At 37.5% G+C, this 123372-nt stretch overlaps 15 protein-coding genes and 2 long non-coding RNA genes across 31 annotated transcripts; 11 read left to right on the forward strand and 6 right to left on the reverse strand.

Annotated features, from left to right (window-relative positions):
• Positions 1–12391: 12391 nt before the first annotated feature.
• Positions 12392–35812, forward strand: tnc (tenectin). Of its 3 annotated transcripts, none has more exons than XM_065299851.1 (8): positions 12392–12773; positions 22407–22499; positions 25361–25423; positions 25581–25790; positions 25860–26135; positions 26193–29759; positions 29805–34203; positions 34282–35812. In XM_065299851.1, exons 2-8 carry the CDS (start codon positions 22415–22417, stop codon positions 34382–34384), a joined length of 8703 nt encoding a protein of 2900 aa, XP_065155923.1. In that variant the 5' UTR covers positions 12392–12773; positions 22407–22414; the 3' UTR covers positions 34385–35812. The 3 variants fall into 3 exon arrangements, with proteins under 3 accessions (XP_065155923.1, XP_065155925.1, XP_065155926.1); XM_065299853.1 differs by having other exon boundaries at positions 29814–34203; XM_065299854.1 differs by having other exon boundaries at positions 25361–25405.
• A 74-nt stretch (positions 35813–35886) lies between these two features.
• LOC135789830 (uncharacterized) lies at positions 35887–38076 on the forward strand. The gene is made up of 6 exons (XM_065299863.1): positions 35887–36224; positions 36276–36604; positions 36658–37140; positions 37191–37457; positions 37513–37677; positions 37735–38076. The coding sequence occupies exons 1-6, from the start codon at positions 36203–36205 to the stop codon at positions 38011–38013; spliced, it is 1545 nt and encodes a 514-aa protein (XP_065155935.1). The 5' UTR covers positions 35887–36202; the 3' UTR covers positions 38014–38076.
• Positions 38077–38245: 169 nt separating this feature from the next.
• Positions 38246–40371, forward strand: pcs (SH3 domain-binding protein parcas). Its single transcript, XM_065299868.1, has 5 exons — positions 38246–38695; positions 38749–38926; positions 38986–39104; positions 39242–39325; positions 39386–40371. Exons 1-5 carry the CDS (start codon positions 38594–38596, stop codon positions 40049–40051), a joined length of 1149 nt encoding a protein of 382 aa, XP_065155940.1. The 5' UTR covers positions 38246–38593; the 3' UTR covers positions 40052–40371.
• Positions 40372–40564: 193 nt separating this feature from the next.
• Dp1 (satellite-binding protein 1 Dp1) lies at positions 40565–47032 on the forward strand. Its single transcript, XM_065299855.1, is given in 8 exon segments — positions 40565–40799; positions 40874–40953; positions 41501–41720; positions 41783–42040; positions 42042–43716; positions 43774–43971; positions 44036–45196; positions 45265–47032. Coding segments are annotated over 6 exon segments (3705 nt in total). The 5' UTR covers positions 40565–40799; positions 40874–40953; positions 41501–41541; the 3' UTR covers positions 45499–47032.
• Positions 47033–47530: 498 nt separating this feature from the next.
• Positions 47531–49316, forward strand: SdhB (Succinate dehydrogenase, subunit B (iron-sulfur)). 2 transcript variants are annotated; one of them, XM_065299869.1, is made up of 6 exons: positions 47531–47679; positions 47751–47814; positions 47887–48170; positions 48238–48372; positions 48443–48728; positions 48782–49316. In XM_065299869.1, exons 2-6 carry the CDS (start codon positions 47764–47766, stop codon positions 48884–48886), a joined length of 861 nt encoding a protein of 286 aa, XP_065155941.1. In that variant the 5' UTR covers positions 47531–47679; positions 47751–47763; the 3' UTR covers positions 48887–49316. The 2 variants fall into 2 exon arrangements, with proteins under 2 accessions (XP_065155941.1, XP_065155942.1); XM_065299870.1 differs by having other exon boundaries at positions 47539–47682.
• Positions 49317–50255: 939 nt separating this feature from the next.
• Pfrx (6-phosphofructo-2-kinase/fructose-2,6-biphosphatase) lies at positions 50256–57372 on the forward strand. 4 transcript variants are annotated; one of them, XM_065299865.1, is made up of 7 exons: positions 50256–50684; positions 54955–55080; positions 55136–55689; positions 55752–55970; positions 56035–56269; positions 56331–56458; positions 56716–56911. In XM_065299865.1, exons 1-7 carry the CDS (start codon positions 50489–50491, stop codon positions 56749–56751), a joined length of 1494 nt encoding a protein of 497 aa, XP_065155937.1. In that variant the 5' UTR covers positions 50256–50488; the 3' UTR covers positions 56752–56911. The 4 variants fall into 4 exon arrangements, with proteins under 4 accessions (XP_065155937.1, XP_065155936.1, XP_065155939.1 ...); XM_065299864.1 differs by lacking the exon at positions 56716–56911 and adding an exon at positions 57019–57372 and having other exon boundaries at positions 50257–50684; XM_065299867.1 differs by lacking the exons at positions 50256–50684; positions 56716–56911 and adding exons at positions 52971–53499; positions 57019–57372.
• An 811-nt stretch (positions 57373–58183) lies between these two features.
• LOC135789828 (uncharacterized) lies at positions 58184–65197 on the forward strand. Of its 3 annotated transcripts, XM_065299856.1 has the most exons (6): positions 58184–58939; positions 59122–59237; positions 60829–61155; positions 61225–61672; positions 61737–62026; positions 62084–65197. In XM_065299856.1, the coding sequence occupies exons 1-6, from the start codon at positions 58861–58863 to the stop codon at positions 64148–64150; spliced, it is 3327 nt and encodes a 1108-aa protein (XP_065155928.1). In that variant the 5' UTR covers positions 58184–58860; the 3' UTR covers positions 64151–65197. The 3 variants fall into 3 exon arrangements, with proteins under 3 accessions (XP_065155928.1, XP_065155930.1, XP_065155929.1); XM_065299858.1 differs by lacking the exon at positions 59122–59237 and having other exon boundaries at positions 58189–58939; XM_065299857.1 differs by lacking the exons at positions 58184–58939; positions 59122–59237 and adding an exon at positions 58951–59095.
• Positions 65198–65811: 614 nt separating this feature from the next.
• LOC135789829 (7SK snRNA methylphosphate capping enzyme bin3-like) lies at positions 65812–68897 on the forward strand. 3 transcript variants are annotated; one of them, XM_065299860.1, is made up of 6 exons: positions 65812–65977; positions 66297–67170; positions 67233–67615; positions 67670–67725; positions 67798–68016; positions 68075–68897. In XM_065299860.1, exons 2-6 carry the CDS (start codon positions 66323–66325, stop codon positions 68600–68602), a joined length of 2034 nt encoding a protein of 677 aa, XP_065155932.1. In that variant the 5' UTR covers positions 65812–65977; positions 66297–66322; the 3' UTR covers positions 68603–68897. The 3 variants fall into 3 exon arrangements, with proteins under 3 accessions (XP_065155932.1, XP_065155933.1, XP_065155931.1); XM_065299861.1 differs by having other exon boundaries at positions 67233–67612; XM_065299859.1 differs by having other exon boundaries at positions 67233–67725.
• Positions 68898–69012: 115 nt separating this feature from the next.
• On the forward strand, positions 69013–70944 carry LOC135803954 (uncharacterized). 3 transcript variants are annotated; one of them, XR_010550927.1, is made up of 5 exons: positions 69013–69230; positions 69344–69399; positions 69508–69559; positions 69672–69861; positions 69970–70944. It is a non-coding gene; the product is annotated as an uncharacterized lncRNA (long non-coding RNA). The 3 variants fall into 3 exon arrangements; XR_010550928.1 differs by having other exon boundaries at positions 69672–69857; XR_010550926.1 differs by having other exon boundaries at positions 69672–70944.
• Positions 70945–75109: 4165 nt separating this feature from the next.
• LOC135789622 (uncharacterized) lies at positions 75110–75909 on the forward strand. The gene is made up of 2 exons (XR_010547618.1): positions 75110–75590; positions 75690–75909. It is a non-coding gene; the product is annotated as an uncharacterized lncRNA (long non-coding RNA).
• A 2399-nt stretch (positions 75910–78308) lies between these two features.
• DCX-EMAP (Doublecortin-domain-containing echinoderm-microtubule-associated protein) lies at positions 78309–93431 on the reverse strand. 3 transcript variants are annotated; one of them, XM_065299259.1, is made up of 11 exons: positions 93327–93431; positions 90889–91725; positions 83388–83576; positions 82987–83329; positions 82470–82900; positions 82311–82406; positions 81387–81524; positions 80466–81330; positions 80312–80407; positions 80130–80244; positions 78309–80062 (listed from the first exon to the last, which is right to left on the reverse strand). In XM_065299259.1, the coding sequence occupies exons 1-11, from the start codon at positions 93327–93329 to the stop codon at positions 79909–79911; spliced, it is 3267 nt and encodes a 1088-aa protein (XP_065155331.1). In that variant the 5' UTR covers positions 93330–93431; the 3' UTR covers positions 78309–79908. The 3 variants fall into 3 exon arrangements, with proteins under 3 accessions (XP_065155331.1, XP_065155330.1, XP_065155332.1); XM_065299258.1 differs by having other exon boundaries at positions 82470–82930; positions 93327–93430; XM_065299260.1 differs by lacking the exons at positions 90889–91725; positions 93327–93431 and adding an exon at positions 84358–84573 and having other exon boundaries at positions 82470–82930.
• Positions 93432–96631: 3200 nt separating this feature from the next.
• LOC135789500 (uncharacterized) lies at positions 96632–98761 on the forward strand. The gene is made up of 7 exons (XM_065299346.1): positions 96632–97144; positions 97272–97310; positions 97432–97542; positions 97606–97713; positions 97775–97903; positions 97973–98053; positions 98117–98761. The coding sequence occupies exons 1-7, from the start codon at positions 97129–97131 to the stop codon at positions 98704–98706; spliced, it is 1074 nt and encodes a 357-aa protein (XP_065155418.1). The 5' UTR covers positions 96632–97128; the 3' UTR covers positions 98707–98761.
• LOC135789501 (lipoprotein lipase-like) lies at positions 98688–100459 on the reverse strand. Its single transcript, XM_065299347.1, has 6 exons — positions 100322–100459; positions 100149–100258; positions 100014–100096; positions 99465–99749; positions 99043–99405; positions 98688–98985 (listed from the first exon to the last, which is right to left on the reverse strand). The coding sequence occupies exons 4-6, from the start codon at positions 99706–99708 to the stop codon at positions 98765–98767; spliced, it is 828 nt and encodes a 275-aa protein (XP_065155419.1). The 5' UTR covers positions 99709–99749; positions 100014–100096; positions 100149–100258; positions 100322–100459; the 3' UTR covers positions 98688–98764.
• A 437-nt stretch (positions 100460–100896) lies between these two features.
• On the reverse strand, positions 100897–102099 carry LOC135789581 (pancreatic triacylglycerol lipase-like). The gene is made up of 4 exons (XM_065299490.1): positions 101942–102099; positions 101611–101883; positions 101194–101559; positions 100897–101132 (listed from the first exon to the last, which is right to left on the reverse strand). Exons 1-4 carry the CDS (start codon positions 102000–102002, stop codon positions 100939–100941), a joined length of 894 nt encoding a protein of 297 aa, XP_065155562.1. The 5' UTR covers positions 102003–102099; the 3' UTR covers positions 100897–100938.
• A 77-nt stretch (positions 102100–102176) lies between these two features.
• On the reverse strand, positions 102177–103339 carry LOC135789580 (probable phospholipase A1 magnifin). Its single transcript, XM_065299489.1, has 2 exons — positions 103270–103339; positions 102177–103214 (listed from the first exon to the last, which is right to left on the reverse strand). The coding sequence occupies exons 1-2, from the start codon at positions 103334–103336 to the stop codon at positions 102379–102381; spliced, it is 903 nt and encodes a 300-aa protein (XP_065155561.1). The 5' UTR covers positions 103337–103339; the 3' UTR covers positions 102177–102378.
• A 158-nt stretch (positions 103340–103497) lies between these two features.
• On the reverse strand, positions 103498–104700 carry LOC135789579 (phospholipase A1-like). The gene is made up of 3 exons (XM_065299488.1): positions 104586–104700; positions 103833–104474; positions 103498–103766 (listed from the first exon to the last, which is right to left on the reverse strand). Exons 1-3 carry the CDS (start codon positions 104653–104655, stop codon positions 103546–103548), a joined length of 933 nt encoding a protein of 310 aa, XP_065155560.1. The 5' UTR covers positions 104656–104700; the 3' UTR covers positions 103498–103545.
• A 10881-nt stretch (positions 104701–115581) lies between these two features.
• On the reverse strand, positions 115582–120342 carry LOC135804021 (probable ATP-dependent DNA helicase HFM1). Its single transcript, XM_065317778.1, has 9 exons — positions 120145–120342; positions 119960–120091; positions 119345–119901; positions 118856–119287; positions 118428–118799; positions 117872–118369; positions 117462–117816; positions 115926–117409; positions 115582–115871 (listed from the first exon to the last, which is right to left on the reverse strand). Exons 1-9 carry the CDS (start codon positions 120257–120259, stop codon positions 115632–115634), a joined length of 4185 nt encoding a protein of 1394 aa, XP_065173850.1. The 5' UTR covers positions 120260–120342; the 3' UTR covers positions 115582–115631.
• Positions 120343–123372: the final 3030 nt, after the last annotated feature.

Consider the following 123372-nt stretch of genomic DNA (forward strand, 5'->3'; position numbering starts at 1 on the left):
GCGTCCCTGCGAGTTGTTGTTGTTGTTCTGTAAACAGAGCAACGAGGAGTAGCTTTAATCGAGATTAAAAGCGAACTACGCAAACAAGTATTAAGTAATTTTCCTTATTCTTTGAATTCACTTCTTCACTCCGCGCGACGATAATTAATTGTTTAACGGTCAGCGGAGTCTTTAAATATTTCACGAGTTTTGTTCGTTTTGTGTATCATACATCCACACTTAAAACAATGCATTATGTGTCTGCTGAAATAAAGAAACCGTTAGGATAATTCATGTTCGCGAAGACGCCGCCATTCAAATTAATCACTATTCAGAAGAAATCATTATTATATGTATTTATGCGTAATTTAAATGAGTTGTTATTAATTAAACACACATTAATGGCGGAAGACAACGTCAAAGACGCGTTTATTTAAAGCCAATATAGCAAATCTTTTTAATTGCCAAAATACTCCCGCGGAAAAAAATTGAAAACATACATGCTTCGTTGTAGCACAGTATGTGTCAGGCATTAAACGATCGTTCATCTAAAAATCTCGCAGATCGCCGCCCAAGATATACAAGTTCATTAACTTTTTCTTTCGTTTTTGCAAGAGGCTCCTCTGCGCCGCAGAAATCGAGCTTCTTGTATAGATGTGTGTTTTTTGCATAATGTTTGAATAACACTACAAATTATGATGATTACTAAGCGCGCCGGCACACAATGAATGAACGCGCTGCGCCGCCTTCCGAGTACGAACGCGCACGAAGAGCGGATGTCCCGTCAGCGTCTTTTAACGCTCTGCTAAATCTCCAAGAAATTCGCGCTAGCCAAGCAAGCGTCGTTAATTTCGCGTATCAAAACCATCAGAAACACGCTCGCTCGAGATAAAAATGCAACTCATTCATAAACGGCGGCTGTAAGTGCCATACAGAAGTCACTAAACGACAAACTTCAACAAAACTTTAAATTAATCCACAACTTATTTTGTATTATGACAAAATTGAGAAAAATACAACAAAAAAGTATATTTTTTGTTGTTGTACCCCGAACATTTTTCATTATTCTCTGAAGTAAAACACAACTGAGTAGTTTGCGTGCATTTTTTATACTTGTAAAAGTTTAATGTCAAAAAGTCATTCGGTAAAGTGCATTTCCGGAGTTGAAATATTAATAAGCCAGCTTGTGAGCGACCACTCAAAGGCATTATCTGCACAAGTAGATGGTCGCTGCCTTCATATTCAGACTGCTCACTCAAAATATATTCTTCTAAAGAAGAGGCTGTCTGATATTTTGCATCGTTAAACATTTAAACGTAAAAACAGCAAAAACATGATTCACACAGTTGGTTTTTCTGGTAAGAGTTTATTTCTGCGAATGATTGGTTCACACCAGGGAAAATTTGAAGGTTCTTTCAATTCTTTGAAATAAAACAAGAAATTTCGATGAAAATTTACTTTAAGAGATTTAAAATTGAAAAAAATCGACGTTTTGTCCGACAGACATTAATAACTAACATTTACTAATGCTATTACTAATTGTACTTGGAACTGTTCAATAAAATGATTGTTAAATGTTACTAATAGGCAATAAATATTGGCATAACAAAATCCAATTATAAGGTAACCACTAATCTCTAATCAGCAATTTCAATATCGTTATTGTATAAACAATTGCATTTGCATACTAAATATTAAACGCGATTGAAGTCAGCATGGTTTTATTCACTTTTTAACTGGCTGCGGCTGACTCATAAAACACTAATAAGTATTGAGTACTTCTTGATAAGTTATTGATGATGGCTACATTACTAATGGAAAAAAATTGACGGTAAATACTTTATAGACAACGCGCGCTTTTTTTTCGAAGATAAATTGAACTGCATTTCCGTGGCTAACAATTTCGACCTTCAATAAAATTTAAACAAAAATACATTGTGAAATTGTCAATATTGATAATCATCATCATAATATAATATTCAATTGAAAATTGAAATCGTGCATTAATTGACACTGAAGCCAATGAAGCATTTTATAATAATGTAAACATCCGAAGGCTAAATTTGAATGTTTGATTGATTTATCACCATTGTGAGTTTATTTAATTGATAGATAACACAGAAATTTGAAATTCCATTACGAATCATCTTTTTTCTTTCGTCATGGAATCCTGGATAAATTAAGATGAGTTTGAAGAAATTGCTTTTTGCGTATGTCACGCAACCTAGTAACATTAAAATTACCAAGTGCGTAACATTAATTTCGTCAAGAGTGTATTAAAGTGTATTGTTGCTAATTAACATCATTATGGTATAGTTTAGCTACTGAAACAATGAGTAGTGAAGTACTAAAACCGATTAATTATCGAGTATTTAGTAATGTTGGCTATTAATGTTGTTTTGCATTTATATTTTATTAATTAGTGCTCGTAACCTTCTAAGAAAGGCGAATCGATGTTATGGCTGATTGTGTGACACGGATTCATATAGTCGCGGTGCGTTAAAATCAATTATTGTTTGTGGTACTTTTTACTAATTTAACATTTATCAATCATTATATTAATGATTTATTCTAACATTTATGGAAAGTTTGTGGATAATTTCTTGATTTTCATGAAAGTTCAATTATAATTGTTTATAACTTTTTGTGTGTTTATCTAATCGTCAAAATTTTGACACAATTAGTTACAGAATTTAATTAAGAACATTGTCTGAAATAATCATAACTCTACGAGTTAATCAACGAATTTTGTTCATAATTTTTGTGTTAGACAACTGCGTATCTTATATTTTACTATTTTTGACTGTTTTGATGATATTTTTTGACAAAAACTACGTAATCACATCAAAATTCATCAAACAATTGAATTATTTGACTTATAAGATAAACAAAGTGAAATTAAAATATTGAAGATCTAGGTAAATATCTGAACAATCGGTCTAATATGAACAAAAACACAACGAACGTCTAACGACGCACATGCCCCGGAAGCCAATAATAAATAATTTGATAATTAATTAACTATCAAATACTTGTCGTTCCCGTTGGTTCCCGCGTTCAACGATCTTCTCGCTCACTGTTTTTTTTTCCTTTCAAACACATATTTTCTACATGTTTAATTAATATGAATATAACTATAACATTCGCGCTCGTCGGCGTTGTGCGTGTCTTGATTAAGGCTGCAAAACAAAACGCGGCGAATAAATGTTTTCACGTTTTTCGAACTTCAAGTACACACATTAAATTACTGGCGAATATTTGTCCGCCGTGGCGTACAATTTGCGGTGTGTGTGCACCACGTATAGTGATTTATTGCGTGTTTATTTTGAACGCGTCGCGCCCAGAGCTTCGGAATAAAATGCAAATCGCGCAAAACGAAGCGAATTAAGCCATTTGTCTATACACCCATAAATTACGCGTCAATTGGAACAATGTGCAACGTGCACCGAATGTGCGTACACAGATTCCTCTACCGATTGGGTGCAAACACAATTTTAGCGCTTTTTACATTTGTAGAAACTTATTATTGCGATGCGCTCATGCGATTATTACCGCTGACTGTTATTTGAGCGTTTTTCGAATGAAGATCAGGATGAGCACACGTTATAAATGCGTTATTGCTTCGCAGAGCTCTCGCCGTAGCTAGTTAACATTAATTTGCGCGTGCTCGCGGCCTTGGCAATGTCGTACAACCACCGTTTCGCTCGAATCGCTTCTTCGGCTTCGAGCGCAACCATCGAACTGTGGAGACGACTCTGAGCTATGTAGTGCTTCAATTTTAACATCTCCTAACGCATTACATTATATACCAGGTGTAAAAATAGAAAATTCAATGAAAAAACTCAAAAATTTTCTGTTCTAGAACCTGTAGTTAACGATTAAAGATCAATATCACTTGTATGTAGAACAGAAAGTCATTAAGCGGTTTTTTTGCACTGCAATCCTTCGAGTATGCAGCGTGTGGCGTCAGTAAAATGACTCACGTGTGCGCATTCGCGCCGAATGCTTGAAATATTATTGTAAATATTAATATTCTATAATTAGACACCTTTAAAATAATAAAATTATACACGCGGCGCGTCTCGCCGGCCTGCGCCCCAGCCTGCAAGAGGTCCAAAGGCGCTCTCGCGTGCACCGTGCGAAAGAAATGTTTATTCTTGGCATGGCGAGGCACTTGAACTTGATTAATTGCGCAAGGTCGTACTTGAAGCGAACATAATATCAATTAATAACATGCGATCGCAATCGTCGCGTCGCTCGCCGCTCTGGCGTGTGTACCCGCAGCGGCTGCATTTCTTCCAAACGGGTTGCTCTTTTAGTTCTTCTTTAGCTCCTCGAACCTCCGACTCCTGCGAGCGGCGAGTAAATATGGGACGTCTGTGGCTGCGCGCCGCAGACTGGAGGCCCTAGAGAGTCCGAGTCGAACGCCATGTTGATTACATTTAGATGTGTTAAGATAACACAATGTGTAAATGAAATTATCAAAGTGAATTATATTCGCTCGGCTTCTGCCAGTGCGCCTCCTGCCTGTTTGTCAGCTCGAGCACAAATAGCTACGAGCGGCCAAAACCTGAAACCTGAACGCCGGACTGATATAGAATCAATATATAATACTGGTAGCATACGTAATTAACGCAAATTAACACTTAGCATGTCAGAAATATTCTCCGCGTTATATTACGGATAAGGCGCATTAATTCGCAATCAGCGCTGGTTTCAACTCGTCAAAAACAAGGATGGATTCATCCAACCGGTATAATTTTGTGCCTTTTTTGTTAATTGATAACGGTTTTGCTTAAATTAAGAGTTTCTAATAGATGTGCTAGTTTTAATCAGTGTAAAACGCGTAAAATATAAATTTAAACACAAATCGTTTTTGTAATACAATGAAAAATATTAAATATCGTATTATCCATTAAAAACAAGTTGTCATGAATGAAATTTATTCTGTTAAACAAACATTCACGGTTTTATCTGATAATCTCGGCTTTTTTCTTAAATAATACAAGCGGTCATATTAATCTTAACAAGTTTCGTATGAAAAAGTACGTGTTCCTTTTCACTTTCGATTGCATCGTTGCATTATGCGCGGCGTGTTAAGAATGTCCTTTTTTATGTTTGTGTGCTATCGTTTGTCTTGATTGTAAACTGAAGTGCGCGCATCGTATGTGGTTGCTTGGCTGGACGTAGACTTACGCTATAAATAGAAGGCGCTCTCACGCCCACGCTTGTTTATAAATAATATTCGCTTTTATCTATCGCAGCGTATTATTTATGGTTTACTATATGTCATACTTTACTTACCTCTTCGTACGGTGCGTTAGCGCGCGCTCGTTTAAATGGCGCGACGTAAATAATATGTAAATTAAATCATCGCCACCAGCTTGCATTAATTTTATGCAAATCTGTATTAATATCGCATGCCTTAGTCGCGGATTGCACTCAAGCTCAAACTCAGTCAAAGCCAAGGCAAGAATGCTCTCGCTCTTGAGCTGTGTTCAGCAAGGAGAGCGAAGAGAAAGCCGTTTGTTTGCCAAGTGCAAGGTGTTGTATACGATTCAATGTCATTACAATAAGTGAATCAAGTGATATAATTTGATTGATAAACAAAAGCATTGGGTTAAAAGGTCAAGGACGATTTGTAATTCTTTAATGAAATACGAGCAAAAGAAAATACGAAATGGGACTAGACACGAAATGGCAAGTATGTATCAAAAAGCTCTCCGAAGCTCGACTTGACTTGGCTTGCTCCTCGTCACGTCTGCAACCAACTTCACGTCACATCAACATCTTATTAAGCATGCTGATTACGGTCTCGGCGTCGCACGATTGCAATGTTACATTTTTCAATTATGTGCAAGCATTGCCAGCGTCTTTAGATTTTATCCAATTATAACATAAACATTTTTATAAAACAATTGGTGGATCAGGATCATCAAAATAACAAGAAAAAAATATGCTGGAGTATGCAGCTTATAATACTTTGTAGGTATATATAGGCATGCTATACTTAGACGACCACTTTTTGCTATAGCAGTGATGAGTTTTTATCAATCGATTTCATCGAATAACTTCGAAACAACTTCCCTTCGAAGCGCACATTGCCACTTTGCTTCTTTCGCCGGACTTAAACACTCTTAAAGAGTACAATTTAGGATCGATCTGGTATCTTGTCCGCATCATTTGTCGCCATTTCGTCGCTCGCCTCGTGGGCTCTCTGCGATGCGTCGATGTCGCGGTCGATGTAGTTGCCGTTGTCATCATTGTTCTTGCCTTCAGTCTTCGCCATCTTCTGGCCTGTCGCCGTCGTTTCGTCCGGCTATAGAACGCTCGTCGATAGTATGCAGCATGCATTTATTGTATCATTGTTCAAGTTTTTTGTCATCATCATCACTTGCGGCCGGGACCCAACATACAGAAATGCTCAAATGTGTTTCAGTCGGTGCGATTGTCTTCTTGCGGCGTTTTTGCTTTTGTTTCAGCCATTGCTTTTGGTTTCGTTTTGGTGTCATGGCGCAATACTGCGAATCAACACTCGGCCAGCAGACGACGTGGCCGGCCGTCATCATGTGGGGCAAAAACAATCAATATTTCCAATAACCGATAAACCGAAATTGATTCCGCTATAAACATAAAGTGTGCGGCATTATTGGTAATTTGATTTAAATTATACACTTGTGATTATATGGAATTTCCAACACACAAAACAAAACAATAACGCAAGGAATCCCAAAGAAAATATTTCTTCGCTGGAAAAAATCGAAAATTTATGATTTAAATTGAATTTTTGAAGGAATATATCAAACCGTTAGAAAGCTATTTAGAGAAACAATGTTACATCACATCGCTTGCAAGTCGCTTGCCTATGAATAGTTTTAGTTTTAGCTTTGTACAAAAAGAATCAACGCCCGCCGGCGTTTTGAACGACTGACCCGTTCATTCTCATCTTTGACGCTCGGTGTTACCTTGCAATATTATTATCGTTAAAAAATGGCTATCGAAAACTCAAACACATACGAATACTTTCATTAATAAATAATTTAGCCAGCGAGAGCAGAAGACATTAGTAATTTCGATCGTGTTCCTGTTGGGTATGATTACTAAATTCTAAACACACTTTTAAGAACCGCTCGTCTATCATACCCGCTATTGCTATTCCATCATCTATGCATCAATAACGATACAACAACAACACAACAGCCATCAAACAGGAGAGCATCTAACAGTACATGAAATTAATCACTCTGGAATCAGTTGAAATCAAGTGGAATAAATGTCGACGCTTGGAATTTTTACCAAAATTATTTATCAAGGGCCATTATTATACAACTTTTGATAAATGGTAATTGTCACTATGTACATTTGATGATACTGATATTAATAATTAACCCAGAAACGTCAAACTTTTAATTTGTAGCTTTTTTCGTTTGCACCTCAGCAACGAAAAACTTATCAAGTGCTTAATTGCAGACAATACACATCATCATCGTTCGTAATCAGTCCAAGCTCGTTTACAGCTTGGCTCTTGAATGAACCGACGGCGACGTGCGCTAGGCGTTCGACCGGCGAATCGCTAACGTAAATCAATTAAAAATTATAACGGATCATCTCATCTAGCCGATATAATACACTTTTTTCGTGTGTTTTTTTCTTCCTTCTTCGTTCTTAAATGCTTCTTCTTAAACAGTCAAGCGGTGAAGAATGGGCGATATTGTCGATAACTGGTCCCGGCTTTACACTCTCGTCAAAGTCCCGGTATCGGCTTTGATCTCTTTCGATATTTACGTTTTACACCGGCGATTACGATTTGCTACCGAATTGGAATTCCAGCGAAAGATGCGAAGATTACTCCAAATAACGCTCGACTTTTTTTCGTGTTGATTAGGCCACGTTTTGTCCACCTGATTCGATTCCTAACTGTTGAAAGCCAATATCAAATCGAAATCCGAAATAAATGAGTTGGAACGATGCTTCATAATCAGTTAATTAACTAAACATGCTCGATGATGTTTGAGCTTTGACGCAAAAAGTTGCGATTAAAATTTTAACGACGGATTGAAATATCGTAAATCTAGTTTATCGCGTTATTGGTTTAATGTTAATTTTATATTGCAAAATGTTTGAGAAATTACAGAGATACAAATTTGCCCGAAAAGTTGTAAAAAATATTCGTTACAGTTATTTGAACTTGGTTGTTAATGATTATTTAACTTTTAGCTGAGAGTATTTAATATTTTCGAAACAAATTAGCTGTATCTACCGGAAATAGACGTTACAAATCTCTTAAACTATCCCCTATAACTAAATTACTAAATTACTCTAGCTGTGGGCAATTCTATTTGATGTTTTAGTGAATTTACAGTCGGTTTCAAACTCTAGTCAACCCTTTGAACATTTTCAACATTTGGAACGAGAAGAATTTTATGTTTCACGTGGGCGAGCGCAGCGTTAACACGTCCTGTATGTAGGTTAATACAAGTGGAACACATGCAAAAACAACGCAAATCCAATCTCAACATGAAGATCAACGTCACTTAAATAAATAAATAGAAGAAATGCCTAGAATCCTACGCGATATTCGTTTGAGTGGCGACTGGATTAAATTAATATTCAGTCGGCACATCGGCGATTAAACGCGATGAATAATACAATTGACGAGTACACTTATTACCGGGTTACCCCGATAAATGTGCGGCGACAGTGCACGCCATTACCACGATTACGACGACTAACGGGCTTGTAACAACGAAATTTTTGTGTGTTCTGGTTGAAAAGGTAGCAAAAGTCGCTGCGGAATTTCTTCGCCATGCCGACCCAAAACGACATTTCAATGTATTGTTTTTTGAATGTAGTTAACATGCGAAAAAAACTTGTCGTGTCAGGTTTACTGCATGCAACTGGAAACGAGTGGAAACTGATTCCCACAAAATTTTTGCAAATATGTGGCTTGGTGAGATTTCTATTGATTTTCATTCACACCGAGCAATTTCCTATTAATCCAACAATGCCCTCGCCTGCTGTTGATCTGATAGTAAGTGGAAAGCCTAAAAGCAATATAGATCACGTTGTTAACTGGATTTTCATCCCCTATGCAATGCAGTTGTGCATTCAATTTTGCTGCGCGCTGAATTCCGAAGAGATTTACTCTGAATTTCAATTTATCTCTATTCCAGCATGTAGGATATACGACAAATCATTTCTTTTCAAACATATAATTAAGATTAGCCCATGAATCATCGGTAAACTCAAATAAATAAAAGAAAAAACAAGCAAATAGGTCAAAATCGACTGAGGGTGGTGAGTGCGTCATTTGCAAGAGGGGCACGTCAAATTAGTGCGTGTTAGTGCGTTTGCAGAAGGTGGGACCAACTGCTTTTAGATATATCGGCATGTGTGCGTTCCAATTGACAAAAATGATGTATTGTTGGTCTTCCACCCGTCTACGTTCGCAAAAGTGTAATTTACTTGGCCTAGGCTTTAGGGGAAGGTCGTGTGTGTGTATATTCTCGCTTTTCATCCCTCGCTGGCATTGAATCCAAATACAAAAATCATCTGAGTTGGTTTTACTCTAAGGGTCACACCCTCGTAAATATATTGCACACATTGCACTAAATATAGGCAAAAAATTAAAATTTATTGCATGTTATAACATTGAACTTGATCTTCATGCTGAATGCCGAGAAGAAAAGAAAAATAAATAAGTCAAGTGCACACACAGTGCAAGAAACACTTTCACTTGGCTGCTCGCAGCGCGATGAGGTAACGCGCGACGCAAGTGAGCGTTACATTACGCTACACGTTACGTTGCGGTACGACAACTGCGTGCATTACTTTAACCCGATGTCGGAACACACCGGCGAAATAAAAGAAAAGATAGAGCGCGAGCGTTGAGCGCAAAACCGCTAGCATTGGCATTCAGACATTGACTTTGGCAATGTTTAGAGAGCGCTAGGCCGCAAGCTAGGCCAAGTTCGCCGTTTGGATCGAGTTCAAAGACGGCGAGAAGTGCGAGCGAAGAGAGGAAATGCTTTAAATGGAAATGGATTAAACCATCGGGCGATTATGAAATGCGCTCGATAATACCGCACGACATGTGGTTTTGGTTTTGCTTTCGCGCATCCTCTTAAGTCATGAACTTGGTTTGATTTCGTTTCAGTTCTTTTGCATTCCCCGAAGATTTTTTTTCGGTATTCTAACGTTTGAAATTCCATTCGAGATGTAGACATCGCATCATATGTAATGCAGTCATCCGTGAACTTCACTTGACGACACCGATACGAAAATAGAAAAAGCGACCATTTAACTTTGTTCAATTGACACGTACGCATGCATTTTTGTTGATTTCGACAGTTTTACTTTATAAATCACAAATTTTATTTTATAAATGTATGAGGTATGTGTGCATTAGTTGAGAATTTAGTTCCCTGTGGTGTGTATTCATCGATCGGGCAGCTTTGCTTTGGCAGAATCTCCAGCTTTCATGCCTCCCTCAACCACAACTGAGCCATTGACGAAAACTTGAATGGCGCACGAGCCACCGGCGCGTAATATTTCCCAAACTAAATCAAACAATGCGTTTGAGCAGAAGGCACACGTTTCCGTTCATTCTGAAAACATCTTTCGTCGCCTTTGAATTTTTTCTTTCTGGATTTTAGGTTGAATGAACATAAAAATCATCCGAGTATCAACATGATAAACGTCGGTTTAAGTTGCTGTTAGATTCGCAAGCAGTATTAAATTTCCATCACGTGTAAGCAAATTCACCAATGATAATCTAACCAACGCGTTAGTTATTAGTCAGAGCTGGTTGAAGATGCTAACATATTGTTTATTGCGCTATATTCTATGCTCACCGAAATTTATGAGGATTTTGAACTGTCGCAATGTGTAGGTGCTTTTCTCTGCACGCATTAAACCCGGGCCTATTAAATTTCATCCCGTTCCGAGTTCCAACTGAAAACTTCATCTCGGCGTCGGTTTATGCGCTGCGCGAGCATAATGTAACGCGTATAATGTTCACTGAAACATGCCGAAAGTGACTAGCGACGCTGGGAATATGACACTCCAGCCGAAAAGCTCCGCAGCGAGCTAGAGCGAGATAATTATCATCCCTTCGTGTCATGACAACACAATACGACACGGGACATTGTCAAAAATCGCATAAATTATAACCAGAAGCGTTTAAATTAAGCCGGCTTGTGGTTGTACAAATTAAGAACATGCCGACATACTGTGCTTCCCTTATGCCCAAATGTCTCCACAGTACACGCCCACATAACATACGACTTACATCTTACATCTTACATCATTTCCTTTAAAATATATTTTTAAACACTTTAAAAATTTATTTTTGAACAGAGGGGAAGTAAAATAAATGAATAATTTTTTTTCTTTCTAGGAGTACACTTAACACTCGGTATAAATGAAAGTTTTCATCTAAGAAAACCCGACAGGAAGCTGGCGCAGACGAAAGCCATGGGATCGCAATGTAGGGGTAGGTCGCCGTCGTCGAACCTGCACGAAGGTGGCGGCGAGAGTGGTGGTGGTGGCGCAGCTCCCCTTTGCAAAAAGGGCGAGCGCGCATTAGGGCGCGCCGGTCGTGCCCGACGGAGAAAAGCGGCGTCGAGACGCTCGGGCAGACACGGATGCCGCACACCCCCGCCCGCAACGCACGAGTGGTGCACGCGGATCGTCCGCAACGCAGCATCCTGCCAGCCGGCAATCGTTCACCGCACGTCGTCCTAGCAAGGTAAAATCTTTCTCGCATCCCTAACACAATAACCCCTAATTTTCATTCGCGTTTGATTTGTCTTTCTGTGACTGTGCGTTCGTAATTAACAACGTGAGTGTTAGGTTCGTGCTCTAATCGCACGTTGAAGTTTAAGCTTCTAATTATTTTAAATTATATTCGGGGTGGTTGAAAAAGAAAAATTAATTGGATTTACGCACACGAGATAATAGAAAAAAAAAGGTATGTGGAGATATTTATTTTTTATTTATTTTTTGTGATGATTTTTAAGTATTTTTTGTTGAAAGTTGTATTTATGTGAGAGAATTTTGATGTGATTTGCATATTTTGGGCTGATGCGCGATCGGCGGCGCGTGTGCATCTGATGAGCGCACGCCGCGGACTCCTGGATGCAGATCGTGGAGGCTGGTGCTGCCCGCTCGGCCTTTCCGCGCGCGTGTGCATTCCTCGCGAGCTCCAGCTTCAGCGCGATTTCTTCTTTACCCTCGGGCGAGCCAATCAGAGCCGGCTCTCCGCGTTGCGGCGCCGCGCGTCCCAGAGCACCTCCGCCGGCCGGCTGCTGCTGGGGCCGTTTCCCCCGCTCGGGCGGAGTATTTAAACTTGCCGCGCGGAGCTCCGCATGAGTTCACTTCTGGTCGAATGCGTTGTCTGTCTGGTCTTATTCGCGAAACGCACGCCGCCAGAGCCGTCGTGCTGGACACCACACACACACGCCGTGTGACTTCATATCGGCCCGTCCGTCGTCCGCGTCCGCCCGTGTGCGCCTTCTTCTTCCCGAAACGGCTCGCGCTCTCGCTCGCGGCTTCGTCGAGCAGCAGCCAGCCGCGGCGCGCACAGTTTCGTGCCGCACGCTTCGAGGTGAAGAAGCTGCCCACGGAGAGCTCTCCCGAGGCAGGCAATCCGAAGAGGCTGAAGGCAGCAGAGAGCCCATTTCAAGGAAGCGACGTTTATTATTTATCGAGTGCGCGAAACGAAAAATATTTAAAGGACTCTAATTAAATATTGTGCTCCATTAATTTAAGGAACACGATTTTCGGATAGATAGGTAAGTTCGCAGTGCGCTTGAGTGACTTAAGTTAACAAGTGTTGTTTACAAACAAATTTAACTGATAATATTCTGAATAATACGGGACACCGGCTGTCGACAAACCGCTAGATAAACAGATTTTTGCCCAAAAACTCGACCAACGCGAACGTAAACTTTTAACCGACTTAACTTTATTCGGCCATGGTCTTCCACTTACACGAAATAAAATGTCGAAATTAATGTCAACGCATTTGCATACCGAGATTAGAATTTTTGAACGAAAAAATATATAATTTATTGTCGTAAAGCCCTAAAATACTAAGCGACTTTTTAGATGCTCGTTATTACCGGTTGAAAATGGATTATTGCCTCATATTGCCTCACCACCAAGTGTGGGTAGTGATTTTTGTTTCCTCAAACTCTTCAAGTCAACAGCATGCAATTGTGGCGCACAAACACTCGGTGTATTTCGGTGTTAGGCGGCGCGCGGTTGTAAAATCAACTTAAGGAGGCTTAAGTAAACTGACCGTGTGGTCGCGCAAGTTATCGGGGTCCGTCTTTTAGGAACTAGACTTGCATGTTCCAAGCTCCGGAGAAGCCGGTGTTTGCCAATGTACTTTGCATCCCCATGCGAGAAACTCGCCTGTTCCCACGTTCCACACAGTCGCGCGAGAAGCAAAAATGCAACGAGAAGTCGCGCCGACGTTCGTCTTCCGTTTGCTTTTGGCGGTTGTGTTTCATTAGCCGGCCGCGCCGCCGCAGCGAGTATGAAAAGTGTGCCCGAAGAGTGTGCAATAAGCGCGAAACCAGCGGCCAGCGGAAAAAGTACGCATTGTCATTACATTGGCTTGGCGCGTTCTTTTCGCCAATATATTACCGCCTGCATTGCTCCGGCGAAGAAGTTCGCTGTGAGTGAACGATGTCGGCGAGGCGAGAAACAAACCAAAAGCAAAAAGCCGCGAAGCAATAAAACGCAACTCTGGACGCAGTACAAGAAAGACCTACGAAAGATAACCATAAACTCACAACTGCAAACTCTTTGTCATAATGCTCAAATATTACTCGAAAAACTTGCTAATTAAATGTGATAGTCCACTTAAAAAATAAACTAAGCCACATTTGTTAACATAACGCATCAAATCACCGTCAAGCTGGTTTTACATAAAAACTTGGTGACTTGAATAAGCAGCTTTTGTAGTAACCTTCTTAAGTTAAGCCGTACTTAAGTTACGTTTCGTGCATGAATATGCTCGGAACTTTTTCGGCTTCCAACCAAACTGACCTACACTAAAAACACCGCGCGCGGCGGCAAGTGAAACGAGCGCTCGAAATAAAAACGAGTACCGTTTTGATATGGTAATTTTCGGTTATAACATTTGTTCACATAATATCTACTTTAATCTAAATACGACCATATTAAAGCGTTAAAGAATTATTTCCATTTTTTACTGACTTAAGTCAATATATAAATAAGCTGCAATGCAAGTTTATGAAACAAATGACTCATCGGTGATTTTATTGGCTCATTATCACCATTAATTAATGCATCTCGTGAATGTGAGCAGTCGTGACTGAATTCCATATAAAAAAATAAAGGAAATTCCGGTTTCCATGAATGAATTCGCATTCTGTTTTTTTTTTATTTCTTGAAATCTTAAATTTTTCAATTTAATTACGATCGCTGATCACACATGTAACGCGTCATTTGGAGGTCGTTAATATCGTAGTGTTTTAAGTGTAAAATAATTATGAAACGCTTTGAGCGAAGCGCCGTCCAACATATTAATATGTTAATGCCAATGCCAACTAAACGACGTGTGCGCTTCATCAGCACGATGCAAGAAGCTAATCGCTATCAAATCAAGGAAAGAGCGCAAGAAACGAATAATAAAATGTGTAATATATAATGGCAATTAAATCCGAATTTACTCTCGCGTACAACTAGTCGATAAATTTGTGAGCCGTGTAATAAAATGGAATTAAATTTAGAAAAAACCTTGTCGGGCGTAGAAGTATTCTTTTCATCCGAGTTTTCGTAATGCTCGTGACACGAGTGTTAATGAAGAATGAAGATTCAGTTAGAAAAAAATCCGAATTTTGAAAAATGAAGAAAAAAAATTCAACGTTTCATTCATGCATCCGCGTGATGTCAAACATAACCATTAAACCTATTCACCAACATGCTTATAATTAGCTATTATTCTATTATTACCTTCATCATTCAATTGAACGTTTCGTAATATTCATATAATTACGTTGTTTTATTGATTTTACATCGCCGGCCTTTAAATCCTACCGGAAGAATCATCAAGTGTAAAAAATTCAATCTCGAAATTTTTAACAACTGCGTAAGACTTGAAAGACGAAGATTGAAAGTGTTTACGCGCCGAGCAATTAACAATAATGATAAAATAAACATACACACACATACATAGATGACGTATCATTAGCCGTGACCAATTTATTAAACACATCCATGTTCCGAGGCGATTAGAGATGCTGTTTGCACGTTTTTAAAAGAGTCTGCGATTCAAAGAAATAACGCGGATAATATAAATTGTTAGGTATCGGTTTTATTTTATATTTTATATATGTATTCCCAGCTTCCGAAACCATTAGGAGCGTTCGAATGTGATCGCGAACGATCTGTAAAGATGGTGCAAATTTCGCACATGTTATACACGCCCGTTTCACCACTCGCTGCGTTTATGGCCGTATTTTTATACTCGTTTTATTATTATGATTGCCATTCGAAGTTTTAGCACCCAGCCATCGGACGGTTTTAGTACGCGTGCTTCTGAAGGAATAAAAACAAATATATGCAGCATATTCTGATACTATGTATGTAAAATTTTATAAAATTTTCAGCGTATTGCTATTCCAAGCGTGTAGAATTGAAATTAGGTTAGGTTTTCGTTTAGGTTTTTTTGAGGTTAGCTATGTCGGCACATGAAAAAAGGCAATTAATGGAAAACAAAATGTAACATAAAGATAACGAAATGAAACTAATGCGCTTAAGCGTTAAGCAGTTAACTTAATTCTACACGGAGAATACTTTTACTTTCGGACCGACCAGAGCAGAGTAAAACGCTTTAGGTCGCGCCGTGTACTTGTTGTTTATCGCCGTGCTTAAACTTAACCTTCTTCACAACTTTTATTTCCATTTCGATGGAAGGCTTTTTTTCCTCTTGCCTTTTGCGTCCACCCGTAAATTTGTTATGGTGTGTGTAGGAAATACAATTTTAAGTTAGAAAAAACCACATCTTTGCGAATGACACAGACATTAAAATATTTTATTGCGAAACACACGGGCTGTGATTACACCGCGAGAAGAAAAGAAGTTGGTATTGATGCTTAATTACCAGTAGGCATCGCGTATTTCGATTGGTCCGCTTCATCAGTCGTCATCGTTCGGTGTACTGCTAGTGCCGAGTCATTAGCGACACAATTTTTATAACGTAATTACATCAAGGTTCCACGATTCACGAATAGTCAAAACGATATACACCTGGTAATTCATGCAATGCGGACAATAAATAACTGAATATTGAGGCGTCATCATCGTGAATTTAACAAACATTAAATAAAAAATTAAATTCGCACAGGTGTAAAATATAAAAAAATCAAAGAAATAAATTGATTTAATTGTAGTGTGTAGAAATTATATTTTTTAGTGTCACATTCAGTATTACATATAATTGTGTGTAATGTTAAGATTGATTGCATAGTTTTAATCAATAGCAATCAATTCTAATCGACACTTTAGTATTTAATTGTAATGTTTATAGTTTTTTTGGATTTTATTCTATTTCTCGTAAGTAATTAAAATATTAATAAAATATTTTCTTGAAGGATAATTATGTAATACTCAACCAAAGTTGCGAACTTTATAAGTATCTGCTCTTTACCAGTTTGAATTTTGAGCGTTTTGTGTTTGATAAACAAACAAAAACAAAACTCACCGAAAATAATAATCCGACTGCATGGATATGACGAGCACGCTTCGTTCAACGTGTTATTACAGCTTTTATTTCATTTGGCATTCCTGGCGATTCTAATTCGTGAATTACTCGTAAAATACGCTCAAAAAACGCGCCGCGCGAACAAACTATCATTATGTTTAATAAATAAATAAATAAGCGAGTGCAAAGCGCGAAGAAACGTAACACGAAAAAGACGCCGGTCGAAAATATCACGTTGTATTTCCTACATCGTTAAATGCGCGTTTCGTAATCTTCCAACGTCCATGTTTGCCGGCGTTTTCAATGTCTCAATGCTAAATCGCCTTAGCATTGGATTTTATTTATGAAATTATGATATTATAGAATTACACAAATGCGGAATTCGAATAATAACAATCAGTCAGGAAACAAATAACAAATAACGCACACGAACACACGAAGAAGCACAATATTTTAATTTTTATTATGAGTGTGAATCCGAAGATGAAGAATACAGTCATAAAATCGGGCGTTTTATTATAATTATTGCATGAGAACTAAAAATACAAGAAGATTAAACCTTGGTGTTAATAGAACATATTTGAATAAAATTACATCGTGCTGTAATACATCATTTAATTGATATTTAATTAGACAGATCTAGATGTTTGTCTCTACGATATCAATCAAAAGCTGGCAAATTAATGCCTCGGCAGACGTGATGATGAAGAAAATTTTTGCGCCGCCGGTGAAACGGTACCTGACTCGAGAGTAACAGTACGAAAGCACTAGACGTGCCACACACTGATGCAAAATGCGTAACATCTAACCACAACCATCTAAGGCGCAAAGTGAACTTTCGCGATGCGTTGCCTCGGCAGCTCGCACATTCTAGACGAAAGTATTACGTCGGAGCGGCGCAATACGATTAATGAAGTGAGTACGGTCGGCGGAGCTTTAGCAAGAGATTGAACTATTGCATTATTCTCTTAGGAGCGCGTGCGCGCGTGAGTAGACGAGCTTGTTTGGCGTTATAATATTGTTACTTGGAACATATTCCAACACACACATAGGTACATGAAGAAATAGCTCGCGTGGTCAGTGTCCACTCCGCACACAACTTGTGGAATGCCTGTGCATCACTCATCTGTACCTATGTCGAACGTTGAAGCCTTTTGTGGCCACCAAAGAATATTAATTGATTGGCATTCCATACAGAGCAGCGAGTGCCAAAAAGATGACTGGGAATATGAAAATGTGAAATTATTAATGTGAAGGAGTAGGATGACATTTGTATCGTATTACTTTCGATTAGTTATCGCGTGTAAAACGAACTTGAGCGTATGAAACATTGTCGAGGTTCATCGTGCGCAGGATCTCCATTTGTTAGGACCATTGTATGGGTACGCGTACATACCTACCTCCCGGTTGCAGTTGGAAGTTCGGATTCGGAGTCGATCGCTTCTTCGAACTGCCGGAGATTTCCACGTGCATAACAAAGTGCTAAAAGTCAACGCTCTTACCGTTCAAGCCGCACGCTCTCGCAGAGGAGAGTGTTTATGGCGTGCCGTACGCAGTGCATCGGTTATCCAGATATTGGTATTGGTGTATTGCTCAAATAGTTGCTTCTTTTACGACCGCCCGGTTACGTAAAACGCTCAATACCTACGCGCCTCGGAAGAAGAACTAAGGTGACATGAAATCATTTGATTTTCCAGACGGCTTGCATAATTGCATTACACGCGCTGTTTGCACTTTGAAAACCGTTGTGTTGTTTGATGATCAGACACACGCTAAATGTAATCTTCCTTTGCAGGAAGCGCAGAACCTTTTCTGGGGTCGCGCTATGTTTGTTTGTCAAATAAAGAAATTTTTAAATCGCATTCCTTGAGAACGGCCAGCCCAAGGAATGAATGATGTGGAAAAGATAATAATAACAGTAAACGAGCGCCGATGCGCATTACGACATATTACATTAGAATACAGCGAAGAATTAACAGCGTTTTATGAACATTAGTAAGTACGAACATAAACTGCACATGAAGATATAACAAAAATTAGACGAATAAGTGCAACGAGTCAACTCACTCACTGTAACGGTACTTGTTATTTGATTAGAGATGTGAGTGAACCACACTTTTCTTCTTAATTCTTTGCATGGAAAAAACATTCTACTTTGCGCATGTGACGTAAATGACATTACAAATATTGCGAAAAATATTTGTGGAATTTCGTGTTATTAATGTTTTGAGTCATCACCTTGTCCCATTAGATGATATAACTTATAACCAATTTGAATATGCGTATACTATGCCTAAAAATATTAAAAAAACTCAAGGTTTAGTCATCTTTAGATTAAATCTAGAAGCTTTATTTGTTTGTATTTGGCAAATAGCAAACAGTAAATCTGTTAGTTGGTGACTAAAGTATTCAGCCCTAACAAATTGCTATTTAAAGACCTTTTCAGGTCGAAACCTGCCGCCTTGTGTCCGATAATAGTTTTCATGACACCGCCGTTTCGGGTAGATCGGCGGCAGCTCGATAAGCCGGTCGCAAATTGAAATTTCCTTTCATGCGGCGCGTTTGCTGACTTCAATCAGCGCGTTGTCCACAACAATGCACACCAAGATTGAGATAGAACGCACTGATTATATTCAATATATTCATATTTAATGACTGATACATCATATTGACACGATATACATTTCAAAAAATAAAATGAAAAAACTATTGCATCAACCAGTTGTGCAATTGCGTGTTGTGTTGATTTATTGCATACAATTTCACTGTCTTTGAGTTTACTTTCATTTTCATCTTCATCATCATCATCATTCGCATAATATGTTTATGTTTTTTTCTTGCTATTGTCATCATGTTATATTAACAGATTAACAAATAAGCGAGAGTCTTTCATTTTATTGCGTTTGTACGACTATATGTTTAATGACACTATAATGTAACACGTAAAATGTGTAAAATTAAGAATATTGTGCCATATGATTAATTTCACTAGTCGCTAAAAAGATGCTGTGACTAAATAATGAATGACCATGACGTGAATAATTAAATTATTGCATTGTCTAATGTAGTTTTTGAGCAATCTGTTAAATTGTTTCAAATTACGTTTTAATTTTATTGTTTGCAATGTGTTTAGTAATAGTTTACTAAATGTTTTATGTGTCAATTATTCAATTTAACATTTTCACACGTAAGTTGCACGTTGCCACTTTACATAAAATTAATGTTTGCGACGTGGTCATGAATCCAAAGAAAGTGAAAACACTCGAAACTGGTAATGGACATTCCATAGCTTGATTGAACCACATTCTTGCAATGATTTCGTATACGCAAATTGATACTTGTATTATTTACGAATAAATTTAATGTCACTTAACACTCGTAATAAATCAGAGACTTGTTGAAATTCGTGGGTTTTAACAACGTCCGCATAAGTTTATATATAGGGAAGTGTATGATAAGGAATTCGGTAATAAGGATCCAAAGTTGAGGGCCTACTCAAACCGCGCAATGCGGTCTCGTTGATGCGATTAATCCGCTCGGTAAATTTAGCACGAGCGAGGAGCACAATCGCGCGGCGGCCAACAGTAAATCATAACAAATATCATGTTTCAACGGACGAATGAATGAAACACCCACGCGGACGTAAGCGCACAAGTGAGCGGGGACCTGTTGCGCTGAATGAGATTACTGTCGAGGGAATCCGTCGAAATTTATGCGCGTTCTCCTTACCTTCTCACACATTTGTAACACACGCGCAGATAAATGCCATAAATACCTAATAGTAATGCATGGCAATGAGTAACGCGACCGGAATGGGAACAACGCGAGAGAGTCCACGCTGTCCGACCCGAAACGATTAATAAATTTCCGTACGAGTATTTTTTTATTTGTAGTAGAACCGTATAACACCGTGTAACAAGTATTTGTGTTATGTAAAAATTAATTATTCATGTCGTTTGTCGCATGCTTCCATACAACGCGCGCATGTTAACATTGTGCATGGCTCGGATTACAAATCATAGCGCAAGAAAATCATGTCAATCACTTGGAAGCGAATATGATTTAAATTGCAAACGGTGCGAACTGTTAGCGAAATAAAATTTACGTCTGAGAGAACTTTTTTCAAGCGGATGTTTTTTTTGCTGTATACAAGTTATTTGTGTTCTGTTAATAATTTATTAAAACGCCAATTAATTGGGCGCTGCCGTCGCAATTTATTCTCTAATTCGTATAATTCGTAACGAGTTTAATTCTGCGTTTTTGTTACTGCGTGAACCACGTGCGTTCTATGAAGACGTTGGAAATAAGTTCACTTCAGAGTGGAATGACCCACGGATTGAATGCCTTCGATTTTCGTGTGTAATAATTTACTTCGCTCATTTCCACCACGAAATTAATTATATTTAAAATTTGCATTCGGTCAAGTTCGCCGAAAGGAAAAAACGAAGCCGGTTAATGCTTCATGTGTGTTTAAGAGTTACGTGTTTCAACCGGAAACGGTCATTAACGGCACATTTGAACGCCTTCACATATTGATTTATGTCGTTGAACAAAACACCTAATATTGATGTTTTATCAACCGGAGAACACGAATTAATTATCGTGGAGATGTTTCGTGCGAATGCTGCAAAAAAAAACTTGATAACATAAAAAAATTGTATAGATTTACATTTACAACTTGTTCATCACGAAGTGATATCCAGATGGAACACGCAAAACAGGAAGATGAGTCGGTAATAATTATTCGAAGGTCGTTGGAGTTCGCGATTTGTGCGAACGAAAAATCGACGGGTGTCAAAGAACTCGTCCGTTATTTAATTATCTCAAAAACAAAACGAACGAAAGTCGTCAGAAGCTCAGATTCGTGTCTCACCAGTGCGTACTTTTGTCAAGTCATCCCCAAAGATTGAACGGATAAAATAATCCGTGCGCAAATGTCATTGCCTTTAGGTTTTTAGCACTTTAATGATTCTTTTCGCAAATCTTATCTTAAATTTGCGCCAAGTATGTGAAATATTTTGTAAACGATTCCCGTTAGCGATAAACTAAACATATACATATTTATGTGCCTTTAATAGAAATGTTATTGCTTTTATAATAAATATCTCCATTATTACATTATGCTATGAAATGGCGTATAAATATTTATGCAATCGTTCGGCAATAAATAAAAGCATGTGCGGAGAGAGCGATGCGAAGCCCTCCGTCGCGATCGACGATATTTTACTTCTTGTCGGCTGTCATGTCTTCTGCGCATGCATTACTTATCGCTTATGGGCGTACATGACGTCCACCGCGACGGTGACGACGTCTCGTCTCCGCTACCTATTTCAAACCGGCCGACATTTTTGCATTTTATTTATTTATTGCGCTAGCCAGCATTGCGCGATGCATCCGACTAGTCAGGATTGCTCTATAATTATTTATGGATGCATCGGGGCGATCAGCCCGACGATCAGAACCCATCCGCGCCGTTCGTACATTTTTGATGAAAGGTTTGCGATGATGAAAATTGACTTGCAAATTCGGCTCCGACTAAAATCAAAAATATGCACAAAATGCATTTATGTATGCCCAGCCAGAGTTAAGAGAGAGAGGGTTTTTATGTATTTCTATTATGTGCGTGTCCTTTAGGTTGTGTATATATGGCCTGTGATACTAATTCTTCTCCTTTTTTGCTCTGTTGCAGAACGCGCCATGTCGGCGTGGAGTTCAGGGTCGCGGGCCCTGACGATGGCATTGCTCACAGTCATTCTCATCCTGCCGGCCGTCATTCACACTGGTAAGTTACACACACACACTTGAACACAGTAACCATGAAGACGCAATCGTCTCCACACTTCACGAGTCTCGCGAAGAAGAATATTGTTAATTTGATCAATTAACACCTGCTTACAAGTCCCTACCATATAATGCTCCAACGCGCCGAGAGTTCATGCCTTCACAAAAGCTCAGAATCCCCAATTCATTCCAATAAATTAACAAATTATCCTTCTATATTTTGATGATGATAAACACCAGCTCGCTTTACAACCAATCGCGCGTTAGCTATTGCATTACGTCTAACTGTTATAAGCCTAATTAAGTAACACCATCACCGATATAACAAGAAGCAGAAAAAATCTTTGCACACGTGGTTATCGCCTATATCGGGCTGAAAATAACGTTATGTTTCCCATGCTATGCTCTTTGTGTTCAGCAATGAATTGAATTACAAATTGAACAGCAGGCTCGAACAATTGGTGTTGGCAAACAATCTTCCCAAGTTGAAGACTCAAGTTGAAGTTCAAGTCGCGGCCGTGAATTAAAAGTAAAGCGAATTACATAACAGTTGCCTCATTTGGCAGGTGAAACAAATGCAATAAGATTCGTTCGCCGGTAGCTGGAATTATCAGCAAAACAACGGAATAAATGCATATTAATCTCGCCTCTCACACTCATAATTATAAGGATATACACTTGTAATTATAAGAAATTAATCTTGGCTTGATGATCTGCGTAATTTATACAAATAAACCGAGGTAAACAATGGCGCGAGCTTTCGTTGAAGTGGCTTTATTAACCGTACTTTGCTGATTTTTTTTTTCATGTTCACTAGCGCACAAGTGTGTTGTTATCGATGCATCGGATCGCGTTCGTGATTCACATTGTTTCCGAATGCAACCAACACACAATCGCAGTATGTGCGCAGGTGATACCAAGGCGAACGACGAGCACACACTATGGATGAAACGAAGGAGCAAAAGAGGAAATACGATAATTGTACACCTCGCTCGAAGGTTATGCGCCGCGTTATTTAGTGCAATTACCTAATTGATCGCCTCTTCGAAATTATACACCGTTCCAATGTGCGCAATGACAAATTGTTCTTTTCGAACCCAGTGTTTACCTTTTTCGGTAGGATTTTCTAACAACATGACTATTATTTTAATTCCCATGAATGTAAATTCGTAAAATTGGTTAATTCTAATATTACTAAAGCTTACATTATTTTAATTGCACAAAATTTAAATATTGTCATTTTTTCTTACAAAAACTTTGAAATTTCCTTATTTCTTTAATTTGTTATGGGAAAACAGGCGTTGTAATACCTTCCTATAATTTAACACCTTAAACAATTGCACACACGCATAAAACATACCATTTTACGATTACGATACGACCATAAGTACGTGTTTTACTGCACATTACTGCTTATATTACAAGCGATTGGCATACAAGCCAATACTGGTCGATGTGCAAGATGCAAAGATGGCGATAGCAGTAAAAACACGCATTTCGGTCAATGATTTTTCTTGACCAGGGTTCGGTACGTTCGGTTGGTGTCCTGACCCGCTTCCTCGGTCACCACATGTGCGCGCATCTCCCACGCCGATCATCATCTTTTTTTCTGCCTACCTTCAAGCGCATCCACGAATATCACCGCACAGTTTAATATACGAGTATGCACAATACGAAATGTTCATGCATATTTGCATTCGCAAATTACGACGCGCTGGCAAAGGAGGACATATTTTGCCAGCTCGAGTACATACACACACACACACCACATACAAGATTAGGTATGTCCGAAGAGACTGGTACTCGTACGCTTTAAGAGCGCACAATAAATATGCAGAAATATATTAAACTGGCGACCTGTACGTGTGTTACTACATGGATGCACATTATGCGTGTGGTGTGCACTTATGAAATAAGAAGAGGAAGGAAATCGTGCGCTTATGTAACATGAATTGTGACCGTTATTCGAATGAAACGACGTTGGTGCAAGTTCACGTTTCGACCGCGAAGACTCGGAATCAAATGCGCGCCTGCATGCAATTTTCGTGTGACTAGCAAAAGTCTCTTCAATATCGCGAAATTAATTTTAAGCTGATAATGTCGACAATCATCATAAATAAACTGGAATTTAGCTACCAGATTCCACTGGAAGCAGCTTCTAGTATCGGTCTCTTGTAAGCTTCGTTTGAAGGTACCTACAGGTACAGGTACACCTGGAAAGAGTCCTCTCGCGGGATATTAATTCAGCAGCATGTGTGTGCGAACAGAACGGTCATCGAACTAGTTGTGAAACGTACGAGTCTTGCCACACCGCCCGCCGGCAAGAATGTGTACGCAAGACGTGCATGGTGTGCATATGATGTACCTTCTTCGTGGTCTTCAAATTGCACGCCAAAAAACCAATCCAGACCCATGGAACACATCACTAATTATATATGCCACCCTAAATCTTTGCATCTGCTATTGGTATGCACATTGTATCGCTGCGGGGCTTTTTTCGGAAACGCAACTTAATTTTAGATTGTCTGGAGTGAGTCACGACGGGTTTATTGTGCATCGCGATTTAAAAATATCCAACGACCGGTCAAAACTGTTTATTATGCAAGACAATGTCGGGCATGGTCAAGTCTTTGACTGACCGTTCTCTCACAGCTAAAATCGTATGTATTGGCCTTGGTGAGCCAGTGACCTGCTCCTGGTGTGTCCCACGTTACGCTTCATTCATGTCTCTCCGCCATGTCATGTCCCAGTATCATACATTTGGTTGGAAATTTGGGCGAAACAGTCTGAATACTAGTCGAGACATAATGTTACCGTGTCAGTTATATTAACATAATAACGTTTGTTTTTTTTCTATTCTAGCGCCGGTGTCAGAACAACAAGGCGATTTGGAAACCTACTACCCTGGTAAATACGCTAAATCATGTACGGATTAACTTTTACTAACATATATGCATGTTTTTAAAGAGATATTCAACTATTAATACATTTAATACTATATTTATGTTTACATTCACTATCTCTTGACCGAAACATCCTTGATAATGTAAAATTTTGACATGCGATTTTGTTGTGTTTTTAGTTGCGGACGCAACCGGCTGTTATTACAATTTCCAGCATTACGACGAAGGTGATCGGATAATCACCAACGAACCATGCCTAAATTGCACATGCCACAATCGAATGCTGATGTGCTACTTGCGCGTCTGTCCGTTTATCAAAGCAATCGGAGAAAATTGCAAAGTGGAGAAGCGCAACGATCAATGCTGCCCAGTGATAACCTGTCCAGAAGGTAGTTTCATATTTGTGATTGTAAAATAATTGCATTATTGATCGTGTGTGTGTTTTTCTTATGTATCAGTACCTGTACAATTGTTGACGTCGACAACAACCGAGAGCGCAGTAGGCAAACCTGGATCTACTGACGTTGGTCATCTGGATACATATGGATGCTCCATTGATAGATTGTTCTACAGTGATGGTGCGAGAGTACCTTCGGAACCGAATAAACCTTGCGAATTGTGCTACTGTATCAGGAATAAGACCGCGTGTGTTATGCAAGAGTGCACACTTCACATTCAAGGATGCAAGCCTATTTACCAGGAGGGAGTTTGTTGTCCAGTGCGATATGATTGCGGTAAGATTAAAATTTCTTCTTTCAATCCAAACAAAATTTTCAATGTTGTATTTATAGATCATCCAGATGAAGAACTTCCGGCTCTTACGTCTACAACCACGACAACGACGGAAGCTCCAACTACAACTCCAGGATTGATCTTCACCACGACAATGCAACCTGGTGGCACCACTGACTGTACATTCGACGGTGAAATTTATGCTGATGGTGCTTTAGTTAAGAAGGATGTTGCTTGCGAGCATTGTTATTGTATGAAGGGTGATATTGTCTGTGCGGTTCAAGAATGCGCGCCTACACCATTGGATAAGGTTAATTGTACCGCTATGCCTCCACGTGAGGGTCAATGTTGTCCAGATACGTATGACTGCGAGTACGTAAGTCAAGAAGAGTTGACCACTGCCGTTTATGAGTTCTCCACAACAACGGTGCCTTCAATTGCCGAGGAAGAAAATATCATTCCTGAACATGATGATCACACTCTTCCACCTGTTTCTGCTACCGAAGCTGCTGGTACCGAGGTTCCAAGCAAGGCTGAAGAAGTACCCAAAGAAGGTGAAGTTCCGGAAACAAGTGAGAAGCCTGAGGAACCAACTGAGGTTGAAAAGACTGAAAAACCAGAAGTTCCTGAACCTACAGAAGAAGATCACAAGGATATCTTGGAAACACCTACAGAAGAAGAGGGAGTGACGGAAAGTGAAGAAGTACCTGCTCACGTTTCAGAAATTGTGCCTGAAGTAACTACAGAACACAAAGAACCGGTATCTGAAACAGAAAAACCGACAGAGCAAATAGATGAAGAAAAGCCAGTTCATGTTCCAGGTGAAGGTCTTACTGAAACTCCTGAAGAAGAACCAAGTGTCACTGAGCATGAGGAACCGGTTGAACATGAAAAGGAATCTGAAGCTCCAACTAAGGCTGAAACGGAAACAGAGAAGCCGATCGAGGAAGAGGTTCCGCATGTTCCTGAAGAAGAACAAGTAACTGAAGGTGAAGTTTCTGAAGTTACTACTGAAGCTGCTCCACATAAACCTGATGAAGAGGTAACCGGTGATGTTACTGAAGAGACTCCGATTGTAACTGCCGATGAAAAGGAATATGACCATACTCCAGCACATATTCCAGGCGAACAGGTCACAGAAGGCGAAGAGATCCATGTTACCGAGGCGCCAGTTGTGCCACCAGTACCGGTGGTTCCAGCAGTCACTGAAGCAGAAGGACAGGTAACAGAAGAAATTCCAGAGGAACATACTGAAGCGCATATTCCTGAAACTGCAACACAGGCGGAAGAAGAAGTTATGCAAGTGACTGAAGGCCACAAACCCATTGACACAGAGCATATTACGGAAGGTGAAGCGCAGGTTACAGAAGGTGAAGCTCAGGTTACAGAAGGTGAAGCTCAGGTTACAGAAGGTGAAGCTCAAGTCACTGAAGAAGAAGGACATGTTCAAGTGACGGAAGACGAAGGACACGTTCAAGTAACAGAGGACGAAGGACACGTTCAAGTCACAGAAGATGAAGGACATGCTCAAGTAACAGAAGAGGAAGGACACGTTCAAGTCACAGAAGATGAAGGACACGTTCAGGTTACAGAAGGTATTTTACCGGTATCTGAAGGACCACAACCCACTACTGAGGGATTACCATCGGTTACTGAAGCAGAAGAACACGTGCCCGAGAGGGATGACCACTCACCTGAAACAGAAATAACGCATCCAGCTGAGAGTGCTTCAGAACCCACACATGTGGAACCCGAGGATAAGGTAACTGAAGCTGTTTCTGCAGTGACTGATGTACCTGTTACGGAACATGAGGCACCTGCAACTGAGCATGTACCTGAAGAAGGAGAAGAACCTGTTACTGAAAAGAAGCAGGAACCTGAAATTACTCCTACTGAAGGTGAAGAACCTGTAACTGAAGTTAAGATTGAGGCAGAGACTAGTAAACCTGAGGAGGTTGAAGAAGAAAAGCCAACTGACGATGGTAAACCAACAGACGAACAAGCTGAAACCGAAGCACCTGAGGAAGTTAGTGAAGTGCCTGAAAGCACTGAGCCAACTAAGGAACAACCTGAAGGACCTGAAGAGCCTATTCAACCAGTAATTCCGGTGAAACCCGAAGAACCTGAACAGCCTGAGCAGCCTGAAACCACAACACTAAAATTGGCTGAAGAAACGGAGCAGCCGTCTCAAGAAATTGTTCCTGGCGAAGAAACCTCACAACCATCGACGGTTGAAACTACCGCAGGACACATTCCAGAAGTTAGTGAGGAAGCTACTCCGGTTTATGATGAAGAAGGTAAAACACCTGAGACACCAATTACTGAAGAAGTTCCTACTGCTACAGAGGGTGAGATTCCAGAGGTTAAACCTGGCGAAATTGAGCCACAAATTATCGAAAAACAACCTGAGGAAGAAGTGGATAGAACAGATAAACCCGCGTCTGAAGATATTACCGAACCAACTGAAATTAAACCGGAAGTACCCGAAGTTCCTGAAGTTAAGCCAACAGAGATTCCAGAAGAAATCGCGCCAACAACAGTTGTTACAGAAGTTACAGATGAAGAGAAACCGGAGACGCCCGAGATTTCAGACGAAGATATTGTGCATGAACCGGTTGAAGGCGAGGAAGAGCCGCATACTTCTGCCGCCGTTGTACCTGGTGAACAAGAACCAACAACCGAACACGTACCAGTTATTCCAGAAGTGACCGAGGGTAAGGATGAAGAGAAAGAAGTTGTGAAACCAGTAGAAGGTGAACCAATTGAACCAACAGAGGAAGCTATTACGGCAGCTCCAGAAAAACCAGTTGAAGTTCCGGTAGAAGATGAGCATACTCCGGAACCAGAAGTGATGGAGGTGACCGAGTCGGTAACAAAGATGCCCGAATCTGCAGAACATGCTACAGAACCAACAAAGGTACCAGCAGTACCAGAAACAACTGAAGCTAAACCAGAAATTACCACTGAACATGTTAAGGTAGAGGATGAAACAGAAATTCCATCTGTTGAAACCAAACCTGAAGAGGCGAAACCAACTGAAATTGCTGAACAAGAAAGTACTGAAGCTGTACCATCAGAAGGCGAAACTGAAACACCAAAAGAACCAGCTGTTGTTCCAGAAGTTACTGGAGAACCTGAGGTAACTGAAATCCCACATGTCACAGATGAAGAAGAAACAGAAGGTTCTGGTGAAGCTCAACCAGAAATCCCAGCAACCACAGTGAAACATGAGGAAGAAGTTGTAACCGAAAGTGTTCAACATGAACCAAGTGGCGAGGATGAGCATGTTGATGAAGAAACTGAAAGTCCCAAAGAGCACATCACCGAAAAACCGATTGAAGCTGTTGAGGCAGAAACGGAGGCTGAACCTTCAACCGAGGAGGAAGGCACTGAGTTCCCCATTCGTGAACATGTTATACCTGGTGAAGGCAGTTGCCTTGTGGACGGTCAAACTTATGCCAACAACACTAACGTGCCCACAATTAATCATTGTCAAGTATCATGTAAATGTATTAGCTCCATTTTACAATGCGAGAGCGTGACATGTTCTCCTGCTCCGTCGAACATGCAAAATTGCATGCCTGTGTACCATGGACCTGATAGCTGTTGCCCGACCTATAGTTGCAGTAAGTATAAACATTTGTGTTTTGTGTATAAATAATAATTTGAAGGTGCTCCAGGTCCGCAAGAAATGGAATCCGACAGCCACAAGATGGAAGATGAAACCACAGTGTCTGAAGAATTAACCACTCCTTCTGTTACTCCAAGCGCCGAGGTGAAACCAGATGAAGAAGGTTCAGGGGTCACCGAGCATGTTACAGAAGGTGTATTCAAACCTGAAGAAGAAACAGAGCCTTCTCTTCATGTTGAGCCTACAGAGGAACAGAAGACTGGTAAACCAATTGAAGAAGCTGTCACAGAACCGACTGGAGAAATTCCAGAGAAACCAGAAGAAGTTGAACATGAAGAGCCTGCCACAGCTGGGCCAGAAGTTACAGAGCCTGCAGAAGAAATTACCAAGAAACCAGAGGAAACTGTACCTGAGGAGCCTGCCACATCAGTTCCAGAAGTCACTGATCATGCCGAAGAAATCACAAAGAAACCCGAGGAGATTGAACCTGAAGAACCAGCCACGTCAGTGCCCGAAGTTACAGAGCATGCAGAAGAAACTTCAAAAGAACCTGCTACACCAGAGTCTGAAGTTATTCCCGAAGTCACAACTGCTGCTCCCGTTACAGATGAAGAGGAAACTGGTGCTCCTGAATATACTGAACCTGAAAGTGCAACTTCAGGAAAGCCAGAAGAAGTGGAACCAAGCATTGAGGAGGGTGCTAAACCAGAATCTACAGAGGTGCCAGATACTGAAATTCCAGCGAAACCAACAACTGAAGAGTCCGAAGTTGCTGTACCATCTGAAGGTACCACAGAACAAGAGCCCGAAGAAAAACCAGTTCATGTTCCGGTTGAAGCAGAAGAAGGAACAACACCAGCAGTTATTGCAGAAGTTGATCTTACGACTCCTAGTGTGGAAACTGACAAGAAAACTGAGAAACCAGAAGAGATTCAACCTGAACAGGATGAAGTTACAAGCACAGTTCCAGAAATTGAAGAAGGCGTTGCTACTACTCCTAAAATACCTGTGGTTCCATCGGGCGAAGAATCTACAGCTCATCCAGCTGAAGTTACGGAACGAGTGGATACGGGTGCTCCAATTGAAGGATGTGCTGAAGGCGAAGTCTGCGAACCAGCCGAACCTGCTGTGCCTTCCGAGACCGAAGTTCCTTGCCATGGTGAAGCTTGCGAAGGTGTTACCAGTGCACCTGTTATTCCAGATATTACAACACCTTGCAAGGAGGGTGAAGTATGCGAGGGCGAAGAAACACCACCGCAATATGTTCCAGTGCCAGTCCTTCCTTGTGCCGATGGTGAAGTGTGTGAATCACCTGAACCAGCGCAACCAAGTGAGATTCCGACGCAACCTGAACAACCAAGTGAAGCTCCAATTCAACCTTGTGCGGATGGCGAAACTTGTGAAGGAGAAACTACACCTCTTGCTCCTACTCATGTTGAACCTGTTAGTTGCGCTGAAGGCGAAGTATGCGAAGAAGTCACTCCAGCTGTACCCGTCCAGGGAGAAGCATGCAAAGAAGGTGAAGAATGTATACCAACAGATACTACTGTGTCACCAGTTCCTACCGAAGAATGTAAAGAAGGCGAAGTTTGTGAACCCAAGCCAGAAGTGCCAACAGCGGGAGAGCCAACTGAAGAATGTAAAGAGGGTGAATGTCCACCTGTTGAAGGTGTTACCGAAGAACCAATTACGTCAGAACAAGTGCCGCAGTGTGAGGGTGAGGTATGCAAACTGCCTGGAGCAGACAAAGAAGTGACCGAAAAACCGGAACAAGTACCTGAAGTGTCACCTTCCGAAGAGCCTTCGGTTGAAGTAACGACGTCCGTTATTGCACCATCTGAAGCTGAAACCGAATCTGATCAGAAGATCACACCCAGCGTAACCGAGCATATTGAACATGTCGAACCGGAAACTGAGCATGCAGAGGTTGAAACGGAAGAACCAGAAACCGAAACTGGTAAACCAGAAGAGGGTGAAACCAAGAAGCCATTGCAGCCAGAACCTAGCAAACCGGAAGAAGAAGAAACTACTGCGCCTGCAGAAACAGTGACTGCTGTCCCAGAGGAAGAAGAAACTAAACCTTCCGTTGTTGAACCTGCGGTTCCACATGAAACAGAAACCGAAATTCCTGTAGAGCCAGCAGTGTCTGAAAAAGAACCTGAAGAAGTCGAACCCGAAACCGAAGGTCCTGAAAAGGCCATTACACCTGAAATTAAACCAGAAGAACCAGCCACATCGGTTCCATCTGTTGAGCCTGTTGAAGCCGAGACAACCGCACCATCAGAGGAGCCTGAGCAAATTCCATCTGAAACTACACCACCTACCGATGAAGAGAAAGAAGAAACCCTTAAACCTGAAGCAACAGGCCCAAGTGTATTGGGAGAAAGTGAAACTGAAGTTACTCCAACTCTTCCTGCTCATGTTGAACCTGAACTACCAACTGAAAAGCCTGCAGTGGTTCCTGAAGATGAAATCAAACCAGAAATTACCACTATTTCCGAAGAACCAGAAATTGTTCATGTAACAGAAGAAATTCCATCTGCAACAGTTAAACCAATTGAAGCAGATGATCATGTTATGGAAACTACACCTAGCGTACCAATAGAGGAGATTCCAGAAAAAGAAACTGAGGTGCAACCAGAAAAACCAACAGAAACACCAGCTCACGAGGATGTTGAACCAGAAGAGGGTGGTGAGGTTACAAAGCCTACCGAAGTTGCTCCTGAGAAGGGCGAAGAAGAAGTCACGGAGGCAGTGCTTCCAGTTGAACCAATTAAACCCGATGAAGTAAAACCAACTGAAGCTGAATTCAAACCTACGGAAGCTGATGAAGGTGTAAAACCAACTGATACTCCAGTTAAACCAGATGAAGATGTAGAAAAATCGACTGAATCGGTCACTTCCGCGAAACCAACGGAATTGGAAGTTGAAGAGGCCAAGCCGACAGACTTGCCAGCCGTACCAGAGGCTACTGAAACTGAAGAAGTTAAACCTACTGAAAGCCCAGCCGAGGAAGAAGGCAAGCCAGTTGAGAGTGAAACTACTGCACCAGTAGAAAGCGATGAAACTGGAATAACTCAAGCTCCACCTGAAATCAAACCAACTGAAGAAGCGGAAGAAGAACACAAACCTACCGAAGCAGAAGAGGAACACAAACCTACGGAAGCAGAAGAGGAATACAAACCATCAGAAAGTGAAGAGGCTGTTACTGAAAAGGAAGAAGATGTTGAACACAAACCTACTGAAGTTCAAGAAGCTGTTGAGTCAACTGAACCAAGCGCAGATGATAAAGAGAAGCCTACAGACCGTGCACCAACGGTACCTGAAAAAGAAGAAGGCGAACCAACAGAAGCTGAAGCAGGTATACCTACCGAGCCAAGCAAAGAGGAAGAGTACAAACCCACTGATAGAGCACCAAGTGTACCCGAAAAAGAAGAAGATAAGACCACTGAGCCAAGTGAAGAAAGCAAACCAACTGAAGCTTATGACGAAGAAAAACCGGAACATGGAGTTATGTCAGAAGATGTTGAACCCGAGGAACCAGAGGAACCCGAACAACCTGCTACATCAAGACCAATTCCAGGTGAAGATGTTACTGCTCCTCCTCATGAAGTTGTTACTGAAGAGTATGTCACTGAAGTTGCCAAACCACAAACTGAAGAAGCCGTTGTAACTGTAACTGCAGTACCGGCTGGCGCTGAAGTAACAGAAGGCAAGCCAGAAGAAGTACCAGAAGGACCAGTTGAGCCATCTGCTACTGAAGAAGCAGTTACATCACCACCCGAAAAAGATATTGGAGAACCAACTAAAGAAGAAGAGGTAGAGAAACCAGAAAGCAGTACTCAAGTACCATCGGTAGAAGGTGCACCAGTGACTGAAGAAGAAGAAGAAGATGTTTTCACTTCAACAACAATTCAGGATATGCTCACTAAATCGTCGCCGTTGCCGTTTACGACAACGACAATCTTGCCTAGTCACGAGCAGCTACCCGACACTTCCGACTACCCGGTGCAAGGCCAGGTACCAGATGACGAATATGACGACGAAGAGCCAAGTGCTTTCGGACCTGGCACATGTCGCTATGGTGGCAAAGTCTACGTGTCTGCCCAGCAGATACCACGAGACGATCCTTGCGACTTCTGCTTCTGCTTCCGCAGCGACATCATCTGTCTGCAACAAAGCTGTCCACCGCCTATACCACGCTGCCACGAAGAACCCATTCGAGGATTCTGTTGTCCTCGATACGAATGCCCCGTCTCCATGGCCACAACGGTCAACATTACCACAACCACTACGACCACCACTACAACGCTACCTCCTCACTTCTTATCACATGCATACAAGGGTCGTGCCACTCGTACGGGTTGTCTCATACAGGGACAATCTTACAAGGTGGGCGAAACCATTCGATCCGCTTCTGGACCATGCCTGCACTGCGTGTAAGTACAACTACAACAAACCAAACAATACTACAAATGTAATGTTTTGACTTAAAATTGTATTTTTTTGTTATTTAGATGCGGCGGCGATGGTCAAATGAAATGTGATCCCAAAGTGTGTAGTCCCGAACCGATGTTGCGGCAAATGATTGCAGCAGCGGCGTCGCGACGAAGAAGATGAGCCCAACACTAGTTGCCCACGCACTATAAAGACAGAACACAAAAAATGAAAATTTAAAGTGAATGAACTTAAGTGTAAACGTAAGCGAAACCACGATACTCTTAAACAGCATGAAAATCGAGCAGACCAACTAGACAACTAGAAGGAATCGGGAGGCGAACCATAACGGAAGTCAGCGCAGTATTTTGTGCGAAGTGATAGAAAGGACAATTTTATGCAATTTTTTCTATATTTTCAACGGATAGCGATCGGCTTCAAGTCGCGCGCAAAACTCGATAAATTAAGTACATAAGCATAAATATTAAAGTAAATACATTGATAAGCATTCTCGGGTGCCAAAATGAACTAAGACTAGGTATTATACACGTGCCTTCAATACAGAATTGAGAGGGTGGATCAAGTCGAACGCGAATGAGAGAAACAAACCGGAAGCACATGAAATGAAAGTCATGTTCACGTAACACACACATATGCATTTTACTGTAGAGCAGAGCTTCGTTCCACAACGAGCAAACATCGCATTTTAATGATCTATATATATGCGTCATCTAGCAATCCCTTCAAACCTCGTTTTTATATGAATATTAATGTTTTATTTTGTTTATTTAATTGGAAAAATGGAAGATTTTTGTTTGTGCGTGTGTGTATTATATGCCCAAACTTGCACGCGCCGTGATTTATTCGTATACTCTTTTAAAAACCTCTTAGTAGATACTTGTATTTATATAATGGATAAAATTTAACATGAACAAAAAAACTCTTGCAAAATGCGAAAATCAACTACAACAAAAAAACGATTGCAAAAAGTATAAAATATTAATATATCGACGACTGATAATCAGAAAATTTTTGTAAACTATGTAGGAATTTTCGAACGTAATTAATTATTATTTAATGCTATAGATATTTGTCGTTTGTACAAATAAGAGAACACAAATAGAGACGAAAAAGCCATTTGATGAAATCCCAGTTTAGGGCTCGTTTATTACTTGAAACTTTTTTTGTAACGATTTATATAATTATTATGGTTTATATATATTTATATACATATTTATATATTGATATATAAATACTAATATATAAATATATATATATGTTTGTGTATTGCGTATTCCGAACGCACGTCTAGGTTGTTTGACTGGTAGAAATTGCACACAATTTTTCTCTATTTCTTCGTCATTTGTATGTTTTAAACAAATATCTCTTTACAATATGATATATATGTAGTTAGTTATACAGTGTAATAAGGACGATGGCCGATGATACGTTTATGCTATTTAAATTGATATCTTAAACGAGATTTCTACTACTTGAACGCCTAGACTTGATATTCATATTTGTATATTAACGGATGCTCAATATTATACGTTAAATTAGTACATGTAGTATTTATCACTAATTAATAAATGAATAAATAATGTAAATGAATACTTTTACTGTTTTGTATTTTTATTTCATCCCTGGCTACCAGGCTTAGTAACATCGGTCAACACGTTAATTGTTGAGCTGATAATACTCAAGCCAAAAATTATCAATATTTTCCAGGAAGAAAGTACCAAGGACACCTTTACTATTGTTGACCACCTGTAACTATTTGATTTTATCAAAACTGAATCCTTTACAAACTCCAAATGTTAAAATAATAGCAGAGAAGCAAATATGTTTAAATTTAGACACCGGTTAAATATAGAAAATGCGCGTTTGATTCTCTGGTCACATGGCACACATAATGCCGGCTAGTCAAAACTGACCAGGAAGCTCCAACACATCTTATCCCAACTTACATAATTTCTACTTTAATACCATATTGTTAAAACAATGGCGACTAAAAATGAAATGGGTATGCGTATAACTATAAACAGATTACTTTTATTAAGTGAATCCTTTATAGGTAGAAAGTTCAAAGACCAACTGCATCAATTTTCTACAAAGCAATGGACACAGGATTACCAAACACGAAATACTTCTAATAAAGCTTTGATGAATTGTGATGTGGCTCCGAAAAAGACACGTCGTAAATATGTGACACACTGGGCGAATCTGCCAGACATTTTGCTGGAAAGAATCTTTTCACATCTGACAATCCGAGAACGTTTTTACGCTAGTTTGGTATGTAAAACATGGAATAGAGCTTTTTACTTGCCGAATGTTTGGTCACGATTTGTTCTTGAAGATACCACATTAACAAGAGCAAGATTTAATTACTATCAAGGATGGCAGGTAAGTAAAATGATGATTTATGTAGTTTTTAAATTGAATTTTGGATTATTTAGTATGTTTTAGATCATGTACGAACGCAATTGTGTCTCACCCAGATTGGCAGCTATATTCGTTGTTTAATCTTTGCGCCAATGTTAAACTTTTTCAACCTGTATGAATTTATTAAACTGTTATCATGGTACATTGAACAAGGAGATAATCCACTTTTAAATAGCTTTGGGATAGGCTCAAGGATTCGTACATTAAAGTTCACCTTTCCTTGCAATATGGACAATAGGATAAGAGACGAGGATGAAATTACAAAACTTTATGGAACCGGTGGACAGATTCTTGGTACATTGAAACGTCTCATGACAAATTTGCCTGAACTACAACAATTAGAATTAATTGATCTTATGTTGGAAATCAAAGAAGCTCAGCATCTTCTTGATGGAGTCTGTAATATTTGTTGCACGTCAATGCGCACTTTAGTGTTGATTAACACAACAAGATATCAATATCCTTTGCTTCACGTTGGTGTATTTTTAAATTTAAAAGTAAGTATTGATTCTTTGTTGGTAATTTTATTACATAAGATATTAATTAGGTACTAGTGATCAGTCCGCAAAATTTAGGGGATGATGTCTTAGAACTTTTGGGTTCTACCCAATTGCAACACCTTCATATTCATCAAAATGTCTACACACCAGACTATGTTATGAATTATACAACTGTACGAGCGTGGAAGAATTGTAAACGGGATAATCCTTATTTACAAGTGCATCTTGAAATGGAAAATCTTAAAGAAAAGAGATTGCTTCTGTGGCCTGCTGCGCCTGTTACCAGTATTATCTATGATTCTCCACATATCGGTGTAGGAAGTTTTATGATAACAAATAGAGCACAATTTTTAATGTTAAATATTATAGGTACAATTGGCTGAAGTAATGAATATGGTTGAACATTATAAAGATAGTTTACGTGTGTATGGTCATAAAAGTTTACCACGTGGTTACAGATCAAAGAAATTCTATGATCGCATTGATGAATCTCTTGTACTTTTGGGTCGTGGTTGTCCAAAACTACAAACATTGGTGAGATTATATATTAAATCATTACTTAAAAAAGAATAATTGATACTTTTATTTTAGATCATCACTGAAAGGGTGTCTACTGCTACTCTGCTATTGATTGCAACCACGTGCAAAAACTTGCAAAACTTGTATGTTCGTCGCAACGCTGTGATAAAAAAATTCGACTGGCAAGTGAATCCAAACTGGAGTGATGAATATGCTGAGTGGTTGAAATGTGCAGCCCATGATTATAGTCGAATTGAAAATGAAATTTCTCAGATTTTAGGGTACAAATGGTGTATGATGAGTGATCGAGCGTTTGGGAAGTTACAACTTGATTTTGACGAATTAAACTGATGTATCTACCAAAATAAAAACAAATTATTACATATATAATTTTCTAGACACGATCCAAGTGAATATTTTGAGACTTATTGTGTATTTTATTATTTTTATCTATAAAACCAGTAATCCATAATAGAAGCAGGCATATTTCACAAGTTCAATTTCAAATCATCAGTCATTTTGGTGTAAGCAACTTTTTATACTCGACAGCAGCGCCGCGTGTTAGAGTTAGTTGTAACCTACGAGAATACGTTGCACGAGTAATGCGGGTGAGCGATTTCTCTTCCTTTTGTACATTCGCTACATTCGTGTTTTGGTGCGGTGCACGGTTTGCACCTTGTATCATTGTTTATAAATAGATCGCACCTTCATCGGGGCTGATTGCACAGTTGAAATATTTAACATAAGCACTACCTATCAGATTAATAACCGCATGCCAACGAGTGAACAACGCAAATAGTGAACAGTGCGATACAATGACCTCATCCTCGCACTGAAGATGCACCCAGTGCGCGAACCGCGAAGTAAATTATTACCTGTGCTATAGTTATGTGAATGTCCCTACAGCAAGTATTAAAGTGCGGATCAAATAATGGAATCAGATGATGGCGAGCTGGATCCCCGCATACAAATCGAACTGGAAAACCTAAATCGAGCCACCGACGAAATCAATAAACTGGAAATTGAATTAGATGTAAGTTCAAATGTAATTCATTATGAATGAGAAACATTGTGTGTGTTTTACAGGAAGCGAATACGACATTTCGTATGCTACTTAATGAATCTACTAGAAGACTCAAGTTGCTCTCTAAGAAGCTTGGTGCTTGCATTGAGAAAGCAAGACCCTATTATGACAGTCTTGAGGTAGCAAAAAAGGCACAGTTTGAGTGCCAGAAAGCAGCAGTTGCCTTTCAGAGATCCAATGGTAACAACAACATTGCAAAACATTAAAGTAGCACATAGATAGCATCTATTATGTTTTAGAATTTCATGCAGCTGCCAAGGAGACAGTAGCACTGGCTGAACAACAGTTCATGAACAATCAACATGAGTGGCAATTTGATAATGCCTGGCAGGAGATGCTTAATCATGCCACAATGAAGGTGAGTAATGAATGTAAATAAGTACACACAATGTGTGTTTGAACACTTTGTATGTGTGAGTGCTGTGTGTGTGAATAATTGTTATACATACAATGGTGTAATTGATGTGCTAATATGCATAAATGGAAACTTTCTAGGTAATGGATGCAGAAAATCAAAAAGCAGAAAATGGAAGGGAACATCAAAAGCGTGCTACTTTGTTTCACGCAGCGGAACAAAAAGTAACAATGACATTCGCTTATTTTAATTTTAATAACACAATTAAATGTTATTATCCACAGGTACAGCAACTAGAAGATCGCTTAAGAAGACATATAATTAAATCACGGCATTATTTCGATGAGAAAACGCTCTGTCAGGAACAACTCACCACACAAAAGAGCCGAATTGAAACTTTAAAAACTGAAATAGCCGCTGCTAAAACCTCATATGCGCAATCCCTTAAAACTCTCGAGCAAATCTCCAACGAAATTCACATGAAACGAAAAGGATTCGCGGAAAGTGATTATCCTCGGGGTCCACGCGAACCTGGAGTTGGTGCCGAGCTAGAAGAACCATCATCAAGCCATCGCCAGGCTAGCCTACCTGATTTCCAACTAGAATTAGACCGTTGCGAGGTACGCAGCATGGGTTCCTATAGTGGTACAACCAGTTCAGCGGTAAGCGAAAAAGATGAAACCGAAACATTCGACGATCAAGATCACTACGACCATGAATACATGGACGAGTTGAAGTTAAAGGTAAAAGAGTTGGCAATTCGTCCGATAGACGGCGGTGAAGGTCGTAGTACTGATAATGTTTGGGAGAGTGAATTGAAGAACACCGTTGATAAGTTGGATCATATGATGATGCTGAAAGAGTGCGAACAAGATCTGAATAAGTTGAAGAAGCAAACGCCTAGTGCGACTGCGTCTACAGCCAGTAACAATACAGGAAAAAGTTTTTAGGATATGTGACAGGTTTTAACACCTGTGATGGTTTATGTTCAAAGTTTATTTTGTATAAGTTTATATTTTCGCTCGTGCTTTTAAAGCGCAGGTACAATTCCAGTGCATTTGATGCACATACCATTGCAGATCTTTTATTCCATTTATTTTTTTATATTCATTTAAAGTTTGCAATTTATGTACAAGTTTACACGTTTTGTTTACATTTATTTATGCTGCTGTGCAGATTGATGAAGCTTTATGTATATTTATGTGGTTTATATAGATATATACACGCATCAAATGAGTAACAATAAATATTCGATCGTTAACAAGTTAAATACGGTCATGTATTGATTGTAAACAAAGTTTCTAAGGCAATTCTATTTGTTGTGAACAAAACACGTTTTTTGTTTTGTTTTTATGCTTGTCAGGTGCGTATGTCATAAAAACAAAATGTTTTGTCAACATGATACGTATTTGTGTATGCGAATTAGAACAATGCTTTTATCTGACAGCAAGACAATATGTCTAAGTATTTAAATTACCGTGAATTGTAAAATTTTTCCTAATTTCAATGATTTCGAGCGTGAGGAGAAGGAAACTTACATTACGAGTTTGGGCGACATTCTGTGGCGAGTGGATAAAGTACGCGATGACCCTTGTTCCAACCTCAAACATGACGTTGGCCAGCTATTTATAGAACGAAACACGCAGGCAAAATTCATCCCACATACCACCGCACCGCACATTTTCTACTTGGCAGTCGGTACGTTAGGACGTGTCCGGTGGCAATCGCGCACGGCGACCGAGAGCATCCAGTAATTAAATTTTGTGTTGCAGGCAGACAAGAACCAAGTAAAACTGGATAAACCGCGGCCAGCCAGGTTTCTCTAGGACGGATTTTCTGTTTTTACAGTACAGTAAGTGCGACTTTCATTACAATTCTCGTTCGGGCGGTGAGTGGAGCGCAAAGTTGCGCTGGCATTTCTGAAGGCGCACACGGGCAGGCGGCGGATATCGGACGCATGGTAGTTGACACGTCGACTGCGTGCTTCGTGTGGCATGCCTCACTTTTTCGCGTTTCACGCGCAACTCACACAGAATACGATGCCGTTCAATTAATTACCAATCAACACTTTATCGGAATTAAAGATCTTGTGCGTTGTGAGTTGTACCATATGTTAATCGTGCCTCGTTGACATGCTGTGCGTACTTTTAACGCCGACAAACAGGCGAAGTGAAGTTGCCACATAGACACATGCTCGTCACGGCAAATATTATCTTAATCGTTAACGCGTTGACGATTTTATCAATATTTGGTCGAAACATAATGGGATTTATATAAGTTGGATGCCACATCACGAAAAAAATGTGATGCACTTTGATGATGTGTTGGCTAGTGGCTCGACATATGCTGATCGTGCAAATACAGCGTGCTGATAAGACGATTTTCGTTTGATTTTGCAGTGTTACTGTAACGACTTTGGCGCGACACAGGACATCCCAAAATGCAGCAAGCAGTGATTGAAGAGGCAGCGGCTTTTGAGCCGTCTGTACGTAGTTACGATGACTTATTCCCAGCATTACCTGAATCAGCACCCACCCAGCACAACAACACCGCTTGGGTCCATTCATCTCAGAACAACAAGATGAAAGTGGGCTCATCTGTAGTCACCCAAGTGTTTCGGTAAGTCGTTTGAGAAATAATCATAAAACACTTTCATTCAATCCTCATTTGTTGACTTGTAGTGTACCATATGAAGAACGCAAATTAGACAGTGATAAATTCGGCGAGAACGAATCAAAACATTTATGTGCCAACATCATGAAAGAAACCGGCGCCCATTTAGAAATTTCCACCGGCAAAGACCTTTCCCTCACTTTCCTCGTCAGCGGCAAACAGCATGAGGTGATGGAAGCGCGCAGGAAAATCCTGTCCAACTTCCAAACCCAGGCGAGCAGACAAATCAGCATCCCTAAGGACCACCATCGTTGGATCCTCGGCAAAAGGAGATCGCCTCAAGGAGTTAGAAAAGTCGACGGCGACCAAGATTACGGTGCCGCCCATGAACAACCCGTCTGAGATCATCGAGATCGTCGGGCCGAAGGAGGGTATTGAAAAGGCGGAGCATGAAATCCGCGTCACCTCTGACGAGCAATCTAAGAAAGCTTTTGAACGCATCAACGTGCCTAAAATGTTCCACCCGTTCATTGTGGGCGCTTTCAACGAGAAGCTCAACGCGATGATTGCTGAAACAGGCGCACGCATTAATGTCCCTCCACCCTCTGTAATGAAGGATGAAATTGTCATCGCCGGTGACAAGGATGGCGTAGCGGCAGCCAAGAGCAAAATCGAGGCTATACACAACCAGATGCAGAAGTGCTGCAGCACTGTGCAGGTGGAAGTCCCCAAGTCGCAGCACAAGTACGTAATTGGTCCACGTGGAGGCACCATCGCTGAGATTCTCAAAGAGACTGAAGTTAGCGTGGAGATGCCGCCAAGCGACTCAACCACCGACACTATTACCCTGCGTGGTCCACACGCAAATCTTGGCCAGGCGCTGAGTAAAGTCTACGAGAAGGCGAACTCTGTGCGCACCAGTGATGTAGCCGCTCCATCCTGGATCCACAAATACATTATTGGTCGTAAAGGCGCAAGCATCAAAGAGATCACCAGCAACCTTCCAAAGGTGCATGTTGAATTCAACGTAAAAGAAAATAAGATTAAGATTGAAGGCCCACCAGAAGAAGTGGACAAAGCACATGAAAAACTCGAGGCCATCGCAAAAGATTACATCAACAAGTACATCTTTCTTGATATGACCGTAGACCCGAAGTTCTATAAGCATATCATCGGCAAGTCTGGAACTAATGTCAACCGCATCAAGGAGGAGACTGGAGTGGTGATTAACATCGAAGAAAACGGTCAGATTCGCATCGAAGGCACCAAGCAAGGTGTGCAGAAGGCGCAGAGCGAACTGGAGGAGATGGTTAAGAAGCTCGAGAATGAGAAGGAGCGCGATATTATTATCGAGCAGCGCCATTATCGTACTATTATTGGGCAAAAGGGTGATAACATCAAGGAAATACGCGACAAGTTTAATCAGGTGCAAATCACCTTCCCTGGCCCAGCTGATAAGCGCGACATTGTTAAACTACGTGGACCCAAGACTGATGTCGATCAGTGCTACAAACATCTGCAGAAGGTCGTCAAAGATTTGAGCGAGTCATCGTTCCAGATCGAAGTACCCATCTACAAGCAGTTCCACAAGTACATTATCGGCAAAGGCGGCGTGAATATTCGTAAGATTCGTGAGGAAACTCAAACCAAGATTGATTTGCCATCAGAGGGTGATAATAATGATGTGATTACCATCACTGGCAAGAAGGAAAACGTTGAAGAAGCCAGAGAGAAAATCCGTATGATTGAAGGTGAATTGGAGAATATTGTCTCCGAGGAGATTACAATTGATCCCAAATTCTACAATTCTTTGATTGGCGCTCGCGGAAAATTAATTCATTCCGTTATGGAGGATTGCGGTGGTGTTGCCATTAAGTTCCCCTCGCCAGAGAGCAAGAGCGACAAGGTGACGATACGAGGACCTAAAGATGACGTGGATCGTGCCAAACAACAGTTGCTGGATTTGGCTAATGAAAGGCAAATGTCTAGTTTTACGGCTGAAGTAAGTTTTGGTGTATTTTTGTATTTAAAAGATTGATACTAATTGAAAATGTGATAGGTTCGTGCCAAAGCTCAGCATCACAAGTTCCTCATTGGTAAAAATGGTGGCAACATTAAGAAAATCCGCGAGTCGACAGGTGCTCGCGTTGTTTTCCCATCGAACCAAGACGACGATCGTGAATTGATTACTATTATTGGTAAGAAAGAAGCCGTCCTCCAGGCTAAGACTCAATTGGAAGCCACTATTAAAGAAATTGTAAGTTACTTTTAAAATTCATCAAATAATCAGTTAATATTAATAAATTATTTCCTGTTTATAGGATAATATTATCGAAGATGAGATGGTTGTTGATCCACGCCACCACAAGCACTTTGTTGCTCGACGTGGTGAAAACTTAAACAAAATTATCGATGACTGTGGCGGTGTGTCCATTAGTTTTCCCCGATCGGGTGTGCAGAGCGACAAGGTGACCCTGAAAGGTTCCAAGGACTGCATTGAGGCAGCTAAGGCGCGTATCAACGAGCAAATTGCTGACCTAGAAGCGCAGGTGACGATCGAGTGTATCATTCCGCAACACATGCATCGCACCGTCATGGGCGCCAAGGGCTACAAAGTGCAGGGTATCACCTCTGAGTTTGATGTCAAAATTAAGTTCCCTGACAAGAATAACACTGACGAGTACATCAATCACGATGGGCAGTTGAACGGCGACGCTAACGCTGAGCCAGTGCGTCATTGCGATGTTATTCGTATCACCGGCCGCGATGAGAACTGTCTGAAGGCGAAGCAGGCGTTGATTGATCTCAAGCCAGTCACTATCGATGTCGATGTTCCTATGGAGCTGCACAGATCTATCATTGGCAAGAACGGACGCGATGTGCGTGTGCTCATGGACGATCATGATGTGCATATTGTTCTTTCGCCGCCTGAACAGAAGGAAGATAAGATTAAAATCACTGGTACACCTGCAAATTGCGAGAGGGCGCGAGAGGCTGTTCTTGAACGCGTCAAAGTCATTGAGGCAGACCGTGCGGATCGCGAGCTGAAGAGCTATGCTCTGCAGATTGAAGTGAATCCGGACTTCCATCCTAAGATTATTGGCAAGAAAGGTGCCATTATTAGTAAGATTCGTGCCGATCACGATGTCCAGATTAATTTCCCCAAACGTGGCGATCCAGAGGAGCATATTATCACTATCACTGGATATGAAGATGCTACACAGAAGGCTCGCGATGATATTATGAAGATTGTCAATGAGCTCAACGATATGGTCAAGGAAGAGATTACTATTGATTCAAAAGTGCACTCTCGTCTTATCGGCGCTCGTGGTCGTAATATTCGTAAAATTATGGACGACTTTAAGGTGGATGTTAAATTCCCACGTACAGAGGACTCCGATCCCAACTTGGTTACAATCACCGGCGCAGCTGAAAATGTTGCTGACGCTAAGGAACACTTGCTCAACCTGGAGGAAGAATACGTATGTTTCTCGCTTCTTTGTTTTCGTCATCAGAACTTAAATTATCTAATGTGTGATTCGTTTTTCAGTTGCAAGATTTCACCGATCAGGAAATGCTCAACAGTTATCGCGCCCCATCGAGCGGCCACTCCATGGACTCGCCGACACGCGCCGGAAACAACGGGTTCATGGTCTCCGGTGGACCTTGGGAGCAGCAGGCACCCAACACTGAGAGCGTGACCGAATTCCCATCGTTCGGCGGACGCCCCACCGAACCACCGCAGGTGTCTCCTATCTCGGGCGCCTGGGGCAACCGCCGCTAAACACAAAACAATCGAAATCGAATCCGACGCCACTCAGTCCACAAGAACACTTGAAATCCCGATATAAACAAACACCACCGTTTTGCCGACGAATTGCGACGAATAATCGAACACAAATATTTGAAAGCAACACAAACAGCGTAACTGCAAGACGGAACACACTGCCAATTTTAAGAAATTATTTTAGAATATACTGAAGCATGGACTGGGTGCTCTTTTATAATGTATTCCATACAAAACTTATGGAAGTGAAACACACAAACACATAAAATGAAACTAATTTAAGAGAACATAGGTTCGTTTCTTAGAAAACCTAAAGAAATACTTGCGAACTAAGAGCAAGATCGAAACAAAAACCACAAATGTAACGACAAAACCTCTTCCTCACTATTTGCTGCATTAATTGATAGGCCTGGCATACGACAATGGACACTGACTTTAACGGATCTGAATTCACACTCGACGCATTTCGATAACAAACAAAAAATACATACACTGATTTATATATTAATATATAAAATACGAAAAGAAAAAATATGAAGAAGTTTATAGTCTCGATGGCGCAACGCGACGCGGTGCTCGCTATCGATTATATTTCATTTTTAAAAAGAACTACGTTAAGAAGCCGTGTCGCAAGCGACACGTGATAAACGACGGCCTATTGAATTTAGAACGGCGGCTCTAAAACGAACTCAACGTATACACATATTAAACAAATGCTGCGACAAAAGTGCAGCCAAACAAAGTAAAGCGGTTATTTTAGCAATGCATGTGTACATTTCTTTTATTTTGTTTTATCAGGTTAGAGATAAAATCGTCTTTATTAGTTTACGATGCAAATGAAAGATATATTGTACCTATTATGAAAGAAATAGTTTAAATGTCCTCGTGGCTACTATATATTATTATCGATTTTAATTATAAGTTGTTTATTGATTGTATGAGCTACGTTATCTTTCATATCAATTCATGATTTCTTTTATTGATATTTTTGATAATTATTAACAATATTGCGATCTATATATGTGCTCTAGTATAAAATGATTATACTATAAAGTTGTTACATTTTGCCGCAGGTTCGAACGCGCGTCGTGTAATATATACGGACGGTCGAAAGACGGCCGAATTTTAAGTTGGTTTTAAATTGATAATCGTTTCGTATTTCAAGTTTCAGTCCACTGGTTTACGGAATTATTTGCTCAGTTCTTCGGTTTGACAAGAGACAAAATAAAAATGCGAAAACAAATGATGCAAACGACGAAACAATGAAGAAATTCGCTGATTGTGATAAATGAACTTGTTTATGATGAAACAAAATCGACATTTATTGATGCTATACTATATTAACTGATAATTTGTAAACGAAGTCGGGAGTCGAGCATCAAGCGATATTGAAAAAACGGATTGATATAAAATAGTAGTCGATGGGATGGTGGAAATGCTCATTTTCTTTTAGTGGGTCTTTTTGTAAGTCACGGAATGTGTCATAAATACTTGATCATTTTTCTAAATAAACTAACAAAATAAAACAGCATACATTGTTCTAGAATTTCACTATATTATATATATAATTATGACAAAACAGTAGTGATATACATTTTTTATAAGAAAAATATTATAATGAGAAGCATATAGAATTTGGAAACCAGACCACGCTATTGTTTGTTTTACGCCAAGTGCATACAATCGTTAATTTTTGTTAAAATTTGCGTAGGGCGGCAAATGCATTTATGTAATACATATTTATGTTAAAATTCGTGTATGACTGCGACATGAATTTTATTATGTACTATGTTTATTTCTATTCAGGTAAATGGATTTTTTTCGTGTTATTTATGCAAATATTATTTAATTGTAAACGTTATTTAAATGCAGTGAAAGTGCAGATTGAAAAGGACTTGAAAAACTAATTAAAATGAATAAAAATCTAAAAAATTGAATAAGTGCACGGAAAATGATTGCAACAATGATAAGCATTATCAATTTTTTGAACTGACGGCTTTATAAAACAAAAATTAAAAATGTAATGATACTGTTGGTTTGATTGTACGCGTAGGTTGCCTACAATCACGTGAGCTGAACAAAAACTGTAGTGGGTCAAATAACCTTCAAAAATATTTGTGTTCTTGACGTTGACAGTTGTTGCGGCCGCCTCGCACAATATTTTTCCATTCAGATCAGGTTGTAAGCGAATTACATTTTGAGAATAGTGCAACAAAAACTGAAGGGCTAACAATAAATTTGAATTGCAGTACAACGTCGACGATGGCACGCGAGATAAATATGCTGCGGGTAGCGAAAGGCTGCTTCGGGCAGGTGCGTACACTTTGCAAATGTTATATAACTGTGTCCTGCTATCATATGTTACATATTTTGTTGATGCGTTAGATTCGGCATTTGAGCACAACGCGTGCTTTGCTCGACAAGCAAGTGGAACCTCGTATAAAGACTTTTGCGATCTACCGATGGAATCCCGACGAGCCGAACAAGAAGCCGTTCATGCAGGAGTACAAAGTAGATTTGAATTCTTGTGCACCCATGGTGCTGGATGCCTTGATCAGAATCAAGGACTACATGGATCCTACCCTTACCTTCCGGCGTTCATGCCGTGAAGGTATTTGTGGTTCATGTGCTATGAATATTGGTGGAATAAACACGTTAGCTTGTATTAGGTAATTATTAAAGTTTAAAAAAAATAATTCTAAATTCAAAAAATATAACTTAATTTTATGTTGGTAGCAAAATTGATACTAATCTTAGTAAGAAGTCATACATCTACCCACTACCTCACATGTATGTCATCAAGGATCTGGTGCCTGATATGAACCACTTCTACAGGCAGTACAAGACTATTAAGCCTTGGTTACAACGCAGGTAATCGTCCGTTTCCTGGCGATCGCATGAGATAATTTTATAGAATTAACTTTAAATTGTAATTTAATAGGAACGAACCAAAAGTGGGCGAAGCGCAGTACTTGCAGAGCGTGGAAGATCGTGAAAAGATCGACGGTTTGTATGAGTGTATTTTATGCGCGTGCTGCTCGACGTCATGCCCCAGCTACTGGTGGAACAGCGATCGCTATCTTGGCCCTGCTGTACTTATGCAGGCTTATAGATGGATGATTGATTCACGAGATGAATTGACACCGGAACGCCTGGAGAAGCTGAAGGATACGCACTCTGTTTTCAGGTGCCATACGATCATGAACTGCACTAAAACTTGCCCGAAGGTAATAATTTTTAAATATTTTAATAAATAATACATTTATGAAATGATTCTTAGGGTTTGAATCCTGCACGTGCTATTGCGCACATCAAAATGCTCCTCAGTGGGCTGGAGTCAAAGAAGGCGCCGACGATGAACACTACAGCACTGCACCAGGCCTAACCGCCTTCACCACCATGGCCGAATACTTAAAAAAACGAACCAAGGAAAATTCATCTATAAATTCGATTTGTGCACGATTTTGATTTTACCACAGTCTATATTAATTTTATTGGATATCCTATCTTTTGATTTAATTATTTATATAATTATTTATTTTGCGCGTAACTACGTTTAGCCGCAATATAGCCAATCTTAGGGAGGGCCTTGCTGTCCGACGACGCCGCCAAAGTCACTTACCATATTTATCGTAAACGTACGTAACTGTTTTTGACAACGTGAACCGTGAAATCAGTATTTATGATGGTTGTTTCTTTAACTTAAATTTTAAATCTTAAGTGTTGAAAAAAGGCGCATTTACATCTTGCGCGTGTTTGTTTTTGTTGTGTACGGATGTGCTGACAATTTGAATAAAATTTGGTTGTGGATTTGAGTTAGTCTGGCAATATTCAAATATTGCACATGTATTTGCATTACATTTGCGTCGTGTAATCGACTTTTGTAAATAACGCGCAATAAATGGTTGATACAGCAGCATAAAACTAATCCGACACGTGGGTACCAATAAAGTTAATTAAAATTAGATTTGGATAATCATGTTGGCATTAAATTGCATTCTTAAAGATCATTTCTCGAATGAATTTGCATTTAAATACAGGGTATTGAAAGAACTGCATCACAAAATGGCCGCGACCAAACTTGAAGCAAACGTAAGACCAAAGGGAATGGAGAGGAAGCTAAAGAGGACCTGCGACTGGACTACTGGATGGCTCAGACACGACTTAGCCTTTGGCTTACTGCGCGCTGCCCTTTTATACCTGTGGACAACCAGTAAAAAGTGGTGGGGGTACGCCTAGCCTACGTGATTAGTCGGACGTTAGGGTACGCGGTTCAGGTACTTAAGAAACCGGTTTTAGTAGTGGGGCAAGAGTAATGAACCCTTTGCACTCCTGCCTTGCGTCCAAAGTCTCAGGGGTTCGTAGATAATAACAAAATAAATCAAACATTGTAGAATTTAACAAAGAAAAACTCTCTTTTGTCTGTTTAAATGTTTGCTTGTTTATTCAAGTATTCTACTAAATTTTAATTACCAAGAAACAATCAAACATTTAATCATTATCAGTAAAAGTGTAAACAGATAATTCAAAGAAATTAATTGAAGTATTACAGGAATAAATTTAGGTGACGTGATAAGTACGATACTAAAAGGTATAAATACATTGTATGCAAGTAAAGTAATTGACAGATCATATTTCACATTGTGAGTGGAAATTTTTGCCGGGCCGGTAAGCCCAGCGGTGTGCAATAGGTAGGAATCGGAGGTATTGAGTTGTTGTGTTGCGAGCAAGGAGAGCGCAGGAGGGAAGTTGAAGTCGCGCGTTGACGCGCGCACATTTCGAACTCGTTCGTTCGCAGCGCGTGAACAACTTCCACGCTCTCTGTTCTCACTCGACGATCAGTTTGCGCGGCGTGTAAACACCGAAGTGCTCAAAGTGCTCCACGCGCGCACTTGTTAATCGGGAAGCAACGAGAGTAGAGAACAAACGTGACAGGCGTGTGACGATTTATTTCTTTGAAAAGTTTTCTAAACTTAATAAAGCCAAGATGAGTAGCGGCGCCTGCTGCGTGGACGTCCTCAGCGGTTCGTTGCGCGTACGCAATAGCAGCACCTGCTCTGCAACATATGATTACTGCAAGGCAACCGAGGTGCGCTCCTGCCCCAGCGTGATGTCGCCAACCACCAAGCGATTGCTGCCCCCGAATACCGAAACCGTGCAGACAAAGCCCTTCCCGATTAGAGGTATGTGCAGTAGTAAATAGTAAACTTGCGCTCAAGTTTAAATCTTGCGCAAAGCGCCAACTTGTGTTTGAAACTAGTCTATTATTAGCGAGTATTCTACACTTCGGTGTTGATCGGCGAGCAACAACCTTACACGCGGCGGTGGCGTGATGTGCGCACGCGAAATTTATACTTATATCAATGTAAACAGCGTTGCCGCAGGAACAGCAGGAGCAGTACGCCCTTCATTACTCATCGCGTGTGCGTTCTGCGTATGCAACTTTTCGAACAGGACGTTGGTGTTTGCATATTGTATCGCACGTGTCTATTTTGTCTTTGTTTGCTAATATTTCACGCAAACTGCGTTTAATTTGTTACGTACTCTTCAAACACTTCAATATTTACACGCGTAATGACAATAGTAAACGTCTAATGACGTTAGTGTTAATTAATTAATTATCGAGTGGTTTTCTGTTTATGACTAGTCTCATTTGTCATTGACCGAGAATGCGTTTAATTTGTTTGATTCCAACTTGTGCAACTTCAATAAACAAAAAGACTTGTTGCTTAAACATTGTGAAAACATTTATGGAGCTTGGATTCGATGTGCGAACAATTTGACGCATTTAATTTCATAATCGATGTGAAAATCTCACATAGAAACAGCAAATTAAAAATCAATCTGTCAATATTTACTAACTACCAATATTTATTACTCATATAGACAAACACAAAAAATGTTACTCGAGATAAGTGGAAACAAAAGTATTTGGAATAAATATTGATTAAGATATGAATGAAAATATTTATTCAGACAAATTTAGGAACAATGGACAACTGGGGTTAAAATAAGCCGTGTTGATTATAAATTGTATTTTAATTGGAGTTAATTAATCAAGTTCTAAATATCTGTTGGAATTTGTACTTGATTTTCTTGTTTCTTGAACAATCAACACACTTCTGTCAAATGTCAATAAATTCAAAGGTTTTTTTTCAACGGTTGATATTTTAATCGCTGTGTTGCTGACTGAAAGTAAACCACGAATCACTTAAAAGCGCTTTATGATAATTTTTCAGTCGTTACCATTCTTCAAATAAATTAGTAATCAGTTAATTATTGCACGCTCTGTTAGCGTGATAATGCTCATAAAAAAGTGCGCAAATAGTAGCAGCACGTGCTCATAATATTTGAATAATCAGTTATGAGTTGCAATTTGCACGCAGTTTAAAACGACAAATTAAAACAATCAACTTTTTCTACGTGATATAAATATAAGTTGTATATAAATAACTTTTATGAGCAATCAATCAGCGCCGGTTTAAAATTTCGACTTTGTACCCAGTGTCCCCCATTTTATACTTACTTACCTATTAGAACATGGTAGTAATGATAAGTCAACTGGTTTTATTATTATAATAATATGTAATCATATTGGAAATGAGAATTAAACACAAAGTTCATAAACCTTACATCTGATTTATTAATAATCGAGTTGCGTGATGTACAATAATTCATAATTTGAGTTTAAACATTGATTCATCACGCAAACAAGTCATTTGTGATGGTTTAATTAAAAAATTTTCAATTGATGTGAAAATGAATAACAAATCAATTGGAATTTGGAGGTTAGGAAATCCTAACCGATTTCGCCAATATTTGCGTTAAATGAAAGTGACATTCAGAAGTTAAACAATATAGTTTATTACCGGCTTTATTACATAAATGTGGGTCAATGTCGTGCACTCTTTATCAAGTGATAATCAAAACACTCCATAAATACTAAAGTATAAGTGTTTTAAACCTTAGAATATACGAAAACAAATTGTTTGCATTAATTCCCCGAAATTCTCAGTAAATAAGTATTTCCCGCGAAGTAAAAGTTAAAATTACCTAATGCGCATGCGCGCTGTACTTAAAGGCGTATATATAGCGCTCGTTTAGATTATATTGTTTCTGTTATCGATATAATAGTAGTTTTAAAAGCGTGTGAATGCGTAATATAACACGTTATGCAAATAATTATTTAATAAAGCCTTTGCACGCTCACATATGGTGCACCATGCATGCACACGGAAATTTACAAAGTCGTTAGTTGCGCGTTTTACGTTCCATGGACAGGTCGCACGCTTTTTCGAGCCGCAAAAGAGACAAAAACTAAATCAACCTGCGCCCTTGAAACCGGTGCCTCGAATTGTTTTCAAAATAAACGTAATTCGAATGATTTCCAGTGCGAATTGCCACAAACAACAATTCAAATTTGTGTTTAAGTTTACGTTTAAACGTCGCACGTTTTGAATGGAACACAGGTGGTGTGCGTGATCGGTGTATTCAGGTGCGCTACTGGATTCACAACGCGAAAGGTTATCGATTCCGGGGTCCGGTTTTCGTACGTTTCCATTAACTCTCAACTGCATAACCTTGCTTCTATTCGCCTATACCACGAGGCAGCGCAACGCAAACAAAAGTATCGGTTGTAATTTTTTTGCGGCGAGAAACAGTGGCCGCTTTTTAAACGCAAACATTTTTTGTCAGCGTATTTTGCGGCGCGCTCACGTGAACACCGCCCGCGTTGTCATCGTGTGTCACGTGCGCACCGCGCTCGAAACGGGAATCTTGTCGGCCCACCGAAAACGTGTCCGATTCGCGTGACGCTTTACAATGTGTAACTAAACACACAAGTACTATTTATCGACATTAGTGCGCGAATCATTTGATATTATCTGAGAGTGGTACGTGCTTGTACTTTTTGTTTTATCATGGAAGAAGAGCCGATGAAGGAAATACTGCGCAGGTCATCCGGATGGAAGTTTTTGAATAAAGAAACTTTTGAAGTTGGTAAGGTAACACAGAAAAATTTACATTTATGGAAATTTTATTCATATTTATTGCAATATTTGCGCAAATAGTGATATATACGCACTGATAAGGATATTATTCACACTTTTGTGTTTTACAAGTGTCAGAATATCAGTAATTCTGCGAAAATTGATTAAGCGTACAAAATTTATGAAAACGAAACGTTTTTGTGTTTCAATGTGACCCTACTCACCTAAATGACAGCTCTGGTTTATTTTCTTGTGGAAAATTCCATTTCTCCATGTCTGCGCTTGTGTCTGAAGACTTAAGTAATGGAAAATATTCGAAACTGAACAAAACAAATACCGGGAATCTCCAGTTGGACTTTGTCGTCAAGAGTTTGCCCCTAAATGACGTTTATCTGATTCGAAAACAATGAGTAATGCGTAATTTCAATTCCAGCGTGCATTCAATGCACTCGAAACACTTTTAACGTAGATATATGAGTAGTAGCTATTGTATTCAATCAAAATCCAATGTTCCAGTATTACAGTTTACAGTTCATTGTTCGCTTTAATTCAAAAGCGTCCAATTGATCGGTGCAATTGGCAACAATACAAAAATCAATCGAACGAATTTTAATACCAAGAGTGACAAAAATATTTAAAAACATGATTTATTACTATAATAACAAAAGAAATATAACTTATAATATTTTATCTTCTGTCGTATATTCATAATGACAGTTTGCACAGAAGGAAATATTAAATGTATAAATAAACATGGAAAAGTATTTCAAAACCGATCGGATGACGATCGCTTGTTATCTCCGCGCAAGTCGAACTCAATCAAATACGTCGTTGAGATATATTAATAACATTTAACTCTCGAAGTGCGCGCGACCGACCGAATCATATGCATGCATGTACACACAAACGATCAATTAACCAAATGGGCAAACTGATAATGACCCACCACTGCCAATCGACGCGTATTAAAAGGATACTCGTTTCGGAACGGCATTAGTTATATTGCGTCGATGCGCCTCGCGTGTACGTAGCGCGATTAGTGATAAAGTTCAGTTGCGTTCAAGTTCCGCCAGCGCGCAATTCGCAAAGTGCACTCGCATTCAATTCAAACATTCCGGGCACAGACAAACACGCTATAATTATATCAAATCACAAGGTGTTTACGCTCTCAAGTACAGCATTACTAGTGATTCAAGATGACGAGCAAGAACGGCACGAAGTACTTGTCCGAGCATCATTACTATCAAGATAATGAGGATAGTTTTCTTGAAGAATTGCTGCAGAAACGACGCGCGACATTCCAACGCGCCACGTCGATACGCATAGGTTGTTTACACCAAAATTTTCATTACGTAGCATAGATATTTATCAAATTAATCATTTTCATATGCATATTATGCTTATAGTTATTAATTTGTCTATGATTTACAACATATTGATTGATTTATTGATGTTTATATTTCAGGGGAACGTGCTAATTATGTCAACAGTCCGCATGTTATTGCAATGGTTGGTTTGCCAGCCAGAGGCAAAACTTACATCTCAAAGAAACTATCCAGATATCTAAACTGGATTGGCATCAATACAAGAGGTAATTTTTGTGGTTTTATTTTATGCAATTATTTAATAACTAAATATCTTTCCAGTGTTCAATTTGGGTGAATATAGAAGACATGCAACCTCCGCATATAAGAGTCATGAGTTCTTCAGGCAGGATAATACTGAAGCGATGGCGATTCGTGCACAATGCGCTGTGGAAGCTCTGCAAGATGTCTGCCAATGGCTGGAAAATGGCGGTGAAGTGGCTGTGTTCGACGCGACTAACTCGACGATGGATAGACGTAAAGTTATCCATGATATTGTCGTGGAAAAGATGGGTTTTAAGCTCTTTTTCGTGGAGAGCGTCTGTGATGATCCGAGCATCATCGAGCAAAACATCATGGAGGTGAAGGTCAGCAGCCCTGACTACACGAATATGAACAAGGATGCTGCCTTGGCCGACTTTGTCAAGCGCATTGAGCATTATCAGGAGCGTTATCAGCCCCTTGATGAAGTGCAAGAGAAAAAGGTGTCGTTTATGAAGATTTACAATACTGGAGAGAAGTGCGTTGTGCACAAACACGAAGGGCACGTGCAAGCGAGGATTGTTTATTACTTGATGAATATTCATATTACACCGAGGACTATTTATTTGACAAGAGTAAGTGTTATTATTCTCTTAATAGAGATTTTAAATAATAATTTTTTAAATATTTCCAATAGCATGGTGAATCTGAGCAAAATCTTCTTGGAAGAATCGGCGGTGATTCAAATCTGAGCAGTAGAGGCTTTTTATACGCGAATGCTCTATCAAAGTATATCAAGGAGCAGACGATTGAAGGACTTCGAGTGTGGACTTCGTGGTTAAAGAGGACTATTCAAACTGTTCAGGGTGTAACAGCACCACAAGAACGTTGGAAGGCTTTGAATGAAATAGATGCTGTAAGTTTATCTTCTACTCCTCGCAATTTCATCATTTTAGTACCGAATTCATTTGTGTTTATAGGGCATCTGTGAGGAAATGACATATGAAGAAATCAATGAGAAATATCCAGAAGACTTCAAAGCGCGTGATCAAAACAAATTCGCGTATCGCTATCCGCGTGGCGAGAGCTATGAGGATTTAGTCGCGCGGTTAGAACCGGTGATAATGGAACTTGAACGTCAAGGAAATGTCTTGGTGGTTTCACATCAAGCTGTTATCCGTTGTCTATTGGCGTACTTTTTAGATAAATCTGCTGGTAAGTTTTTATTTATTCACTAAAATCGCATTAAATAATTTTATTTTCTATGTTTTTAAAGACGAATTGCCTTATTTACGAGTGCCTTTGCATACAATCATCAAGTTAACACCGGTTGCCTATGGTTGTCGTGTGGAACACATCAAACTGCCAATCGAAGCCGTTGATACCCACAGATCGAAACCGAAGGTAAGCGAAATTTGATTACTACTTAAATAAACATAATTAAAACATAATATGCACGGATTGGATTGTGTTGTCGCTTAATTTAATATAGATTGTTCCTTAATCGCACAGCATAGATAATTTGCACACAACAAATACAGAAATTCATTTTCTTTGATTTTCGAAGTACGTGACGGACATTCCTTACATTCTATACAATATCGACTTTTATATGACAATCCAGCAATAATCTTATGCTTGTGTCTTCAAAATTGTTTCAGGAGCCCGGACAGATAGCTGACGCTGACCAAGTTTGACAGAATACAATAAAAAAAACTTACTTAAATGTTTAGCTGCTAATGTTTTATGTTTTACATAACGTACACGCGTTTGCATAGGTTGCAATATGGCGATGTTTACATATAAATTAAATTTTGTTCTAATCTGGAACGAAAAATTAATAGATTATTGCTTGTTTTTTGTTTTTCATTGATGATAAGTGTTACGACACGTGAATTGAATTTTGGGATTAAACTAACACATAGGAATATGCTGTACTCATAGAATTGTTGTTTATTTTTAAGGTCCCCGGCGAATTGGAGGATAAGTTCTTATCGGCAAACATATTAAAGTATCAGAACGGCTATAACTGAAAAGTGTATAGAATGGATCTTTTTATACAACCTCATATTCTCTCTCTATGTAACTGCTTGCGTCCAGCGTATATGTACACGTGACTGAAGAGTAAACTATACAGGGTGTACCGATAACCGACCAGAATTTTATAAGTGATTATACACAAATTATTATGATAGGTAACGATTTATAAATACTTTTTATTAAGTTATAAGCAACAAAGTGTCGATAACATACATTGTGACTATATATTTTATGTAATTTTATCTAGTTTAGTGAATATATATATTCGTTTACAAGAATATTAATTGATTTTTAGCATTCTTACTATATGCAACCAGTTAAACAAATTTTGCATATTTTTAAATTAAATTGTATTTAGCGTTTATTAAATGATTAGTACCAATATTTGTGAATAAACTCTTGTGTGTGCTCGTGTACTGCAGCTCAAAACCCGGGTACTTGCTGTTCACGCTGCTCCGAGCGTAATAATCGATTTATGAGGATGCCTACCGAATGCGCCATGCGTCGGGAGAGGAACGGGACGCACGGGACTACACAGGACAGTGGCACACTGTGACGTCGTCATAAATATGTGGCGGCGGCTGCCAGAGTGCCCGGTTGGGAAGCGGCGAGCGCGGAGATGGATGGATGTGTTGCGCGGCCGCATGTACAAATCCATACAAACGGGCTCCGGCACAGCACCGCGGCCCAAAACGAATCCATAATACTCGACAAACCCCGGTGCCCCGGCCGTTTCCGTCGTTATCGATTAAAAACTCCGATTGCCATATCGGTACGAGTATTAGCATTCATTGGGCATGGACGAGTGCCCAGGAAAAAAATACGTTCAAATATGTTTGAAAAGTTTTGCATTCGTGATTGTTTGCGCGGGATCAAAGTTTAACGACAATTTCATTACGGATGCCAAGTTGCAGGACAAGTTGTTTAACTTCCTTCAAGTGTGTGCTAAAAATAAGAATGGTCGTGCTGTTTGTTTCTGATGATTCAAAAATGCTGAGCAAATATTAATGAAATAAACAGCAAACAAGTGCATTATTTCGAAATAGTACGTGAGGAAACGATGCGCTAGAGTGCGCTGTGAGCAGTGTAATGCGCATACTCGGCGTAGCGTGCACACCGATTGGTTGACGGCGCATTAAACGTTGTGTGGCGGATAAGCAGCCGTTTTGAAAAGCGCGATAATAAATTGCACGCAGTGTTTGCGAATTTCATTAAATAAACCGTGCACCGCCAGTGATTTCTTCATGCTAACGGGCTGCGCGCATGCCGTGCGAACAATGTGATGCAGCGCAACGGTTGCCATGAACGTGCTGGGCGTGTGAGCAGCGCATAAGTTGGCGAGACGCGCTCGCGGCCACCGCACACAGAGCGAGGCGCACGGACGGTCACAACACACGGCGGGAGAGAGAGTGTGTGCTCGGAAAGCAAACGAACTGGTCGGCTGCTGCTCGCAATGGCCGTTTGAGAAAGGCAAACGCTGCCACAGCAACCCACCGTTTGTTTCCAAATGCGTCGGGCGCGGCGACGCCATCGCCAGTGAGTGTGCAGTGCGTTCGTGAGTCTTCAGCAACGGTCGGCCATCGCGACGGCACCGAATGCAGCTCGATAACTAAACACGGTGCGGGCCGCGGGTGTTCCCGTTTGTGCGTGAAAAAGGCGAGCCGCTCGGCGATATATTGACGTGTCAGGTTTGCTAGGCGTGCGGTGTTCTACCCGGACGCTGAGGCCGCTCGCCGTCTTCACCTCGTCGGCTTCGGAGTGGAGTTATGCTATCGAGTTCAACCGCGCAGCGCCACGACAAGATTCGAGATGCTGCAGCCGACGCACCACGCCGCCTGAGAACAAGTAACTATTCAAACATTTAGCAGTCGACTGTACATTTACGCTCGCTCAGATCGAGTCGACGATATTTGTGTGCCCATGTATATGCGAACACATGACTGGCGGTTCGTTGTCGCTGTGAAATTCCGCCGCTCGGCTCGATTGGCGAAGCATCATAAAGTAAGCATTTCTGTATTTATTTATAGGCGCCGTTTCCCTTGTGCCGGGCCCTAAACCCCTAACAAAATACCGATTCTATTTGGACGTGAAAAATCACATCACCTCTGGCAAATTAGAGACGAAAATCAAGGACCTGGGAGGGGTGAGTGTGTGTTGTGATAATCTCTTTGAATCAGTTGTGTTTTTGTTTAAATTCAAGCGAGAGCGCTATTGAGCGGACAAAGTGCTAACCTCTACGTGACACCGTTCGCGCTCAAGGCGAACGTATAACGCCGTCCTATTCTAATCGGAATGTTGGGCACACACATGCAGCGCCGCGCTAATAACAAACTTTGTTTATGTTGCTCGGCGGCGTGCGCCCGCTATGCTTACATAATCGAAAGAAAATTTCGCCGCCAATGCAAGAGTCATTATTGACCCAATTATCAACTTTCTACGTAGTTTACGAGTACGTCTCTGCACGCCCGATTGCAATATCAGCAAACCGTCGACCATAGCGACACCGATAAGCGCGCGCGGTTACGAAAACATTTTTTTTTGCCCCTGCGGGTGATTTCTTTGTTTACGTCGGTGTCGGTGTGCGACGGCGTTCGAACGTGTCCGCGTTTTTGCCGCACCGCACGAACGAACGTTGCTTGCTGCTAGTTAAATCCGTCCTGCAAGTTGATGGTTTCTGTTAGGAGCCGTAGTCCGACGCTCGTTCGTCGACAGGGAATATGTACGCGTGTCGACGGGTACGGTGTGTGTGCGGCGCGGACCAGCTGCCACGGCTTCGTTTCTCTGTTGCATACATGTGGCAGGCCGCTTTGGGCAATTCGATCGTGAGCGTGTAGGTAAATGCCCGACCTGTGCGAACAGCTAACGCTGCCGCACACACGCAGCGGCTGAGTGCCGGCGAGTCGTGTTATACTCGCGCGAGCTGCACAGCACACCTCCCCCTCTGAAACGGTATCGTCGCGTTCGCGTAAATACCGAATGTATCAAAGCAACAAAATACATGCGCAACGCCATCCGAATGTTCAAAATGCTCCATATCGTTATTCTGTATGTGACAAGTAGTGTATGGATGTTTTTAAATTCAATTTTATTTACTGAATTTGGTTGAAAATCAATAAATGTTTATTTGTTTTCGGTATTACACTCGGTACACGTGAGTCCCGTGCAATGTTGCCGCCGCGTTTCTCACAGAGTTGCCAAACCATTCAAACACTGAGTGGTGCACTAAAGGTTTATTACGCAAATATCATAAATTTCAATAATTTCTTGGACAAAGTTCTGTGTCACATTACATGCGGGATCTTGGGATGTTATTCTACGATGCTAGAGTAATTTGAATGGTGAATATTTAGATTTTATGCCTTTAGTTTGTTTTGTAAACTTGCTGAAGTTATTTCTTACCCACTGCCCATGAAGTTTCGTTCGGAGCACATCAATCCCAAGATGCCAAGGGCACGTTTGCACGGCCTAAACGGTTACCGTAGAAACACAAAGAAAAACGTTCGGTGTGGTTCTACGCTTCGTACAAATACGATATGTTTTGACTATATTTGTCCGCTGCTACGCGACCGACCACTCACGATCAGTTTGTTACCATGGCAACGCTTGCCCGGTTTTGTAATTTTTAATTAAAATTTTGCGCTGTACGTAGTTTTTATTCACAACATCGATTTAAAAACATTGCATTGTTGGTGTTTTTTTGATTGCATCTTTATTTATATGGCAAATGTTTGTAGGTTTTGGAATTATTTCTGGTGAAAGAAGTCACACACGTGGTCACTGACAGGGAGGAATGTTTGAGCGGCGCTAGGGGGGTTGGGTCGAACCCAAGGACCCCCCGCACTCCGCAGAAGCCGCAGGATGCGTCGCTGGGCGACTGCCACCAGCAACAACACGGCAGCAGCAGTAGCAGCACACCGGCGCGAGGGCGCCCGAAGACGCGCGCCGATGCGATGCTGGAGCGTGCCCGCAGCAATACGCCCACGCAGCCATACGCAGCTCAACTCAGGGACACGTTTAAACAGGCAAAAGCTTGGGGCATCCCTGTTTGGTCAATAGATAGAGTATGTGTTAATTCCGACAATAATGTCCGTTGACATGCGGGGTATAATTAACAATTCTTGTTTTTGTAGGCGTTAGTTTGGTTGGAGAAGGTTGCGAGCGGTGTAACTGCTGAAAAGCAAAAGCCGCGTCGCAAGTGTAAGCTTATTGAGCTGAAAGCGCCGTACGTTAAGTTTGAAGCGTTCGATCGCCGCCATCGGCCCGTGTTTAAGGAAATTCGCAATTGGCCTAGCTTTGACTTGACGGCATCGGCTGGCAGCGCCGCCGTTTCGCACAAGCCGGCCGGTGAGCAGCGGATAATGACAAAGTCGCGCGCTCCCCCGCAACGTAACAAAGTGAGGAGCGCACCCGTCCAATCCGGCTATTGCGAGCTCTGCCGCGAGGAATATTCGAATCTCGTCGAGCATCTCGAGTCCAAGAAGCACTTGGCGTTCATCAAGGATAACGACAATTTCTTAGAGCTTGATTCGCTTATTCAGAATGGCACTGATTTGAATTCATTCCTTAAGATTACTGCTGGTACGTGCAAAATCGCTAATTGCAATGGTGATTTTGATGAAAATGCAATGTTTATTTGTCGCAGCTACAAAGTGTGATGGAACCGTAGACAGTCCGAGTAATTGCAATCGTTTATCGCACAAGATGCCCAGGACAAGAACCTCGTCAATTACTGATTGCATTGTGAATAAAGTGAAGAACGCACCAGTGTCGCCCACAGGCAGTGAGTCTGGCCATAGACTACGCACGCGAAAATCGAACATGACATATATTGGACTGACCGCTCAGGAACAAGAAGAGCAAGTTAAGCCGGAAGGCGCCCGCGAAGTTCGAGAGACTCGCGAATTAAGATCGGCTAATAAAGTTTCACCAGTGGTAAATTAAATAACTTAACTTTTTTTCTATCTTGATTTAAATATTTTCATATTTCAGAAAATTGAATCTGATACCTGGGGCTCCGGACGACCTAAACGCAATTGTCTGCGACAGAAACGTAATTCGTTTCTGGACGAGACCGGTTTGCAGGTGGAAAATCGTGGCTACTACAGGGTTGAAATGACGCCCAAACTTCGAAGCAGCGCAGTGGGCGCAACGTTCAAAGACTACAAGGAGGTCGACATTAAGGAGTCTCCAATAACCGAAGAAATCGAATCGGAGCAGTTTATGGACGACAAATCACTCCTGGTAAAGTTTCGACGGTTGCGGACGTCGGAACTACAACGACTGAACAACGAAGCCGAGAACTTCCTATTTCCAAGAAAAGATGAAACTAGCAGCGAGGAGGATATTGATGCCGATGGTCGTGACACGACTGTCGAAACTGCTCCAGGCGATAGTATTGTGATATCGAGTGAGACGGACACTGAGGTAAAAAATGAAGACAGTCTTCACAACGACTCTCACGATGAGGAATGTTGTGATAAAGCTGGAGTTACCGAGTGTCGAAGGAAAAAACGGTCGCAAGCCGAGGCGTTTATCGAAGACAACAAAAAGTATTACAAGTTTGAAACCCCAGGTAGTAGGTTACGATATCACGGGACGACGTTGACTAGCGGAACAGTGACGTCGCCCAAGAAAAATCGACTCAATGGTGATTTGTGTAACGCAGCCAACAATGAGATTGAATTAACCACTGATAAACCTGACAAATTTGATTGTGATAATGAAGTGAGCAAGAAGAACGACTTGAAGTTCACATTGGATGAGCTCAAGTTTTCTTTCGAGACGATACCTAAAAGCGAACCGTGGTACGAGACATTTTCCCGCCAAGATCAAGGGGGTGAATTCTACACGTGTTTTAGCGATTCGGGCTATTGGAAACCTTTCTTATTGCCCTACCAAATGGATCGCATTCAACCTCTGGATCCAAAAGTGTGTATCCAGACGTATTCGCAAATCAAAAAATTGCTGCAGACTGAAGGATCGTCTGGTACCAATTCCACTCAGTCTTGCACACCTGATTGTTCAGCGCAGGGATCACCAGCGCCGGATATCGATGAAAATTCCAAGGCGAGTGAGGATTCAGCGCTTAGTCATAAGTCGGATCAGCCGAAGCAATTGTTGCAGGGTCGGCGAAGGCGAAAGAAGGGAATTTTACTGCCGTCGAAAAATCCTCGAAAATCTCCTCGTCAACATGCGTCTACGCTTGCAATTCTCAGTAGTTTAATTCAGCATCGTAAAAAACGGAAAAGCGAGAGTCCCAATAACACGCTGGATTCTATTCCGGAGGCATCAGAGTCCCAGGACGAGAGCACAAAAGAAGAAAAACCTGAAGATGAAATCAACAAAGTCGTCGAATCCATAGATGATATGTTGACGAATGCATTCGGAGAGATGGAACAAGTTGAGATGTCATTTCGGGAAGATATGGACATGCTCGACTTCAGTTGTAAATCGGATGCCATCGAAATCTTGGAAGATTACGAGAATTATAAACATGTGGAGAGGAAAACGGGGCTTATTGGACAGGTTCGTCGCAGTTACTCGCCAGGTAAGAAACCGGGGCGAAAAAAGAAAAAGAATCGCACGGGGTGGCCGAAAAACAACATCCGCAAAACAAATTTAAATACGGTTATCAATAAAACATTAGATTTGGAGCGGGACGAAGGCTCGGCCGACGTTTCGAGCCAGGATAATGACTGTAATGACTTGACGGTGTGCGTGAATGTGAGTGTAAATAGTAATTCAATTAGTGATGGTGCGAATGACAGGGTTGATCAGTTGGAGATGGACATGAGTGGTGTAAGCAGCGTGGATCTCGATAAGTGGGAGAATGCTGAGAAGGTACTTTCAGCGAAAATTACCAACGACGCGAACAAGGAGCCGATGGCGGAGGACGCAACTGTCGAAACAAAGGACGGCAAACGGCGACTTCGGAGCAGTTCGTCGCCGCCACGCGCGCATAACAAAGGTGCGAAACGTGCACGTCGTATGCCAGCATCGCCAAAATCGCCGCGAGTGCTGCGCAAGCCGCGTGGTCGTTGGTATCGGGAGAGATGAGAACTAGTAGCGCTTGTGCTAGCAAGTAACAAAAGTAATATATAAACAAAAGTGAACATTGAACTCAAAACACAGAGAGAACTGTATATCGATATATTTTGTCTTATTCTAACTTTATTTTAACCGCGCAAAAGTGCAAAAGCGAGTTGAAGCTCACGACCGCAGCGAAGATAGGTGTATAAACAAAAGATGAGCAATTGGTACATTTTGCCCCCCATTTTTCTTAAATATTTATTAATTTAATTATAACATTCGTTCAGCTCGTTTGTTAGTTGAATTTTGCCAAAAAGTATAACAAGGAAATCCCGTTGCAAAGAGTACAATTGAAGCACAACTTGTCCTCTCGACAGTATTGCGCTGTCGAATGGTGCATGGTTGTGTAAAATCCTAGGGATTTTCCCACTTTACGACTGATTTTTTAAATATAATATAAATAAGAACGATTACAATCGGAAAGATAATTTTATGTTCTCGTTTACTTTTGTCACTGCGAAACTTATCATTCATTCTTTGTATTATAGTTAAATAGTCTTTGTTTTCCTTTTTGTAATGTCAAATCACTCCTTGTTTTTCTTTTTCTTTACCAAATGAAGATCTATTGGCAATTGTTGAACTCGAATTTACATTGCATTGTAAACGTTGATGTGTTAAATGGTATAACTTTGTTTTTCTTTTGAAGTAACAGTGAAATTTCGGCATTGTATGGCCATGATATTAATTTATCAAAAAAGCATGGCAACTGGAAACAAAAGAGAGATGGATTACAAATTCAAGCAAAATAATCAACAATTATGAAGAAATCGCGGAATTGTGCACCACTGAGTATTAATGTATTAATCGATTATTTATTATTTACATAGTTCAACCAATTTGAAATCATTCAGCTGTTGAACATGCTCATTACATTTTCCTACCATTTTTTCACGTTTCTCACATTTCTTATGTTCATCAGTTCATGAAAGTAATCGATAATAAGAATACATGCATAATTTTCTATATTATTCAAACAGCATTGTTTATTTAAATAAATTAAAGTGTTTTCTATTACTTCTTTTGCGTTGTATTCAACAAGGAAAAAGCTGAATATTGACGAAACAAATTAAGCTGCAAACGTAGCAAAGTAGATTTGAATAATTATACTTCATTGTGATTAATTTAATCGGGCACCTGATCCTTTTTTGTTTCGCACGAACTTTACTTGCTCGATTACACCCAGCATACCCATAAATTACTAAGTTTGTGCGTAATTAGTACGTTGGAAAAAGTTTGCACGACAACTGGGCAAAAGAAATAAGTTCCTTTGCAGTTCGCTTGATACGTGCAACTGTAACCCGTTTTTAGTTCGCTTAGATCAAGATGCTATTAACGCTATTAACTTTCGCGTGCGGTCGTTTCAAGCAATTTCAAGTGCGTTTATCAACGTTGTCCGTTGTTGCCGCCGAATGTGTTTGAAAAGTTACTGCTTTATAATTCATTGATTTCCTGCATATCATACACACACCCCTTTCATAAAATTAATCGGTTACGAAGCGTATAACTTTGTTTTGTTTGCTTTAACATTTAATTATCTAAAATTAGTTTATGAGCATCAATATTCTTTCACTGCGCATGCTTGCAATCACACAAAGGTGTTGTGAAGAAAACGGCAACATAGCAGCATAGTAAAAATGGCGGTCGTTTGGCCAAGGCAACGATTTACAGTCGTTGGTGTGACACGAAACGGAGCAGTCGTCGACAGATTTTCCCGATTTTAGTGCGGTTTCTAAAGGATAGGCGATCCGGAAGGCGCACCATTGGAACCACATTTAAACGCAGATTCTGAAACCGGTAAGTAAATTAGGATTTATCCCATCAATTAATAGAAATTCGACGATAAAGTCATAGTAAACGAATTCATCCATTTCGTTCTGCTTGCGTTTGGCACATGCGGGATGGGCGCATGCGTGACCGCACACTTCAACCAATCCCATCTGCTAAACAATGCGGTTTTTCATTACTAATTTATTTCGAATTTATTTCTCCGGTGACACTTCAATAAATTTTATTGTGTGTTAAATTATTAAAAACATAAATGCGACAATAATATTTTATTTGATGTTATATTTTAAACAAAAATTTAGTTTTAAAATGTTTTAAATGTTTTTAGAATGTGTTAAACCGAAGTTTTAAACAATGTCAACATTAACCGAATCTATTAAACCACACAAGTCCCATAAAAGAGGTCCCAACTTTATCTCTAATGGGCAGAAGAAATTTGTAAAGAGTCGTAAAAGATCGAAAAGTTTTACCGGCGGGGGATTGGGGAAAATTAAAACGTTCAAATCTGTACTACCAAGTAAATTTCTACTGGGAGGCAACATAAACGACCCGCTTAATTTGAACAGCCTTCAAGATGAAGAGATAAACCGCGCGATGAACGCAGTCACCCCAAAATCTTCGCCAATTCCAACCCCGCCTCGACGTAGAGGCCAAGTGGAAGTAATAATACCTCCAAATATTAATGATCCTTTAAATTTGATCGATTGCGCTGACGACGCCGAGTACGAACAACAATTATGCTCACCGATCAAGAAAGGACGGAAGAAAAAAGCACGGAAGCGGCGTACTACATCCGGCACGTTGTATTCCGACAGTGATATGAACGTGAGCGAAGCGCAAACTCCCGAAGCTAGTAAAGATTCTGCAAAAGTACCGGAAGCAACATGCAGCGCGACAGTTGTTAAAGAATCTACCAGCACCAATAAAGAGGGAAGGGATTTACAATTAGATTTTACCATTTCCCCCAAGAAGGACAAGCCGAAACGGAAAAGCGAAGATCACAAAGATAATGTTAAGAAATTAAAGTATGCGATGGATAAAATTGTCAGTCCGGTGGTCCCACAGCCGGGTGCATGGTTGAAGAGGAATACCAATAGGAATCAATGGCAGCATAAACATCGAAATCAGAACAAAGGTGCTGTACTAGTCATGCCAAAGTTTAAAGAAAAAGATAAACAGTATCAATATGGCAATTATAATAGGTAAATATGATTTGAAATTCTTAACTTCTTGATTTTAAATTCGAACATTTGTATTGTTTCAGATATTATGGATATCGAAACGCGCAGCATGATGTCGATGCGCGTTTGAAGTGTTTTGTCTCGAATCGTGACCTCTTTGAGAGGAAAGATATTCTAGATATAGGCTGTAATATCGGTCACATAACGCTGACGGTGGCGCGCGATTTTGGGGCCCGCAGCGTCGTTGGAATTGACATCGACAAAAATCTAATCGGCATCGCGCGGAAAAACATTAAGCACTACGTGAGCAGCGCGAATATCGGCGGGGATGCGACGTCGCCCCTATACGTCGACTATGGGCACGACGAGGGTGCGACGTCCACGGATCCCAGCAATTCGTGCCCCCGATCGAAAGTGGTGGCCTCGTGCAATTCGAGGGCGGTGCGTGAGCTCAAGCAAAAAAGTAGTGAGTTTTTCCCCATATCTATGCCTATATTATATGGGCCTATTGATATTCCAGGCTTCAGTGACAAGAGGAAGGGCAAAGGGTTTCCGCATAATGTTACTTTTGTACAGGTACGAAACAACGCCAGAAATATTGGAATAGTTGCAGAGTTTATTAATATTTATGTGTTTTTTTAACAATAGGGTAACTATGTACTGGAGGACGACGCGTTAATCAACACTGAACAGCCGCAATTTGACGTAATTTTATGTTTGAGCATCACGAAGTGGATACATTTGAACTGGGGTGACAAAGGGATTAAGCAGGCTTTTAGGCGAATGTATGCGCAGCTACGGCCTGGCGGAAAACTCGTTCTTGAACCCCAAAGTTGGACTAGTTATAAAACCAAAAAGAAATTGACTGTAAGTGAACATTTATTTTATTTTCAATTCACTTACTCAACTTGTTTTTCATTTGTAGGAAACAATATATAAAAATTACAACACGATACAGTTTTTCCCGGAAAATTTCACGCAATATTTGCTTTCCCCGGAAGTGGGATTTGCAAAGAGCGAAATTCTTGCTTTCCCACAACACCACTCGAAAGGATTTCAAAGGCCGGTGCAAGTTTATACCAAAAGTACGATGTTTCCAAGCGAGCGCGTTGAATGCACGCCGAGCACACGAGATGTGGAACGACCGGAAACGAGCACACGCCGCGTTTACGCGCCTTTACCTACCCCGGAGGATAATGAGCCCGAATATACATGTAATAATGAATCACGGTCGCCGTTGCGGAATAACACGGACAGTAATATGTCTAGTAGCGCTGGCGAGCAGGACCATCGTCCTGTGTCGGTTCAGGAGCAGGAGAATGTGTCATGTGATGGATGTGCAGACAATATGCAAACGACAACCCCGTCCAGTGCTACGAATGGTATTGCCGATGAAGCAAGCAGGGACGACATTGCGTTGATTAGTCCTGACTTAAGTTCGGATAAAACTTAAAACTGCTCTTTGCTATTGAACCTTGTTAAATAAATATTGTTCAGATCATTTTGTTGTTCGTTTAAGTAACTGTACTGATTTTTTTCGCTTTTTGATATACCTTTTTTGTATTTAATTTTTGATTTTTTTGATTTGTAAATATCTTTGAAGTAGTGTTTGTTCCACCAATGAAGACTTTCTTTTTGTAAATAATTGATGAAAAGATATTAAATTTAAAACTATTACTAAATAAATACTATACATAGTTAGAAGTGCAGAGATTTTCGAAACTCAATAAAGTCATTATTACTGATAATTTCTTTTCTTCCGACATTTTTGTTTAATAAGCATTAGAAATATTTTCGGTACGACGTTGTGTTGTGTGCAAGCAACGTTTTAAATTGCATTGTACAATATTGTAGCGTGTTTTAGATTACAACGCATGCGCGTCATCTGATTAGCTGCGTGGTCAGTGGCAGTCAGTGGGATTGTCAGTCAGTATGCGATGCTCAGTGGTTCAGTTCTGTTGCGGTTGTGCTGCTGTTATCGTCGGTAAGCGCTGGTGGCAATCTCTTGACTAATTTTTGCTTGTTTTAAGAATTTTGCACCTGAGTCTGACACCGTGGAAGGACCATTCTTGCATCAGATTGTAAGTATTGAATTTCTTTATCATCTTCATTAATAACTTTTGTGATTTTCTCACAAATTGATCTCCAAAATTGCATTTTTAAATTCTCAGGACTAATTTTGTGCCTGTTTTAGGAATTTTGCATCTGAGTCTGACATCGTAGAAGGACCATTCTTGCATCAGATTCTAAGTACTTAATTTCTTTATCATTTTCCTAAATAACTTTTGTGATTATCTCACAAAGTGACCCCCAAAATTGCATTTTTATGTTCGAAGGACAAATTTTTGCTTGTTTTAGAGATTTTGCACCTGAGTCTGACATCGTAGAAGGACCATTTTTGCATCAGATTGTAAGTATTTAATTTCTTTATCATTTTCTTTAATAACTTTTGTGATTATCTCACAAATTGACCCCCAAAATTGCATTTTTATGTTCGAAGGACTATTTTTTGATTGTTTTAGAGATTTTGCACCGGAGTCTGACATCCTAGAAGGACCATTCATCATTTTTGATTATAATTTGTGGGTTACCTCTTGGGAAGCCTACGAAAATGCCCTTTTTGTGTTTGTCAATCCTCTAATTTTTGTGTTTTAGGTGTCTAGCGGGCGAACGTGATGTCGTAGGACCACGTGTTTTTTCACCAAATTGTAGGTACTAACATTTTTATCATTTTTGTATATAACTTATGGGTTTATCTCTTGGGAAACCTACGAAAATGCCCTTTTTGTGTTCTTCGTTGTCTAATTTTTGCTGTTTTAGGGGTCTAGCGGCCGAACCTGATGTCGTAGGACAACGTTTCTTTCACCAAATTGTTGGTACTAATATTCTCTATCATCTTCGTATATAACTTGTGGGTTTGTCTCTTGGGAAACCTACGAAAATAATTTTTTTTGTGTTTTTTGTTGTCTAATTTTTGCAGTTTTAGGTGTCTAGCGGCCGAACCTGATATCGTAGGACAACGTTTTTTTCACCAAATTGTAGGTATCATTTTCATTTTCATCATTGTAGGTATCATATCGTGTCGATCATTTTCGTATATTATTTATGGGTTTAACCTTCGGGAAACCTACAAAATTAAAATAAAAGTACGGTAGTTTGATTGCTTCAAATCACATACTTTCTGTTATTGCGTTGCTGTTTTCAACTTACGAACATAGATTGTCGCCTCTCTAACTGTGGGTCGGTTATCAATTGTCGTTCTTGTTTAGTCTGGCCTAGTCGTTCGTGCGCCGTAGTGTGATGTACACGTGTTTTGTTCATCAAAATTCTTGACAATTGTTTGCGTTACTAAAGATTTTAATTCTGTAATTGAACTAGAATAGAACGACATTTAGTAATAATAGACCAGTAGGGTGGTTGTTTGTAGGACGTGCGTGGTGGCCGTCGGATAGGTATGTTCGCGTGGCTAAGAATATTTATTGTTCAAGTATTAAATTTATTTGATTTCTCGCTGCTGTATTTATCAATCGTGGATTCAGTTTTGTTTCACCTGTGCGCGCGTGTCCGTTGGCAATCAGTTATCGTTTCGCGCATAAGAATAACTTTGATGCCCAGACAAAAATTTTGTGAGTGCACGCATGGAGTTTGCAATATCTATAGCTGAAGTGTTGGAGATGCGAGTATTTTAAGGCAAGTTTTTCTACTTCCGAGTTTACTAGCTGTCGATATTTTTTTTTATTTAAAAAAATGTATCTATTATTATTGTTGTCAATAAAACATAATGTGAAATTATAATCTCATGCATATTTCTTTGTGGTATCCTCTTTGTCGTTTTCAGTATTGACGTCTTAAGTCATATTGCGCGTGGAGCGAGTGCAACATAGTTGAACTGTGTTGTTGTTTTTAAAAAGTCAAATAACATAAAAACATAAATAGAAGAATCAAATATTAATGATAAAAACACTCGGTGGTCGAGTGGAGACGTGCACCTGCTGGCATGCTGGCAGACACGGATCGAATCTCAGGTATAGAAGGCATTTTTCTCAAATATAAAAATATCAGGTGTAATTTGGGTTGCATATATGAATTGCAACGAAATATAAGAGAAATTGAAATACAAGTGAAGGCAATAAGAGAAAAGTAAGAAAGTAAGTAGAGAAATAGAAATAGAAGACGGAGAGTAGAGAAGAGAAGGTAGAAGGAAGAGTAGAGAAGAGGAGAAGATAGAAGAAAGAGAACAGGAGTGGATGAGATTTTTAAATTTTTTGGCACGTGTCGTTATAAGACAGTCACAGGTCGACTGCTTCGATGCATCAATTGCTCCCGGCCCAACCTACAGCTACGATGTCTCTGCGCTTCATCCCCGAAATTATCAGGCATATCAACAATTTTTATGGTGGGGGATCACCCCCAGAGAGAGGGAACTCCTTATAAGGACAATCCTTATAAGGTTTTGTAAAAATATTTCTAAGTTTTAAGTCGCCTCAAGAGAGGTGACACTTAAAAATATTCTTGCAAGTTCTGACCTGTAGCTGAAATGAAAGAAGGAGCACACAAATCACACAGGATACCTTAACAATTTTTATAGTGGGGATCATCCCCCGAGTAGGAGAACTCCTTATAAGAATTTGTAGAGATATTTCTAAGTGTCGACGCTCTCAGGACCGACCACAACACTAAGAAATACTTTACAAGTTGTAACCTGTACCTGAAATGATGGAAGGAAGGGGTGCACAAGTCATAAGACACAGCCATTGCCTTTAACATTTCTTTATTAACAAACTAAATACCATATAACTTCAGAATTTGCAATTTCAATACCTACAAAACACGTGACGTCATTTTAAAACATGTTTATCATCTGCGTAGCGGCCATATGCATGGCTATCAAATTACAAAATATAACACTAGAAAATAGCAAACTGCGCCCTGTTGTCACATGACATCAGTGGCAAATTATATACAGGGTGTTACCAAAAGAAAATCTTCACTTGAAAAAGAAAATGGCCCCAAAACAATATAATTATGCTCATTTTTCGCAGAGCATTAAGAAAAATTTATATACAGGGTGATACAAAATCAAAATTGAATGTTTTATTACCTGTTTTCTGCTGTTTACCTAGGGAAAGTGATAAGTACGTGAATAAAAACATAATAAATAATACAATTGCTAATAATTATAAATGTATTAAACACATTTTAAAGAAATATAAAATTCAGATCTCTTAAACACACAAATTAGTACAGACAGAATTATGAATACAAAAGCAAAAAGAAGGCACGAAAAAGTCCCGAATGAGAGTGAATGGGCAGCCGACGGAACGCGACAATATTCCAATACTTGTATTCCAAAGGTTAATATATGCAACCATGTGACGACTATGCAATGTATTAAAGTGTTAACTAATTTTTCGGATCGTTTTTCCTTATAAGGTTGGTAATTGTAATAGAATATAGTTTTTATGTTACATACTTTTTTACGTTTTTGCAGATGAAATATTCCATACGATGCACAAATGATGTTTATTCAAATTAATAATTAAATAAATACACGAAACAAACCTGAGTATTTCTTAGCCGACGGAAAACACGTGGTGCGTACGTTGTAAAACCAGGAAATTCTTGGTTCCACGTGCGATAACTCATTAACTATAGGTCGCACTTGTCTGTTAATTCTAAATCTTATCTTTGGTGACTGATTATTCAACTACCGGCTTAAAATCACAAGAAACGCGATAAGTCGCCATGAAGACCGCCGCGCAAGTAAACGCGTGCACACAACGCCGCAGCGCACGATCGACTAAGTAAGAAATGGAACAAACACTGCTGAGCGCATCGGATGCGCTGCAACGCAATAAAAACAAGTTGTTTGTGCACTAACACCGATAAGAGCCAAGAGTGCAAACTACGAGTATAAACTATTAATGTTGTGGGTACAGTTCAATACAATGGAAAGATTTTATATTCTGAACGTACCCTCTTATTCACATAAACAATGTATCCTACCGGAATTGAATGCAGTCTAATTGAAAAGGCAGTTTAGGAGATAATTGCAATTTAAAAATCTGGGAACAACAAGGCAAATCTCTTATCTTAGCTCCTTTAGCAACTATTCTTGAACTTTTACTTCACGTAATTAATATATTTCATTATCCTGTTCTATAAAGAATTTTTTTTAATCATTCGCATTTTATTCAATCGCGAATATCTCGTATCAAGCACCCCGATACTTTTTTTCGACGATTTTCAAAAATTAATATCTCTTAAACTAAAAGCGATAGCTACCAACGAATTGCTGATTATGAAAGATTGGAAAATTCTTTATCAGATAAAAATATAAAATAATTATATTTCCTACAGTAAAAGGTCGAAAAACGCGACTAAAAGTGCTAAAAAGTGACATTTATCAATTTTTGCCCATTTTATTCAATCGCGAATATCTCGTAAACTAAAAGAGATAAATTGAATCTGATCGCAGCGTCTGAATCTACGGACTAATCTCTATCAGATAAGATGGTTAAAACGGAAATCTGAGAGATGAAATTTTAATTCTTAAGAAAAAATTGCCAAGGGGGGGTGCTTGATACTTTTTTTCGACGATTTTCAAAAATTAATATCTCTTAAACTAAAAGCGATAGCTACCAACGAAATGTTGATTATGAAAGATTGGAAAATTCTTTATCAGATAAAAATATAAAATAATTATATTTCCTACAGTAAAAGGTCGAAAAACGCGACTAAAAGTGCTAAAAAGTGACATTTATCAATTTTTGCCCATTTTATTCAATCGCGAATATCTCGTAAACTAAAAGAGATAAATTGGATCTGATCGCAGCGTCTGAATCTACGGACTAATCTCTATCAGATAAGATAGTTAAAACGGATATCTGAGAGATGAAATTTTAATTCTTAAGAAAAAATTGCCAAGGGGGGGTGCTTGATACTTTTTTTCGACGATTTTCAAAAATTAATATCTCTTAAACTAAAAGCGATAGCTACCAACGAATTGTTGATTATGAAAGATTGGAAAATTCTTTATCAGATAAAAATATAAAATAATTATATTTCCTACAGTAAAAGGTCGAAAAACGCGACTAAAAGTGCTAAAAAGTGACATTTATCAATTTTTGCCCATTTTTTTCAATCGCGAATATCTCGTAAACTAAAAGAGATAAATTGAATCTGATCGCAGCGTCTGAATCTACGGACTAATCTCTATCAGATAAGATTGTTAAAACGGAAATCTGAGAGATGAAATTTTAATTCTTAAGAAAAAATTGCCAAGGGGGGGTGCTTGATACTTTTTTTCGACGATTTTCAAAAATTTATATTTCTTAAACTAAAAGCGATAGCTACCAACGAAATGTTGATTATGAAAGATTGGAAAATTCTTTATCAGATAAAAATATAAAATAATTATATTTCCTACAGTAAAAGGTCGAAAAACGCGACTAAAAGTGCTAAAAAGTGACATTTATCAATTTTTTCCCATTTTATTCAATCGCGAATATCTCGTAAACTAAAAGAGATAAATTGGATCTGATCGCAGCGTCTGAATCTACGGACTAATCTCTATCAGATAAGATAGTTAAAACGGAAATCTGAGAGATGAAATTTTAATTCTTAAGGAAAAAATTGCCAAGGGGGGGTGCTTGATACTTTTTTTCGACGATTTTCAAAAATTAATATCTCTTAAACTAAAAGCGATAGCTACCAACCAATTGTTGATTATGAAAGATTGGATAATTCTTTATCAGATAAAAATATAAAATAATTATATTTCTGTTGTTACGGAGTGGTTTATTAGAACATGCGTTCAACGTACAAGCAAGTAAGAAAGTGAATATAAAAATACATTCTACGTTCAATTGTTAATTCGTATATATCAGACGCACTCTAGATCGCGACTATCCTCGCACTCTTTTGTTACCCTTGACGACAGCCGTCGGAACGGACGCTACGATCGCAGTCGGCGCGCTTCAACAATTTCCTACAGTAAAAGGTCGAAAAACGCGACTAAAAGTGCTAAAAAGTGACATTTATCAATTTTTGCCCATTTTATTCAATCGCGAATATCTCGTAAACTAAAAGAGATAAATTGGATCTGATCGCAGCGTCTTAATCTACGCACTAGTCTCTATCAGATAAGATAATTAAAACGGAAATCTGAGAGATGAAATTTTAATTCTTATCGTATCAAGGGGTGCTTGATACTTTTTTTCGACGATTTTCAAAAATTAATATCTCTTAAACTAAAAGAGATAACTACCAACTAATTGTGGATTATGAAAGATTGGAAATTTCTCTATTAGATAACGGTATAAAATAATTATATTTCCTAAAGTAAAAGGTCGAAAAGCGCGACTAAAAGTGCTAAAAAGTGACATTTATCAATTTTTGCCCATTTTATTCAATCGCGAATATCTCGTAAACTAAAAGAGGTAAATACGAATAGATTTCAAATTTTTAATCTACGGAAAATTTTCTATAAGATACGTTCATTAAAATTCATATATAAAAGATGAAATTTTAATTCATAGGAAAAAATGGGCAAATGGGAGTCAGCTATTCAGTCATCCACGTGCGGTGCCCTGAACACGAGTCACTTGTACCGCTGCCCTTGTACGGTGCTCTGAACACGAGTCACTTTTACCGGCACCCTATCACTTTTATCGACATCATGCTACGGTAAACCGAATCAGGCTCAACTGTACAATTCCACTTAATTGCAATATAACTAAATAAACAAGGAAAAATCAACGTTTTTAACATATTCAATCAATAAATAGTGCAATAAAGGTCCAATTTTTCTTTTTTGAAAATTGTGTCCGACCGTGCTGGTCGTCTAGTGTGTGTCACCGGTAGGCAGGGCAGTCGAGAGCCAGCGCGGGCAATCGTTAATTTTTTTGCTAATTTTGTTGTGCTTGCAATTTAAGAAGAAAAAGCCGGGCCCCGGGGAATTTACCCCAGTTGACCCCCCTCTCATCGGCCCTAGAGGTAGGTAGTACGTGATAAATAGAAAACTTGTTTATAAACAGCAAATGTAAATTTGACCGAAAAAGATAATTGAATTATAAACTTACCAGTGTACAGATTATCGGACTGCCAGGCTCAACGAATGCTGTAACTATACGAAAACAAAAATTAAAACAAAAATATTTCATACAATTGAATTATATTATAATTAACAATCAACGCAAAATAAACAATCTGTGCTGTTTAGTTAAAAATTACTTACACGATTTTGATGGATCGTTCTTAATGATGAGAATCAACATGGGCGCGGTATATATCCGATTAATTTAGTAACCGACACCAAACACAATGCCGAGTGAAGAATGTTATCAAATCCACTATCACGTGACTTGTAATAAACATAACAAACGCGATCAAAAACCGGCATTTCCGAACATTAAACAAATTACTATAGTCGCAAAGTACAAATATATAGCCGACTGATCTTCGAGTATAACACAAAGTTAAAATTTTGAAGTCCGAATAAACGATATAAGTCTCTCAAAACACGACTGGATTAACCAGCAACCGGCACGAAACTGGCTGCAATCCACCGATAGTGCATGCCGAAACTGCGTAAACAACGCCGGGACAGTATTTGATAAGAAAGCAAGAGGTGCGCAAAGCCGGCGCGTCGACGTCACGCGACCTTGCGCGCGAATTTGCAATAGGCACCTTACCTGTGATCTAAACTAAACTAGACTTCGCTGCATGCAGCAAGTTGTTGCGGCGCTTGGAACATTGTATACACAACTATTCTCGTGCCCATGTTTCTGGATAAATATTAGTCAATGACAATCTTGACTATTATTTTCAATAATTACATATTGTCAATTAACATGTAGAGCGTCTCTTAAACTATAACATGGCCTTTAGAAACTCACAAAATGTGTATTAGTTCAGGAGATGCAGACTGTTATCTATGCTAAGTTTTTGAAATGTGAAAATAATGTCGATTTGTAAACTATTTTAAAGACACTTGTAGAGTGTGATTGTAGAGTGTGATTTGCTCCATTGGTACAAGATATATGGTGTGTTTTCCCGACAAAGTGATATTTCCTTCCATGATCAACTTTTACACAAAATTAACACATTGTCAAGAGTCTAGGACGTATTATAATAATTAAAACCCTCATTGTGATAGAGATACAGAGGAACGAATCGCAGGTTCTTTATCTACGAATCATTCTCTATAAAATAAGACAGTAAAATTGGAAATCTAAGTGATGAAATGCTTGATAATTTTTATCGACGATTATCGATAACGAATATCTTCCAAACTAAAAGAGATATATACGAACAGATTTCAAATTCTTAATCTGCGGAAAATATATATATATAAGATAAGCTGATTAAAATGCATATATAAGAAATGAAATTTAAATTCATAAGACAAAATAGGCAAATGGGAGTCAGCTATACAGTCATCCACGTACGGTGAAAAGGTCACTCTTTTATGTAAATTTTTGCGGGTTGCAGGTCAAATTCTTGCAACAAACAAATATCACCCGACAGAGAATTTAATTCCGCATCTCTAAACGCCGCGCAGAAATTATTGAGCCGCTAAGGTCGCGTGCAAACCCAAAGAAATACAAACATTTCACGAATAAGTGTGAAAAAATCACCCTATTCTACAAATTTTCGCTAACTTCGTAAGGTGCTTCGAATCGAGTCACTTCTACCGCTAGGCTCGTAAGGTGCCCTGACTCGAGTCACTTCTATCGCTAGCCTCGTAAGGTGCCCCGAATTAAGTCACTTCTACCGCTAGCCTCGTAAGGTGCCCTGAATCGAGTCACTTCTACCGCTAGCTTTGTAAGGTGCCCCGAATCGAGTCATTTCTACCGCTAGCCTCGTAAGGTGCCCCGAATCGAATCATTTCTACCGCTAGCCTCGTAAGGTGCCCTTTTTAAACTAAAAGCGATAGCGACCAACTGATTGAAAGTTATGGAAGATGATTATGAAAGAGCACTTGGCTTAAGTTGCTAGAGTGAGAATTACGCGAATGTTATAAAGGGCCACTTTAACTACCACAAGAAAGGGAACCAGGACAATTTATTCAGCGCGACTGAGGCCAGCGATAGAATATGCACTATGAGGAAGCACACAAACTTGATGTATAATGATATTTGTACAAAACAATGCACTTATATACTTAATAAATTTATTTCTGATCTTCAATTCACACATATATTTATATTACCGACTATGTAAGGCAATTAAGAATCAGGTTTGATCTCCTATTTTTTTAGTAATATAAGTTTTTATTTGAATATGTTTTATTGATATGTTTCTATTTGAATTGGCTAAAATATTTTCAAGATCAACAATTATTTAACTTTGATAAAATTTGCCTCCAACGTTCTAAATATATAACCGTAACTAAACATTTGCTTCAATCACCAACTAATGTATATATTTTCTTTTAAAAACTATGACTTTTAAATTGACTATGTATATAATATATATAAAATATAATAATCATAATTACATTAATTTGCTTAATAAATAAAGCAAAATATCTTTCGAAGCGTATTGATAGCGGTTGACTACGAAATAAGCTCTATGTGGCTCACATTGAAATAAGTAAAATGTTTTGAAATAATATCTTCATTTACTGGTATACTAATGTCTGTAAATCTTATATGCAATATTATATCGTTTTAAATATGATATAGTTCATTAGAACCTACAATTGTATTCAAAGTTAAATCATTTAACCACAGTGCAAACCACATCATCGAAATGTGTTTCACAATTTTACAAGACCAATAAATATTTTGTAACCTTTCGAATCATGAGAGTTGCATTGTCATTAAATATCAAATTTATAAAACTAAGATAACCTATTGGCAGTTTTGTTTTATTTTATTTTCTCGTACGTTGACTATTTCTATTATATTCATTTGAAATACATCATTGATTTAAACTGGAAGTAAAATTGGAAGTAATTGGAAGATATTATTCTCATTTTTTCAATTTATATCTACGTGTACCTAAAATTTGTAGTTTGACTATCAAAAATGTTAAATTAGATTTGCATAAATTATATTAAACTATTTTCAGATAATGAATTAAAATATTAAAGTGATTGTATTTCAAGTGAATACTAAGAGGTGATGCGCTATGAAACTGCTTTAGACCAACAATTATAGAGAATATATAAAATTTACATTACCTTTTTGCTAGTTTCTGATAGTTTCTTATCGCCTTTATGTTGGTTATTCGTTATAAGTACTCATCAATTAAGATTTAGTGAAATTTAGAATATGGAACGCGGATTTGCATTTGAATTACTTCAATAAACCGTTGAACACGTTTGAAACGTTATTAATCCGCAAAATACATCTATTCTTGGTGCTACTTAGCTGTAATTACTTATTTAATTATGGCTGTTCTTGGTTTCTATTTTACGTCAGTGACAAATTGCAGAGGATGAAGTTGCACTTTTCTTGCCCACTTGATAACGTTTAGTTTAGTGATTCACATGGACTAAAACCTGTTGTTTACGTTGTTGACTTTTGTGTTGGTGTTACTGTACCAGTGCACAATCGGATGTAACTTGGAGTGTAAGCAAGATTAATTCGCATCGTGGTTTCAGCCGTGGCAATCAAGTTGAAGCACTTCGAATGGCGCATCCAAATCGGAATCAAGGTCGGAGTCCTGCGCGGGGACGAAACGAGTTGGACGCTGCGTCACGGGCGGACTGTAGTAGACGGGTGCCGATGTCGATGCGATGGCCGTTTGCTATTCTTCAGTTAACTCCCACAACATTAGACCGGCATCAGTACCGCCAACGGTGACAATGTTGCGATCGTTATACAAAAAGCGAGCACATGCAACCTGTCCACTGTATGACTTTTCTTCATTATACTCTGCTTTGGTACTGATGCATGGATAACTGTTGAAGCAATAATTAAGAAAATTAAAATTTAATTTATTGACTCTTTTGTAATTATTAAACATACCGGAACAATCGCAAATAACCATCTGTATCTCCACTAACAAGTAAATCATGCGCTGCTGATCGACATGCTGTGCTGATTATGGATGTCATTGGGTAGAATCGATTGTTCCATATTCCTTTAAATTAACAGATTTTATGTGTTTATATTTAATTGATATCTTTACTAAGAATAACTAAGCTTACCTGAAACTAAGAATCCAACAGTAGCGTTATGCGAGTGCCATTTTACATCCTTCATGGCAATGGGACTCTTTTCAGGAGACAAAGATTTTACGTCCCCTAGAATAAAAATAACAGAGTGATTGTAAATCTTTACACAGAAATTAATATAACTTACAGAATGACAAATCATAATCAGCGGTGACCGTTTGCACATAATTTCCATCGGTACTCCAATCCATTTGCATCAATGGTTGCGATCCACGAATTTTGTTCGATTTTTTGTACGAGAATCCATCCCGACTTACTCTGAATAAATAAACACTGCCGTTTTGTGATGAAATTGCTATCATATCACCAGCTGGATTATATCCAACACAATTCAAAGGAGATCCACATACTCTTAGCGTTGCCATCGCAGCGCCGGTTTCAGCATTCAAGATAATTAAATGTCCTTCAGTGCTACCAGCTGCCAAAGCAACACCGAATGGATGGAATGCCAGTGAGATACATTCATATGCTACTTGTGTAGTCCAAATTAATTTGTTTTTACGCCACAAAGCAATGTTTTTATCGTGACCTGCCGTTGCAAACAACTCATCATCGGGATGTACTGCAAGTCCCCACAACTGACGTCCATGACCAAAAACTACTTGATTGAAACGTCGTTGCAACGATCCTTCAAGGATGTTATTTTTCGTCGTGCCAACATAAATATTCCCGTCATTACGCCCTGGCCTCTGTGGGTAAATCGACCGGACACCACCAGCAGATTCAGGCAGTTTAGTATCAGTAATGCGTTTGTAGTTCTGTAATGAATCCCATGCAGCAATTTTGCGGTCCTTCTCACCACCTGATAATAAAGTTCCTTCGCTTAGCATGACCAAAGAAGAAACACCTTTATTATGTGCTTCGAATTCCATGCGGACAAAGTATGCGCCATCGCTGTCCACACTATAAATTGTGATGAATCCATCACTGTCGGCAGTTATAACGTCGCCATCTTGTTCAAATTGAAGGCTTGTAATTAATGTTCTTGATGGCTGAAATATAGTCATTGTTCATGCCTTTGTTTCAATAAAGTAGATGAATCACCTACCGGTTTGATGATGTCGGTGCGTTCAAAGAACCCATCCTTTCGGCGATTCCAGAAGGTCAAATGTCCTTTTCCATGTGTGATTAACAAATTATCGTCTAATGGATGAAATACGGCACCGGTAAGTTCTTCTTGCAACGTCTGGAATTAATCATGTTCATTGCTAAGTTGTTGTTTATCGATCGACACTGCTACGTTGTATTTAGTGGAGTATTTTGATGAAATGAGTCACAGAATAATGAATGAAATTCTTTCATCGATTTCTTAGAACTACGTCTCGAAAATAAGAAAATATTTGTTCGTGCGATTATGAAAAGTCAACATAAGTTAAGTAAATAATACTTTATTACTTAAATGTTTTTGATATCAATTGATATCAGAATTTGGCGAAAAGTATCACGTTTTGTTTTTGTGTCAAATGAATCGATCGAGTGGTTGAGTCTGCTGGGCCGAATGTACGAAAAGTTATGTGTTATTGTATGGAGTAGCTCCTTCAAGGTTGCTACTGATTTTTGTGAGAACCTCCAGAAATTCCGAACGCAATGAAAGCAAAGTTGGCCAGCCGCGTTCCGTTCTACGCGATAAGTAATGCATGTACGTAAATTTCGCGCCGGTCGAGGAGTTTATTATTTATTATATGCATGAAAACGTCACGAAACGGCCGGTCGACTCTATGTGCGAGGTGTACTTATGCAAATTTTGTGATCTACATGAATTAGCCCTATCGTGCCGAGCCAGTTTTATTCACTGGCGTGCAACAAACGCAAAATGCTTTTTCGGCAATTTTCCAAGGAGGCATCTGCACATAAAATATTCATTGCGTCAGCAATGTACCTACCTTCGTCAAAAGTCTAATCGATTTTCAAAATTCGGCACTTTGCCATATTCACCATCACCAAAAATAAAATGTAATAATGAATTACTCACCGCAACTTTACCAAGAAGATGTCCCCACTGCCATTGCCACACAGATAGTATACTTTCACGACCACCATCAACAGCTAACACATAAATACCACCATTCTAAAACAAAACATATAATTTATTCTTTTCGATTTTTTTAATTGCATAAAAATGTGTACATACCAGCTGAGAAAATGCCACTGCTGCAACTCCTATTTCCAATTCGCCCATGCCAAAAACATACAAAGTTTGCAAAGTATCAGTGCTCCAGATTCGGATATGTGCTTGTGTCTTCCTATTTCTGCCTGCCTTTTGTCCCGAAGCAACCAATTCCCTCGATGGGTGCAAATCCATACATTGAATGTCTTCAGTATGGCCTGTATAATGCCTCTGTGTTTCCTCATCGCGATCATACATAACAGCAACAGCAGCGACAAAATATAACAATTCACCAGATGGCAGTACCCATAAATTGCGCCTGGAATCGGTACCCCGATAACCATAGACCCATTCAAGTTGCATTTTCTTTTCCGGTGGAGTGTTATCCATCGGAGCATGATGGATCGGCGGGTAAAAGGTGCGCCGCAGTCCACGGATTGTAACACGCACAGGTTCTTCTTTAAGAACTTCCAATAAAGTATAATCTATTCGGTAAATATTAATATAAAACATAAAAAGAATTATTGGGTGGTCTACATACCATTTGTACGAATGATTTCACTTTCCGGTGCGTATAATGCCCGAGGTCTTGATTTGCTTCTTGCCCGTCTTTGTTTGCTCAAATCTTCTACCACAGCAGCAGGAGGAGCTCGTGAACGTGATCTTCTGACGGGTGATAACATTACTCCTGCACCAACAGGTCCAACTCCCAAGTAAAATGTATCCACGTCTGCGAATTCATTTCTTAATTGTGAGAAACTTCGTACTTCTTGGCCAGCAACGGTGTACATTCGCTTGGCACCGCTCATCTTTAAAACTTGGCCTAGGTCTTCCAGAACTTCTTCGAATGGTTGGGATGTGCGGAGATTCAATAATACACGACACTAGTAAAGAAATACTCATTGATTCCAACAGTAAGTTAGGTAAATATGTAAAAATTACTTGAACTGTATGGTCCATGTTGTTTACAATTCGAATCACTCGACCAGAACTTGGTTTGATGCCTGCGCCGCCTCCAGGTGGTGGAATGTCTGTTTCGACGATTGATGCTTTGCGACTTGGCCCTTTGCTCCATCCTTGGCCACCCGGAGAGGCGTACCATATTCCGTTTTTCTTTCCGTAACTGGCAGCCTAGAAACAATAACAAGTTGTTTTATGACTATTGTGTAAAAACTTTATTGAACCTAGTTAACTTGTACTTATTAAATTCCTTTTTATTTGTGCGCATTTAAAAAACGCAAAATAAAAAAGTAAATCAATTAGAAGTCGACAAGCAACTTCCAGTGGTGGATTGGCGACCATGCTGGAATGGCTGGTAAAAGCACACTACGAGATTATTTTCTGAGATTACAAAGGCATGAACTGGCGAGCGCTGAGAAAGAAAGTCGCATATTTAGCTGAAGCTGAAAGAGGTAACTGGTCGCTATTGATTGTTGTTCGGAAAGAAAAAGCCAAATAAGTTAGCAACGTCACAATTTGTCGTGTATTATGCACGAATCGTGCATGCCATACTGGTTGTTTACATTAGTAACTTTAATTACTAAAAAAGTCGTTAATATCATATAAATTACCACTTATTTAAGTATTTAGTTAAATTGTTTTTGTAAATTAAATAAATATACTATAAATGTTATATGTAATGTTTCCCCAGTTTATGGTAAATACAGAAGTTTTCAAATAATTATATAGAAAAAACACCCTGTGAGTGTAATTGCAAGCTGTTATGACGCAAATTGTCGCCGCATGTAATGCCATTAAATATGCAATTTGGCAAAAGTGTAGAAACTTATAATGAAAGTAATAATACGTTTGATAAAATTATGTCCCTCAATAGCTGCCAATGTTAGAAGAAAGTTTCCTTTGTTTTTATTTGCAAAATAAAACAAGTAAAAGTTTTTAAACGAAAGCTCACCATTGAAGGAACTGTAACGACAGCAAACGGTGTATCTTCGTCGATTTCAAAATCAATCATTACTTAGCACAATACAATTATAATAATTATTAAATATTTCGAAGTGTTTTGTTCTTGATTCACTAGACTTGTGTTATTGGTAGCACATGCCGCTCACGATTGACATCCGACACCGAATGCAAAAGCTCGACTGATAAAAACGCAATTCGCGCCTATCTCGTTCGCCCGCGAATGATTTGTGCTGCAAAGGGTGCCGAAGCGGAGGCAATTTGTCCGCCGCCGCGCGACGGTGGCGCACGATTATGGTGGGGGCGGTTCGTCCAAGGTTATCAGGTCTCGGTAACGCGATGCCTCTGCGCCACCATTTGCTACCCATTGCGCTCCACCCTTACGATGGACGTTTGAATGACGTGACATAATGTGCTTGACCCGAAGGCGACCCACCTCACATGTTTCATGTTGCCTTTTCGGCACAGCCACAACTCAAACAGAACTGTGTTTAACAAGTGCGATTGCCACTTTCACGAACAGATCGACAAACTATGAAGGACAACATTTACATATGTCTCCCTGCGTTTGCAAAGTGTAATGTCAGTTTGTGACTAATTGTGGACCAAAAATTCAATGTCAATTGGTGTACACGCGGCACTTTGACGCTGAAGTAATTGGAACAAACAAACACGCAAAAAAACATTGGTCCTGATTTATAACAGATTTCACCGGCAATAAAAAAGGTTTTACTGCAATTTGGGCGCACGACTTGTCTCACTTTGTATTCGTATTCCAGTCATTATTTACAATAATGAGCATATAATAAACACTAATAAAATAGTATTAGACCAATTTTCTTTTAGTTCCTTGGAACTCATATAAGGTTTTTTTATGAAACATATAACTATCCAATAAAATAAAACAAAAGAAAATCGTTAAAGTTATTCTTTGTAACAATGCAATGTGTAATCGAATGTGCGAAGTTTTAAAGTTTGATTATATTGTTGTAAATATTATTTATGTATATGGGACGTTGGAATGTAATTAACCCTAGCACGGCCTCATTTCGATCCTCTGTTAAACGTTGTGCTCAGGGGCTGCATGCTACATGTTTGTTAATATGGCAAAACTGCTTGCATAAGCATTACTGATATATAAGTTCTGTGGTTTATATTTTAAGAAAATGGCACGACTGCATTTTTCTTGCACACACACGCCCCCGCCGGTCTCGTTCGTGTCAATATTTTCACGTGATTTCAGTTCATTACGTGCGTTATTAATTTAATCGCGCTGTTAAGGATCGGAAAGTGAATTTGATTCAAGGGCTAAAAGTACATCAGAACTCAATTTAGGTAAGGTGCAGGTCAAACCTTTTCACTTAATTTTAAATGATGTGTTTTAATTTTACATAATAGCTCAAATTTGCATGCTTTATGTGGAAAGATTTTTTCTCAATTTGCGAAAATAATGAGGTGGAATATTGATAAAGAAACTAAAACAAATTAGCAAATATAATTATAGATATATATCAGTAATATATGATTAATAACGATAAATATATAAAGTTAAATGAAAAAAGTTACTGAGAAAGGTTTCTCTATCAGGAAAAAATAATAGACATAAAGAATGGTTTAAAAATGTGATTATAAACTTAAAAACTAATAAAGTTATCAAAAAATTTAAGGGTGTGTAAATTTTTCTAGATATGTAATATACTTATTTTGATAATGTATTAGCGTGTTAAGGAAACCACCGAAAATCCAATAACCCTTAATCTATTTAAAAGAACGTAGGTAATTTGATCAAAATTTGATTGATGATATGCAAAACCCAATAATCGAGGTAGTAATATCCAAAATTGCCAAAAATTGATCTATTGGACTATAAAAACGGTACCCCATCTACTATTATTATATTAAACAACATAATAAACGTTAAAATTAATCTTGAAATCAAGGATAAACAAGTTTAAAACCAAATTTTCATAATTTATGAGTAGTTATATAGGTAAAAAGTGCTTTAATCCAACCCACCTAAACTGATATACTTGAAAATATTAAAACACCATACGATAAAGATCTTTCTCTCTTGATATAAGTTAGCTGGTAGCGAAGGTCTCGCCGATGTGAACGAACGAATAACGCCACTAGCCAAATAACCACTAAAGCCTTGCTCGTAAATATATTTAGTTAACATAATATTTTGGAGGTCATCTCGACAATTTACTCATTTTCGCATTCACATTAGCCACTCGCGTATTCGTCCGGAGCTGTGATTGTGATGTAGTATGCATAAAACGTCCATTAAACCCTGCCATTGTTTTATATTTCTATGCCTGCCGTGCCAGGGGAAATTCGTGCGTGCTGGCGGCTAAGTTCCAAACAATAGAAGCAATTGGAAAAATCAAAGCATGAAGAGATGGCCTCGACGCATAGCAATAGGGTGAAAAAGTTTGCACTCAACGAACAACAAAGAGTGTGTGGAAATATGTACACACGATTAATACTAGAAGAAAATAAACGTAAAACAATATTGATGACCTTGGAATCTTATCATTTTTACAAAATTTAGAATGCATTACGTTGATGTATTATGAATTATGTGATGGATGTTGAAAAAAAAATCATCGTCTATTAGATTTATGTATTTAAGGTGGTTTGCTTGAAAATCGCATGTCAACTCTCAGTAAAATATCGAATTCTGTTGACCAGTCGACCGCTTCGACCACCCTCTTAACTGTAGGTAATAGTGAGGAAAAGTGTTGTTTATGTTCAGGCCCGCATCAAATATAAAAATTCAAAATTAATAATTTTTCATTTTTAAAGTAAATTTTATAAATCTGTAGAAAATTAATTTTTGTTGTTATAAATCATGAATAAATTAAATTTTATAAAATCCTAAGACGTTCCTGGTTTATTCAAATCAGTTTCGATATCAGTATGTTAGTAGGCATACACTGGACTGAAAATCTTTACCCGTTTACTGAATTCAAAAGATTTGTTTACTTCCATTGTGAATATCCAACTCGTTTGCCAATGGACTTGATTGTAGATATACATATCTACTATTTTCTTATCATATTATAGGGGTGCATTGTGTCCACTTCATTGAACGTCTTAAAGTCATTGCACGTTTGAATGTTTGTGCATGCAAAACCGTATGAATATGCATGCGATGGAAAATGACCTCAACCACTCCCATGACCGACGCGCATATTGTGCAATCGTGGAAAATGCCGCCGGGCGGCGGCGACAAACAAGTGAAAGCTTTCCGGCTTTACCTACCGGCATTTTAAGCTTCTAATGAAAGTAAAACGAACATAACATTCCTGAAATTGTTTACTTAATAAAAAATGAATGCGAATCAAATCCACACATAAAAAATTGGTTCTATAAATACAAATAAATGTTTAATAATGTATGGTTTGATATTTTTGGACGTAATCGAACAGGACCTTGATCCTTTTATTTTTCATTCGAGAAACTAAAGCCTATGTTTTGTTTTTTGAGCAGGCAAGAAAATAGCAAGCCATATTTTATTGTGTAATTAAGGACTCAAGTCTAAACCTAAACTGTGTACCATTTTATTGAGGTTATGTATACAGGACGATCAAATATTGAAGTGTTTTCTTCAATAACTGCTCAAATCTTTAACTAAAAACATCAAAACATTCATATATGTTCCAAAAATAATTTAACATAGAAAATTAACTAATCAGTTGTTAATTTTCATAAATTTCCACATTTTTGTTGACTGTATTGTACCAGCCATAGTAAAGTCTACGCTAAGTTTATAAAAATAGCTTTCATTGGGCATTTCGTTAGATCTCCACAAAGATTGTGCCCACGAGTTAAACACATATTAAGTAGGAGTAGTATTTATAAAATACAGGGTGTACTACATTTCTTATAGGTCCCATAACATGCAATTATAAAAAAAGTGAAAATATGAATAGTTTTTTATATGTTAAACATCAAATTATTCATATAATGTTCTAACAAGTCATTTGTTACTCTTAATGCAGCAATTAATGAATATTTAACACTGTCCTTGAATTTTCGACTGAAACCGTTCTTGAACTCAGAACGTACATGCCAAAAATTTTCTACAAATGTCCTTCATTTAGTTTTCCGGTGGCCTTGAAACGCATGAATTGCAAATTCTTTTCGGATTTCATTTATCAGCGATAACAGGAATTTGCGCATAAATATTCATCAAATTTTTTCGTACGAATGTAATCTGTCTCTGTATAATGGCATAAATTAACTATACTCAAAACAACAGCAGCAAATCATCAATATATGAATCAGCACTGTAACAGCATTAGTAATGCTTGTTAAAGTTTTGAAACAACAGAAGAAAGTGGTTATTAAATGTAATTATTGTTTCCAGGAACTTATAAAAGAAAACTTGTCGCCATAAAGCAAAAAATAAATAAAAATCAACGCTGATAAGTTGAATTAAGATAAGTTAATGTTGATTTATATATCATCTGAGCATTCGCGATAAAATTAATGCATTGAAAGGCGTTTAAAAGTAATGTGTTGAAGTAGTGAACAGAGTTTAGCGAATAAACAATCGTGCATGCAAATCATGCAACTAAATAAGAGCATAGGTGTAAGTAATGTGACCTAATTTCGTATTGTGTGCATAAAGAAAGTAAACATACATTTAACACACACATAATTAGAAATAATGTTGATAAACTTGCACTTATGAATAAAATTCCCTATGTTCATCATTTACACTAAGATAATATCAAACTATATCTGTTATGTTAGCAAAAAATGCAAAAAACTGTTTTCTTATCACCAGACAAAATCAAAACACAGTTAACTTTTAATTGGTCTCAAGAAATAGAAATGCACCAACAATTAGTATGCTAATTTATAAGTATGGTTGAAATATGTCACACAATTTCTGCACTTCTCAAGAAAAACAATTTTTGACAAAAAAATCAGAAATAATTTCACTAATGCAAATATAACGCATCGAATATATTGCAGGAAATAAGGTGTGGTAATTGCCGTTTGCCATGATCAATGCCCCATTGCAATCGATTTGATTATACACACAAAACAGGAATTCAAACAAGAAATGAAACAAAACATCGAAGCTTTTAAACGAATTAAAGAATACTCAATAATGCAAAATTGGGCACTACTTAACCCACTTTAACCCCTACCACACGTTGTGATTGTGAGTAATAGTAACACATCATTTTGAAACATATCAAAATATTTGTTTTCTTGGCATTTTGACGTGTCCTGAATTTTCTTTAACGGCCATTCGATACAAATTAATATCCCGCCGTCATACTGCAACATGTATATAATATATAACGACTTCCAGTTTCATGCAATTTGCATAGCACATTTAATATACATATTTCATGCATACCACTGAAAATATAAAATGTAAGTGAATATGTGTTACATCTCGACATCGCCACATTTGCAAGTCAAAAATATGTAGGCAGTAAATATGTTTTCTTCGTTTTATTTAACGACCAAAAAAACTTGCATAATCAGACACGAAAAAAAGAAGCAAAAATTTCTGATTCACGTATATCAAGAAACGCCCAGCATGGAAAGTAACAAGTGGGGTGGAAATATGAGGTCTAATTAAAACGGTGTAGTTACACGACCTCTGTTTTAATATCTTTTGCATGCAGAATTAATTACTGCCTTTGTAAATATTAGGACAAATTAATAAACGCTTGTGGTATATTATTTCGAAAGTATCACACGTGCCGGGTTATTATAACGTGTTCGTTTTATGATACTTTGTGTAATGTTGGTTGTATATCATGATTATATCAGAATTTTTAATTTTCAGTTGAAAAATCAAGATATAAATTGGGTTAAGAGTAATATTACGAAGAAACTAAGAGATTTAAACGTTTTCTAGTCTATTTCAATATGCAATGTTAATATGTCAACGTTTAACAAGCATTTACAGCTACTCAAGTGGTCAAAATGGCGTTGATGATTCTTCTATTGCAACGCCATCTGTCAATATAAATATGAACATATTTTAAAGTAACCCTAGTTATGAGTTACAGCTTAAATTTGTATTTCACGCATGTTAAACTTGCGTAAAGATAAATGTTAACCATTTGGAGTGGGCCGGTTTGTTAAAAACGAAGGTCTCAAGAAATGAAACCATAGTCGCAATAAAACCAGCGCGTTTCTTAAATACGTTCAAGTATAAGAGGGAGCTCGTAGGGTGCGTGCTGCCGGCGTTCTTATCTCGTATCTAAAAGTTAAATGGAGGTCACGTGGCATGGTAGGGTGGTCGGCGACAACTGCACCACTACCACGGGGTGTGTAGAGCGTGTGTACACAATACAAATCACATTCGGCGATCGCCACACGCCGTGAACACCATGAAAATCAGTGTAGGTTAGTTTCTCTCCACTTGCCGCGCGCAGGAAACGGACATGAATTACGATTGGACTACTTTTGTTTTGGTTCACGTATAAGCACATCTCGGAAGAATTTTATAGACTTTTATCGAGTTTAATGAATGTAAACTTACCTTAAATGTTTTATAACTTGACACAACGTATGAAGCACCATCTTCTAACTCATCCAATCGGAATTTTCTATCGCCGTCCATTGAAAAGATGTACCTTGCTCCTCGGGGTAGATCCATGCGTAATGATAGTTTGTCCATGAGCGTCTCCAGAGTACCAATGTCCCGGCCTGGTTTAAACCGGAACTCGATGCCGGGGAAGAATGGGTCGCCATTTTTATAGAAGATAAACCGTCGCGCGCGCCAGTAACTAAGATTGCTGTATCGTGATGTGGCTAGATCGACACGACTCTTGGATCGTGGAGGCGGCGCCGCCGGCAGCATGGAGGACGCCTCGCTGGCGTTGTCTGCCATGGTTACGGCGCCGGGCGACGACGGCCGACTGGCAACGCCGTGCCGCCAGTAGCCGCCGTTTGCTGGCGCGGCGAGGCCGTGCCGCGCGCCGACCGCTGCCGGCTGTTGCGGTGGCGGCGGCGGCCCCGACGCCAAATCGTAGTCGTCCTCGTCCGTCTCCGTGCTCTTCTCGCGATTATTGTTGTTGTTGTTGTGACGGCGGCGCGAGTGGCGGTTCATCAAGGGGCCGTCGTGCGGCGCCACCGCCTCGACGTCGTCGTCCTCCTCTTCCTCCTCCTCTTCCTCGTCGTCGTCGTCTTCGTCGGCGCCGTTGGCAAGCACGGCAACGCCGCCGTTCGTTGTTGAAGTCAGCGCCTCTTCGCCCGGCTTCGTTCCGCCGCCTCCGGCTGCCGCTGCCAACGCTGCTTGCTGCTGTGACTCGTCGTCGCCGCCCGTCTCGTCATACTGCTGCAAGCGACTGCTAGCGCGTGATGGGGCGCGCGAGGCCTGCGGACAAAAGCGTGCACGGTCACAACCACCTCCACTGCCACCCCACATGCAATATGACATGTATGTTGAGGCATACCGGAAAAGCTCGCCTATTATCGTGTCATCTTCCCTCTCCACAAACATATAACCCAACCCTTATCAACCAACCCTTAACAAATCAAACACCAATAGAATGATGACTTAAATGACTTAACTTTAACTTAAAATGACTCACATGAATGATTCATTGCTTTGCAATAATAAATTTCTAGAAAATCCGGTAGATTATTATAATACACCCCCGAAAACTCTTTCGGAGAATAACTAGATGGCGCAACAACACGCTTTTCCATAATTTATATTTTGCATTGCACAACGACATAAGAAAGTGTTCCATGTATGAAAAAGAAAATGTAGGTTGCTCGTGCTAATAGCATGCCGTGTAGAATGTACGGTCACGAACGGTGCGATCGCAAGGATCGGAATTATTTTAACAAAAAAAAACTTCCTAAGTATCAAACAACGTACTAAACTAGCACAAAAATGTCTTTTATGATAGGTGAAAGGTAGACATTTTCTAAATGTTTTCTTCAAGCCGTTAAAATCGCATAATCGTTTATTTATTGCTAAATATTTCTATGTATTAATTCCTTGCATTATTGAAATGATTGTTTCATTTTTATATTGCATTTTTAGTTATGTTAGGTTATGCTGACATATATTTATAAGTATGTGACCAACTGTACTTTCAATGTTAATTCACCAATTGCACAAAAACTTGCACAAAAGTTTAGTTAACGATTGGTTGCAGTTTTACCTGCATTGGCATCAAGATTGAATATAATCGTCTTATTTCCGTAGTGTAATTATTTTATTTTGTGTGTGGTAGACATTTTTGTTTTGGTTTGGATACAAAGAAACATTGCGTGCAATAAAAGTGACCGTAAGCATGCCGTAAAAGACTGGCGCCTCCACCAAACAAAAGAAAACAGTATTACGTTGTTTAATAACAACTTATTTTAATGATATATTGAAAAGTGCATGTATTAATAATATTTAAATATAAATATTTAATAATTTTGAAAGTACCTTTTTTAATAATGAATTTAAGTCAATTTTTATAGCATTTCTTTTAAAATAAACCAAATTTAAATAAAATCACAACAATTTTCAAGATAAAGATAAAAAACAAAGAATTTAAGTTGATTGACAATTGAATAATTAATAAATATCTACAGAGATTGAAAATGTAAATATAAAATTTTGAATAATGATTGTAATGCAATAATGCATCATGTAGCGTGACCTTATTTATGAATCCATGCGGTTTTGAGCAATTTAGCCTTCAGAATTTTCATAAAATTTCACATCTGACTATTTATTATTCGTTACCTTGCTCGGTCTTCGTAATTCGTAATTCAACCAACAAAATTTATGGATTTTCTATGTCTCGTGTAGGTATTTGCGGTAATAACTATAAATTTTAATATTAAGCTTGACGTTGATGCCTTGAGAATGAGAAGCTCACGTATCATTAATATATAACCCAAGTAACCCACGAATCAATAATAATTTAAATTAAAATTAAATTATTTCAAATAATAAATCTAAATAGTTACCATTCTTTTTTCGGAAGTCTGACTTTTCTTGAAATAAGATAAACACACTCTGTTTTTATGTAAACAGGTCCTATTAGCAACTTTTTGTCAAACAATGTTAACTGGGAGCTTTTCACAGAGCTTTATAATTGGTTAAACGTTTTATAAGGTCATCACTTCCGGTGTAACGACCCCAACTGCAACTTGCACTGCATCAGTTGATTATTTAAGTCCATTGTTTACATTTGTTGATTTTTGAATTAAAATCACTCACTTTTGATAAAACTGTTTATGTTGTGGATATGGAGAGCTTTGAGGAAGCGTCTCTCTAAAAGTACGTGCGTATCGCGTTTCTAACCAAGTGGCAATGTGTCTATGCCGCGCTGGAGAGACTCCGAGTCGGATACCGGCGAGCGAAAAAGTGTGTTAAGTCGGCGGCGGCGGCAACTCACGGCATCAGTCCGTTACCCCTTCGCCGTGCGAGTATTACGAACTGATTGGAATAGTCGCCACCGGCCGCACAAAATGCCACGGTAAACTTGTTGCGTTTGGTTAACGAAAGAGCAAGCGTAGCACCCAAGCCGAGAAAAACCTGCAGAGTATTGGAAGGAGTATTGACTTCGTTTCTCCCTGACTTTCGTTGGGCTAAAAGCCCTCGGACTTGCATGTTACAACGGTCAAACGAATACCAAGTGTTTTCAACATGCATTAATCATGTAACATCAGATTATATTAACATAATCAATATTTGACTATTTTTACTCACTTGAAATTACAGTTTTGTTTTCAAAACTTAAAATTGGTGATGTTATTTGCATTTTAATCAATTATTATTGACATGTTGTTTGTTAAACACTCAATAAATAGTATAAACGGTTTGAAATACTTCTTTTGAACGCCCATTGGACGATAACACCGCGACGCTTGGCAATTTTAGCCAATCAGGGGACGACGCCCTCAATTCGCCTGGCGTCCCGACGCTGTTCACGCCGGTTATGAAACGCGTTCATAAAACACTGTTTTACCAATTGCACCACGCAGCTACACAAAGAACGCACGTGGAGAAAGCAGAAAACTGAAAAAAGGCCGAAAATCATAAATCAACTCGTTCGAAAATAAAGCCAACAGCTTTAGTTGCCATTAATACTAATTAGTGATTTACTGCGTTTACTTCCTTCCGCAATAACTACTTACTTCTATCAGATGTATTAATAACACGACAATCTTTAACAAAATTTTCCTATGTTTTCCTTCCAATCGATTTGTGAGGCGTGTGAGAAGGATACTACAGTTACTATGGTAACAAACTCAACAAGGGGATGAAACTCTGAAATTCTCTAAGGGATGAAGAGCGTGTGCGCAAAAACAGGAATCGTATTGGTCGTCAACCTGTCGTGCAATTGGACGCGTCGTTTTGACGCGCACATGAAATTATAGTGTCATCGTCGTTTCCTGACATCGACCAAACAATGCGGGTATTATGTGGGTGGCAGCTCATATAAAGGACGAACCAATGGCGTTTGTCATTTCGATGTAAACACTCCAAACGGACTTATTTTTCTTTTATCGCTGGTTTTACAAGCCGCAAACATAGAACATTGGGAAAACTAAAAATGTGGTATTTTCATGCCAAAAAGGAAGTCAATTAGATTCAGTTCACGCTTGTAATTTGTAAATTCTGAATCAAATTGACCTTGATTGCTTTATTATGATATGGGTTACGCTAGATTTTCTGCCAAATTTTACGATATACACGACTAAATCTTAACACAACCCTGTGTTCCAATTTTTATTTCAAACATAGTCTCTTCTATTCATAAAACTTGTAATTGCAAGTTTGTAATTGTAGAATACTGCGAAATAAAAGGAACACCGTAATTTGTCACGTAATCACCCTTTTGCAATGGTCTGCGAAATTGCAAAGAAAGTTTACGCTCGCGATTTATACGAGAAAGAAAGCAATCACGGCCGCTATTGTTGGACTATAATAAAACTAAAAGGCGAACGCACGAACTATTAGGATAAGTATGAGGTGGCGATTGTATGCCGCCATAGTGCCACCAAGTTACAAAAGCGCGCAAACGGTCAACTTTATTCGTCATTATTTGCTGATGTGTGCGTCAGCATAATCAAAACTCAAACCCAAACCCACTTTTGGACCATAGTTACACTTACAACCCATGAGCAGAAGTATGTGGTGGGTTAGTCACCACTCACAAGTCACCATATTTTGTGTCCCAGTTTTTTTTTTCAGAAATAATTGCTCGCTTATTTATTTTCCTTGCTTTCTTTACAAACGTTCAAAGTGTATCATACCCAGTTACCAAACAAAAAAGAAACAAACACACTACTTATGATTATTATTTATTAAGTTAAATAAAAAAAATGTCGTAAAAGTAATTGTGCCTATTTGGGTCAATTTTCCGCAAACAGGTCAACGTTGTGGTCAAATTATATCAATATCCAAATATTTTCCAGAAGCTCTCTAAGTATATACCTAATGCATATTTAATATCACATGCCTACCTCTACACATTTTGCACTGACGTGTCTCCAATCGATTTCAGTGCTACCACTGAAATAAAAACAAAGCAAATTAAATTCGACAAATGCTGTGGGTGAGCAATCCTAAAAGTCCTTTAGATGATTAACTACTTGTAGTTTTTAGACGTCTGGCACATGTATTTAAAGTGACTAATCAAAACTAACTAGAAAAGAAATTAAGAAGAGTTAACGCATTTCTTTATTTCTTTATGTGATTCTACATGTTCATTGTTCAAATAATTTTCAACCAAATAGTAATTTGCCAACAAAAAAAGTAGAGCAATATGTGCATGATTTATGAGCGATATAAATTGAATCAACATTCAAATTGAAATATTAATAACAAAGAGTTCTAAATAAAATAACAACCCATTAAATTCCTTGTAAATAATTCGTGATAAAGAATTTGTAGACACCTGATGAACTATCAGCGTAAAATTAACATTTTCTGTGAAAAATCTAGGTCATATTTGTGACCACGCAAGCCATGGGCGAAATTTTAACTGTCAAACACGCAATAAAGCGTTTCCAAAACTTGTAACAAGCATAAGACGTTCGAGAAAATTGTTACAAGAGAATTAATGGCTTAAGTGATAGAAGTAGGTAACGTAAAATGTTTCATTATACTGAAGCCACCCTTGGCTCCGGCGCCCACTTGCGGCGAAGTCCGGAACGCCCACAACATCCGCGACCTACAACCCCCAGCGGAAGAGGCCGCATCCCAAGCCGACGAGCCACGAACACCGCCGACCAGACCGCGCTGAGGCAAGGGATGCTGAGCGACTCGGTCTCTTTACCATCAACATCGCTCGACGCCGCACGCACTTCTCGACCTCTTTCGAGCATCATCAACAACTAAGTACAACCTACGCATCAATACTTTAATATTCGTTTTATTTAAAGTGTCTTAAAACGTAGCAAATCAACATCGAAACCTCGTGGAGACGAATTTTATCAGTTATAAAAACTTGTTTTGGTTTTGATCGCGTTGAGTTTGTGGTGATATCGAATTAAAACGAAACCATAGACATGAAGTGCCATCTCTCGTCTTAAAAGACAGGTTTTAAAAATCGGTTGAGATGCTCGGCTGACGTGACGGTTGGTTCCGTTTGTCAATTCCAAACTCACATCACGATTGCCGGTTGAATTTTGGCCGTTTGTGACCGCTGGATTTGATATAAATTTATATATTTATTCGATTATACTTTAAAAATTTTGTTTCACACAAAGATCTGGCTATAGGTTATTAATAGTGAGTGATCGTCAATCAAGATTCATCATGAAGAGAGCTCGATGTAAGTATAATTCCAATCAAAATAATTGTCAATTTTGTTTATTTTGTATAAATTAGTTCAGAATATTTTAATTATGTCTTGATATTTTGTTTTACATTATTTTTAACTAATATATGTTTGTATTTAGTTGTAGGTGGACCAAGATCTGCAGATAAATCAGCTGATGGTATGTAATGTTTATTGTATCAACTATATTTTAAAGTACACTATGTATTAATGCAATTTAATATAATTATTATTAAGAAATCTTAATTCTGTGATCTATTGTTTCACATTTGAATATTTAGCATCTCTGTCTGCCAGAGATAGAGCAAGGCAGAAACTACTTCGAGAAGAACAGGCAAAATTGGATATTGAAATGAAGAAATGGCAGCAATTTAAACTTAAATTTCAAAATTGTGAGTTTATAATAATATGAACTTCAGATTTGAATGGTATAATACAATATAAACTTTCTACAGCTAATAACACTGGCAGTGATAACATTAGCCCAAAACCGCAAAAGAAAGAAGTAGCAAAAGAAACAAATATTGCCAAAATCTGGTCAAATCCAAAGAAAACGTTCAGTGGTAGGTGCTAAATTTATTTATTTTCATTTGTTATCATGATATGATATATGTATGGTTTTAGCTGAAAAATATCAATGTAAAAGTGCAGAAAAAAATCTACAAAGCATGACAGAATGTTCATCAAGCCGTCTTATGTCCAGCTTGAAAAAACCTTCTGGTTCCTCAACCTCCAAGAAAGTACACTTTTCAGGTACATGCTATTTCTAACATATGTCTATTAATCAAATTTATCAAATTATTTATTATTCGCTTATCACAGATGCAGCAAAGAAAAATTCAGCAGAGAAACCCCCGAAAAACATAAAACGAAATCTATTTGCTGAAGGCAACAACTCAGGAGGTAAACATATGAATTATTATTAAGAATAATACAACTAAATACGTTAATTTCTTACATTCTTAGTCAAAGAAAACATTCCCGCTTTTGTTGAGACCTATGATCCTGATGGAAGCATATTGAATTATTCCAATGAAAGCAACACAAACGCAAATGATTCCAATGCTGAATTTAATCAATATGAAAGTCTCTGCGAGTCTCCAGTGCCAGCATCTTCCCAACCTTCACACAATAGTGATGTATTTACTGATTTTAAAAAATTCATTGAAGAACAAAACGAACTTTTGCGTGAAAAGATAAATGTTTTGATAGAGGCAAATAATGATGCGATATTTGCAAAATTCGAAGAACTTCAACAAAAAAGTACTCAAAGTTCGAAAGATATTATTGGAACAGAAAGGTTACCACTAAAGAGAAAATCAGATAATCTTCGTGTGAATCTAATGAAGAAATCGTTCAAATCAAAATGCCCAGATACTCCAGGAACCAGAATGAAGATGAAAAAAGCAATCGATATGTATAACAGTGTACGTCAAAACTTGGACTCGCCTCTTCGGGAATCCAGCTCATTGCAACGAACATCAAGTACAAAAGTAGCGCCTAAAAGTGCCCTGTCCTTGATTTTACAGAAACAATGTTTTGATTTACTGGACTAAAGTTAGTCATTTTATTATATTCTACGTGTTTTTAAATAAATATCTACAAGATTAACATTTATTCAATGTTTTCACATTTCGAAGAATATCTTCCGTATGGTGACTTGTGTCGTGGAGTAAATTTGTAAATACCTTTTACATTTTTAGGCATATGATGTCCGAATATCACTGGGTTACTAAAGTTTTGATTATCAAATGATTCTGATTCAAATCCTCTGATAGCACAGGATTTTATCGACTCTATGTAATATTCTCGTGAAATAATATGACTGCAACCAACTAAAACATAATATCCAAAGATATAATCTTGTTTGAAGGTTGTTCTAAGTCACTTACTGTTTATTTCATTGATGCAACCTGCTTGTATGCCGCTTCCATATGGAGATTCCGCATAAAAATCAACTGTTCCCAATGGTTCTGGTGTACCAATGATCACAGTCGTGTGTAATACATCCACAATAACTGCATCTGCCTCATTTAATGTAAGGTCAGTGCTGTAAGTGAATGGTTTCGCAAATAATGGCCCGGCTGGATCAAGACCAGTAATACGGTGAATAGATTGATTTGTTTGTTCGTTTACTATCTTTCCAGCTACGCCACTTACATGCGCCCCTAATGAATGTCCTATAAGGTGTATTTTATCCAATGTTGTGTAATTCTGATTCACTGCACTAATAATAAACTCAGCAAGTGCCTTTCCTGATAAATATATACAAATTTTTGTTTCTTTTAAGAAATAAAGTACTATTTTTACTTACCTGCTGCTACAACCATTTGTATTGCACAATTGTAAAACTTCCGCGTCCATTTTGAATAATCCATTAATAACACATTGCTATTTTCATGTTTTGCTAGTGTTCTTGCGAGTTTAAGATTTAACTGTTTTGTTGGCCACTCTCTCCAGCCGTGCACTATTATGAATGTTGTCAGATTTGGATCCAGTTGTTCGCCGTTATCGATAACACTCAACTCGGTAATGTTTGGAGTTAGGCGAAGATGCATGAAACGAGTACTGGGTTCAGGCACATCACAATCGAAAGAATCTAATAATATAACATAATAATAAAATTTAGACTATAATGCAAATTACTTGTGGTAATATTACTTTGTGCTATTATAAGATGCAATATTTTAAGAAAACATAAGATATGAATAATAAATAGCCCCATTTTATTAATTTAAAAAATAAAAATTATAGTGTAATTCTTTTACTTTCTTTATTGTCAAGAAATTTAAGAGAATGTGACTTATATTCAAATTTTTATCTGTACCACTGCAGAAATTATCTTTTGTATATTTATACTTACTTGCTATAATTGCTGAATTGTATAATTGTCAAACATATTTAAGTAAAAGAATATAAACCTTATAAACTGCGCCAAAATGTCACCTGAAATAATCAACGCTAAGTATTTTATTAGTATTATTTGATATTATCTCACCAAGATTTTCAACAATTCAATCTTCAGTCGAATGAAATCTGTAAGCCATATCATGGCCGTGACCCAAAACCACATTTTAAATGTTTTATTGGATAGCGGATAAAATAATCCTATACATCAATGAAAAAGGTCGTGAAATTAAAGGTAAGTGAAGTTATAAAAGTATAACTTACCTTGAACATGACAATTGAGTGTAAATTCATTTAAAAATTGGGTTAATTGAGGTATATTTAAACTTTACTGCAATTAGCACTGAATTTGGAATGACTCTACATGATATTGCCATAATATGTAATTGTTTTTGTTTACCCGACAAGTGTAATGCGGTGGAGTGTAATGATAGTCACAGATCATAAATTATTGTTCAATTGCTTATTGTAATTGTAATTTAATTGCAACAGAGAAGAAAGATGCAATATCGTTATAAAAATATGGACAAAATATCCGAAAAAGGAAAAAAAAACTGTAAAATTTTTTTCAAGTAGCAAGTTAAAATAATACCTATAAAATATTAATTTGATTTCTTTCTTTACCTAAATTACTTATTTATTACTTATGTTGATAAAATAAAATAGAATATCAAAATTATTTGCTTTGTATACACACAAGATTTTTGTTTATCGCCAATAACTCGTGAGAAATAGATAAAAACGAAATCGAACGCGCGACAAGTTACAGTCCAAACGTACTTGTATTTAATTGTGAAAACTGTGTGTGCACTGCCATCTGCCAGCAGAAAATAGAAGGATATATGCAATTCATTTATTAAATAGCACCAAATTACATTTAATTAACATTCCTTCACGCCTTTTCCATAAGGTTCCTTTGTATTCATAGAAAATTCATACGTGCCTGTCGCATTTAAAGGCATATGAAAACCGTATACAACCTTATCACGCGAATTGAGAATATTCGATCCAACTATAGCACATGAAGTAATTGACTCCCTGAACAGAGTTTTACTCAACCAATGATTGCAGAATACTAAAACACACAAAGTATTATATAATAATTACATAAAGTCAATTTCGGAATAAATACATACTGTTTGTATTAAAGTAACATGCGATGTGCAATGTTGGCAAACCCAATATTCCTCTAGCATAAAAATCAACAGTGCCAATACGTTCAACCGTTCCAAATAATATCGAAGTATGTAATACATCCACAACGTCAGCATCGCTAGCTGACAAGCTAACATATGGTATTGGTACAACAACAAGTGAAAACAAAGGTCCTGCAGGATCCAATGCACTTATCCGTTTAATTGTTGTGTTTGTTTTTGCTTTCACTTCGCGTCCAACATATCCCGAAACCTGCCCTCCCAACGAATGACCAATTATATGAATTCGACTGGGATGCATTGTTCCAGCAGTGGTTTCATTTGCAATGAAGGCAGTAATAACATCACCTGTAAAAATAGTCACTAGGGATAGGTAATTCATGCAATTTGATACCTTACCAACTTGTTGAACGATTGACCAAGCACAAGTGCCGTAAAATCGAGCAGCAAGTTGCTTATAATCAACGAGAATTGCATTTCCTTGAGTTTCTTCAATTAGATCCTGAGCAATACGTAAATATTCAGCGTGTGTTGAGTCTTCATTCCACCCATGAATCACGAAATAAGTTGTAGAATCAGGATCAGAGTTTAAAGTAGAGCCGTTTGTAATTAATTGTTTCTCGGTGGCAGTTACTTGATAAAAAACAGCTTTTGGTCCATCAGTTGTGCAAGCTAATTTAAAAATCACAAATTATGTAATTTATTTATAATTTATTTAAGTATTACTTACTTAATTGTGCTGAAACTAAGCCAGCCGCAAATGAAAGAAGCAAAAGTTTAAAATAAATCATTGTATTTTAAACGTTACAAAATTGTGCAGATGTATTTGCAAAAATTACCATTATATATCGCATAGAACAATGAATATGCATAGAAGATTCCATTTATTTAAAATATTCGACGGAAATATAAAAATAGTAATGAATTTAGATAATCATAACAAGTAGGTTGAATTTTTGCTAGTTCATGAATTTTAATTAGTGTTATACTTGTATTCTGAGAACAAACAAAAAAATGTTGTACTTAACACACAGGGCACCATATGGGGGTGAATGCAGGTGACTCTTATTCAGCGCACCGTACCTGGATAAAGTAGTAATAAAAATGTATTTTCTTTTGCATTTTCAGTCCGCATATTTTTGGTAGACCTAGCCTAACTTAACCTAATTAGTTTGCACAGGTTATGTTTCCTGTTCCATAAGGTGGTTTAGCATTAGGAGAAAAATTATATATTCCACTAGCATTCAATGGCATATGAAATCCATACACAATTTTATCACTCCAATAAATCCAGTTACTTGCTATAATTCCACATGAACGAATTGATTCTCTAAATAAAAATTTACTTAATGAATGATTGCATATCAGAGAAAATATTCCACAAGGCGCTGAAAGAGTCGGCAAACCAAATATGCCTCTAACAAAAAAGTCAACTTTTCCAACTCTTCTTAAAGTACCCATAAACATAGACGTATGAATAGCATCAACCACCTCAGCGTCCCTAGCCGTAAGACTTATGAATGGCAAAGGTAGTACCAGAAAGGAGAACATTGGTCCTGCTGTATCCAATGCACTGATACGTTTTATTTTAATATTTGTTTTGTCTTTCACTTTTCTACCGACGTATCCACCGATTTCTGCACCTAAAGAATGACCAATTATATGAATGTTATTTTGATGCATATCGCCATTTTGAATGCGTTCAAGAACGAATTGAGTTAGGTATTCTCCAACATCAATTACCATAATCCATGCACACGTATAAAATTCATGAGAGAGTTCTCTATAATCCACTAGGATAATATTTCCTTGTGTTTCCAAATACAAATCCCTTGTCATCTCAGGATACTCTTCTTTTGTAGAATCTTCAATCCAACCATGTATTATGAAGAATGTCGGTTTGGTTTTATCAAATTTTGTATCATTTGTCACTAATGTTGTTTCAGTATCTGTTCCTTTGTATAAATTTGCCACAGGGCCACTAATTTTACAGTCAAAAGGACCTTTTAAAAAATATTAATTTTTAGGTTAGGTTTAAGTTTTTTTTAAATATCGTACCTAATTGAGCTAAACTTAAGCCAGAAAAAAAGTTAATACTTAAAACGATTACAAAAATGAAATTCATGGTCGTTTTTTATTTCTGTCAACCAAATTTGTCCTTATATACCACAATGTTAAATATTCTATTAGGCAATTGACAATGATAAGAATATTACGCTACTATATAGATTAAAACTGAAAATAGGTTATGTCTAGGCTATGAGGTTGATAATAAATACACAAAAATGCGATAAAAATATAATTTGTATTTATTCGTTGCAGTAGTTGTAGTTGTTAGTTGCCAATCTGTTTAATTTTTGAACAATCAGGATCTCCCTTACCATAAGGCGGCCCGAATGCCGGATAGATGTCATAGGTTCCAGTAGCAGTTATGGGCATATGAAAACCGTAAACAATTTTACGACTCCAATAAATCCAGTGATTTGCAATAATTCCACAGGAACGAATTGATTCTCTGAATAAAGTTACACTCAGAGCATGACTGCATGCGTCAACTGTAAAATTACATAAAATTTATAATTATTATTAATAAATCACCCCAATATATAAATTATGCATACGTGTTGAAAATAATCCACATGCCGCAGAAAGAATCGGCAATCCTAACAATCCCTTCACGTAGAAATCTATTGTACCGATTCGTGGAAGAGCCCCCAAAAGTAACGAAGTGTGTAATGCGTCTACTATTACAGCATCATCCGCTGATAAGCTAATATCAGGCAATGGAATTACAAGTACAGAAAACAAAGGACCAGCTGCATCTAAAGCACTGATACGATTAATTTTTATTTCAGTCTCATCGTAAACAGCTCTTCCAATGTATCCAGCGATTTGTCCACCCAGAGAATGACCAATCAGATGAATTTGACTGTGCTTAATTTGGCCAGCATCGATTCTCTTCACAATAAAGTCAGTTACAAAATCTCCTACTGTGTTAGAGATGATAAACGCGCAGGTACCATAGAATTTATGAGCAAACTCGTCGTAATCAACCATAACAACAGTTCCATTAGTTTCCAGATACAACTCAGCAGCAATGTCTTTGTATTCTACTCTGGTAGAGTTTTCATTCCAGCCGTGAATGATTACGAAGAAAGGCTTAGCGGGATCAAATGTAGTTTCAGGTGTTATTACAGTTTTTTCAGTGTCGGTTGCTAGGTATAGCGTTGCAGTTTCACCAGTTATTTCACATTCTAACGGATCTTTAAAGAATAACAAAAAGTAAATTAATTATAAAATAAAAAAATAAATAAATAAATAAATAATTTTAATATAAAAAATCAATTGCGCATTAAATTATTAAAATATATTACTTGAATCAGCAGCAGAGCTTAATCCAGCCAGAAGAATTAAACTACAGATTGATAAAAGAAGCGACGCCATCTTTGCAATAAGTATATCGCTACTTTAAATAAAATTAGCAAGAAATATTCTTTATATACTTGGATAATTCTAATTTTATCCATTTAAATCTCGTAAATTTGCATGTTATATGAAACATTTGAAATATACATAGATATTATTATCACATTAGTGTATTCATAATACTAATCAGTAGTGTTCAGGTGTATATTTGGGTGTATATTTGGCGTATAAATTATAATTATGTATAGATAAACTGTATAAGTGTGGATAAAATAAATTAGCAAAGAAATCTTTGCACAAATTTGCACAAATATGACTTTTATTCATGTAGTATTGATAATTTAATCATTTGTGGAAATATTCCTAGAGGACTTGATTAGTTTTTCCCTCAACTTTTCTTTTAAATCGTGTATTTTTGAATCACGCTGCGACAGCAAATTTTTATAATAATCAATTTGTTTTGCGAGAATTGCAGAAATCTGATTGTCTTCCTGGCAAGTTACTGAACGAGTTTGCAATGCGACATTTTCGCATTGCAGTTGGTTGTTTAATGTCGTTATTTGTTTAAGTTTAGTGTAACTTTCAGATAGTTGTTTTGTGAATTGTTTTTCTAAATCTTCTTTTTCAGTGGCAAATTTTTGCGGAAGATCTTGAAGTTTTATTTGTAACTCATTTTCTACAAAGCATGTTAAATAAAATTGAATGGTAATGAAATGATTATAAGTTATACTACCTTTTGTTTCAAAAGAAGAATCAAGGACCGTTAGCATACACGCGAATTTAGTTTCGCTGATATTGTTACTGTTTAGTAATTCCAGATATTCTTTGTTTAATTTGTCATATTTTTCTTTGAGTGTGCCATAAGATACTTTGTATTGAAGAGATGATGTCTCCAATTTTAAGTGATTAAGATACAAAGTATGAAAATGATCGCGTTCTTCTTCCAAAACTCTGAGTTGTTCTTTTAAACGTTGGTTAGGCTGCATAGTAATTCTTAACTGTGGCAGTTTACCTTCAAATTATAACCATAATTAAATATTGTAGGTTAGAACTTCAAAACTTTACCAAAACTATGAATAATAGCAGGAATTATATCTTAAACGATTATTAAAATGTACTTACTTTAACAAAAGAGATTCTTTGTAATTTTTCATAGAAAATATGGATTGTTACTTTAAAAACACTTTGAACTGTCGTTTTGTGGTTTAGGTAATCACCTCACATGAAATAAAAGTAGGCAACCCGTTTAGCATAATTTATGACCCAGACTTATTTTTTATTAGATGGCTGCGTTAATACCTCATCAATTACCAATTAATTAACCATCATTTATTTCTTTATTAATGCAATAAACAAGTAATTTCTATAATTATTTTAGTAAACATCACAAATAACGAGTTAATCAATAAAAATTGTTCATTTAGTAAAATGAATAAAGTAGAGAAACATCGCAAACTTTTATTTGTATTAGAGTTATTTTCATTTTCTTGGCCAATTAATCCAACACCCGGAATTATTTTATACACCACAGTCGCCGTTTTGTGGTGTGCAAGTTTTATATATTGGATGTTCAATTTTTTCTTTTTGTGGAAATCCACAATTGTCAATCTTATAGTGCAAATCAACGTGTCTGTGACATTTTTTGCTGGTATAACTGAATGGATAACTGGATTTAAGTACAATCAACGTATTGCAATAATATTTCGACAATTAGCACATGTCGATCGTGAATTACAACTGAAACATTCACCTAACAAACAAATTCTTGTATCAATATTTATTTGGACATTCCTGGTACTATGTGCAGTGTCAAACATCATATCAAATTTGAATTATTTAACTATCGTTAACAACGTACATATTGCTTTTTATACGGGATATTTTATTCCCATTTGTGCGATTTATTCCATTTTTACACTTTATACCAAATCTGGTGGAAACAATAAGAATTCGCTTTCAGTTTATTCTAGAAAACATACAAAAATTGAAGCAAGAATTTAATGATATTAAAAGAAATAGACAACTTATAATCCTACAATCTGCACATTCAGACATTTGTCATATTATTCACACAATTAATTCAACTTTTGGTATATCAATATTTGCAGTAATGGCAACAGTATTTATTCAAAATCTTACTGCTATTTATATGATCACATTCAATATAAAATGTCTTGGAATGGAATTGTTAATGGGAGATTACAAGAATATTGTACAAATGATGTATGCATGTCCAAACCTAATAATTACTGGTTATATCACGTATATATGCGAAAAAACTATTACTACGGTAAGATTATTCTAAATAATTCTTCTTGTTTTTATTGTAAACTAATAATTTTAGAGTTTGAAATGTGGAAAATGCGTTCAACAGATTCTTCTACAATTCAATGAAACACAGTCACATATTGAACTATTTTTGATGCAAATTCTACTTATTGACGCAAAATTCACAGCTGCTGACTTTTTTACCTTAAATCGAACACTTGTTTTCTCAATTATTGGTGGAATTTTTAGTTATTTGGTTATATTGATCCAATTAACCAATGAAAATAGTGTGTGTCACTTTCTAAAGCAAATGGAATAATTACTTATCATTTATTTGTATCATAAGTAATTATAAATAATGAAAAAGTCAAGAAATTAATGTTTGACGTTCGACGTTGTTGTAAAATAATTACCTACATCGCTTAATTGCACATCATTTTTGTATGATCAATAAAAATAAGAAATGGTAATACTCGTCTTTATTTAAAAACATGACTTCTTTGAACAACCATCAAAAAGTTTTATTATTTTTCGCTTTTTTCAGTTTCTCGTGGCCGTTTTCCAATAAAACATTAGGATTAACTTTAACAATATCTTTCGCAATTCTATGGATTGCAGGATATTTCTTTTGGATAACGAATTATTTTTTCGTATTTCCATCGCCAATCGTGAATTTATTATCACAATTCAACGTTCTTGTGATGTTTTTAGTTGGAATAGCTTTATGGGCAAGTGGATACAGAAACAATAATCGTATTAATATAATCTGGAAACGTTTAAGACGTGTTGATCGTATATTACGATGCCCTGCATCAAATAACAACCTCCAAATGTGTGCTTCAGTTTTCATTTGGTTTTCGTTTATTTTAAACGCATTTCTAAGCGTATTAGCTCATGCCGACACAAGTGGCATACATTTTATTTTCAACATAAGTTATTTTATATCATTATGTGCAAGTTATTCAGTGTTTGCTGGTTATGTAAATATTGTAAAAACAATAAGAACAAGATTTCAGATTATTTTCGAGAAAATTGAAGCATTAAAAGGGGAATTTAATGAAGTAAAACGAAAAAATCAACTTGTATTGTTGCAATGTGCACATTTAGATATGTGTCATATTATTGATATAATTAATTCTACATTTGGTGTCTCAATATTTGCAATTATATCCGCGTCTTTTATGCAAACATTGAGTGCAATGTACATGTTTTCATTTAGTGTGAAATGCCTTGGTATTAAAATATTATTTGGAAGTGCAATATTTAAACTATTATCCATAGTGCCAAATGTTATTATTATTGTGTATATTGCCATTATTTGTGAAATCACCACTAATATCGTAAGTATAAAATAAATTAACCTAAAAAAATAATATTTTAATCTGTAATTCATAAATTTGTAGAGTTTACGATGTGGAAAAAATATTCATGTGATATTTCTACAAAAGCCAGAAACACAATCACAAATTGAAGTTTTTTCTATGCAAATAACGTTTGCGGAGGCTAAATTTACAGCTGCTGATTTTTTTACATTAAACAAAATGTTAATATTTTTCGTTAACGGCGCACTTTTCACTTATTTAATTATATTGATTCAATTTACTAATGAAAGTGGTGTGTGTTATTTTTTTCAACATGCGTTGTAATTGTAATTAACTATAAATACATATATGATCATTGACTTGTTTGTTAATTAAAATTTACTTAGGTAATATAAAACAACAATATGAAACATAGATAATTATGAGTTATGAGTCAATTTCATTCGGTTTTTTGGTGGATATATAATATATAAGTGTAAGTAACAAATAATTATCACTTATTTAACAAAATGTTCGAAAGCAAAAAGCATCATGTATTTTTAATATTTTTGACGGCGTTATCTTTCACGTGGCGAATTGATAATAAGTTATTAAGCATAATTGTAACTATTGTAGTTGCCACTTTATGGATTTGTATTTATATCTATTGGACGCTAACTAGTTTCTTCATATGGCCATCTTCAATTCTTAATCTGATATCACAAATTAATATCTTTGTGTTTTTTATTACCGGTTTAACTCTTTGGATAACTGGATACAAGTATAATAATCGTATTTATGAAATAAAACGTCATTTAAAACATGTGGATCGTGAATTAAAAATGAAATCAAAATTTCAATTACAAATAGTACAATATGGATTCATTTGGTTATCGTTTATATGCTGTTCATTTGTAAGCCTTATTAGCAATTGGCGAACACAAGGAATTTTAAAATTCGAACATTATGGATTATTTTTTACATATTTTATACCTGTATGCGCATATTATTCATTATTTATTGTGTTTGTGAGTGTTGTGGAAGCAGTAAGACTGCGTTTGCTATACATTATAAACCAAATTGATAAATTGAACCGTGAATGTAATTATTTACAAAGAAATAGTAAATTGGTATCACTAAAATGTGCGCATTTAAAACTTTGTCATGTTGTAAATCTCATTAATGAAAAGTTTGGTGTTTCGATATTTGTTGTTGTGGCCGCCTTAACTGTTCAATTATTAACTTCGATTTATATATTTGCATTCAGTTTAAAATGTCTAGGATTTGAAGCTATATATAAACATGGTGTAATTGAATTATTGATTATGTTTCCAAAAGTGTTTATTCTTGGATATACTTCACGTATTTGTGAAATTACTACTAATACGGTATTTAATCATGCTTCATTTATATAGTACTAATTTATATAATATTAAATTTAAATTATTTGTGTTTTTTTTTGTAGAGTCAAAGTTGTGGAAAATCTATTCATGTACTTCTACAAAAATTAGTTCTGCATGAAATGCAATCATCACTCGAGATATTTTCGATTCAAATTATTGCAGAAGACGTAAAATTTACAGCTGCTGATTTTTTTACTTTGAATAAGACTCTAATATTTTCCATTACCGGTGGAATTTGTACTTATTTGATTATATTGATACAATTTACAAATGAATACAGTGTATGTAATTTATATTAATTAATTAATATATTATTAAATATCATAAGTGCATCACAGCGTCATCTTGGAATTATTTAGAATAATCTACAATATTTATATTGACATGTTCGTATACCTGACTTGTTTGTTTACAAACCGTGCAAGTTTTGTCTTGTTACAAACCGTGCAAGTTTTGTCTTGTTTGTTTGTATCAATGCGATTGGATCAAGAGAAGAGATAAAAACCGCGTGGCGAGATCACGCCACTTTCGGAATTAAACAATAGAATATTTTTAAGTAAAATGTGCATTGCAGTGTCATCTAGGGGTAATTTTTAAACTACACGTAAATGAGGTGTTTTTGTGCCGTGCGTTGTGCATTTGCATCAGTGAGGGTACAATTCAGGTAAAACAAACGGATTTACATGTAATATGATGTTTATTTTCTCTATTGCAGTAAGAATTTTACGTATTTGATTCTATTAATGCAATTTATAAATAATAGAGTGGATTGTAGCATTTTTGTAAATCATTGCCTCTATAATTATTTAATTAAAACACCAATTATGAATAAAATTATATTCAACTATCAAACTAAAATCAAACTACCTATTAAATATTATTGCAAGTAAAATACTAATGAAATTTATATTTCTATGGTGTATTCTAATTCAAAATATAATACAATACAAAACGATGATTTGGATTTGTTTGTATACAAATACAAACTTTTTATGCATTACTAGCAGTGAATGTGCCATTGCACAAGATATACAATAAAACTCGTGGCTGCGAGAGATCACGCGACCTCGGCTAACGTAAAAACATTTATACCAGAAAAGTGCATCCTAGCGCCATCCAGTATTGATTTCGAAAGTGCAATGCGAAACGCCTTATAATGCTGTTTGTCCACAACAAGCAAGGTGTTTGTCTGAATGAGTGAGTGTGCATATGCGGCAGTGAATTTACCCGCAATCAAACGCGAGAAACACCCATGTCCGTGTGAGAGGTGCACATCACACGCACACGGATAAAATCACGCGATACTCGTGTATCACCCTGACTGAATAAATGGACATTTCTAAATATAACGCGACAACTCCCCGCAGGATGACGCTTCAATGTACTTACTCGCATTAATTTCGATAATCAAATAAATTGAAACTGAACACAAACAAATATAATCATCTAATATAATTACTACTATTATCGTGTTTATACAGTAGTCAAAAATTACTGTCGTTTAGTAAATATATTACCATTAAGTAAAATGACTCTTTCCAAGAATGAGAAAATGATTTTAAGACTTTACGATGTGTTTTCATTCTCCTGGCCAATACAAAACAAAAAATTTGGATTTATTTTAAGAATTCTATGCGTGCTATCATGGATTTCAGCATACGCAACGTTAATATTTATTAATTTCTTCATGTGGACATCGCCAATCGTCAATGTAATAACATATATTAACACATATGTGTTTTTTCTCTCTGGTTTAGCGCTATGGATAACAGGATACAAATATAACAATCGTCTAACTTTAATTTTTCATAAAATAGCTAATGTAGATCGTGAATTACAAATGGAAAATATTAACAACAATATGTCAATATTACATTCAATTTTAATGTGGATGCTGCTGATATTATGTGCAATACTAAGTCTATTTTCTAATTCAATAACTCATGTTGAAAATAACGCCATAGATTACGTTTTCTACGTGGCTCAGTTTATATCCGTATGTGCAGGTCATTCTGTATTTTCAGTATATGTTAATATTGTGAAAGCAATACGAATACGATATCAATTTATCCTGGAAAATGTAATTAAACTAAAGCATGAATTCAATGCTGTCAAGAGAAGAAGACAATTGATATTTCTCCAATCTGCACATTTGAATGTTGGGCAAATTGTGCAAACAATTAATACATATTTTGGTATACCAATAATGGTAATCATAACTGCTGAGTTTATGCAATTCTTATCAGCTGTGTATATGATTTCATTCGGTTTCAAATGCATAGATCTTCATGTACTCTTTGCTGAGTATAAAAGAAACTTTCAATGCTTGTTTATTTTACCAAGTGTGGTGATAATTGGTTACATTGCATATATTTGTGATATTACTGCTAATACGGTAGTATTTATTAATGATTTTAATAAATTTAGCAAATTTTAAACATATTTCAGGGTCGAAAGTGTGGAAAATGTATTCATGATATTTATCTTCACCACATTGAGGATCAATCGTACATTGAAGTATTTTCAATTCAAATGATGATTGGAGATGAAGAATTTACAGCTGCCGATTTTTTTACTTTGAATAAAACTCTAATATTTTCGATTATAGGTGGATTTTTTACTTATTTGATTATATTAATTCAATTCACAAATGAAAATAGTTTGTGTCAATTCTTTAAACAATTATTGTGATATTATTTAATGTATTCATATATTTTATTCCCAATAAAACTTTAATATTTAATTATTACTTGAATTATTTGATTTTAAAATGTTATAGAGTATTTATTCAATAGTTTGTTTGTATCATTGGATTGTTTGTATACAAACGCTTAATTCTATTATTTTGGGTATAAATAAACATTTCTATATTTAACTCACTAATTCAATACTAAAATTAATTGAAATTGAACCCAATTAATATAATTACTAAACATAATTGATCGTGTTGTGGTGTTTAGACAATATTAAACACTTAATGCCACCTTGTAATTATAAAATCATTAAACACAATGACTGTACCACAGAAACATCAAAAATATTTAAGGCTTTTCGCTGCGTTTGCATTCACGTGGCCAATGCAAAACAAAATGTGTAGCATTATATTAACAATTTTCGGTGTCTTTATATGGATTACCGGATATATAATTATATCTTTAATCAATTTCTTCATGTGGACATCGTCACTTGTCACTGCGATAACACAAATTAATATATACGTCTTTGTTATCACAGGTTTAACTTTATGGATAACAGGATATAAATACAACAACCGCCTGGCTTTAATTTTCCAACAATTTGCAAAAGTAGATCGTGAACTTCAGATGAAAAATTTAAACAAAAACAACTTCCATATAACAACAACTGTTATTTGGGCTATACTCATGTTGAGTTCGATATTAAGTCTATATGCTAATGGAAGGGCACATGGGATAAACAGTGGCCTGGATCATATTTTCTTTGGAGGACAGTTTATATGCCTTTTCGCAAGTCATTCACTTTTTACGGTGTACATAAACATTGTGGAAGCAGTGCGATTACGATACCAATTCATGGTAGAACAAGTAATCAAGTTAAAGTGTGAATTTAATGCAGTGAAGAGAAAAAGACAACTGATATGTTTACAATCAGCTCATTTGGATATTTCTCATATTGTTCAGACAACTAATACTACTTTTGGTATCTCAATATTAGCAATAATTACTATGGAGTTTATGCAATTGTTATCAGCTCTTTATATGTTTGCATTTGGTTCAAAATGTATAGATATCGAAATGATTTTTGAGAAATCAACTTACTTGCAATGCTTATTTCTTTTACCAAGTGTGATAATAATTGGGTATATTGCATACATTTGTGAAATTACTATAAATACGGTAATTAAATATGGAAAATGTTTATAACATTACCAAATATTTAATTTTTATTTTTAGAGTCTGAAGTGTGGAAAGTGTATTCACCTTATTCATCTACAGCATATCGAAGACCATTCTTATATTGAAGTGTTTTCGATGCAAATTATGTTTGGAGACGCAAAATTCACAACTGCTGACTTTTTTACTTTGAATAAGACACTAATATTTTCCATAATAGGTGGAATTTTTACTTATTTGATTATTTTAATACAATTTACAAATGAAAACAGTATGTGTAACTTTTTCCATGAAATAATAGAAAACGCTCGTTTATAAATATAAAACTAAATTAAAACCTTTAAATATATTTCTAAATTAATCAATGTGTTTATATTGCATGTATACCAACAATAATAACAATGAATACATGTCACAACCCTTGATTAATGAATATACAATTATACAGTCACTCAGTTAATTAATTAATTAATTGATGACACAAATAGACTACGACAAGTTTTCTCATTACGTAAAATGGCCGAACCAATAAAACACTCAAAATTTTTCATTGTGTTCAACATATTTTCTTGGTCATTGCCAATTTATAAGAATACATATGGAGTAATTATTGCAATTATAATTGCTATTTTATGGATAGCAGGATATATATTCTGGACGTTTACTAATTTCTTCATGTGGGAATCCGGTATTGTGAATCTTATCTCACAAATTAATGTACTTTCACTATTCCTGGCAGGTTTAGCCTTGTGGATTAGTGGGTACAAACATAATAATCGTATATCTCTTATTTGGAAACATTTATCACACATTGATCGCGAACTACGTTTACAACACAGTCAAACAAATACCAAAGTATATATTTTTGGATCTGTGATATTTTGGATGACACTTACAACCTGTTCGTTAATTAATCTTGTAAATACAGCCACAACGCATGCAAATAAGAGTATGTTCCAGTATGGTTTCTATATAACATATTTTACACCGGGTTGTGCACTGTATTCTCTGTTTATATTATTTGTAAACATTGCAGAAGTAGTGCGGCGCCGTTTTAAGTGCATTGTTGAAGATATTAATAAAATAAAAGGCGAAATTAATGATGTTAAACTGAAAAGGCAGTTGATATTGTTACAAATTGCTCATTTGGAAGTTTGCAATGTTGTACACATTATTAATACAACTTTTGGTATATCAGTGCTTGCTGTGATAGGGGTGACTTTTATACAGCTTTTAACTTCTCTCTACATGTTTGCATTTAGTTTAAAATGCTTAGGGATACAATTCTTGTTTCAAGATGGGATAATACATATTTTATTTTTGATTCCTAGTACATCTATTATTGGATATATTTCGTATATATGCGAAATTACTACTAACATGGTAATTATTAGTAAATTTATCACAAATTATATTTATAATTTGCAATTTTTTAGGGTTTGAAGAGTGGGAAAGCTATACACGCTGTTTATTTGCAACAAATTGAAACACAACCAAATGTTGAATTGTTTTCAATGCAAATTTTGTTTGATGACGCTAAATTTACAGCTGCTGACTTTTTTACTTTAAACCGAACTGTCGTTTTCTCTATTATAGGTGGTATCTTTACGTATTTGATTATATTGATTCAATTTACCAATGAACATAGTGTTTGCAATTTTTTTAGTGATATATCTTAAGATTATAAAAATAAACTTATTTTAAACTTACATAATTGACCCAAATTAAAATGCATGAAGAGGAGAATTCTTTTGATCTGCAACTGTTCACAACTGGTGACTCAGACACGACTGAGCCCGTGTTTGTTGTGCTTTAGTACCTGCGCTCAAGCTGCAAATGAGGAGGGAGCAGTGGTGAGAGAGATTGCACCTGGAATGCTGGGCGCCTCAGGCACGTGGCGCACCGTGCATTGCCCTTACCGGCAAATAGTGGTGGGGGAAGCAAAGCTGGCTCATGGCCTGGTTCATCCGCGTGCGGTGCTCATTTCCCCCCACCACTATTTACTGGTTTACTGGTTTTTACATTAGGCATTCTTTGGGTCTGTAGTTAGGATTTCGAAGAAATAGCCCAAGATGCGTGTGTCAACTGATACTTATTACATAGTTAAATAGACAGATATATTAATAAATAAAACACATTTGATAAGTTTATCAAATATCTGGAAAGCTGAGTTCACTTTCATTATCTTCTGAAAGTACTCGCTCGGAAACCAAAGGACTACCCCATACAATAGACTTCTTTGTTTTTGTGATTGAATCACAAACCAAGGATACTGTATTACTTGTAGTAATACTCTCCACTGTATAAGCATGAGGCATTGAAGACTTTCTGTGGCTCATTTTGGGTTTCTTTTGATAAGAATATTCACTTGGAGAGGGCGGTCTTGATGACTAAACAGAATTAAATTTATGATTTAGTTTGTCTTCGTATTTCAATACACTTACTTTATTAAAACTGGACCATCTTCCGCTTTTAGTTTTTCTAAAACTCGAAATAATATTATGGTTACTGCATGGTAACTCTTTATTCTTGTTAAAAAGCTTTAATGATGATTTTTGGTATCCATGATGATTATGACTACTGTTTATTCTAGATACTGGGGTAAATTTAGATGAATATTTTGTTGACTGGGTATCTTGTGGTAAACCGGAAATACCCGGTACAGTAGATTTACAATTATTTTCTTGTAAAACATTCTTGTTATTGAAGAACGTAATAAATGATTCTGGCACCGTTGGTAATTTATTTGCAGTTGATTTTGGTGCAGCTTCTTCAACTTTTTCTGGAGTTAATACTTTTGTTTCTTCAAAAATTGACGTGTTTTGATAATGATCAAGATGTGAAGGCTTGCTTGTGGGTTTATTTGCAGTTGCATCGAATATACTGAAATAATTTCTATTGGTCCCGGTTGATAGGGCAGAATAAGATATGGTGTTGCCAAATGTCTTGGAAGGTAGATATGAATCTGTATTCAAATCAACCATGTCAAAAATGTTGGAGGTTGGTGTAAATATTGGACCAACTCTTTGTTCAGTGTGGGTTTCCATAGGTGTTTCCAATGGTTTAAAAGTATCAAACGTAACATTCACTTTGTTGCCTAAAGGATTACATTTTTGTTCCTTTTGAGTAACATTTGTGGACACAGGATCGTTAAAAATGGAAAATATTTCAGTTGGTGCAGCACTTGATTTTACATCTGCATCCACGTCCTTCTTCTTCACTGATTTTTGAAATGTTGGTTTTATCTTAGTAGCATTTATGTCTATCTTTGAAGCACATTTCTCTGGTTGAAAATATTCTGCCCATTTGTTAACCACTTGCTCGGGAGGCTTCATTGCTGCAAATTTTCCAATACAACTTGTATCAGAACTTAATCCAATGACTGGTTCATTATTATTGTGATCACACCCACTGATTTTATCAATATTAATCTTAGCAGAATTAGTCAAGCGAGCCAAATTTGGTTTATAACCTTTATCAATACATTGCTGAGTTTTCTGGGGTACAATATCGATTAAATCAAACGTGGTAAATTTCTTCTTTTGTCTTGTCTTTACAGTTGGTAAAACAATTGAATTGTGCTCAATCTGGGACAATGGCTTGCGTTGTTGTTCAAAGTTTTGTTGAGGTAAATTAAATATATCCATTGCACATATTTTCATTTTCCTTCGATTTGCACCTACAACCGGCGATTGCGCTTTAGAAGAAACGGAAGTTTTAGTAGATGACGGATATTCATAAGCATCCGTAGAAGATGATGTTAGAGTTGAATTCAGATCAGTGATTAATCCACTGTTTTTAGTTTTATCTGCATCACCGCGGAAGTAATCTTTTATTGTTGTTTTTGGTTTAGTTTTGTGCTGAACATGAAGAGACTTTGGAGAAGAAGGAAAATGCAAAGTAATTTTTGAATTTGCATCAAAACCCACTAAAAATAAATATTTTAAATACGAATTTCCAAAAATTATACTAAATAATACCCCATGAAGTACTGAAAAAGTAGCCAGCTATGTCAACTTTTTCAAATCCTTGTATAACATCAACAACAACTTCTCTGGTATATACAGGAACGTCAAGCATATAATGCAGAGAACATTTGTCTTGAAACAAAACCTGATTGGTAGTCAAATTACCCACTAGCAATACCATCTGATTATTTGGATCAACAACCGATTCAAATAAATTATTTCTATTTATAAGGCGTATAACAATTTCCAATAGGATCATTTTTGTCCCATTGTCTTGGGAATTAGATTTTAGTCTAATATTCATTTCATATTGAGGAATTCTCTCCGATAATCTTACTAAATTCTCGCCTATATTTGTTTTTAAAGCCTAAAGTCAGAACAATTATAATGTATTTAAGAACATTTTAAATCGAAAAACTTACCAAATTTAGAGCGTTGGGTCCTGCATGTGCTAAAGTAGTGAAACTATTTTTACCTAGCCCAGCTAAAATTCTAGCTCTTTGCGTCCCTACTCCTGGCAATTGACGAGCAACATAAATTGAATTCTCCCATAACTTAGCTTTCATACATTTACTCAATAAATGAGCTGAATATGCAGCAGTAAACTTATCATTTGTTTTAAGCAGATACTCCGCCATACATCTAGCGACAGAATCTGCAGTTTTGATAATCTTTTCACTCTCAACTACTAGACCGTGATCGGCAATTGGTAGACAACCTAATACTGCTTGAATTAAGCAATTAACTTTCATTTCTTTAGTTTTTATTTTCCCTGTCATAGGAAAACGTATGGCTTCGCCTTTTGTTGCATTTAATGCATTCAATACCCTTTTCTCACTAACACGTAATGGTAAATCATCAAATTCTTTAGAACGTGCTACGATATGCAAGAGTTCTTCGACTGATTCATTACCGCGAATCTATAACACCAACATTTTTCTATTTATAAAATCAATTGAAGTTATTCATAAAACTTACTTGTGTTAAATTTTTAATTGTTTCGAATTTTAAATAATGTTTTGCCATTAATTCTCCCAAGAATGTTGGCGTTAAACTAGCGTTCTCATCAAGCAACGCCATTCCTGCCGCGGTTAATTTATTGATATCAATTTGATACAGTTGCATTAGTTTCCGAACCATTTGTTGCTGATTTAAACCGAGTGCAATACCATAATGACGCGGATTTTTCGCAGCTCGCACGTATAAAAATGTTGTAGTCAACCACTGCATACACATTGCTAAGTCTGTTAAAGAGCGCAGTGCTATTTCTGAGTTTAAATGTTCAATTAGATGAAGATGTAAACCAGATTCCAACGGGGATCTTCTTAGAACCATTTGTTCATATTTTTGCTTCAATTTATATATGAATATTATTCTTAAATAATTAATAATTGATTATGTTTTACCTTATCTTCGTTTGTTGTCATAATAATCGCAACTGCGGAAGTGTCGTATTGTGGTCTGCCAGCTCTACCGATCATTTGTTGAATTTGACAATCCGTGTAGCTCTGAAACCCACCATTGGCATACATTTTTGTTCCTTTGATTATTACTAAATGCGCTGGTAGATTAACGCCCATAGCTAGCGTTGTGGTTGTTATCAAAACAGGTAAACGTTCTTGGCGGAAAGCATCTTCAATTATTTGAAGTTCATCTTCTAGAATTCCCGCATGATGCACGCCTATTCCATGTTTAATAAGTTGACTTGCTTGTGGATGCGAGATCTTCGTCGAAATGTCTATTAAATATTGTTTCATTTCGATTGATGTTCCTGTTGTAATACATTTAGCCAATTGTTTCGCCGCCATTTCAACTCCGCTTCTTGTACAACAAAATATCTAAAAGTTAAACAATAAACAATTAAATATGATAATTATTACTATCATTAAACATACAAGAGTTGGTTTTCCTTCCGAATGTTCCATGATTAAGTTAATAAGTTTGTAGTTTAAGTTAATGTCAAATTTAAAATACGCTTTGTTTGATGGATAACCATGAATCAGCATTTTTAGCGGCACAGGACGAGTATTTTCGTCAAATGAAAAATGTTCGCAAACACGTCCGTTTAATCCCAACCATTGTGCTAAATCATCCACGTTCGAAGCAGTAGCAGTCGCTGCAATAATACGCAGTGTGTTTGCTGTTAAACGGACTGTTTTCATACGACTGACGATTGCTTCCAATGTTGGTCCGCGTGATTTATCGCCAACTAGTTGTACTTCGTCAATCATAAAAAGGTCTATGTTCTGTATAGCATCTTTATAAAGATGCCACTGTCGCATCATGGAATCCCATTTTTCAGGCGTTGTTATTATAATGTTGTACGAATTTAAATCAATTGCGTATCTTGTGTCGGTTGTTCCCGTTAAGAGTAAGATTCGCAAGTGGAGATATGCGAAACGTGCAGTCCAATCACGATAACGCTCGTTGCATATAGCCTTCATCGGTGCAACTACAAAATTTAGTATTAAATAAATGTAGATATTAATTTAAATACTAATTGTTCTTACCCATAACTATCTGACATGTTTTAAAGTTTGAATCACTGGTGTTGTCATTCTCCATCAAACACTTGATGATTGCCAGCTCGAAAATAACTGTCTTGCCCGATGAAGTTGGTGCAGAAACCACAATTGAGTTATCTATTAAAGATAAGAATTAAAAGCTGGTTTATCCGCTGACCTTGTTTATTTACCTGAGTTGAAGATACTTGGATATATTTCACTTTGAATCCGATTGAAACTGCGGTACTTTGGAAACACATTTCGATACTTTTCTGGCAAACTATCCACGTTCACATAACTTTCCATATTGTTATATCGTATTATGAGGCGTAAACATTACTGTAACAATTAGTCTAAAAGTTTTTGCACTGTTGCTAGTGTTGTGTGCGTCAGCTTTGAAATCTGCACCATTTGTAAACAATATGACAAACACAAAACAATTGAATGCAGTTAATTCTATTGCCACCTAGTGGCGACTAACAGAACTAAACTGGATATTGCTAAAGTATTCAATGACCAAGTTACAATATCATTCACTCGTTTTGTATGGCTAATAATTATTTAATATTGTATTAAACAATCTATTTAAAATAAATTATTATAAATTTCTTCTTATAGACAACGTATGCAACCAACATTACACAATTTTCAGACCGCTTAATATTCAAAAGTCAGAAAATATCATTTTAATCATAAAAATATACAAAAATGGTCAAATTATCACGTGCCTTATGGAAATCAGAACGTGTGCGCCATTTATGGTCCTCAAAATGGGAGTATTTCAGCGCACACGCTATCTACGTCATTTATCAAGCGCACCACTATCAAAACGCAAGCGTACCTCTTAATAATCGCTTACAATTTGGACACGCATTGGTCTGCCTCTTATTAGTGGGTCTACCTCTCCAATACATGCAAACTGTAGTTGGGCAATATTCCCAATCAAGCGCAGCACTCCTCAAAAATATGACGCCAATTGCCCACGGCATTGTCTACAGTTATCTCTTGGTGTCCTTCCTACGACTGATACAGGAAGCAGTCCTAGCAGGAGACGCCATCTTGTATCTTCTAAATTCCATGCAATCGGAACTACCGTGGTTGTCCTGTGAAAAATTCTCTACAGACAACTGTTGGTTTGGATATGAGTGCAAAAATGCACCTTGCTTGAATGAAAACATCACACTTGCTGCCTCAAAATATTGGCACATTACTTTCATGGGTTTGAGAGATGGAGATGGCGGGTATAGTTCCCGAAGTTCGATTGATGTAAGAAGACTGGTAACAACAATATTCACATGGACAATTGTATATATCATACTCTTTCTGTCTAAAAAGTTAATGCCAAAGTTTTTGAGGTACACATTTTTAACATCGATGGCAATGAGACTGATGATATTGTTATTATTGATTCTGGTCAGTTTTCATGGTTTTACGGGATTTGTTTATATTCTATCAACAGCGTATGAAGATCTTTTGAATATTCACACTTGGGCACGACAGTTGATAGGCATGTTGTGTTATATGTCAATTGGGAGAGGAGGTAACATCATGTTAGGTTCCTTTTTTAAATCAAACCAATCAACTGGAATTTTCGCTGTGTTTAGCACCATATTTGTATCTAGTCTTTATATATTAATTTTAGAATCATTTTTGGTTGCGAATGAGTCTCTTGCACATTATACAGGAGTAAAGGATGCATCTTTGGTAACCAAAGCAAATGTACATGAATGTATAGAGTTCATCTTAATTCCTACTTGTTTAGCTTATACAGAATTAACACAGTTCTGGAGTATTCTTTATTTTCTCGCGATGTTTTTGAATTCCACGTGTCATCTTATAGTAAACATAAAAATCATGCATTTGACCTTGGAAGATTTATTCCCTCTTCTAGCTCAATACAGTAAATTCATTCTAATGAGCTCTTACCTTTTGTACATTGTATTGTCAACAGCGTTTGTCACCAAACAGCTGTTTCTTTACACAAATCCTATTCACCGGTACATTTTAGACTTGTTTGAGGCACTTATCACGTTAATATTTGTTTTGTCTGTTGGATGGATCTACGGGGTGCAAAAACTATGTGATGATGTTCATTTTATCATTGGTTCACAACCTACTAAATTCTGGAAAGCATCCTGGTATGTAAGCCCTATTATCATATTCTTGGGATTAGTATTCTACATATTAGACACAGAAGACTTGGAATTTCTGGGTTACTATGAAAAAATTTACGTTATCATTGCGGAGGTTTTTCTCGTTAGTCCAGTTTTGTGTTTGGCTACGTATGAAATGATAAAACACATTCGTAACAGAAAAATTGTTGGTGTCGTCCAGATGACGACCGAATGGGGACCAATTAGTTTTTCGGAACGTCAAGAGAGGAAAATGTTTAATCCTAGAAAGGAAACAAAAGCACGAAGAAGAAATGAACAATGTCAACATAGTTGTTTGCTGAAGTCAACGATATTAGATCAAGTCTTAGCTGAAGAATACGCGCTAAACCTAAACACTCTGGAGACTCAATTTAATTCAGAGCTAGAATTACAAGATCAATTAGAAGAAATCATAACGCGGAATTTGAACGAAGAGGACATTGAACAAACATAACAAGACAATAACAAATGCACAAGAATTAATGATAAAAACTACTTTAGGAGATTATAATTAGTAAAATAGACATCAACAACAACATTCATTTAACTAATATGTAATTAGAAAATGTAACTTTTCCGTTCATAATGTGTGTATTACTTTTTTTGCAAGTAATTATCCAGTTACTATAAGAAGTCACGATGAGTATAGAAAATGATCTGGAATTATTTTTGATTTTTGGCGCATATCTTGGCCTGTTACCACGAAGACAAAACAATACTTTCCAAACCAACACAATAAAACTATGTGTGTGCATAATAATAATATGTGGGCTTACAATTGGATTTCTATTTTCTTCATATAACGATATCGGATTATTTTGGAATGCCGGACTTAAGAATTATGTATTAAGTAGTGTCATAACAAAATTCGTTCAATTTGTAGTACAAAACATAACAGTGGTGTACTTCATTCTGATAACAAGCATATTTAAACGAAACAAGCTAATTATATTGTTTCAATATTTTGATATCTTGGATAACTACTTTAAAATGCAACAAAATTATATTAAAATACCATATCCCAGGGTTGCTTTTTGGATTGCAAATGGCTTCTCGGCTGTAATCTATACTTATACTGGCATTATGTATTATTTTCAGCTGCCTTCGTTTCCTATCAAACATTGATTGACTTATTTGGTAAACACTTGTTTACTTCAATTGTAAGTTTCATAATTATGTTACTATGGATAGCTTTAAAAAGAGCTCGAGTTGTTAACATGATTATTATGGAAATTGGCCGGAGGAGATCCCAAATTGAAATGGATG

The sequence above is a fragment of the Atheta coriaria genome, unplaced genomic scaffold, assembly GCF_025399875.1.
Source record: "Atheta coriaria isolate IRGN ID8LTWV9N9 unplaced genomic scaffold, Caltech_Dcor_3.1 hic_scaffold_3_pilon, whole genome shotgun sequence".
NCBI classification, from domain to species: domain Eukaryota; kingdom Metazoa; phylum Arthropoda; class Insecta; order Coleoptera; family Staphylinidae; genus Dalotia; species Dalotia coriaria.

Coding starts and splice junctions, on each gene's coding strand:
- LOC135789828 (XM_065299856.1), top strand. CDS start 58,861: ATGCTATCGAGTTCAACCGCGCAGCGCCACGACAAGATTCGAGATGCT. Junction 58,940..59,121: donor ACCACGCCGCCTGAGAACAA/GTAACTATTCAA, acceptor ATTTATTTATAG/GCGCCGTTTCCCTTGTGCCG. Junction 62,027..62,083: donor CTAATAAAGTTTCACCAGTG/GTAAATTAAATA, acceptor TTCATATTTCAG/AAAATTGAATCTGATACCTG.
- DCX-EMAP (XM_065299258.1), bottom strand. Junction 81,525..82,310: donor ATCTTCTTGGTAAAGTTGCG/GTGAGTAATTCA, acceptor GATTAATTCCAG/ACGTTGCAAGAAGAACTTAC. Junction 80,245..80,311: donor TGTTGGATTCTTAGTTTCAG/GTAAGCTTAGTT, acceptor GTTAATTTAAAG/GAATATGGAACAATCGATTC.
- LOC135789580 (XM_065299489.1), bottom strand. CDS start 103,336: ATGAATTTCATTTTTGTAATCGTTTTAAGTATTAACTTTTTTTCTGGC. Junction 103,215..103,269: donor CTTAAGTTTAGCTCAATTAG/GTACGATATTTA, acceptor ATTTTTTAAAAG/GTCCTTTTGACTGTAAAATT.
- LOC135789500 (XM_065299346.1), top strand. Junction 97,543..97,605: donor TAAACTTAAATTTCAAAATT/GTGAGTTTATAA, acceptor AACTTTCTACAG/CTAATAACACTGGCAGTGAT. Junction 97,714..97,774: donor TCCAAAGAAAACGTTCAGTG/GTAGGTGCTAAA, acceptor GTATGGTTTTAG/CTGAAAAATATCAATGTAAA.
- tnc (XM_065299851.1), top strand. CDS start 22,415: ATGTCGGCGTGGAGTTCAGGGTCGCGGGCCCTGACGATGGCATTGCTC. Junction 29,760..29,804: donor TTGCCCGACCTATAGTTGCA/GTAAGTATAAAC, acceptor AATAATTTGAAG/GTGCTCCAGGTCCGCAAGAA. Junction 34,204..34,281: donor GGACCATGCCTGCACTGCGT/GTAAGTACAACT, acceptor TTTGTTATTTAG/ATGCGGCGGCGATGGTCAAA.
- LOC135789830 (XM_065299863.1), top strand. CDS start 36,203: ATGGCGACTAAAAATGAAATGG. Junction 36,225..36,275: donor GGCGACTAAAAATGAAATGG/GTATGCGTATAA, acceptor AATCCTTTATAG/GTAGAAAGTTCAAAGACCAA. Junction 37,458..37,512: donor ATGATTCTCCACATATCGGT/GTAGGAAGTTTT, acceptor TAAATATTATAG/GTACAATTGGCTGAAGTAAT.
- LOC135789581 (XM_065299490.1), bottom strand. CDS start 102,002: ATGATTTATTTTAAACTTTTGCTTCTTTCATTTGCGGCTGGCTTAGTT. Junction 101,560..101,610: donor GTCAATCGTTCAACAAGTTG/GTAAGGTATCAA, acceptor CTATTTTTACAG/GTGATGTTATTACTGCCTTC. Junction 101,133..101,193: donor ATGTTACTTTAATACAAACA/GTATGTATTTAT, acceptor TGTGTGTTTTAG/TATTCTGCAATCATTGGTTG.
- LOC135789829 (XM_065299859.1), top strand. CDS start 66,323: ATGTCAACATTAACCGAATCTATTAAACCACACAAGTCCCATAAAAGA. Junction 67,171..67,232: donor CAATATGGCAATTATAATAG/GTAAATATGATT, acceptor GTATTGTTTCAG/ATATTATGGATATCGAAACG. Junction 68,017..68,074: donor AAACCAAAAAGAAATTGACT/GTAAGTGAACAT, acceptor TTTCATTTGTAG/GAAACAATATATAAAAATTA.
- pcs (XM_065299868.1), top strand. CDS start 38,594: ATGGAATCAGATGATGGCGAGCTGGATCCCCGCATACAAATCGAACTG. Junction 38,927..38,985: donor TGCCTTTCAGAGATCCAATG/GTAACAACAACA, acceptor ATTATGTTTTAG/AATTTCATGCAGCTGCCAAG. Junction 39,105..39,241: donor TTAATCATGCCACAATGAAG/GTGAGTAATGAA, acceptor GAAACTTTCTAG/GTAATGGATGCAGAAAATCA.
- LOC135804021 (XM_065317778.1), bottom strand. CDS start 120,259: ATGGAAAGTTATGTGAACGTGGATAGTTTGCCAGAAAAGTATCGAAAT. Junction 118,370..118,427: donor CAATTAAAAATTTAACACAA/GTAAGTTTTATG, acceptor TTGGTGTTATAG/ATTCGCGGTAATGAATCAGT. Junction 115,872..115,925: donor GATGGTCCAGTTTTAATAAA/GTAAGTGTATTG, acceptor AATTCTGTTTAG/TCATCAAGACCGCCCTCTCC.
- LOC135789501 (XM_065299347.1), bottom strand. CDS start 99,708: ATGCATCTTCGCCTAACTCCAAACATTACCGAGTTGAGTGTTATCGAT. Junction 99,406..99,464: donor ACAAATGGTTGTAGCAGCAG/GTAAGTAAAAAT, acceptor TATATTTATCAG/GAAAGGCACTTGCTGAGTTT. Junction 98,986..99,042: donor TTGCATCAATGAAATAAACA/GTAAGTGACTTA, acceptor ATTATGTTTTAG/TTGGTTGCAGTCATATTATT.
- SdhB (XM_065299869.1), top strand. CDS start 47,764: ATGGCACGCGAGATAAATATGCTGCGGGTAGCGAAAGGCTGCTTCGGG. Junction 47,815..47,886: donor CGAAAGGCTGCTTCGGGCAG/GTGCGTACACTT, acceptor TTGATGCGTTAG/ATTCGGCATTTGAGCACAAC. Junction 48,729..48,781: donor GCACTAAAACTTGCCCGAAG/GTAATAATTTTT, acceptor AATGATTCTTAG/GGTTTGAATCCTGCACGTGC.
- Pfrx (XM_065299864.1), top strand. CDS start 50,489: ATGAGTAGCGGCGCCTGCTGCGTGGACGTCCTCAGCGGTTCGTTGCGC. Junction 55,690..55,751: donor GGACTATTTATTTGACAAGA/GTAAGTGTTATT, acceptor TATTTCCAATAG/CATGGTGAATCTGAGCAAAA. Junction 55,971..56,034: donor CTTTGAATGAAATAGATGCT/GTAAGTTTATCT, acceptor TTGTGTTTATAG/GGCATCTGTGAGGAAATGAC.
- LOC135789579 (XM_065299488.1), bottom strand. CDS start 104,655: ATGGCGTCGCTTCTTTTATCAATCTGTAGTTTAATTCTTCTGGCTGGA. Junction 104,475..104,585: donor AAGCTCTGCTGCTGATTCAA/GTAATATATTTT, acceptor TATTCTTTAAAG/ATCCGTTAGAATGTGAAATA. Junction 103,767..103,832: donor ATGTGGATTATTTTCAACAC/GTATGCATAATT, acceptor GTAATTTTACAG/TTGACGCATGCAGTCATGCT.